This window comes from Hyaena hyaena, unplaced genomic scaffold, assembly GCF_003009895.1.
Source record: "Hyaena hyaena isolate Hyena2069 unplaced genomic scaffold, ASM300989v1 scaffold_91, whole genome shotgun sequence".
In the NCBI taxonomy this organism is placed as follows: domain Eukaryota; kingdom Metazoa; phylum Chordata; class Mammalia; order Carnivora; family Hyaenidae; genus Hyaena; species Hyaena hyaena.
The window spans coordinates 800,226-906,264 of NW_024080725.1; the positions used below are offsets into that span (position 1 = coordinate 800,226).

The 106,039-nt window shown below is 45.2% G+C and overlaps 2 protein-coding genes across 6 annotated transcripts; one reads left to right on the plus strand and one right to left on the minus strand.

The window, feature by feature from the left end:
- Positions 1 to 20,860: 20,860 nt before the first annotated feature.
- Positions 20,861 to 77,541, minus strand: CUNH2orf76 (chromosome unknown C2orf76 homolog). Of its 5 annotated transcripts, none has more exons than XM_039234882.1 (6): positions 77,475 to 77,541; positions 48,826 to 48,970; positions 39,942 to 39,992; positions 35,500 to 35,537; positions 28,911 to 28,992; positions 20,861 to 21,028 (listed from the first exon to the last, which is right to left on the minus strand). In XM_039234882.1, exons 2-6 carry the CDS (start codon positions 48,956 to 48,958, stop codon positions 20,952 to 20,954), a joined length of 381 nt encoding a protein of 126 aa, XP_039090813.1. In that variant the 5' UTR covers positions 48,959 to 48,970; positions 77,475 to 77,541; the 3' UTR covers positions 20,861 to 20,951. The 5 variants fall into 5 exon arrangements, with proteins under 5 accessions (XP_039090813.1, XP_039090812.1, XP_039090814.1 ...); XM_039234881.1 differs by lacking the exon at positions 77,475 to 77,541 and adding an exon at positions 69,214 to 69,260; XM_039234883.1 differs by lacking the exon at positions 77,475 to 77,541 and adding an exon at positions 69,168 to 69,208.
- On the plus strand, positions 69,389 to 74,614 carry DBI (diazepam binding inhibitor, acyl-CoA binding protein). The gene is made up of 4 exons (XM_039234887.1): positions 69,389 to 69,496; positions 70,516 to 70,633; positions 72,855 to 72,917; positions 74,332 to 74,614. The coding sequence occupies exons 1-4, from the start codon at positions 69,488 to 69,490 to the stop codon at positions 74,403 to 74,405; spliced, it is 264 nt and encodes an 87-aa protein (XP_039090818.1). The 5' UTR covers positions 69,389 to 69,487; the 3' UTR covers positions 74,406 to 74,614.
- Positions 77,542 to 106,039: the final 28,498 nt, after the last annotated feature.

The following is a 106,039-nucleotide window of genomic DNA, read 5'->3' on the forward strand; positions in this document are numbered from 1 at the left end:
GGGGAAGGGGAGAGGAGAAGTTGAGCCCCCCTCTCCATCGCCACCACCAAACCCTGGGGGTCTCTCTCCACAGGCCCCGTGGCGGGAGGCCCAGGAAGATGCTGGCAACCGTCTCCCTCCGGGCTTCAGCGGGCGGGGCGCCGGCGGTGGTCCCCAGGGGCAGCGTGGGCAAGTAGGGGGTGGGGGGTGCACAGGGGTTTCACTCTCAGCGTCCTGCCAGCCACCCCCCCCCCGCCCCCCAGGCCCTGCTTCGTGTAATGTGTTCGGCCAGCCCCTCCCCCCACCCGCAACTCGCCTGGGTGCCAGCCCAGGGGTTTACACTAGTGCTTCCTCCTCCTCTGTCCTTCCTCCGCACCTCCTTCTCGCTCTTTCTCCCCTTTCTCTTCTCCACGCCCCAGGTCTGTTTCAGTGCTTGAAGACCGAGACTGGGGGGGTTTCCCCACTTTGGGGTGCTATGATTGCCAAATGCAAAAATGAGAAATTGGGCTTTGACAGTGGGACTGAATCTCAGAAACTGAGCCTTCCCAGAAAGTCCAGAATACAGGCTCCGTGTGAAATGCCCACCGACATTCAAGAGCACAGCGGAGACAGAGGTGGCAGCTGGTAGGACCCAGCTTTTCCACCCTGTCATGGGGATATGTCACCACAATAGGGCAGCAGCTGCGGACATCGTGCGGACGCCTCCTTTGAACCACACCCTTTTCTCCCTCCAGACACTGGGGTTCCTGGAAGCCCCCCACGATGCAGTGGAACCCAACTCCAGTTTCCCCATGCCTTCTCAGTCTTCATGACCAGAAGCACGCATCTCGCTAACATCTTATGGCCTTTCCAGAACTTTCCAGAGTATGTACAGCCCACCCCAAGTGCGTGCACCAGGGGGTGATATCAGGTGGTAGCTAAGGAGTGTGTGTGTCCAGCTACCTACCCACCCCTGAGCCTTCCTGTGGACAGGCCCCTGCTAAGCACCTGACAGACACCCTGTTATTTAATCCGGATGACACCCCATAATTTTACAGATGAGGAAAATGAGGCTCAAAGTAAACTGAGCAGAGTCATAAAGACCCCAGAGGCTCTGTTCTTAACTACTGTGTCGCTGTGCACATAGAATTCCCAAAGAGGGGCGGTGGGTTAAGCCTCTGACTGTAGACTTTGCTCAGGTCGTGATCTCACTGTTCGTGAGTTCGAGCCCCGCAGTGCAAGGCCTGCTTGGGATTCTCTCTCTGCGCCTCCCACCTCAAAATAAATGAGTAAACTTGAAAAAAGAAAAAAAGAAAAAGAATTCCCAAAGAGATTTCAGTGAATCACTGGGTTTGTGTGATACTCATTTAGGATCACTGTCAAATTACCTCCACCCTGAAAATACTGTCCCAGGTTTCTCCATGCTGTTACTACATGGAAACGCTGGGGTACATCAGCCTGTGTTCATTTGATATACTATGCCTTTTTTTTTTTTTTTTTTTGGCAATTTAACAGCTAAAATATTTTTCATGTTTCAAACTCAAATACGTGAACACAGATAAATAAATATACTGGAGGGATTTGCCAAGCGCATCTTAACAGTTAACAATTTTTTAAAGGATCTATCCCTGAATTTCACATGAATGAATCTAGATTTGAGTACCTATAGGTAGTGTAATGTGAAAGCCTCTAAAATTCTGAGTCTACGCTCTGTGATACTGGCTGTAGGGACCTTGGGCAGATTGGTGTGTGTGAGCCTCAGTCTTCCCATCTGTAAGGAGGGGATGCAATGTCTATGACCCAGGGTTGTCCCCAACATCAGATAAAGACACTCGTATACAAATAGCCCAATGCAGCCCCCACGCCACATCATTGCCCTATCTTTTCCTCCCCGGGTTTCCTTAAATAAGGGATACACATTTGTCTGCATAGCCTTCCTAAACTCTTAAAAATCAATAATTTCGTCACACCTAATTCATGTATATATACATACACATATATATATATATATATATATATATATATAAAACACAATTATCCACTGCACATAAAGTCATGTGAAAAGGATGACACGGTACCTATCAACTGACATTTTAGTTAACATGATAGAGTGCCACCGTCTTAGCACAAAGTGACCTTAACCGCTTTGGAAGTCCTTATTTTTCCTGTGACAAATCATACGATGAAGGGAGACCTTCATCAGGGTCATGTAATTCGTAAGGGCTTCTTTGGGAATATGTGCAGGCATCTTTGGGGACTTTGAAGGAAGAGTCTCAGTAATTGGTTTTAATGAGGCTTTTCCTCCCCCACAGGACCTACCCTGCTTCCCTTTTTATGTGTCAAGTCCTCAAGGGCGGGGACCACATTTTCTCTTTTGTACCCCCTAACCCAGCCGACTCAAATCAACAAATACATTTTAAACAGAGAGCGCAGATCCAACACTATGTCAGGACATGGAGAGAATATAAAAGATGCAGAAAACTGTGGTCCTGGCTGTGAGGCACACATAATCTCTTCAGGCAATTCTGGCACTGCCTGAGTTATCTGGATATTATTGCTGGTACGTGTGAGGTCCTTAATATAAGTTCCAGAAAGCCCAATAGCTTTTAGAAGATTAGATGACGCAACAGGGAAAGTGAATCCATTCATTCACATGCAAACCAATAGACCTCTACGTTTAAGAGGCCCTGATATGTGCCAAGCAGTGGGGCTCCCACAGTGAATGAGACTGGATCCCCAAACTTGCGGACAGCCCCGTCTTGTGGCGAGGATCGACACATAGAAAAGCGAGGCGACAGTGTGTTGTTAAGTGCTGTGAAGGACTGGCCGGGACATGGTGGGGGCACAGAGGACAGCAGAATTGAGGCCAGTGGCTGTGAAGCGCTGGGACAGGAGGCTCAGAGAGGATCTTAGAGACAGGTGATGTTTGACTGTCCCCCGAGATGAATGGCAGGCTGGGGGAGAGGGGCGGGGCATTCCAGGAAGCAGTGTGAGAAGCCTGAGGTGTGTCCAGAGAGAGTAGGTGGTGGGGACAGAGGGGCGCGCTGGGAGAGACACAGGGGTCGCCAAATCACTAGCAAGAGAAAAGGCTGGAGAGGTGTTTTGCGACTAAACCACGAAGTCCCCAGTGTCGTGCTAGAGCAGACTTTATCCTGAAGGAAATGGGGACCCATCGGGTGGTTTTACACGGTGGGGGACAGAGGGCACCTGGGTGGCTTGGTCGGCTGAGCGTCCGACTTCAGCTCAGATCATGATCTAACGGTTGGTGGGTTTGAGCCCCTCATTGGGGTGCTCGCTGCCATCAGCTCAGAGCCCCCTTTGGATCCTCTGTCCCCCTCTCTCTCTGCCCCTCACCTGTTCTCTCTCAAAAATGAAAACACATTTTAAAAAAATAAACAGCAGGGACACAGACTAGCTTTTTTCTAAAAAAGAGATCTGTCTCGCAGCAAGTGTGAAGGACGGACCCGATGGATGAGAGTCTGTGGATAAGGACACCAGACAGGAGAGTGTCTCAGTGGCCACGATGAGAAATGACGAGGGCCCAAATCAGGACAAGAGCCACAGAAAGAGAAGCAGAGGGCCTTCTCCGGCAGTGTTAATTCCAGGAATTCTGAGCTGACTCATCCTGAGGAGGCATCAGAAAGCAGTGAGAAGCAAAGAAGATATCACTCATGGCAGCCACCATTGGGAATTTTTTTTAGCACACCCAGTGAGTAGAAGAAGGTTCCCTTTTACCCTTAGGGTCCTTCCTGCCTTCCTTACAAAGATAGTGTGGTAGTTGGCTGTGAGCAGGGCTCTCCATGCCCCCTCCATGCCCACGAGTGCACACCCTTTCAGAAGGCGCTGGAAGGATGGCTAATCACATATTTTTTCATAGGAGCTGAGATACACGGTCGAAAACAAGGGAAATTTCATCTTTTGTTCAGAAGAACAAACAAGACTATGACCTTGAAGATCTGTAAAGGGGACATGATGTTGTTCAAAGACATTAAGGATCTTTTTGATTACTTGAAGTTTTTTTTTTAATTTATGTATTTATTCTGAGAGAGAGTGTGTGTGTGCATGTACAAACGTGAGTGGGCAAAGGGGAGAAAGAGAGAAAGAGACAGAGAATTCAAAGTAGGCTCCATGCTGACAGCACAGAGCCCAACGTGGGGCTCAAACCCATGAATTGTGAGATCGTGACCTGAGCCAAAACCAAGAGCAGGATGCTCAACTGACCGAGCCACTCAGGCACCCCTGATTATTTGAGTTTTTAATTAAATATGTGCTATGACATTCTGTTGGTTATGGAGGAAATTAATTTCCCCAAAAGCCATTCTAGGAAATAATAATCCTCTTTGCACTCGTAAAAAGGGAGGTGAGGGTTATCCAGATTTTGTGCTTTTTTCAAAAATAAAATGGCACTGTTCTCTCTTCAATTCCAATTTCTTGTACTAGTAGAGCTGTACTTCAGTGAGTTAAGTTGGTAGAGTAATTTAGACTGTGTACATATTTCCCTCAAACAACCAGAAATGAGGCCTCGAAATGAATCTACGGTGACAGACCAGGACAGTGGTTGCTGGCAGTGGAGAGGCAGGGAGGGGACCGGAAGGGGACATGAAGGAATGTTCTGAGGTGATGGGCATGGTCTGTAAAGACACAGATTGGCATGCAGGTTAGACATTTGTCACACTCATGGACCTCTACACTTAAGACCTTCACAAATTAATGTATATAAATTTTACTTCAATTCTCTTGAAGGAAGGAGGGAGGGAAACTTCCAATTAAACACAACTGAATGACCATATTTCCAGTATCTCCTCCACTGGAAACCTATGAAAAGGAGAATAAAAGGATCATACAGATAACAAGCCCCTGAAGACAGAGAGACTTTCCATTTTGGAGATGGAGAGTGGACAGAGAAGTAAGGATTGCCAAAGAAGGGTTGAGTGGGAAGAAGCTCCAAGTGCTCACGGAAAGTGACGTCCCTAAGAAACTGGTTCATTCATCCTTCTAAAACCTGGGGCCCCGAGGCCACCCCCAGGCAGGAAACTGGAGGTTTACTCTATTGGCTCTGGGACCTGGAGCCTCATGGAGAAATTGGTCTCATCCAAGCACAGAGCACCTGTCTGGGGCTTTAAACATATGAAGCTTGAATATAAGTGGACGGACAGTTAGGGAATGCTCTACAGTCGACCAAAGAACCCAAAGCCAACAACTGGGAAAAGGAATGCAGAGAAAACAGAAACAATATGAGGAGCAGAATAAAACATTTAAATAAAATGTTTTAATATTTTATTTAAAATTATTTTAAAAATTAATATTTTTAGAGATGAAAGAGAAGATATCATACCCATAAAATAAGGAAAGGATGCTATAGAAAATAGAGAATAAGAAAAGAAATTGAAAATATGATAGCAGAAATATTTAAAAATAGAAAAATAAGGGGGCGGCAGAGTAGGTTAAGTTGGTTAAGCGTCCAACTCTTGACTTCACTTCAGGGCATGATCTCAAGGTTCATTAGTTCGAGTCCCATGTCAGGCTCTGCACTGACAGTGTGGAGCCTGCTTGGGATTCTTTCTCTCTCTCTGCCCCTCCTCTGCTCTCTCTAAAAATAAGTAAACATTTTTTTTAAAAAAATAGAAAAACAGTAAGATAGAACTGAGTAAACTTCCCAGGAAGGAAAACCAAAAGATAAAAGTTAAAGACTCAGAACAATCTTGGGAGTCTAATATCTGATTAACAGAAATGCCAAAGAGAACAGATGAAACAGAGAAGACAGAAATCACCAAAGAGCCTATACAAGAAAACTTCCCCAAACTGAGTTTGCAAATTAAAAGTATCTCCCAAATACCCTGCCCCCCAAATCTAAAACACACCCTTCACCAAAGAGAGAAGAGTTAGATTAGGAAACAGTGGTAGAAGTCTTAGTATGAATGCTTTTTTTTTAACGTGGTAAGAAATTACACATATTTTTTTAATAAAAAAAAAGAGGGGTGGGTTCTTTTGACAATTTGGAAGTAGAATTTCATTCTGTTCTCCATTTTTATTAAATTATCCTTTTGGTTGGTAACAGAAACTGAACGGCTACATTGTCCTTCCTTAAATATTCAATTGGGACAACCCTAGTATGTTTTATATGAATTTGTGATTATGAACACATGTATGAAAGAAATTTCCTTCCTTCCTTCCTTCCTTCCTTCCTTCCTTCCTTCCTTCCTTCCTTCCTTCCTTCCTTCCTTCCTGTTTTTATTTAAATTCCGGTTAGTTAACATACAGTGTAATATTAGTTTCAGGTATACATCCTATCCTATTTCTTTCTTTTTTTTAACTCTGATTCCAGGTCTCCATCTGGCTTGAAATTCAATCTCAGTCATTAATTGACCAGTCTTATCTCTACCGGAAGGTTAGGTAAAGGTCCTGGGGCACAGTATTCCAGGATTCTCTTTCAGTCATCAGTCCCCGGTGGCTTTCCCCAAGGTGCCTACAGTCACTATCCATGTGGTCCCGAGAAGCGAGCAATATGGCGGTTCTCTGCAGAATGGAGGCCCGGGGTCTTGAGTAGCGTGGGAGGGCTTGCCTGGTTAGGGGTAGCTATTTTCTTCCCAGAACACCCCAAACTGCTGGTGGTAGAACCTGCCCCGTGGAATCAGTCCAGCCCCTCAGCCTGCCCCTCCTTCCCCACCTTCTCCTCCATCGCAAGGATTATGGCAAAATCTGCCTGACCGGCTAAGGCTCCAGGAAAGACTGAAGGAACCTGCCGTCGAACCACTTCTGCTTCCAGTCTTAAAGCAGCCCCTGGGATAAAACACCAAAGAGACTGACTGCCTTGGGATGACAGGAGAAAAGAATACAGAGGCTCACATACAAATTCCTGTCTCAGTAAACCCCTCTGTCCCCTTGGTCCAGAAACCTGAGGAAGGCCCGTTAACAGAACCTCTGCACGCAGGTCGCAACATGTTTCTGCCACGTATGGGAGACCTGAGACCACAGACTGCTCATGAGGCCACGTGAGCCCCATTCTGTCCCGGGGGGGTGGGGGTGGGGGCAGTGGCTGTAACCGTTTGGAAAAGGAAGAACTGGGAAGGAGTTGGGGAGCTCCCACCCAATGCAGGCTTTCCCAGGACTGTCACACAACCAAGTCTCTCCCTGGCATCTTGGCAAGTGTCCCCAGCTATGGTGTGTGCATCAAAGAGCCAAGTGGCACTGACAGGACAGGGGACCTCAATTAGACCCCAGGAGAGTCCCCAAAGCTATACAGAGACCCGGCCACGTCAGGCCCTGCCCTCCGCCCTAATGTTCTTCCATCGGCCAGACTCGAGCTGAATCATGATGAGACATGCGAGGAAGTTCTGCACTGTGGCAGGCTGCTTCTTTACGCTGTTCACCGCCTCAAAGCTGTATTTCTTTATTTAATAATCTAGAAGTAAACACAGGGCTTTTTGTAAACTACTCAAACACAGGGCTTTTTTGTAAACAGTGCCTTGTCACTTGTGATACTTCCAGCCTCCAGAAGGGACGAGGCACTACCTCGTGCAAAGCCACGGCCACGGCCCTGAGGTGGGAGTCACTCTGCTTCCAAAGCTCCGGGCCCTGCCGCAAACCCACCTTGTCACACGGCCCAAGGATCGCTCCCAAGCCTCTCCGCTGAGCACAACGTCTTCTCTAACATCACGGGTTTGGAAAGGGATTTGTTTAAGCACCTAAGCTCAGCTAAACAAAGGAAGTGGCACATAATGCAGTAGACTTGGAAGCCTGAACAAAGGACCTATTAAAACTTGCTTGCCAACCTTCAATCTTTAGCTTTCAAAAGTAACGCCCGACAGATAAGCAGGGGCACTTGCCAAAGCGTTAATGCACTGTCGGTATTCACTTTAGAAACAAATGCGATTATTGACGTCTCACTGATTATGGTGAGGTGTCGGTTTGGAAGTAATTAGGCATGGACTTTTGAAAGAAATCTGAGTTTTAGGCACTAGCAATCCCACGATTGCTTTTAAACAGGAGTACAACATTCCGTACCGTTTACAGGCTGGAGGCTTTGACTTTCAGCTAAAGGGCTCCAGGGCTCCAGGCTGATCTGACAAGTGGACAAATCTCCCCACTAAAGCACAGTCACTGACGCATGCTCAGCCCTCTCGCCCTTGAGACTCTGAGGCCTGGGCAGACTCTGCTGACACCTGGTGGCAGACGGCGAGTCCAAGGCTGATTTCCCACCACCTGACCTGCTGCCTGGATGTCTGGTCTGTAATGAATACCTGCTAAAACAGCAGGTGAGGTGTGTTTTGGAGGAAGAGCTGCTCTACAGGATCTAGAGATTAACAGCCAGGCATTAGGACCACTGAAGAAGTCTGCACGGGTACTGAGAATAGTCTTCCCAAAGATATTTGCCTGAACAACCTCTGAATCTGCTTTTGCATCTGTTCATTGTACCACTCTCAGCCTGTTCCTGTTTTAAGCAAGTTATGCCCAGAGAACACCGAAAGGAATGGCCTTATTCTTACAAAAAGGAAGTTTAAATGGTTCTGCCGTTGTTAATGAACCCTAATTGGGAAAAGTTCCAACCAGAAGAAAGAGGACATGTACCAGAAACATTTGGCTGGTAACACACCAAGTGTAGGCTGCATCCAAGGGCAAGGCACCGAAGGAAAGGGAACAGGAGGGAAGATTTTTGTGGAAAATGAAAGCTCCCTGGGTCCCAGGAGCTGGCAGGCACAGGTGGACCGGAGAGAACTGACAAGCGGTATGAAATATTTGAGTTGTAGGAAAAGGTCTGGGTTTACTTCCCAATGTGTGTTTGTGTGTGTGTGTGTGTGTGTGTGTGTGTGTGTGTGTGTGAGGGAGAGAGAGAGAGAGCGAGAAAGCACTTGTACACACGAGCAAGTGGGAGAGGGGCAGAGGGAGCAGGAAGGAGAGGAAAAATCTTACGCAGGCTCCATGCCGAGCGCTAAGTCCTACATGGGGCTCGATCTCACCAGCCTGAGATCATGACTTGAGGTGAAATCAAGAATCTGATGCTTAATCGATGGAGCCACCCAAGCGCCCCACTTCCCAATGTTTGACGTGGGGTAAACTTTCATTCTGTGCCTAAACCTTCCCTCTGTGCAAGACCAATGTGACCATTGTCCCCAAAATAGAGTATGTCTGTGCCAGGCACTGACCAAAACCTCGGAGCCCTCCTGTGAAGTTGGAGCTATTATGCCCATTTAACGGGGAAAGAAACTGAGACGCACGGAGACTGGGTGGCTGGCCCACGGTCACACCCCCAACTAGGGACACTGTGTGCATTCTTCCAACCAAGGGCTCTCTGCCTCCAAAACCCATCCTCTTCCCCACTCCCCCACGCCCGCCGAAACCAAACACCGGGAGAGAAATAGTTCCAATACATGCCCAAGCGCACCAGTGGCCGTTTTGAATTTGTGTCATTTCAAATGTCACCGCAAGTTCGCTTTTGAGACAAGCAACTTTGCTTTAAGGCAAGTGGGGGCGGGGGCCGGGGGGAGATCCTGCTATAATTTGTACGGTTGCTGGATCCACTGTTCAGTTTCCGCAGAAACAGAGTACAGCTTCCCACGGACAGTTCACGCAGACACAAGTGACAGTCTAGGACACCTACCTTGCCTACTGTGAATAACCACCACGGCGCTTTTTCCAGATGGTAAAGGGCCCTCACGCAGGGCGCAGGCTTGCCTCCGGGCACGCACAGAAGGACCTGGCGGAGGTACAACAGCAGGTACCACAGCACCCAGCATCAGACCGATAAAAACTAATCTCGGATGAGATTTTTAGACTCATTTCCTCAGTTCCATTTGAAACACGGACGCGCTGCTGGCTGCTGACCGATTACGGTCTATATCCGCGTATAAGCACGGATGACCATTCTTCAAGTGCAGAAGCTTCTAGGGTTTATCCAACCCACACGGGTCTCCTCTACTATGAAATGAGCTGCAAGAATCCGTAATGGTTCACTTTAAGGTTCAAATACAATCTCAAAGTCATTCATCCGTTCAAGAAATATTTATGCTGCCCCAACTAAGGGCCACAGACTGTTCGATACACTGGAGGCATTCTAATAGCAGGAGACAGACCAGAAAAAGATTTTTTTTTTACAGTCAGACAGGCAGGGAGCACTGCAGGGGGCGAGGCACTTGCTATTTTATGTAGGGTGAATGGGGAAGTCTTCTTTAACAGCATGTATGCAGCCACCTGACAAAAACAGGGGCAACTCACAAAAATAACTAGGAGAAAAGGCATTGCAGGCAAAAGGAAGAGCAAGTGCAAAGGCCCTGGGGTATAAGTGTGTTTGGCATGCACCAGGAAGAGAAGCAAGCCCAAAATGGCTAGAGAGAGAGAGGTGAGATGCTGATTGAAGTCACATAAACGGTAGAGGCTGATCACAGAGGACCTTGCAAATCTCAGCAAGAGATTGGCTTTTTTCCTGAGCAAAGCATGACAGGATTTATGTTCTAGAACCTCAGAGCAAACCTTTACAGATTCTTGCAGCCCATTTCATAGCAGAGGAGACCCGTGTGGACTGGATAAACTCTAGAAGCTTCTGCACTTGAAGAATGGTGATCTATGCTTACACGCAGATGTAGACTGTAATCGGTCAGCAGTCTAGAACGCTGACTGCTGGTGGGGAGTGTAGCCGGGCAGGAGTAAGAGGGGGGAGCCCAGTTAGAAGGCTCTTGCAATAATTTAGGTGAGAGACGGTGGTGCCTCGGACCAGGAAGCAGCAGGGGAAAAAGCGAGTCAAGGTTGAAACAAACACTGCTGGCTGATGGACGGATACGGGGTGTAAGAGGAAGAAGAAAAACATCTCCAAAGCTTCTGGCCTACACAAGCGGATGAGAGTTCTTTCCTTCGGTGGGGAAGACTGAGGGGTGACCGATGAGGGGAGAAAGCTCAGAAGCTTGTTTTCTGACTGTGAGAGTCTGAGATGTCTATTAGATGACTCACCACCTTACTGGAGATGTAGGGTGGCCAGTTAGAGGTACGAGCGTGGGGCTCAGGGGGAAGCTCGGGGCTGTGGGGGAAAATCAAGAGTCCACAGCACACAGTTGGTGTTGAAAGCTGTGAGATGCATGAGCTCATCAAGGGGGTAGATGCAGCTAGAGAAGCCAGAGGGACCCGGCATTCCAGTGTTGGAGGAGGTGAGGAAGGACGGGCAAAGGAAATGAGGTTGAGTGGCCAGTAGAGCACGGGGAAGCCACATGCAAGAGGCAAGGGTTTGCAAGGAGGAAGGTGTCCTTGGTTCTGTGTCAAATGTGTCCGACAGGCTAACTTGAACACGGAGAATCATATTCCTCTGTCACTGGTGGTTCCCCTGACCGGCGCTGTCTCAGGAGACCGATGGGGACAGAGACCCACAGGAGAGAGTTCAAGAGAAGATGAGATGTGGGAAAAGGAGGGTGTGGATAATTCCATTAAGGGACTGTGTTAGCGGGAAGATAGGCGACAGCCCAGCACGTTCACACGCCGGTGGGAATGACTCGGAGGAGGGGGAGGACAGCACACAGGTGGTACTCAAGGGTGGGGGCTGGGTGGGATGCCTGGATGGAGGACAGACTCAGAAAGGAGCATTGCCGGCTCACCACCGTCACAAGCAGGGGGACACGGTAGTGCAGCAGGAGCGAGCCACCTGCCGGTGGCCTCTGTCTTCTCAGTGAAATAGGAAGCAGGGGCGGGGGCAGCCCTCACCGAGAAGAAGAGGGGTCAGGGCCAGGGTCGAGGGCCTCCCCTGGAGGACAAAGGAACCGGGGGTGTGTGGACCTGCAGGGCAGCATTAGGAACTTACTGGAGCCTGACACTCACGAGCCAAAGGTTGGTCAGTCCACATGTTTGCATGCAGCCATTCGGGCACAGGGTGGGATTAATCCCGGGGGGCAGTGGGGACCGAGGAGGACCAGAGAATCTCAGGTGAGGGGGAGGGACAGTGAAACGGTGGTAGGGGTTGTGAACTCGAGGCCCGGTGAGGCTGAAGAACTGCTGAGGAGGTGGGCACTGGAGGGAGAGGCAGGGAAGGGCATGAGGCTGTGGTTGGCGAACGGGAGGCATGGCTATGAAGACCGTGTTGTATACGGGGGTGTGGTTACTGACGATGACCATGGCTGAGGAGTGACCATGGGAGCAGGTGGCTGAGATGGAGTATGTGATCAGCACATGGCAGTCAGGCTGGGCAGTGGCCTGAGAGCCCCAGAGCAGTACTGGGGAGGCAAGGGTGAGCGAGGAGCTCAGATGGTGAAGGAAGTAGGGGAGAGGGGCACAGCCATGGGCCTGCAGGCGTCTGCATCGGGGGTGGGGAGGTAGGCAGTGCAGAGTCTGACAGCATTAGGAGCAGAGTTGGGAGTTATGGGGAGCAGGAAGGGCAAGGATTAGGAAATTAATTGGCTTTTGCTAAACAGAATTCAGCACTGAAGGACAGGAGAGAGCCTTTGATCTCTCTGGGTCTTACTTCCCACCACATGAGAAACAGAGGGGAAAGATGCCCTCATCGCTCCTCTTCCTTACCACTCGCCTTAGCCCTGGTAAAGAACCAGAATCTTCCATGTGCTCTGAGCACAGGGACATCACCCTTGGCAGTGGCGTCTTCCCCTGGGTATCAGATTTAATAGGAACGAGGCGAAAACCAAAAGCCCTGTGACATTATCTGGGACCTGAGCTGGGTTTTCTCCACCTCGAGTCTCCTACCTGCTCAACGACATCACGCACTGACTACTTCTGCGAGGTGCCGGGAGCACCCGACAGAGCAGGGTCACTGCTCTCCAGAACCACACGCCGGAGCAGCAGCACACGAATCCTGTGTGCACACGACATAATCCTCTCGCTGGCTCAGCGATCAAAAAGTGAGTCTGCAAAGGCCATTATATGGAGGCAATGTAAGTAGGCCAACTCCAAGTGCACACTGGCGGCTTGGTGGGGAAGCCTGGTGTCAGGTCGGATTCATCAAATAAACAGACCTCCTTTGATGGAGGGAACGACACAACTGTGTTCTCCCCTATCCCCGAACTCCCCTCCCATAAACAGTGAAAGGTGGAGGGTGGCAATGAGTTCGACGGTGTGGGTCCAATGTGCAAGATGGGTGCTGCGCAGGCCTCCGGAACCCAGGACCCACCACCTTGACGGTGGAGCTCAAAGTGTTAGCCTCCAGCCGATTACGCAACTATGCTGCTAACATGGGTGACTTCTGCTAACTTGAGGAATGAGAAGCGTTCTGAGGAAAATGAGGGATGCAGCGAGCGACCGGGAACCAGAGCCCCGGCCCCAGCACGCAGGCCCACACAACGAAGGATGGATGACAGGGGTTGGTACCTCAAGCACCGTCATCCTCACGCTTCTCTTTCCGCTGCAGGTGCAAGCCCACAATCTCAGACACCCCCTCCTCGTCTGCACGGGCAGAGGCAGTTTTCCAAAGAGGCCCAGGCACAGCCACCTCTCTGGGTGTCCCAGTGAGGTGAGAACAGCACCCCATCTCCTGCCTGCGTCTGGAAGAGGCAGGAAGAAAAGGCAAGTGGAACAGCTTTACTAAGGAAAAAGCTCCTCAAATGCACACACAGCGAGACCTGGCTGTTTAGTGGGACCAGAGCCTATACGTTCCTGTGGCACAAGAACACTGAAAAGGGCACAGAACCATGGAGAAGGGGTGCCAACCAATGACAAAGAGGCAACGTCACCTGGCCTGTGGTCGACACCCTTGCTACCGTGTTTCTCCGAGGGCCAGACGCCCCTTGTTTCCTAAGACTGGCTTAGTATGGTGTCTGGAGCCAAAAGAAACCTGCTCTTCGACTTCTCGGATATTAGGTCTTGGGCAAGTGTCTTCATGTCTGACAGCATCAAGGTTCTTGGTACCAAAATAAAGTTGATGCTACTGCAGCGCTCATAATAAGCATCGTAAGACACTGGGCGCTTACCTTTGTGTTGGGTCCTAGGGGCCCGGGGGGCAATGTCTCACCCAATCCCCAAACTCCGTGAGGGGGGCACTGTCTTCTCATTCCACACAGGGGGCTGCTCCGAGTCCTTTCCAACTTGAAGACTTAATGAGATGATACTTAAAACACATCCAGTGTCCGGCACATAGTGATGATTCAAAAGGAAAGGGAAACTCCTCAACCGTACTTAAGAGAATGAGAACATTTTAAACATCAAATAACAATGCTTCGGAATGCGTGTGTAAGTAATGAGGTATACGCAGAAAAAAGTATGAGGTATCAGGCTACGTGGAGGAAGGAGCTTAGAAGAAGGGGGTTTTTACTTTACCTTAAAAGTTAGTTGCTTTTAACAGGCAGATGTTACCTGTATAACGTAAAACATACCAAAATGGTCAGAAACACTAAAAAACCCTACAGAGAAGAAATATGCCAAAATGGAGATTAATGGCAACTGCCTAATGGGTTTTTTTCTTCCCCCTTGCTTCTTTTAATTTTTTAAAATGATTTTTTTTAAGCAGGCTTCACGCCCAGCGTGGGGCCAGAACTCACAACCCTGAGATCAAGGCCTGAGCTGAGATCAAGAGTCAGCCGCCTAACCAACTGAGCCACCCAGGCACCCCTGCTTCCTTTGATTTCTATACAGGTATTAGATATTACTAATTCTTAACACAAATACAATCTCCGTATAAATATTACAGGCTTTTACAACCTTCACCTCTCCATTGTAGTCCCCTCCCCAGAGGTAATCAGAGTTACCAGTTTGATGTATATGCTTTTGTGCATATGTATATATAAATATACAATGTGTATATTCATGTATCTGTACATATATATGCACACATTGTCGGTAGTATTTTGTCCCTTTAAACAAATGGCATCACAGTTTGAGTCCCTCTGCAATTCCATCCACAAGCTGTCCCGAAGATGGTCCCGTGTCAGCAAATAATACATATGTCCCTCATTGGTTCAGATTAAGTAGTTGAGACTATGGATACACTGCCCTTTGTTTACTCTGCCATTGACTTTAATTAGGTTGTTTACAGTGTTTTTCTACTGCAAATAACACTGCAGCAGAATCCCTTATAAATGCTTCCTCTGCAAGCATGAGAGTGTTTCCCTGAGACAGACTGTAGGAAGTAGAACTTCTGGCTCAGTGGAAACTGCACTTTTGTTATTTTAATAGATCCCACACCTAAGGGACTATACACGGATTTCTACTCCCACGTCACTGCCAATATTTATTGCCAAACCCTTTTTACTGTTTGCCAACTTGACAGATGAAAATGTATCTTTTTGTTTCGAATTTCCTTGAGTAATAGGATGTGCACCTTTTTACATGTTTATAAGTCGTACAGGTTTCCTTTTTCATGAGCTCCTTCTCCATAAAATGTGTGCTTCTGCTGCATGTCTGTCCATTTCTCATGGAGTTACTATAATAACAGTCATTCACAGATTCTGGAAACGAATCCTTGGTCTATGTAAAAATTTTTTGTCATGTTTATTTTTGAGAGAGGGGGCAGGGCAGAGAGAGAAGGAGAGACAGAATCCCAAGCAGGCTCCATGCTATCAGTGCAGAGCTGGACTCGAGGCTTGATCTCACTAACTCAGTGTAATATCATGACCTGAGCCTAAATCAAGTTAGACACTTAACCGACTGAGCCACCCAGGAGTCCCATACTTTGTCTACTATAAGTGCAAATATAGGTCATGATCTCACAACTGGTGGTTTTGAGCCTCACATTGGGCTCTGTGCTGACAGCTCAGAGCCTGGAGCCTGCTTCAGATTCTGTGTCTCCCTGTCTCTCTCTGCCCCTTCCCTGCTCACATTCTTTCTCTCTCTCAAAAATAAAAACATTAAAAAAAAATTTAATAAGTGCAAGTAGTTCCTCCTGTTCATCTTTCAACCTTTTGTTGGGTGGGGGGAAGGAGTTAGTTTTTCATAGAGATATATAAAATTTAGAAAATTATTTAGCAAAGTATTTGTATTTTGTGTGTTAAGGACTTTTCCATGGTTATAAATATAATCCATACTTTTTTCTAATAAGCTCATCATCTTGTTTTTCATGCCTAGTGATTTAATCCATTTGAAATGTTTGTGAATGGTGGAAGCAGGACCCTAAATCATTTTTTAATGCCAAGCCAGGTGCTAAATATCCTTCTTCTCTTACAAATACCTTTATTATATACTATGTTTCCCTATACATTAGTTTTATTTGCTATTCTTTTCTTTTTAAAATTTTCACTGTTTCATTTTTGAGAGAGAGAGAGAGAGAAAGAGAGAGGCAAAGCAGGGAGAGAATCTGAAGCAGGCTCCAGGCTCCAAACTGTCAGCACAGAGCCTAATGTGGGGATCAAACTTATGAATCGCGAGATCATGACCTGAGCTGAAGTCAGATGATTAACCAACTGAACCACCCAGGCACCCCTATTTGCTATTCTAGTGCTTTTTTTTTTTTTTTTCTATTTCCGTATCACTCCCCAGCTGTTTTAATGACTACACCTTTAAAACATATTTTGACACCTGGTACGTAATCCCCCTTTCTTTTTGCTTTCTCAGTTCATCTTGGCTCTTCTTGCACATTTCCTTTTCCAAATAAATCTTTAAATCGATCCTTTGGGGTTTGATGGAGGTTGCACTAAATTACAGATTCAGTATAAATCTGTCTTTACGACACCAGCGCTTCTAACTATGAACAGGTGATCCCTCTTCACTTAGGTCTTTTATATTTTCTAGTAACGTTGTGTGCACAGGTCCCCGTAGGCTCGTTATCGGGTGCTCTGGAAGTCTCTTATTCCGTCTCCTAATGTGTCACGTGCTCTGCTTGGGATCCTGTTGTCTGCAAAGGGATGGTTTACCTCCTGCTCTCCACTATCTGCGCTCCTTATCACTTTTATTGTACTGTCTACAAAGAGACCCGCAGGACAATTCTGAATAGTCCCGGCCACAGCCGCCATCTTGGTCCTGTATCCTCTCTACTAGGTCTGTCTAGAACACTTCTCCAGTAGGCAGGTTCTCTGTGGGTAACTTCTTTAAGTGAGGGGCACATCTGGGGCGCCTGGGTGGCTCCGTCGGTTAAGCATCCGACTTTGACTCAGGTCATGATCACATGGTTCGCGGGTTCGAGCCCTGCATCGGGCTTTATGCTGACAGCCAGCTCAGAGCCTGGAGCCTGCTTCAGATTCTGTGTCTCCCTCTCTCTCTGACCCTCGCCTGCTCACGCTGTCTCTCTCTCTTTCTCTCAGAAATAAATAAAACATTAAAAAAAATTTTTTTTAAAGTAAAGGGCACATCCTCTTCCCGCTCAGGGTTGAAGGTCATCAAATGCTTTTTGGGTATCTATTGAGAGAAGCATAATTTCTTTCTCCTTTAATCTACAGATTTTGTGAATTACTTTGATAGGTTTTCTGTAGTTTTGAACCAATCGCCCATTCCTGGCAGAAGCCCTCTTCAGTCATAATATATTTCTAAATCATTTTTTAAAATTTATTTATTTTTGAAAAAGAGAGAGAGTAAAGCGGGGGAGGGGCAGAGAGAGAGAGGGAGACACAGAATCTGAAGCAGGCTCCAGGCTCCCAGCTGTCAGCACAGAGCCCGATGCGGAGCTCAAACCCACGAACCGTGAGATCATGACCTGAGCAGAAGTCAGACGCTCAACTGACTGAGCCACCCGGGCACCGCAGTCATAATATATTTCTAGTTTTGATTTTCTCACCTGTGTTTAGGACTATATGTAACTGTCTAAGAAGGAAAATACACACTGAAATAAAGGGTTTTGCATGCATCTTTCTGTATTATTTGTTAAAAAAGAAAATACACAGGTAAAAGATAGGCTTCATTTTTCTTAGAAAAGAAAAACTTGCGTGTCAACAGAGTGTTTGCCAAATGAGCAAATGGAATGTGCTATAACCTGTTCTTCTCACTAAACTCCCTATTTGGGTCAACTGTCCTGGCCATGAAGCCAGCCACTCACTCCGGCGAGACTCACCAAAGCCCCTACTCCTCCTTCTGCTACCCCCTCCACACGCAGCCCTCCCCAAGTCCTGGGACTCTACTTGTCACTCCACCCCACACCTCTAGCCGGAGGCCACAGGGCTGACAGGGCGAGGTCAGGACTTCAAGATACGTGCAGCTACAATCCCACTGCACACGACTGCATCGTTACGTCTCTGGGCCCCAACTTCTTTATCCTAAATAGATCAGATACTGTCAAGACTGAAGAGCTGTGGTAAAAAGTAAATGAGGTAGTAACATAGGAAAAACACCTGACGTGCCGCTTGCCATGTAACGCGTGACCAAATGTCAACGCTCTCTGGCAGGCAAGTCTCCTCCCCTCTCCCTCCCCTGTGCCATGCCGGGGAGGTCAGGCCTTCTCGTCTTCGCCCGGCCCACGACAACCATCTTTCTGCCCTCTAGACGCTGCTGTCAAAACATAAATCTTTCAGGGCGCCTGGGTGGCTTAGTCGGTTAAGCTTCCGACTTTCGCTTAGGTCATGATCTCGCGGTTCGTGGGTTCAAGCCCCGCGTCGGGCTCTGTGCTGACTGCCCGCTCAGAGCCTGGAGCCTGCTTCAGAATCTGTGTCTCCCTCTCTCTGACCCTCCCCTGCTCACGCTGTCTCTCTCTCTCTCTCTCCCCTAGAAATAAATAAAACATTAAAAAAAATTTAAAAAAATCAAAAAAACATAAATCTTTCTAAAACACAAATCTAGTCCTGTAGTCTATCTGTCTCAATCTTTCCCTTGGCTCCCTACTGCCTTCTAGATAAAGCTCCAGCTCCTTAGCGTGATAGATAAAGCCTCGCTCAACCTCCCTTCTGGCCTTATGTTCCTCCACTCTGGTGCAAGGGCTTTCCACGCCGGCACACGAAATCTGCAACTCCACAGCACTTTGCCTTTACATATGCTGCTCCCTCTTCCTAAAAGCTTTTTCCCTTATTTTCTACTAAGCAAAAATTCCTATTCAATCTTTTAAGAAAAAGCTTGACTGATACTTCTTTTAAAATAAAAATTAACCCCAGGGCGCCTGGGTGGCTCAGTCGGTTAAGTGTTCAACTCTTGTTTTCGGCTCGCCGTTTGTGGGATGGAGCCCCTGTGTCGGGCTTGCTTGGGATTCTCTCTCTCCCGCTCTCTCTGCCCCTCCCTGGCTTCCTCTCCTCTCTCTCTCTCTGTCTCTCTCTCAAAATAAATAAATAAAAATAAAAATAAAAATCAATCCCACACAGAATGTAGAATTAACTACCCCGTCATCAATACTTCCATAGCAGCTTCCACTGCTATTGTATTAAAATCCCTTGCTTAGACATCTTTCCCTCCTTGCTGAGGCAAAAACTCTGTCTTATTTGTTAACTCCCCAGAAGCCGGGGTCATGGGTCCATTCAGCCCTTTTTTAATGAATGAAACCATGAATCAACTTTCTCTTTTAAACAAGGCTCTACTAAATCTTTCAACAAAGCCCCCCAAAACCCCATTTTGATTATGTTAACCAGACTTTCAAAGCTGATTTTTTTAACCTCTACCACAAGGAACCATTTTGTCCTACTAGCAAAACTTAAGGGCTCTCGGGATAATTCTAGGGCCACCAACCTCGTAGGAGTTCTGATTGGATACACATGCTGTCCGAGGGGCCCCCCCGAAATCAGGACTCTTCAGGAAGTGGTAGTGGCCATTATCGGGAATCCGGAGTATGCTATTATTCTGAAAAAAATGTACCTTCCATGACTTAGACTTGTTCTCAATGAATGATTTTCTTCCCTAAGTGCAAACATCCTGTACCTTTTCTCTCCAAAGAAATGGGTTTGGTTCTATTATATTCTGCTCCTGAAGTGAGGAAACACAGCTCAGGGGGGAAAAAAATCAGCCATGTTATTTGTGTGGGCTGAAATATGAAAAGAAAAGAAACCCTCTTACATCAGAAAACCTCTCATAAGAAACACATCATCTCTGCTAAACCCAAACCAGTAACAATCCACAGAGGCTCTAGTAGAAACCATGGAGAAAAATACAAAAGGAACAGAATGACCTCAGTCATTTGTTCTTTTTTTATTTAAAAAATTGTTTTTAGGGGCGCCTGGGTGGCTTAGTCGGTTAAGCGTCAGACTTTCGCTTAGGTCATGATCTCGCGGTTCGTGGGTTCGGGCCCCGCGTCGGGCTCTGTGCTGACTGCCAGCTCAGAGCCTGGAGCCTGTTTCAGTCTGTGACTCCCTCTCTCTCTGACCCTCCCCTGGTCACGCTATCTCTCTCTCTCTCCTAGAAATAAATAAAAAAAAAATTAAAAAAAAAAAAATTAAAAAAAAATTGTTTTTAAATTTATTATTTAAGAGAGAGAGCGAGCGAGTGGGCACATACGAGAGAACATCTGCATGAGGGAGGGGCGGGGGGGGTGAGGAGAGAGAGAATCCCAAGCAGGCTCCTTGCTGTCAGCACAGAGCCTGACATGGGGCTTGATTTCACAAACCATGAGATCATGACCTGAGCTGAAATCAAGAGTTGGACGCTTAACTGACCGAGCCACCCAGGTGCCTCATCTTATAATCTTTTTAAAGAACCCAACATTCGGGGCGCCTGGGTGGCTTAGTCGGTTGAGCGTCTGACTTTCGCTTAGGTCATGATCTCACGGTTCGTGGGTTCGGGCCCCGCGTTGGGCTCTGTGCTGACTGCCAGCTCAGAGCCTGGAGCCTGTTTCAGTCTGTGACTCCCTCTCTCTCTGACCCTCCCCTGCTCATGCTGTCTCTCTCTCTCCTAGAAATAAATTAAAAAAAAAAAACAAAAAAAAAACATTAAAGAACCCAACATTCAAGCCACCCAAATAATCCCTAATTTCAGACTAGAGAACCAATATTCCATGATGAGTTTTGGATACCCATTTCTTTCACTTAAAAAAAATTTTTTTTCTCATAAATAAATATATTATTTTACAACTAGAAAGAAAGAAAAAGTGCAGACCTGCAGAGAGAGAAAACACGATAGACTTCAGCTCAAAGAGCACAGCCTGAGATTAATTTTTTTAAGTTTATTTGTCAATTTCAAAAACCTCACTAGTAAAGAGTTTACGACAGGTATGCAAAAAGGAAGCCCCCAAAGGGTTTTCACCAGGAGGAAATGGGATTAGCTTTGTAGTTCTTATAATCTTCTTCACAGAAGAATGCAATTTCAGTTTCATGAGCTGGAAAAAAAAAAAAAGACAATGGAAAAAAATGTTAATGTAAAATTAGATTTTAAGCAAGTATTAAAATCCGTATTACTCTGATGCAGTGTTTCAGATGCCTAAAGTGAGAAAAATGAGCTACTTGTTTGGTTTCACATTTCATCAAATCAACAAGAAGTATTGTTTGCTGTTGTAAGAATTTCAAACTCAAATAATTTAAAAGTAAAAAGAAAAATAACCAAAAAAAAAAAAAACTAAAAACAAGAATTAGTACAAGACTCTGGTTTCCAGGAAACCATAAAAGTGTTCATGTTATAGTCCTTTTATCAGTCCTAGAAAAATTAACGTTTTTTCCCCCCAAATTTGTTGCCTAGTTACTGAAGGGGGAGGAAGAAGGCCTTTTTTTTCTGTCTCTGAAATTAGCCTGTAGGTATAATAATTTAATACTTAGAGGATCAGTAGAATACTTTACAGATCACTTTACATTCTCCCTCATGACCCATCAAAATATGTGTCTGAAGAAGTTAATTTTTTGCCTGCTTATGACTAATTCATGAGGCTTCAACAATATGCAAAGTGAAAGACACAAATTGGCTTCTACCGCAATACCTTCAAACACCTCTAATTATTCACAGGGGATAAGGCACAGCTAAAGGACCCACAGAGGGGCAGAGCAGTCACATTCTTTCAACCCAGCAGGTCAAGGACTCCGTCTTCTAAAACAATAAGTCAGCAACATTATTAATTCAGACTGGAGACAAATCTGATGGAAAGCCTTCCAATTATTAAACATGCAATTCTTTAAGGTGTGTGCCAACAAGTTCCACATTCGTTTTTTAAATTAAACCAGAAGTTAATACAGTCTGCTCAGCTTTTACAGAAAGAGCAAAAGGGCCTTCAGAATCTCAACAAGAAAACAGACAAGATTATTTGTAATGAATACTGATCACTCAATTAACATACCCTCTCAAAACAGACAAGTAAAACTCTTCAAGCCAAATAAATAGGATAATAGGGAAAGATGCCAGGGATTAACACCCCCGGGTCTCTTAGTTTACCAAACTCATCTCATCGCTAGAATTTATCACAAAAGAATGAAATTAAGGAGCTTAGCATGGCACTTCAGAAAAAAAATTTTTTTTTCATTTTGCTGGTCTTAAGAATATCGAATTTATTGTTTCTCAATCATAAGTTACCCATGCTCATTACAGAAAATACAGAAATGTTGAAAGGAGAAAATAAAGATACCTATAGGCTCAGGTCCTCACTCCAGTCCTACTGCATCTTCGAGATTAAATGAAAATTAACCTTGATGAAAACTGGATTGCAATCCAGGCACAATGAGCCTGGGGGTGGGGGTTGGGAGGTGGGCCGAGAGAAACCTAGAATCTGTGAGGAGGGGCTATAAACAACTGAACCAAGGGCAAACTGGAGGCTCACGTACAACTACATTTTATAGGAAAACAGCATTTTAAAAAATGGCGAAAAGTCTGCGTTGGTGGTATAGTGGTGAGCATAGCTGCCTTCCAAAAAATGGCGAAAAGACTGCACTTGGAATCAGTAAAATGTTGAAAAGGGGGCTTCGGAAAATTCGGTATTCAAAGGGAAGATGTTTTGAGGTCTGTCCTTTATATAAAAAGCTCCTGGAGGTTCCTTTTTTGAAGTGAAACAAGCCCAAAGGTAGACCTGTATCACCTGCAAGGGATTCTAATCATCCTTCAAATGGAGAATGAGCCAAAAAGCACGCTCTTCTTACTAATCACAATGCAGAGTTTTATCTAGGATGTGCTATTTACATACAGAACTTTACATAGTGCTTTGCCCACACAGCACTTTGCTCAATACACACTAACTGTAATTATGATTTTCACTTACTGCAGTTGACATTTATCTGTACCCCTTTAGAGAAACGAATGCGTCGTATAGTTAGCTTTTCAGTACAGTAATAACAGGTTCAGAATAAGCTGATGTAAAGAAGGGATTGACAAAGCCTTTTTGTTTTGACACACAGGTTTTCTCGGGTTTAATAAACTTCTAGATCAATTCACTAGTTATCTAAAGTATGCCATCTCTTATAACACAGGCTCAAAATGAGATCCTCCTAAGATCAAGATTCTATTCTCAGATGAATACTTTTTCTTAAAACAAAACAAACAAATAAACAAACAAAAACAAGACTGACAAACGGATTAAACTCAAAAACTTCAGACTGGTGAAACTGATAACCTTAGGAAACTGGAAAACAACACACAAATTCAAAACGGGTTACTGGGAACATTCGAAAGAAGACATAAAATGTTTTTCAAGCTGTAGTAACCTGGTCCTCAAACAAAATGGAATGTTTAAAAAAAAAAATCTGTAAAATTCTGTTGGAAATGTTTGAGACAATGAGCTCCTCTACGGATGCTGCAAATTTACCCGTCAATTAAAATGAAAACAAATTACAAAAGGTTTTCAAGACCTCTACATAATCACCCTTTCGCATCATTGTCCCTTAAACTCTTGCTTCCCCAATTCTATTTCAAATGGCTTCAGAAGAACCCTCGGGAAGGCTACTGTGTGCCAGTCCCCCAGGGCACCTGATTTTAAATTAAATGTGCTGCAGGCAACAAGGCACTGGGGTGAAGAGAGCCTTGGCAAACGGATCTGAAATGAATGTAGAATCTAAAATCCAATAAATACATTGCCAGTTCATCCTTTGTCTTCCCATCAAATGAAATCAAGTAAGAACCTTCAAATACTGCGCGCCATTTTAAGACGGACGTTCAAGTTTGCTGAAATAAACACGAGCCAGGACACTCAAACTTTGAAAATGAAATGAATGACTAGGTCATGCATCCAAACAGGTCAGACACCGTGTACGTACGTGCTTAAAAGGGAAATAATGATGACTTGAAAGAAAAGAATGTGAGAAAGGCCAATTTTGAATGTGAAATCTCAAGAGAAAGTCAAGGCAATCTACTTAAGCTCCTTAACTAGCTTATTTCAAAAAAACTCACCTATGGATGAGGATTTACGGCACAGTTTGAAACTCCCTAGCCTGTGCTGGTCAGTGCCGAGCAGGCATAAGGCACAGAAACCGGCAACATGGAGACCTGTGCACTGACTCTGTGGCACAGATAATTAATGATCGGGGCAGTCAGTAATGTGACAGTCATTGCAGATTATTGACAATAAAAAAAAAAAAATACAGGAAGAACCAGGTTTGGTTTCTGCAGCAACTGGAGACCAAAAGGACCAAGGTTTTACCCTCTCTCCTAGTCCAGGAATATATCTTATGCTCCCAAGGCTCACAAAATCCCAACCTACAAATCATTCAAAACTGTGCTCACAGCTGTTATATTTCTAACTTTGCACCAAAGGGACCCGACAGAAAGTTCCCAAGCACAGTGGTTTTTATTTCATGTCTGCTTCAAGAGTCTGGTTTTTTAGGGGCGCCTGGGTGGCTTAGTCGGTTGAGCGTCCGACTTTCGCTTGGGTCATGATCTCGCGGTTCGTGGGTTCGAGCCCCGCGTCGGGCTCTGTGCTGACTGCCAGCTCAGAGCCTGGAGCCTGTTTCAGTCTGTGACTCCCTCTCTCTCTGACCCTCCCCTGCTCACGCTGTCTCTCTCTCTCTCCTAGAAATAAAAAAAAAAAAAAAAAAAAAAGAGTCTGGTTTTTTGTTTCCTTTGGAGTTTTTTTTGTTTGTTTTGAAATCAGCTGGCAGAGAGGATTTCAAACTACGGTTTGAAGAAAGCGAACAGAAAAATAAATCTGACCTTTGACAGCCGGCGCACAGGCCTGGGATTCCCACAACGGCGAGGGGAGGGTCAAGAGTGCAGAACAGTCCAGATCTACCACCCACTTCCCTGAGCACCGGCCTATCACCGTGTTGATGTTTAAAGGGAAGAACAGCCCCCTTCCCACGCTGTCAAGGGAGGAAAGCACGTCTGCCCTAAGGTGCCACTACTCGAAAGGGACGCAGACCTTCAGGAAACACAAATCAAACACGAGCCCCATGAAGAAGGGGAGCCAAAGAATCCCACAGTATCAGCTGCACATCTGAGATCATCAGAAGGTGCCGGGCACAAAGTCAGGGGTCTGGTGGTGGGCAGAAGGCAAGAGCTGACCCGCAAAAGGAAATCAGACTGCCAGGGAGCTTTGGAACGATGACGGGATCTGATTTTACACAGTCTTCCCTCAGATCGGCACTGACGGCGTGGCCCACCGTATCTTGTTTTAAAGTATTTCCAGCAAAACACAACTGGTTGAAAAGCGTTACCCGGCCCCCATTTTTCTTTCCTAAGAGGATTCAAAGGATGATAGTGGTAGAAGGTCGCCAAAGGAAAGGGATAAGATAACACTCCCAGAATACTCACGTGCAAATTTACCACATAGGGGAACCAATGCATAAAAACCACAACCATTAATAACAAGGTAGCAATCGTTAAGTTACAAATAACCGTTCTAAGGAAAGCTTTCTTCTTCCTTCCAAAAAGCAAATCTTTTGGCTCCTGTCTTTTTAGCTCTGAGTCCGCAAGCGAAACTTGGCCCTGACGTCAGGCGCGGAATATACAATCGGGGTCTGCAATGCAGATGAAAAGCCAGAGCAGAAGCTGGAGAATTTCTCTGTGAGAAAAGGGATCTTCAAATAAGTTTGTTCCCCTAATTTCCTCCCTTCACAGTCCTTCGTTCCCTTTCATGAATTCTGCAGAAAAGTCATAATGATAGATTTGTTACATTGGCACTATTCCCATGGCAACCGGCTGTGATGGCAAAGTGACAGTTCTAGAGAGAGATCAAGTGGTAAAAAGCGAGGGTGATGACTTCGAAGTTTTCTCTGAAACGTTTTGAAAACCTAACCAGACATGGCACCGAGGGAGGGGAAATTCCCTAGAGGAGTCACATACTTCAGGTGTCGTTTTTACAACTTCACTTCCACTTGGAATTTTTGGTTGCTCTCCAGGGTCGTCACCTCCTTCCCCAAGGGGTACAGCTACACGGCCCCAGGCAACACAGAGGGCCCCTGGGGACAGGAAAGCCACGGCAGGCTGGGCCTGGCTTCACCCCCGAGCAGGGCTGTGGGTTTGCGAGGTTCTTGTACCACCCTGGAGCCTGTGAAGAGGATCCGGTTCTCCTCAAAGGCCTATGGCCTTAAAACAAGAATGACAAAAAGATGGACTGGATGCTGACCTTCACAGGTGTTCATTACATGAGTCTGAATTTTTAAAAATTTTTATTATTTGCTTATTTATTTTTGAGAGAGTGAGAGAGAGAGAGAGAGAGAGAGAGAGAGCATACTTGAGCAAGGGAGGGGCAGAGCGAGAGGGAGACACAAAATCAGAAGCAGGCTCCAGGCTCTGAGCTGTCCGCACAGGGCTCGATGTGGGGCTCGAACCCATGAACTGCGAGATCATGACCTGAGCCAAAGTTGGACACTTAACCAACCGAGCTATATATATATATATATATATATATATATATATATATATATGTATATGTATATACATTTATATAAATTTTTATTTATATAAATATATATATTTTATATAAAATATTTATATAAAAAATATATATATATATTTTTTAACCCCACCACCCCTTTAAAGGCACATCTCAACTTCCAGGGAGTCACAGAGTTTGAGGAAGCATACTCCCGCTGGCCTGGTAACAGATACAGGACAAAGTGTAGGAGTGAGAAAGTCTTACTGGCCAAATTGACCTACAGGAAGTTAGAGGTAATAGACATTGCCAACAGTAGTACAAAAGAGTATCCACTTCCCAACCTTCTCTGAGATACTACCACTTTTCTTCAGGCCTGCTAGTCTTGAAACTACTACTTGTCAGGGGGCCTGGGTGGCTCAGTCGGTTGAGCTTACGACCTCGGCTCAGGTCATGATCTCACGGTTCATGGGTTCGAGCGCCGCGTCGGACTCTGTGCTGACAGCTCAGAGCCTGGAGCCTGTTTTGGATTCTGTGTCTCCCTCTCTCTCTAGCCCTCCCCTGCTCATGCTCTGTCTCTCTCTCTCTCAAAAATAAACAACATGTTTTTTAATGTTTAAAAAAAGTAAAAAATAATAAATTAGTACTTGTCCAAGGTCACCCAGTCAGTAAGCGGCAGATCAGGTCATAAATCCAAGCACTCTGGCTTCAGGGTCTAATTCTTAACCACTAGACTGGTATTTACTACATAAAAGAGCATCTATCCTCATGTGTATTTCTCTCAGGACTAATAAGGCAGAACTATTTTTATGTTAGCCATTCCTTCCATCAGTAGGACTTATCTTTTTCAAGCTAATTATAAGAGCTTTTGATCCATTCAGACTAATAACTTTTTTGTTATATACAAAGTAGTTTTTCACAGTTCGGTGTTTCTGCTTTAACTCTGTTTACAATTTTTAGTTTTTACCTGGTCAAATCTATCATTTCTCCCAGCTTTATCCCTCTTCCTTCAAAGTCATGCTTGGAGAGAGCTCTTCTCCCCGAGATTATACAGTTACTAAGCTACATTTTTAAAAAAATTTTGTTTTCACATTGAGACATTTAATCAATCTACAATTTAGTTTGGAATAAAGGCTGATATAAGGATTTAAATTTTATCTTCCCAAATGCTTTGGCAATGGGCTTGACATCATTTTCCAACGAATCCACTCTTTCTCCACTTTTTTGAGATGTCAAAACTCTATCATGTGGCAAACTCTTACTTTTTTTTTTAGTTTATTTCTGATCTTTTCCACGAAGCTTTCAATCCGTACATCAATATCACACCGGTCTGTTATAATAATTGCAGCTTGATGCTTTACCAACAAGCAGGGCTAACTTCTAGGTGCTGCGTGAGTCAATAACACCAGTGCCACTTGCTGTGGTAATTTAATAGCATTTGAAGAAATAAATGCCAAAATAAAAACGGTGTCTTCAAACAATAGCAATCGTCCCTATTTAGAATATGAAAAAACACTTAATCTAGTAATAGTGTCAACAAACAAGGAAAGTCAGTCTAAGATTTTGTAACATGTTATTCAAAATCTTATTTAAATTAGAAGCGATGTCAGGAACTTGCCTCAACCACACAGCTCATTCAAACTGAATTCCTGACATATGTCACTAAAATGATTCAAGAGAACACCTGTCCAAAAAAACATAAAGCTTCCTAACAGGGACCTCACTTAGAGTACCCCTTACCCAATACGTGCAAATAATTATCAAGGAAGTGTGATCGGTGCTATTTCCACTGACCACAGAGGTATGTCAGAGGCAGAGTCCTTTAACTGCTTACACTCTGAAAATCTTCACTCCTACGGCCAGATAATCCTTAGGTGTATATACACAGAATTACAGTGACATCTAATGGTCACAAAACATGTCACACGGTATTTCTTTAAAACAACTGCATGCCTATTGTAGGTTGAAGAGCCAAGTGGGGCCCCTTTCCAACCGCACACACCAGGCTCCTGCTTGAAATTCCACGGCTCGGCAGGCCCAGAGTGATCCGGAAGCCTATAAGAAACTGCGCTGCACCTTATACAAACAACATCTTACTTCATTATTCCACATTAGTTCTACCAGGTCCGTTTCTCTCGAGCCATCAGTTCAAATGATGCTGATAAGAATAAGTAGGTTATTAAGTGAGTAATAACCTGTCAATCACTTAAAATAACTCTCGGCAGAATTCTGAGCATACCTGCCGAGAAGAACTATTTGCATTCTGCACATTTGGAGAGCAGCTATCTCCTGCCCTCAGTCAAATGATCTGAATGTACATCACCCTCGTCCTCCTCTGAATAATTATCAGGGAGTGTAAAGAGCAGCGAGGGTAGCATTTGCTTTGCGCTGAGTTATCCAAACATCATCAGCCCGGGCGTCAGCAGAGAGGCTGGGTAAGTGAGCGCCCCTCCAGCACCGCAGGGCCCCCCTCGCTCACCAATCCCAGCGGCTCGCAGCGTGCTGTCTTCCTTCAGCAGGAGTCTGTCGTCATCTTCCAGACTCAACACGAGCTCATTCGTCTGGAAAGAAAGAAAACCTGCATCATATCAGTACTTCTAGGTGCTTCTTTGTATTTGGTCAGACTTGTCGAAGACACAGGATTGTTACTCTGGGTCACGGCAATAAGCGAAGTCACATGCCGCTCCCATCACTGTCAGGGCAGAAGCACACAGATGGGAGCACCCATTACGTTCGCTCGCTCCACAGGGGCTAGGGGAGCACAGGGCTTTGGTGCCGAGTCCGGATTAAAAAGTGGTCTCCACCAATGCCCTGCTGTGTGCTCTCAACAGACTCCACAGCCTCTCTGAGACTTAGTTCCCCCCTTTATAGAAAAGGGAAGAGGAATGAATCTTCTCTTTTGCCCTGAGGTGAGGATGACATGAGATAAAACCATCAATACGGTGTCCGTCACAGAGCAAAGACTCTCCATGTTCGCTGCTGCTATTCTGTTGTTGCTGTCGTCATTATCGTCATCGTCACCTCATCCTCACAGTATTCCAGGAATCACAGTATTCCACCATCACCACCACCACCATCCTCATCATCTCCACCACCACCACCACCACCATCACCACAACCACCATCATCCTCATCACCATCATCCTCATCATCATCACCACCATCCTCATCATCACTACCAGTACCATCCTCATCACCAACAGCACCATCACCACCACCATCATCATCCTCATCACCACCATAATCACCATCCCCATCATCGCCATCATCATCATCATCTCATCACCACCACCACCATCATCCTCATCTTCATCACCACCACCATCACCACCACCACCACCACCATCACCACCACCACCACCATAATCCTCATCATCACCACCACCATATTCACCATCACCATCATCATCACCACCACCACCACCACCACCACCACCACCACCATCATCCTCATCACCACCACCACCACCACCACCACCACTACCACCATCCTCATCACCACCACCACCACCACTACCACTACCATCATCCTCATCCTCATCATCATTACCACCACCACCATCACCATCCTCATCACCACCACCATCATCATCATCATCATCTCATCCTCACAGTATTCCAGGAGACAGAGAGGTTAAGAAACAGACCCAGAGGACCTGGAACTGAAGCCTGAGCTCTGACCATCTTGACTTCAGAAAGAAACAAGCTCACCTCCACGTATCTAAAAACCTTGTCCTACCTAGTAAACATGTGCTCCCAAGTCATGGTAACTTGATCCCATGTCATATTAACTGTAACCTTTCACGATGAGGTTTCAGGTGGCAGTGGATGAGTCTGTCCTCCAATGATTTTTTTTACAAATCCAGTTAAATATTATAACTATAGGAGAAGACTTTGAATTGATATCTGCCCCCAAAAAGCACACAGAGTTGAAGGCACAGTCCACTTGTCAACCAGAATGAAGCTGCTTAGCAACACAATCTATTTCTAGAATATGGTTAAGAAGGAGAGTCAACAGAGAGGTCACTCCAGCAGCCAGAAGAGAAGGCCCAGAAGCCATGCTCCACAGTTCACAACTTTACCTACTAGAGAGCAAGGGGCTTGACCTCCAGAGCACAGAGATTAAATGGAGGGAGGGAGAGGTGTTATTTTAAAAAATCATTTTAGAATAGGTAATGCATACTCACAATACAAAATTCTCCAAGTACATATGGATGGAGTGTCAAGTGCGTCTCCTTCCAATCCCGATCTACCAGGTGCCTAGTTCTCCTCCAAATAACTTCTGCTAATTCTGGTATATCCTTCCAGAGACTGCCTCTGTGTATGTTCATGCAGGCAGAAAAGCGCGTGCAAACTTTGTCAAACAAATAACAGCATACTGTATGCTATATGCTAACACTTTGCTTTGTTCTCTTAAAATATAGCTTAAAACCATTCAACCTTGGAACACGACCAATCGCAGAAAGTACCTGTTTCCCACACCCCCTCTGTTATCAACACCGTCTGATCTTTGGCAACCTAACTGATGAAGCTTACGTGCAGTCTTAATTTGTATTTACTTTGAGTAAAGTCATAAATATTTGTTTCTTTCATGAACTCGAAGGATAATTTTTTTAAAAAACACTTTATTTTTAAGTAATCTCTCTACCCAATGTGGGACTTGAACTCACAACCCCAAGATCAAGAGTTACATGCTCTTCTGGGTAAGCCAGCCAGATACCTCTCAAATGATAATTTTTAATGGAATTGTAATGTTTTATATATATATTATATATATGATATATATCATATATATATATAATATATATATGATATATATATTAAGAAAATTAGGCCTTGTCTGTAGTATGTTAGAAAATTTGCTCTAATTTTCCTTCCTTCCTTGATTTTTCTTTTCTTTTAATTTTTTTTTTAACGTGTATTCATTTTTGAAAGACGGAGAGAGAAAGAGCATTAGTGGGGGAGGGGCAGAGAGAGGGGGAGACACAGAATCTGAAGCAGGCTCTAGGCTCTGAGCTGGCACCACAGAGCCCGACGCAGGGCTTGAACTCACAAGCCGTGAGATCATGACCTGAGCTGAAGTCGGACGTCCAACTGACTGAGACACCCAGGTGTCCCTCCTTGATTTTTCTTATAATGTTTTTTTTCCTAGTAAAAGGTGTTGAATGCCTGTTGAATAAATACATGAAGTAAAATTAGCCATTTTCCTTACAGTTTCTGGGTTTCCTGTACCTTACTCAGAAAGACCTTCATTCTAAGATTTCTTCTAAAATTTCATGTTTTCTTTAAATGTGTTCATCAATTTCATTGTTTTAGACTTTTCTTTATGGAGAACCTTAAACATACAGTGTATACAGAACAGCATCCCAAACCTTCCATGTACCCATCCCCCGGCCAAACAACTGATTTACACACGTTCAATCTGCTCCATCTCCGTTCTCACCGGTGGGCTCTACTGTCACACTTATGCCAGGAAGCCAATGGATATTTACTTCGGCATAAGGAAAAGAATATGAATTCAATTTAACCATTTTCTGGATGTCTCCCCAGTTGTCCCAGTAATATTTCCTGAACCTTCCATATTTTCCCAATAGCTTTGAAAGATCATATTGACTATACCTAAATTTTTTTTAATTTTTTTAATGTTTTATTTATTTCTAGGAGAGAGAGAGAGAGAGAGCGTGAACAGGGGAGGGTCAGAGAGAGAGGGAGTCACAGACGGAAACAGGCTCCAGGCTCTGAGCTGGCAGTCAGCACAGAGCCCGACGCGGGGCTCGAACCCACGAACCGCGAGATCATGACCTGAGCGAAAGTCGGACGCTCAACCGACTAAGCCACCCAGGCGCCCCTGACTATACCTAAATTCTTATACATATTTGGGTCTATTTCTGGACTTTTAACTCTGTGCCGTTGAACTAACATTTCATGTGACAGTTACCACACTGTTTTAATTACTTTAATCATACGGCTAATATATATCAGGGTCGGCCACTCTTCTTTCTCTTCTTTTTCCTAACTATTCTTATTTACTTTTTGCATATTAGTATGATAATCAGCTTTAATTCATATACATATACACAACTGCCACTGTATTTTATTGGGGTGGCATTAAATTTACACATTTAACGAAGAGAAAAGAGAGATCTTCAAGCTGGTGCGTCTTCCCACCCAAATACCCTAAGCATTTCCATTTAAGTCTTATGTTGGATCCCTTTTGGCTTGTCTATTTTTTTGTTAAATTGAGGTAGAATTTCACATAAATAAAATGCAAAGATCTTCAGGGGAGTTCAGTTCAGTGGATCTGGACAACTGAATAACCCTCACTAGCATTTTGAAGTTTTCTTCTCAAATATCTTGCACATTTCTTATAAAATTTCTTTCAGGGTATGACTTCTTCCTCTCCTAAACTTTTAAAAACAGTAGCTATCTGATTTCCAAACTCTTAAAGCAGAAGAAATTAGAGTTTTTATTTAAAAAAATTTTAATGTTTATTTATTTTTGAATTTATTTGAGCACAAGCAGGGGAGGGGCAGAGGAGAGAGACACAGAATCCAAAGCAGGCTCCAGGCTCTGAGCTGTCAGCACAGAGCCCAACGCAGGGCTTTGAACCCACAAACTGCAAGATCATGACCTGAGCTGAAGTTGGATACTTAATTGACTGAGCTCCCAGGTGCCCCTAAAGTTTTTATTTTAAAACTTTTCAATAGGAATTATTCTGAATTTACAAACAGCCCCATAATACACACAAAAGTACATTTTCTTAATAACCATAAATCATATTATGGTAATTATTTACACTGCACATTCATTCATTCATTCATTCAGCAAAAACTGAGCTTATACTCCAAACAGGAAGCTCTCACAGGAAGGTATCCAGACAGTTTTATTGTAATAAAGGGAAGAAATTTCTGCAGATACCTGGTAATCAAGAAGTCTCTAAAAGTAGAAAATTGGGGAAAACGCCTTTTGTGATCAAGTTCATTAAGAGAGTTGGAAGACTCTTCCTTTGGCTGAGGAAGGAGACTAAAATTGCAGCTGGGTTGCTGGGTTGTTGGAAAACTGATGGGTGGGTCCCTGGTCCAGGGATGCTTATAAGCCCCACAGATGAGGAATAGAAAACAGAAAACAGAATGCAGATGGGGAAATGAGAAAAATGACTGGAAGCTGGATAAAGCACAAATGAGGGCTTTGGGGTAAAGTGTTTCTGCAGTTTTAAAACCATGTCTGTAAAAATGTATTAGCCGCCCTGGTTATTAAAGCTGAAGAGGAAACCTGGAAGAATCATCCCCGAGGAATATAGTATGTCCTTAACTAGAATGGTTATGGCTTGGATGAAAATATATAAAGCCAGATTCCAGAAACATTCAAAAGTAACTTTATTTCTTTAAATAAATACATTGTTCAACTGGACAGATAAGCCCCAACTATGTAACTCTAACATGCCAAGTTGGATCGCATGTTTTAAATATAAGAAACAGGGGCACCTGGATGGCCCAGTTGGTTAAGCATCTGACTCTTGGTTTTGGCTCAGGTCATGATCTCACGGTTCATGAGTTCGAGCCCCATGTCCGTTTCTGCACTAGGAAGCCTGCGTAGGTTTCTCTCTCTCCCGCTCTCTCTGCCCCTGCTCTGCTCCCTTGGTCTCTCCAAATAAACTTAAAAAAAAATTTAATACAAGAAACAATTCTAATAGATTTCCAACTACAAGAGGAAAATTCCTGATTTGTTTAAATGTCCTAATATTGAATATTTGAATATTACGAATCAGGTCTTCATTTAGAAAATATGAGCATTTTGAGCAAGTCCAACAATGTAAAAATGCAACACTGGAGAATGACAGCACTCTAGTTTACAGCCTTTTCAAAGAGCATGTTGTTCCTTATAACTTTATATACACACACACACACACTTTTCTCCTCTACAACAAGCCCAAGCTTCCTATTCTCCACGTTTTAGAGACAAGCTTGTAAACCCTCCTGTCCCAGTAAAAGAATGAAGCCTGTGGCCACAGTGGAGGGACATTCTAGCACCCACACAAAGTGCAGATTCCACACCACAGTCCCAGACATGCGTGACATTGAATTTTAAAGCATCTGACAAGGGACACTGTCAAATTTGTACGTACAATCCTTGGGATAAAAAAATAAAGTTATTGGAAAGAACCAGGGCTGCCAGCACCTTGATTTTAGCCCAGTGAAACTAATTTTGGACTTCTGGTCTCCAAGGCTATACGAGAATAAATGTGTTTTGTTTTAAGCTACGAGAACAAAAATGTTTCTTGAACTTACTAATTCACCATTGATAGCCATACCCTGATGTTATTTTCTTTGTAATCTCTGGGAGACGTTTATTTGAAAGCTGACTGAGTTTATAGTAGGCATCTATGACTAGAGAAGACAATGAAATTAGGCGATTCAAAAACAGATACTTAATTCAAAAATTGATGGGGCACCTTGGTGGCTTAGTCGGTTAAGCATCTGACTTTGGCTCAGGTCGTAATCTTGCAGTCTGTGAGTTCGAGCCCCTCATTGGGCTCTGTGCTGACAGCTCAGAGCCTGGAGCCTGCTTTGGACTCTGCGTCTCCCTCTCTTTCTGCCTCTCTTCAACTCATGCTCTTTCTTGCTCTCAAAAATAAATAAACATAACAATTTTTTAAAATTGTTGTAAAAACACTCCTACAAATGAGGCATTGTGCTATGTATTAGAGATACAAAGAACAAATTACAGTCCCTCATTCTTAAGTAGTTTGTATAACAAAGATCGGGGCGCCTGGGTGGCTTAGTCGGTTGGGTGGCGAACTGCGGCTCAGGTCATGATCTCACAGCTCGTGAGTTCGAACCCCACATCGGGCTCTGTGCTGATAGCCTGGAGCCTGCTTCGGATTTTGTGTCTCTCTCTGTCCCTCCCCCAGTCACACACTGTCTCTCTCTCTCTTGAAAATTAAAAAAAAAAAAAAAATTAAAAAATAAAATAAAATAAAAGAAGTACATGTGTTCATTTGCTCATTCATGGTGATGGCTGACAGTGACTACTTTCTGTGTGTCAGACGCTGTACATATGAAACGTACCTTTGATTTATGTGCTTGGTGAACAATCTTTAGTTTATCTGAAAGAAAAAAGGAAGTCTTTTCACAAAGATCATTCTACAACTTCATTTTAACCGTGTGGAATGGGAAGATACGGCTATGAAACTGAGAAACTTAAGTCCTTGCCTGATGACCAGTTCACTTAAAACTCCAGCACAGTAAAAGAAAAAGAACTCCTATATATCATGAAAAGTCATTGCTACATACAGATCTGTGAAAGCCCTGGTCTTCAGCACACACACATGTATATGCCGTAACCTGCAGTCAGCTTGGCACATCTCCCCATACAATAGAAGACTGATGAATCATGTCACTCAGTCCTGTTTGTTTGGTTTTTTTTTTGGGGGGGGGGGGACTTGTAAAATGCTACAATGAGCAAATAATGTAAAAAGTGTCAGACGTTAACATAAGCAGTTCAAAAAAATCTACCAGGCTCTCAGAACACAGACAAGTGACAAGAGGTCAAATGGTCACCCTGACATGTTGTCACTGCTCTCAGAATACAGGTTCACTGGTAAACTGGCCAAGGCTGCTAATGCCCAAACAATATCAGTATCCTGGTTTTCAAATGATGTGCAGGCTCACACCATCTAATCTGCTTTATTCAATCCTCCTTCACTCTTCAATTTGTTTATCTTGAAGTCAGGCTGCCCTGTGCTTTTCCAGTAAGTAATTTCTCCACATCAGGTAAATTCTGACTGAGTAACCATGGCCTCTTAATTATAAACAGGCTCAGCATTCAACAGGTTTCAAGTCACAAAGTTTCCAGCTCTTCACTTGGTTTTATTTAACCATTTAATAAATGTACTTTGATTACATGTATTATTATATCTGAATAAACTCTTAAACTAAAATTCGTTTCTATCAATCATGCGGTTTGATTCCATAAGGAATTCCAATAGTGAAACCAAAGGATCTACTTTAAAAAAAGAAAAAAAAGGCCTTGATTTAACTCTATTCTAATAACACAAAAGAAAAGGGCAGCTGTCCAGTTAAGAACTAGCACTCTGAGTTACCCATTATTTTAAATAGTCAGCTTTCAATGATCAATTGTGATTTTTAATACAAGGTCAGCTTAATCCTAGGACTCTATGTATTGTTAAGAACTAAAAATAAATCTAAGTGAAAAATGCGTATTAGGAATGTAAATATACCACAATTGCTAAAATTAAGCTTATAAGGTACACAAGAAAATAAACAAATTGGTTTTTGGATTACCTATTATTCTGAGTATCCCTTTCTCTTTTTCTCACTATAGACAGATACTGGTTTATAATTAGAGACAAGATAGAAAAGCCAGTAACAGATTTTAAATAAAAGGATCCTGCTTAGGATTCGGTCGTTTAAGTATCTGACTTGACTTCGTCTCAGGTCATGATCTCATGGTTCATGAGTTTGAGCTCCAAGTCAGGCTCTGTGGTGACAGCTCGGAGCCCGGAGCCTGTTTCGGATTCTGTGCCTCCCTTCCTCTCTCTGTCCCTCCCTCGCTTATGTGCACACACGCGTGTTCTGTATCTCAAAAGTAAATAAATAAACACTAAAAAAAATTTTTTTTAAAGGATCTTGCTTTAAGTCTGTTACAATCAATATGCAAAACTGTAGTTTGGCCTTACCAAATATTAATTATGTTCTATATATTTTCCTAATGAACCTTTAAATTAGAAATATTTTTGCTCTAATGGGTTCTGCAAACCCACAATAAGAGGGCTACATTTTTTTTTAGCAGAAGAATAATTTGAACAGAAATTTTCAGATTTTCCCCTTCAACAGAAACGGGTAAGACATGGTAAGAAACAACAAGCTAGCAAAAAATACTGTACTAATAATAATGCCCCTTTCTTGTTAAACATTTTTTACTTGTTCTCACTTTTTTAAAAAATCTGCATAATTTTTAAAATATTTTTTTTTTTTTGAGAGAGACAGAGACAGAGCCTAAGCAGGGGAGAGACAGAAAGAAAGAGTGGCATACGCAGAATCTGAAGCAGGCTCCAGGCTCTAAGCTGTCAGCACAGAGCCCAACACGGGGCTTGAACTCATGAACCATGAGATCATGACCTGAGCTGAAGCTGAACACTTAACCGACTGAGCCACCCAGGCACCTACCCGTCCCCGTCCCCACCCCTGCTCCCGGCCAAAATAAATCTGCATTATTAACAGTAGCAACACCTATGGGTATTGTGCCCTTAATGCAAATTCCTTGAGGAATGTAACCTCATGAAAATAAAAATTTTGTGGGGTATTCAATGTGTTCACACAAGCTTTGTTTAATCTCACACAGCCTTACGAAACGAACATTCTTAGAAGCTGCACACTGCCCAGCCACCAATATTTACTACACACATGCAGAGTGTCTAGATGATAAGGATTTAAAAATAAGACAGCATCGGATATGCTTTAGAACACACAGTCTGGTCAGGATAAATCAATAATAGATGTAGATGCCAATTAAATGGGAGGAGGGGCCCTGAGAAAGCGCAGACTCTTGGTGGCCTGGCCGAGGGAGCCAGCCCTTTGCCCAAGGGCACAAAGACTGAAATCTGACTCTGCACCCTTTCCACTCCCCAACACCCAATGGGTTTTATCTCCCCCAGCGCATGTAGTAATACTGAAGGGCAGTGACAGGTGAGAAAGTAACATTTGGCTTTTCTTAGTGGACACAAAGCAGAAGACGGTTACAAAGCCAAACCCAGGCTGAGTTACTAAGTCACTGGAAGGCTATCAAAACCCTAGTTCTCTCATTTCTAATTTCACAGATAAATGTATTCACTTCTTCGGCCAATTCACCTAAAGAGCACACAAAACCTAGAGCAAAGCGGTGTTAAAAAGGTGGAAAAATAGGGGCGCCTGGGTGGCTCAGTCGGTTGAGCATCTGACTTCAGCTCAGGTCATGATCTCATGGTTCATGGGTTCCAGCCCCACGTCAGGCTCTGTGCTGACAGCCTGCTTCAGATTCTGTGTCTCCCTCTCTCTCTGTCCCTCCCCTGCTCACTCTCTGTCTCTCTCTCAAAAATAAATAAACATTAAAAAATTTTTGAAAACAAGGTGGAAAAATAGAAAAGGTACATTATCTACCACCATGATGATTAACAGTCAGATATTCTAATGCCAGTATCTGAAACTTATCTTTCAAAATAACTTACAAGGAACACAAGTTTGAGTATATGCATGCACTATATGCATGCACATGCGTGTACATCGTGCATGCGCGCTCACACACACACACCATGCAAAAAAGGAAATGGCATTTGTAGGTTGATTCAAGTTTAAGGTTATACTGCAAGTCATTATACTCGGAAAGCCATGAAAGCCAGAATTGAGAAGTTTCATATTTACTTAACCATGCTTTTTATTCCTTTCTCTTATTCAATATTTAGTATGTAAATTCTTTAAGCCCAATAAATCAAAGTACTTCCACTCAGTGCCTTCAACTTCTGCTTGACTACCCCTTATGACCTCACAATTAGTATATGGATATTAAAATGCAGATACACGGTGAAGATTGTGATTTCAAAGTATTTTAGGTCATAAGTTGCTCTACCAAATGGGAACAGAATTAAAAGCCACTGCAAAAATAATGATCTAAGGTAATAAAAAATTTATACTTGAAAAAATGTCTGTACCAATTAACAGAAATATTTATTAGGTGCGTCATAATTTTCAAGTGAAGTCTCAAACTCAAAGTTTGGTGAGTGTCACTATACTGAAGGTTAATAACTGTACCACTTTTTTACCAAATAATGAAACTCAACTTCCTGCCTCATTACTACATTTTAAAATCAACACTGTAACATACAAAATTGCTATATAATATGCTCAAGTTACTGGCATTTAAAATGTTTAATCTCTTCTTTTAATTCCCAGTCTTTAATCATTTTTCTTTTCTGATTACTTTACAAAGAAATTCATTTTAGACATAGTTCGCCAAATATGCTATTTATTCCTCATAAAGAGGCCATTTTCATCCACGATTACAATTTACTTTAACGATACACCAGGATTTCTAGCTTTCTAAATAAACTTCCATATTGGTTTTTATTTATAGATAAACTAATTTTTAAAAGCCAAATTCGAATTGCTATCAACATAAAATTAACATGAAATTATATTAATACACGCTTTTATTTTTTATTTTTTTTTTTTTTAAAAGGAAATTTTAACTACGTTTTTTTTTTTTTTTAATGTTTTATTCACTTCTAGGAGAGACAGAGAGAGAGAGACAGCGTGAGCAGGGGAGGGTCAGAGAGAGAGGGAGTCACAGACTGAAACAGGCTCCAGGCTCCGAGCCGGCAGTCAGCACAGAGCCCGACGCGGGGCTCGAACCCACGAACCGTGAGATCATGACCCAAGCGAAAGTCGGACGCTTAACCGACTAAGCCACCCAGGCGCCCCAATACACGCTTTTAAAGAATAAGAAAATTAGTTACCATATTTATAATTTCTGAATGGTGGTGGCAGGCTGGTCCTCAAAGGAATATCTATAAGAGAAATATTACTTTTATTATATTCAAATAGATACTCGTTGCATATTATAATCTTTTGCTCTGTTCTTCTAGACCTCCAGACTAAGCTACTTTGAAAAATTCGATAGAACACAAAATGATGCTAACATGATATCAAAGTCCAAAGATCATCTTAAACAATGGAACCACTAAGAACATGTAGAGCTGTTATTAGCTAAACTAAGAATTCAGCAACATTATTAAATGAACTGGCATTTTATGAAATTCAGCAGCATCTATGCACATTTGAAATATACAGCATTCATGTGCCAGGTAGTATTTTCTATATATTTGATGTTAGTTTAGCATATGAATCTGAGAATTCCTTGAGGGTCTTTGACCAGTAGGGGAAACCAATGATCTAGAAGAGTCTTACTACTCTTACCAAAATTCAGATAACCTACAATATAACTACTCTACCTCAGCAAAGAAAGCAAAATGAAAGCAAACTAAATATTCTTTTTAAAAGAGCATTTCAAATACCGGCATTAGTTTTCATTAATAACAACTGACGCCACAACCAACACCTACAGAGGGCAATTAAATTATATCAAAATTACATATGCACATGCCCTATGATCTAGCAATTCCACTTGGAAAACTGATCACCGAGATACACTTTGCACTCTTGCACATGTGTTTAATACAACGTACATACACTGTTGCTACCTGTAGCACTGTTTGCAATACCAATGCTTAAAAAAATCCAAGCATCCTCCAGTGGGGGGACTTATCAAATAAATTATAATATGCCCAAACAACGAAACATAGTTTTTCAATTGTAAAAATAAAAAGAGGCAAAAGAAGTGCTCTACTAATATGATAAGATCTTCAAGATATGTTAAAAGCAAAGAAAGCATAAGGCCAACCATTATTTTTAAAGAAAGCCACCCTTTAAGTAAAATGGGGGGGAAATAAGAATACATGTGTGTAACAATCTTAAAATTTGTATGGAACCACAAAAGACCCCAAATAGCCAAAGTAAAGCTGAAAAAGAAAACCAAATCAGGAGGCATCACAATCCCAGACTTTAGCCTCTACTACAAAGCTGTAATCATCAAGACAGTACGGTATTGGCACAAAAGCAGACACAAAGACCAATGGAATAGAGAACCCAGAATGGGACCCACAAATGTACAGCCAACCAATCTCTGAGAAAGCATGAAAGAGTATCCAATGGAAAAAAGACAGTCTCTTCAGCAAATGGTGTTGGGAGAACTGGACAGCAACACGCAGAAGAATGAAACTGGACCACTTTCTTACACCATCCACAATAAACTCAAAATAGATGAAAGACCTAAATGTGAGACATGAAACCATCAAAATGCTAGAGGAGAAAACAGGCAACAACCTCTTTGACCTCAGCCGTAGCAATTTCTTGCTTGACACGTCTCCAAACGCAAGGGCATTAAAAGCAAAATTGAACTATTGAAACCTCATCAAGATAAAAAGCTTCTGCACAGCAGAGGAAACAATCAACAAAACCAAAAGGCAACCGACAGAATGGGAAAGATATTTGCAAATGACATATCGGATAAAGGGTTAGTATCCAAAATCTATAAAGGACTTACCAAAATCAACACCTGAAAAACAAATAATCTAGTGAAGAAATGGGCAGAAGACATGAATAGACACTTTTCCAAAGAAGACATCCAGATGGCCAACAGACACATGAAAAGATACTCAGTGTCACTCATCATCAGGGAAATACAAATCAAAGCCACACTGAGATACCACCTCATGCTGGTCAGAGTGGCTAAAATTAACTACTCAGGAAATAACAGATGCTAGTGAGGATGTGGACAAATGAGAACCCTCTTGCACTGTTGGTGGGAATGTAAACTGGTACAGCCCCTCTGGAAAACAGTGTGGAGGTTCCTCAGGAAACTAACAATAGAACTCCCCTATGACCCAGCAATAGCACTGCTAGGAATTTACCCAAGGGATACAGGAGTGCTGATGCATAGGGGCACATGTACCCCAATGTTCATAGCAGCACTTTCAACAATAACCAAATTATGGAAAGAGCCTAAATGTCCATCACCTGACGAATGGATAAAGAAGATGTGGTTTATATATACAACGGAATACTACTTGGCAGTGAGAAAGAATGAAATCCTGCCATTTGCAGCAACGTGGATAGTACTGGAGGGTGTTATGCTGAGTGAAATATGTCAGTCAGAGAAAGACAGATATCATATGCTTTCACTCATATGTGGAATTTGAGAAATTTAACATAAGGGAAGGAGGAAAGATAGTTACGAACAGAGAGGGAGGGAGGCTAACCATAAGAGACTTTTAAATACAGAGAACAAACTAGGGGTGGATGGGCAGTGGGGGAGTGTGGAAAATGGGTGATGGGCATGGAGGAAGGCACTTGTTGAGACAAGCACTGGGTGCTGTATGGAAGCGATGAATCATGGGAATCTATGTCCAAAACCAAGAGCTCACTGCACACGCTGTACGTTAGCCAATCCGACAATATATTACATTTTAAAAACAGAATATATGCTTGTATTTGCTTATGCTTTCATGGAGTGGGGAAGCGCATGGTGCACCGATCAGAGAAAAGCAGTAGGAAGAAGACTTGTCACTGTGTTTCCTTTTACATTTTGACCTTAAAACTACATGAATGTGCTATCTAGTAAAAAAAAAAAAAAAAAGTTTTCAAAACCCCACACATCTGAATTAAGAAATATGTTTTTCCCAGCTATGTTTACCTTTTAGAGGTCGCACAGGTACAAAAATTAAAATATAATTTATTCATTCATGTCACAAGCATTTAGAGTGCCTACTTTAACTGTGTTCCAGGGACGAGGTAAATAAGGTAAATAAGAAGTCACCAAGACAAGTCCCCACTCTGAAGAGCATGTGGTCCGTGGCGCTCCAGTAACAAAGGTACCTTCAAAGCCGGCTTATGTGGGGGAGGCTCACCCGCGACACATTAGCACCACCCAGCCCAGCACCAGTGGGGTCCAGACTCCGTGGGCTGGTCCCAGGCACAGGTGTTTAAACACAAAACAAAAACCTAACATGATTCTTAGCCAAACACATTCTCCGGGGCCAGCCAGATGACATGAGTGAGGAGGCAGGTGAAACGGAGGGTCTGTGAGATCTGGGAGCACGTACCCCGTTAAAGGGCCGGCTGCCACTCATTCTAATCATTGGTCTAAAGATGTAAATGAAAACGTTAAAACAAACAAACAAACAAAAAGTCTGGGGGGAGGGGGTTTAGGTGAAACTTTCTGACTTTTAAAACACCGCAGGCCCAAGCAAGCCTCTTCGGAGCCAGGATGCACCTCCAGACCCTGGAAGTCTGTGGCTCTGGCTTACCAGGGAGCAGAGGCTTCCTTTTCTCCTTTCTGTGTCTCACTTAATGAATTCTGGGCCAAAGAAGTGTGAATTAAGCATCAGAACGGGGAATTAGATCTATTTAATTTATTGCCATTTATAGTTCCTGAATTAGACAATGAAACGCCCCGAAGGGGTGAGGGAGAGAACGGAGGGCTCCGTGAAACGGCGGCGAGCATTTAGAGACGCCTACATTTGAAGAAATCCAATCACTGTCTTACATTCAGTGTGGACTTCTGGGAGAAGAGGTGGTGACAGACAAATGGCAGCAATTCCTCTCTCTTCCCCTAGGTGTCAGCTCCAGTGCCAACACCCCACCCCCACCCCCACAGAGACGCCTTCCCTGTAGGCCTAGCTCCTGGCGAGGGTCTCCTCTCTGACTGTGCCCATCATGACATTCCTTACAATTATGGTTCTATCTGTTATTTTGGTCTCCCTTTGCTACGAATTCATAAATTCCATCAGATTAAGACACTCTGCCCTGTCTCTTAAAACCTAAGATAGTGTCTGGCACATAACAGGTTAATAAACACTGGTTCCATCCATGTGGGCAGGGGCCGCAGCCTGTTTTCCTACTTGTGTTACCGGGACCTAGAAGAGTGCCTGGGCCATGCCAGATGCTCAAAAATATTCATGCATGAATAAATATGACCGAAGCCTTTCGCTTGGCAGTTGACAAATCCAAAGTCCTTAACCCAGGGTGTCAGAGCTAAGACTAGAATACCACCCCCTCTACAGCAATGAGAAAGAGTTAGCTTCTGCACTGGTGGGAAGAGGCCAGATGGCCAACCCATTACAGTGACATAAGAGCTTTAGTGGAAATACATGTAAAACTGCCTGAGGAGGAAGAGAAAAAACCTTCCTCATGAAAGAGGCCATTTCTCATTTTGCACTATGACAGATAAGGCTGTGAGAATTCACATGGGACGTACGCTTGCACTTCACTCAGAAGTGCAGTGGACGGTCCGTATGGTAGAGGTAGGTTTACCCTTCTAAGAAATTGCCAAATCTGAGGCGCCTGGGTAGCTCTGTTGGTTGAGAATTCAACTTCGGCTCAGGTCATGATCTCATGACTCGTGAGTTCAAGACCTGCATCGGGCTCTGTGCTGACAGCTCAGAGCCTGGAGGCTGCTTCAGATTCTGGGTCTCCCTCTCTCTCCGCCCCTCCCCTGCTTGTGCTCTATCTTTTCCCTCTCTCTCTCTCTCTCAAAAAAAAAAAAAAAAGAATAAATGCTTAAAAAAAATTAAACTAGGAGCACCTGGGTAGCTCAGTCAGTTAGGCAGCCGACTTCAGCTCAGGTCATGATTTCACAGTTCATGAGTTCAAGCTCTGCATCGGGCTCTGTGCTGACAGCTCAGAGCCTGGAGCCTGCTTCAGATTCTGTGTCTCCTTCTCTCTCTGCCCCTCCCCTACTCATGCTCTGTCTGTCTCTCAAAAATAAATAAATGTTTAAAAAAAGTTTTTTTTTCTTTAAAAACTAAAGGATCTACAGTATATTTTGTAATACAGACTAGAAAGCCTCACCTCAACACAGTGTTGAAGGACAAGTCCCTTTGTGACAAGGTGATCATGTGCTGTGACTTTGCTACTACAAAACTACCTTGTTCTTTTCTTTAAAAAAAAAAAAAGAGGGGCACCAGGGACTCCTTCTTTATAGCAAAATGTGAAATAATAAATTGTAGAAAGAATCACAGAGCAAGAAAAGTCCTGAGTTTCGGGAACATCGGCGATTCGGATAAGAATCACTGACAGATACTAAAATTACTGGAAACAAGGTAGGTGTATGGTCTCAATGTTTACCACTCCGTATATGCTACTTAGTAACCAGAAAGACACTTTTACAGCAGAGAAATCTGGTAGCCGGTGCCTTAACCAACTGACCGAAATTTGTACGATCAATAACAGGACCAAGCAGCATCAAGTGCTTCCTGATGTGATGCAAACGAGAACGAATCCCCTCCAGCCGAGGTCAGCAAACTGCTTCTGTAAAAGCCTGCTAGTCAACACTTGAGGTCTCCTGAGCCGTACAGCCTCTGTCACAGCCATGGCCGGGCTCCGGGAAACATCGTTTACAGAATCAGGTGGCAGGTCAGACATGGCTTGTGGTAGTTTGTCCACCCGCAGCCTCTGCAGTAATCCTGCCAAAAATGGTTAACCTGAATCTGATCACGAGAAGACAATCATATAAATCTAGACTGCAGGACATTCTATATAAAAACATGGACCTGGACTTTAAAAAAAAAAAAAATCAATACAATGACAGACAAAAGGTGGAGGTGCCGCTCCAGATTAAAAGAAATTAAGAAGACATGATGTGCCAAGAAAAGACACGACGGAACCTTAAATACATGCTTCTAAGAGAAAGAAGCCAGTCTGCAAAGGGTACATTTTGTGTAAGTCCAAGTACATGATACCCTGGAAAAAGCAAAAGTAGAAACATTAAAGGGATCAGCAGCTGCCTGGGGCTTGGGGGCGGCGGGGGGCGGGGGGGGAGGGGGTGCGTGCGGGATGAACAGGCAAACCATGGGGGAGTTTTAGGGCAGTAAAACTATTCTGCACAACATGTGATGGTGGCTTAACACAACATTACTCATTTGTTGAAGCCCACAGAACTTTAAAGCACAAAGAGTGAACTTGAATGTGTGCAAAGTGCAAAACAACCATTTAGGAGAACAGAGGATTCCTGGAAAGACCACAGACAGTGACCAGAGAATCCAGCTGAATTGCAAATGCATGAAGCAACCTTCCTGAAGGCAGTGGAAGAAAGGCTGCTGATCTAATTAACTGTGGCAACGAAGAGATTTTGTAAGACTAAGGCGAAAGGAGCCGCACGAAAGCGCTGTGCTCTAGTTAATATCAAGTTGCTTCCCGGAGGGCAACAGAGGAACAACTCTGATATCGCTAGACATGTAAACTGAAATTAAAGAATTAAGTAAGTGGATGGCACGGGATGGGAGCTGGAGCTCTCTTTCTTGGAGTGGAAAGACAAATATGCAGGGGGAGGGAGTTCGGAGGATACAGGTTGGAATGGATTGGAAAACATCGGGAAGGACTCATGTTTAACATATAGATACAGATGGTGACATGAAAATACTTAGAGATATGTGCATGCGCACAGGTTGACACCGTTCTTCGGGCTTTCAGCTGAGAGACCTTCAAAGAACAATACCCCAGGAGTGAGGACCACACCTCACACCCAGACCTGGGTTCAGGAACCAGGCTCCTTTGAGAAATGGCTGGCTCTGGGACAGCGACAGGAAATGTACACAGTGAGCCCGAAGCATCTTAAAGGACCAGAAAGAAAGAAAGTACTCAAAGCACACCTACATACAGAGATGGCATGCGAGGGATAAAGGAGTTCTGAATCCAAAGGCTTGGATAAACCGTCCACGGCTTTCTTCGGTTTTGTGGGTGAGATGATTTTACGTTCAGAAGCAAGACCTGAAGTGTTACAAAATATTTAAATGCTTCCAAATCAAAGATTAATTAAGAGGTCTTCTATATCTAGATAACTGGTTTGCACACTATTCTGAGTCTAGAAGGTCATCCATATAAGGTAGTATATATGGTACCTCTGTGATCAGAATATCTGAACAACATCCATTCCCCATAGGTTATTAAAGGTTTATTTTAGTTTATTTATATACTCATACATAAATATAATCTTCTATACTTATATACTTATTTATAAATAAGTGAGTTTATACTGATTATACAACTTTAGGTTTTAATAGCATGACGTTGTGGAACAGTGATTATCAACAGAGAATGAATCCCATTTAACCAAAGTTCCTTGGCTGAGGGAGAAATACAGAGAGGTAAGGCAGGAGACTAGATGAAGGATGGCAAAAAAGTGAAGAATAGTTAGAAAGGCAAGAAGGCATCTGAAATAACCCCAAAAGATCGTGGGGCATGGGTGTGGCTTAGTCGGTTAAGCGTCCAACTTTGGTTCAGGTCATGATCTCAAGGTTCGTGGGTTCAGGCCCTGCATCGGGCTCTGTGCTGACAGCTCTGAGCCTGGAGCCTGCTTCAGATTCTGTCTGTGTGTCTCTCTCTTTGCCCCTCCCGTGTTCGTGCTCTGTCTCTGTCTCTCAAAAATAACCATAAAAAATAAGATATCAATGTCAAATTAAAAGAATTGAATGTAGCATGTGACCTTGGATTTTCTTTTGTTATGGTTCAATGTTAAGTTCTTGATTTTGATCATTGTACTGTAATTATGTAAGAGAATTCCTTGCTTTTAGGAAATATACACTTAAATATTGAGAGATAAAGGAGAATCATGTCAGCAATATGGCTGGCTAAATGACTAAGAAAGAAAAAAAATGAAGGGGTAAGTTCAGTAAGAGAGGAAAAGGAGAAAAAGAGAGAAAGGTGGGGGGAGAGGAGGCTAAGGTAAAAAAAAAATGTAACAAAATGCTACCACTTCGAGAACCTGTGTGAGAGCATCTAGGAATTCTTTGTCCTATTTTTGAAGCTTCTCTGTGTCTGAAATTATGTCAGAGTGGGGGAAAAAAAGATTTAAGTTGGATATAAAGTGATATATTTGTCAAAACTCATGGAACTATAATCTGTCCATTACATCATATGTTAATTCTATTTCAATTAAAATAATAAAAGCTTATTCTAGATGTTTTATCAACTGTTGATGATTGGAACACTTCAAAAATTAAAAACGAGGGTTAGAAACCCATCGAGGTCCTACAAAAAAGCCTTCACGCCTACTGAACGTCAAGCTCAAATGACAAACTAGTGCCAGCTGGTCTGGCTGTCATTTCTGTGATTGCAGTGACGACAGCACTCATGAGTCTCTGGCTGTACAGACAGAGGCCTGACACTTTCCTACCAGGCTCCCCGAGGGGCCTTCTATGTGCTCGGCCAGGTGACACCACGGGCTACGCTGCATTCCCTTGTTAATCAACCTCCAAATACCGAATAAGCCCACTACAAGCAAACCGAGATCTTAAATTTTTTTTAATTAAAAAAAATGGTGGGAGAGGGGGAATGGCACCTGGGTAGCTCGGCTGATCAAGCATCCAATTCCTGGTTTCAGCTCAGTTCATGATCTCACAGTTCGTGGGTTCAAGCCCTGCATCGGGCTCTGTGCTGACAGTACACAGCCTGCTTGGGATTCTCTCTCTGTCTCCACTCCTTCCCCGCAGATGCTCTCTCTCCCTCTCTTAAATTAATTAATACGCTTAAAAAAAAAAAAAAGCGGGAGGGGGAGGGAGGAGCCAAACATGAGGGTAATAATCCCTGAGGAAGGCACTCACAGTGCCCAATGAGCCTTGGGAAGATACTGTGGCTGATGCCAAGGCCCGGGAAGAGCCGCCCGGCACCTGGCTGAGAACCTAAATTAATCTCTTTCAAAGTACTTTTAAAAGATTACCATCAATATAATAGTCAACTATTTTTTTCAAAAGACTGATAAAATGAAATGATTAAGGCATCTCATACCTTGCTTTAGAAATCCTATAAATTCCTTCGTAGTTTGGTCCAAATTGACTCCATGATACACTATAGGTTTGAAATTGCGATGCTCAAAAGAACGAATGAGGCGAACAGTAATGGTCACTTCTCGGGAAGCCATGCGGAGAGATTCCTGTGGCAAGGGACAGGGGAACAGTCTGAACAACGTCCATTCACAATTGCCCAGCAAGCGTGCATGCCCACCGTCAGCTCCAGGGTGCCCAGCCGTCTCTCCCACACCGTGTGCTTACTGATGGAGTCCCCAACCTCCATCATGATCTAAGGAGGCTGGGCAGGCTGGTACATGCATGCCTTGTGAAACTGATTTATAATTACAGGTTTGTTTCTTTCACTTAATAAAAAGCTTCCCAAGTGTCATACTTAAATAGGTGAAACTGCAAATCTGAGTTAATATCTAATTTGGTCAGCAATGCATTGTCATCTCCATCAGAAATGTGTTGTAATTTGTATCAGTAACTAAATAATAATAGCTACTGTCAGAAGCCAGCCATTACTGGATTTATTTTAAGCACTGAGGGAATTATAGCTTGGTGGTTTAGGAATGCAGGCATACTAAAGAGATGGTTTAGAAAGCTAATATTACAGGGGCGTCTGGGTGGCTCAGTCAGTTAAGCGTCCGACTTCGGCTCAGGTCATGATCTCACGGTTTGTGGGTTTGAGCCCAGCGTCGGGCTCTGTGCTCACAACTCGGAGCCTGCAGCCTGTTTCAGGTTCTGTGTCTGCCTCTCCCTTGCTCACACCCTGTCTCTGTCTCACTCTCAAAAATAAATGAAGATTAAAGAAAAAAAAGAAAGCTAATATTACAGATTATAAAACGTGACATTTCCCTAGAGGTTCAACCTACTTAAGAAAAAAAAATGAATCTGGTCAAATTTAAAAGACATTCCACTGAAGGGACAGAGAAACCAAAACAATAAACTCTGGAATAAATTAATAAAAAAGTATCCAAGGACAGACAAAAGATCTGAATAAATGAAATGACCGTGTTCTTAACTATGAAGGCTCAAAGTTGTAAAGAAATCAAGTTCTCCCCTAAATTGTTCTATAAATTGAATAACATCTCAATCAAAGTATAAAAGGGTGCTTTGAGGACCATGTCACAAATATTTCTAAAATCTATCTGGAAGAATACATTTGTGAGCTTGGTCATCAAAGTTATACAAGGTAAAAAAAGCATCAATTACTGAAACACATAATGAAGCAACAGACATATAATAGCAATACATGAATAAGCTGGTCTGATTCATATGCTTACAAAAGTCAACAGTAAAAATCTTAAAGGATAATTCAACTATTTTAACTAATTTAAGTCATTTAAGCTGTAGTAATTTAAGCTGTGATAATAGAGCAGGAAAAACTGGCAAATCAGTGGCATACAACAGAAAACTCAGAAACAGACTCCAGATTAGAGACTTTAGTGGAAGATAAAAGTGGTATTGTACATGAATGGGGAAAAGATAGTTTAACAAATGGCATTAGGAGAATGGTGAGACATTCGGAGAGAAGTAAGGCTAGTGTCTTACCTCATTCCTTATACAAAAATAAATCACATAAGGAACAAATATCTACATTTAAAGACCTATTTTTATAATCTTAAGAAAGCCCTTCCTAACTGAAGAAAAACCAACAACCATCCAGAAAAAGGCTGATAGATAGACCAACAGAAATATATCAGAAAAGACCAATATCTTAAGAGAAACACAGGTAAAGGTATTCGGCTATCTTTACAAAGTCAATAATGAGAAAAGTTGATCAACTTTACTAGTAACTGACAAATGGCAAACAGAAATAGTAAGACAGGGATTTTGCCATCGTATTGGTAAAATGTTTTAAAATTTTAAAGTGGATGGGGCACCTGGGTGGCTCAGTCAGTTAAGCATCTGACTTTGGCTCAGGTCATAATCTCGCGGTTCGTGGATTCAAGCCCTGTGTTGGGCTCTGGGCTGACAGCTCGGAGCCTGAAGCCTCCTTCGAATTCTGTGTCTCCCTCTCTCTCTCTGCCCTCCCTTGCTCATGTTCTGTCTCTCAAAAATAAATAAAAAATGTTAAAAAAAAATAAATTAAAAAAAGAAGTGGCCAAACCAGTGTTGGCAAGAATGTGGAGAAATATTTTTTATACACTACTACTAAGAACATAAATTGGGTACAGCCTTTCTGGAGAGGAGTGAGGTCATCAAAATTTTTAGTTTACCGCCCCTTTGACTTACCCCAAGCAGATAACCACGTCAAATATTTTTAAAATACATGAGTTCATAATGATACCTTTAAAAAGGCCAATCAGTCCCTCTGGGAGCTAACACGGCCCTTGTTTTTCTGAAAACTGGCTTACCAAGGTGGGATGGGGCATAGAAATGAGAAAAATAACCAAATTTTATGCTTCTCTTACAGACTACATTCCATGGTTACCAAACAGCTGGTGAAGAAAAGTTATTTCTTCTAGAAGAATTACAGCTAAAAGTGACGGAATTTTAAAAACTTTCTTTACATTTATTTACTTTTGAGATAGAGACAGCGTGAGAGTGTGGGAGGAGCAGAGAGAGGGAGACACAGAGTCCGAAGCAGGCTCCAGGCTCTTAGCCATTAGCACTGAGCCCAGTGTGGGGCTCGAACCAATGAACCAAGAGATCATGACCTGAGCCTAAGTTGGATGGTCAACTGATTGAGTCACCCAGGTGCCCCAAGAATGACAGAATTTTAAAATCATGATTTACACAGCTATCAGAATGGCTAAAATAGAACACAGTGATATCACCAGACGTTGGTAAGGGTGCAGAGAAACTAGATCTCTCATGCACTGCTGGTGGGAATGCAACTCTGGAAAAGAATAGGTCAGTTTCTTACAAAACTACGCATGCGCTTATCATACGTCCTGTCCACTGTACTCTTGGGCATTTATGTCAGAAAAATGAACACTTAATGCTCACGCAGAAACCTGAATATAATGCTCGTAGCATATTCCTTCGTAATACCCCAAAACTGGAAACAACTCATACGTCCTTCAATACGTAAACTGCTACGCAACCCGTGGTGTATCCATATCATGCAATACTACTCAGTAATAAAAGGAATAAACTATGAACTCGTGCAACAGTCCTAATGGATCTCAAGGAAACAAAGCTGAATAAAAATTGCCAACCACAAAAGGTATCAGACTGTCGAATTCCATTTATATGTCATTCTTATAACGACAACATTACAGAAATGAAGAACAGACTGGTGTTGTCAGGGTTAGGAAAGGAGGAGAGAAGGGAGTGGCTATGGCTATAAGGGGGTAGCATCAGAGAGCCTTGTGATAAAAATGCTCTGATTCTTGACTGTGGTGTTATCCACATTTATCAACACATGTGACAGAACTGCACAGAACTGAATACACATGCATGTAAAACTAGTGAAATCTGTATACCGTCCCTGGATTGTATCAAGGTCAATCCCTGCCAGTGATGCTAGACTATATACTCAAGCAAGGTATGACCACTGGGAGAAACTGGGTGAAGGGCATAAAGGAGCTCTTTGTATGATTTCCAACAACTGCAAGTGAATCTACAATTATCCCAAAATTAAAAGTTGCTACAAATCATCATTCTGAAAATCCTATGAAATAATAAATGCAAGGAAAGATCGTAAAGGGATGCCAAAATGAGTAGGGACAGGAATGATGGGGAACTTTAGAACAGATATATTGGGGGCTGATGGCACCTGAACTTACTCATCAACCTTAATGAATGATGCTAGTTTCCAGATCTAACTTTCTGTTTATGTAGAAGACCACGTCAAATGACACCAGAAGGAGGCCATCAGTCAAGTTCAGACTGGAAAACTGTACTCAATAGATAACTTGGTTTCTTCAATAAATAACACAAGAAATAAAGAAGGAGGAGAAGATAATATATTAAAAGAAACTTAAAGAGATCTATCAACCAAAGCAACATTTAGACGGGTTGTGATCTGCATAATATTAGGTGATATTAGGAATTGATGTTAGTTCCATTTATTTGATATGATGTTTCTGAGTCCTTATCTTAAAAAATTTTTTAACATTGATTTATTTTTGAGAGACAGAGCATGAGCAGGGGAGCTGGAGAGAGAGACACACACACACAGAATCCGAAGCAGGCTCCAGGCTCTGAGCTGTCAGCACAGAGCCCGATGTGGGGCTCGAACTCACAAACCATGAGATCATGACCTGAGCCGAAGTCGGACGCTTAACTGACTGAGCCCCCCAGGCGCCCCATCTGAGTCCTTGTCTTATAAGAGTAAGGTATATATAGGGGCACCTGGGTGGCGCAGTTGGTTAAGCATCCGACGCATGATCTTGGCTCAGGTCATGATATTACAGTCTGTGAGTTTGAGCCCCGCATCAGTCTCTGTGCTAATGGCAAGAAGCCATTAGGATTCTGTCTCTCTCCTTCTCTCTGCCCCTCCCCATCCTTTGCTCGCTCGCTCTCTCTCTCTCTCTCAAAATAAATAAACCTAAAAATTTTTTTGAAAAAAAAAAAAAAAAAGGACGGTAGAACCAGAACACTGTCAACGGCTCGAGCTGGGTATGGATGGGGCCTTGTCACACTCTTCTATTTTTTCATGTTTAAAATTTCTCACGAGAAAAATATCTTAAGAAAAGATAAGTACACGGAGATGTACGTTCAGTGAAGCTGCTTTCCACAGAAGTGATTCCAAGAGTTAACAAAAGTTAGAATCCATCTAGACGCCCGGCAACGAAGAACTAGTCAAGTAAATTATGTCAGACAGTGAATGGTGTGATTGCTGTGTCACACGATTGCCATAAGACCCCCTGCGGCCACCAAGGGCGATATGGTCCCAGGGACACTAACTCTGAAAGCTGGCTATGGCATATCAGTGAATAAAAACAAACACAAGCTAGGAAGCGGCCAGTACGTAGCATCTCCATAAATACAGCGACCGTCCAGGGCAACATTTGCCAAAATGCTGACAGTGGCCACCTCCAAACGGCAGACACATAAGCGACTGCTGCCTGTTTTATATATCCTTAATACTGCTCAATGTTTTAGTAACGATCATGCGTTCTTAAGTTTAGCTCTTTCCCTATAGGCTTCCTTTCGCGTGTTAGGCATCAACAAATAGTTATTTTTTTAAAGTTATTTTTAAAACAAAGCCATTTCCATCTCTTGTAAGAAGAGATAACTGAACAAAAATAAACAGTCCAGAAATATATCAATACTGTAAAGGAGAGAGAGGGTTAGACACCTGGCTAGGCAACCGACACGCGTTAAGGATACCAAATAAATCTGAAGCTTACGCAGCCGAGGCACCAGAAGTAGGTCACGCACCCAGGATGGGTCTAACCTTGTCGAAGATGGCGCCAAGGCCCTGGGTACCCAGCCCTTCCCTCCTCGCTGATGCTGTCCGTCACCACCACCACCACAGTCTGCCTTCCAGCATCAAGGACAGCCCAAGGCTTCCCGCACGTACCACGCTGCTTCCAAGCCTCTGCCATACCTTTCCACCCGCTCTTCTATCCCCCAAACTCCCTCTGCCCCTCGCGTCTCGGCCTCACCCTGCAAACACGCATCCTTCAAAACCCAATCTGGACCACCTGCTGGGGGACACCTTTGCCACCAGCTCCTCCTCTGCCCCAGGCTGAGCTGACAGACCCTCAGCCAGCCCACAGCATGGGTCATGCGGCAGTGAAGGCAACTGTTAAAGGCGCCTGGGGTACAAGCCTCTGAGGGAAGGACGGGCTTATTTTTGTCGACTCAGTAATACATGTGGCCTGAGGCACATCTGAGCCCCCCGTGATGTCAGGAGAACTGTCGCACAGCTCATGGGCTGAGGGAAATCTGAAGCCTTCCCCAAGGACCCTCGCCACGTCCGTCCTGCACTGCCGTCACAGTACCTAGGGTCTGTGAGCTCTTCCACAGCCCACGAATGTGTCTGAGACCGTAAAAGAAACAACTTATTACTCCAGAATATGAAAATGTTTAAAAATGAAAGTTGACATTTAATCAAATACCTACAACAGATAACCTTCCACAGCAACTCAACTCTGTTCATAATTCGATGTCAGGTTTTATGTAGCATATGGGTACATTTTATATGATGTGGGGTGGGGATTTGAATCGTTACAGTGCTGAGGGGTGAGGGGTATGGAAAGGGGAGGGGAGGGGAAGGGAGGAGAGGAAAGGAGACAGAGAAGGGAAGGGAGAAGGGAAGGGAAGGGAGAAGAGAGAAGGGAAGGAAAGAAAAAAGAAGCATAACCCTGCCTAAGGCTTAGGAAGGTCTTTAAACCTCCCTGCCTAACAAAACCTGTTCTGGCTGCTACTTTCCCACTGGTTTGGGATCCTGAAGAAAAAGTATCCAAAGCAAACTACACTCTTGCAAACAAAGAAGCAAAAGCACAAAGAAGCAAATGCAAAATGCACCTGTCACCTGGGGCTCCCAGGTCCCTGACAGGTAACCAGGCCATCATCAGAGCCGAGAATGGAGCAGCCCAGAGGCCTCCCTCCGGCCCAGAGCTCCCTGGTGCTTACAGGACAGGTTGGAGCTGTTTTTTACCGCCCGGCTCCAGAGGCACAAGCAGCCAAGGTGGAGCTTCAGCAGGGAATGGTCGGGGAGAGCCCGGGCCAGGCTTCCCTACCAGCTTCCCTGAAGGCCCAGCCCTTCTCCTTCCAAGCCGGCTCCTCTCCTCGTGGCAAAATCCCGGGCTGAACACCGTAGGCCAGTTGGCACAGGCCCCTGTTCTTTGCAGCGGACAAAGTCTATAAAGTGAATTGGTAAGTACTGAGCCACTGCCCCTCAGGAAACACGGGGTTAGGTTCTCACGAGTCTCTGCTGCATCTGGTCACAACATTTTCACCAAGCGATCGATACATAACCTTGCTTTATGTGCGCTGGTGTTTAAAGATGCCTTTTTTACATTGTGGACTTAGGATTAACATTCAGCTCACAGCCCCGTAACTTGTGTCTGCGCAAAAGTTATCGTCTACGCGTATTTTTCTTCTGCGGGCGTATTGCAGCCTTTGTGCGCTCAGGAACATCAGACTGCACTTTGGCACAGCACGTGGTCACTTTGAATAGCGGGCTCACCAACAAAAGGCACAAAGATGTGAAAAGTATGTCACTAAACAGAAAGTAAACCGGCCCCTTGTTTACAACATGAGGGCTAAAACAAGAAGGTCCCCTTGTTTGCCGTTGGCCGAGAGCGTGAACGCTGGGGACCAAATTTTTCACTGTTCTGCGCATGTTATTTCCACCAAAAAAGTACTCTGAGTACTGCTTTCAGGGTTAAAATAAATTTTAGGGAGTAGGCGAATTCACAAATAAAGAATACACAAATAATGAAGACTTTCTTGCAAAAAAAAAAAAAAGTACATATGCCTTTAAAAGCATTTGAAGAAGGCATGCTCTAGACCTTTCTGTAAGAGAACGGAATCCAGAATGAGTTGAGTATTAGAAGCTTTCAGAGTATGAAAGCACTCGACATTCAAGCAGTCAACATGGAGAAGATTCTATAACCACTAGACAGTGGAGGGCACCGGGTGACCTTCCTTCCTTCAACCGGCAGATTTCCAAGAAGTGGTATATATGTCTTGAATTTTAACAGATTCCTAGGGTGCATCATTTTGAAAAACCAAACATCTTTGTAAAATTACATCTACTTCCTAAATGTAAGTATTATAGAACCAAAGCTGTCATGTATCAAGTTAGCTTGTAAATACTCCTATGTATTGTTAAATGTTATCCAAATGTGTCATTTCACCAAAATGGGGGTGAGGGGGGGAATTTAAGACTAGGGTGGGGGAACCTTCAGTATTTTTTATTACTCTTAAAAATACTAAGCACCTAGCATCCTAAGAAAGCAAATGATAAATGTTCACCTTTGAAAGAGAACTTAACCTTGGCAAATTAATACCTTTATATAGTATTTCAATATAACTAAAGTTCATAAGAATTATTTATGAAGTTCATAAATGAAATTACATGACATTGAAGACTATGACTAAAAGTGAAAGGTTAATTCCATTCTAATCTCTTCTGGCCCTACTTCAAAAGCATGCTTTGGTTTTCTAACTCCTAGAGGGAGAACAAACTTTTATTGTAAAAATAGATCTCAGTAACAATGAAATAGTAAAAGCTGGTCATTGTAATAAAAAGGGAAAAACTGAACAGGAATTTGCTTTACAGTTTCTCCAAAGCATAATTCTTTAAATATGAAATTAAGTATACATTTATAGACTAAGACCACGTGAGGATTCAATAAACATTTGAAAACCCCTTGGCCTTTTTCTTCTAAGTATTTACTTGTACAACTGAAATCAAAGCGCTATTAGAAAACGCAGTTTATTCATCTTTCACGGACATAAAACATCTGAGAAAGACATTTTCAATGTATTAACTTATGAATGATTTTAAAGTTTTTAACCTCAACCATTCATTTAATGTATGTTTATTTTTGAGAGAGAGAGAGAGAGACAGAGTGTGAGCAGGGGATGGGCAGAGAGAGGGTGAGACACAGAATCCAAAGTGGGCTCCAGGCTCTGAGTAGTCAGCATAGAGCCCAGTGTGGGGCTCGAACTCACGAACAGTGAGATCATGACCTGAAGTGAAGTCAGACCCTTAACCAACTGGGCCACCCAGGTGCCCTACCTCAACCATTTTTTTAAGTAGGTTAAAAAAACAGTCTTCTTTCTTACGGGTTTAGATAACACACTAAGTACACTAAGTACAAAATAAATATTAGCTAAATCTGATGACTACAAAAATGTTTCTCAGTGTTGTAACTACTCTATTGCATAATGCCATTAGCATCTGCCCTTTCCTGAGGCAGAGTCATAAGCAATTCTAATAAATAAAATGTTGAATGCCATTCACCTGGAGTATATCATCCCCTGAAAAACCAACACCTGTGATTCCACAGACCTGCCTCTGTGGCCCTCACGTCGGGGTAAAGACACAAACATCACAGCTGTGTTCTCTATTCAAGGCAAGTAAGACTCTCCAAGAATTAGCTATCCTGGACAGTCGAGTTTCCCCAAGGATTAGACACTTCACTGTTTAGAAAGAATATTCAACACACTTTCCATCTTAAACAAAGTATACTGAATATAAATTCTACTTTTTTTGAGTCCCAATCCTCAGTGAGAACGTCAACCTTTGACCACGCACTGGGAGACAATTCTCCATGGACCTCTTGCACTGTGCACATCTTATGACGAAATAGCTGCTTTCGTTGTGAATGATCTATGCACAGGTGTGTGTCTGGGCAGAGTTGTTTACTGTCCAGCATAACAAAAGTAGGGCCCCCCTCCAGGCTAGGGTTGGGCAGGTTTGTGCCACTTAAAAATCTGGATTACCTCAACTCAGGGCTCTACAGCTGCAGACTCGAGGGGCAGGAGGAAATACACAAACACGAGGCTCCTGCCATTGGCTGTGCTGGGCCACAGTCCTTTGCCTGCGATCCAGGAGTCTGTTCTCTGCCAGCATGTAGACTGCGATCACCTCAACGCAGGGCTCTACAGCCGCGACTCAAACCTGCTAAGTGGGCCGCGTCTCTCTGGGCCACGCTGCATCGCCCCCGTGGGATTTGTGAGGCAGGAGGCACTGACACAAACATGCAACTCACATTGCTGACGGTGCTATGTACAGACAGTCCATTGTCTCTGACCCCAGGCTGCCGTGTCTTCTGCCGGCATCGGGCAGACCCGGACGGGCTGGCTGTCAGCTTTCAACTAGGATAAAATTTCAGGTTCTTCGCAGTTCCGGGCAGTTGCTGCCGACAGTGGGATGCTTGTAGAGACACGGCTTTCGGGAACAGAAAAGATGAAGGTCTCGGGTGCTTTGGGGATATAAGAAGATCCCCTGGGATCTGTCCAGCGGTGCTCCGGCTGTGGCTCACTCTCCTCGCCAGTGCTGCACGCCAGCTCTCCGATGAGGCAATGTGGCTCTGGCTGCTGGAACAGTAAAGGAGTCCCCAGAGCCTAAACAAATGATGTCTGCAATGAGGATCTCGAGCTTCGGGTGGCTGAAAAGTTCATTAAATTGAGTGATGACCAGCCACCAGGCAACTGAGAATTAAGAGGGTGCCTTGCTTCCTGGCAGAGAGCCACTCTCCGGCTCTGCACCCCAAGTCCTTCCCCTCACCCTCCACCCTGACATCTACTGTCAGAAGATGGACAATTGTGGGGAGACTGAGGTCTCCCTTGTCCTCAAGAGGGACTGAAAGCCTCGTGCACCCAGGTGTGCTGGGGGACTTCAGGGAAGGGAGGAGCTCCAACTTTTATGGCTCTATGTCACCATCATAAGTGACTCTGTGCAAGGAGGTACTCAGATCCAGCCAATGGGGTGTGGATTCGATTCAGTGGGGGAGGGAGCCTAATGTGACCTAGAGGATGGGGCCCTTCAGGCCAACCCAAAGTACTGCTGTTTTTTCATTTGAATGCATAAACAATAGGTTATGTTTACTTCCACTTCCTTGTCCATTACAGGCAGAGAAATCCCACCACAAGTTCCCCTGCATCCCCTCCCCACAAAGAACCGAAAATGGACGTGGTCACTCTGCTCAGTGGGCAGAACTCAAGGCCGTTCCCACGGATGAATCTGATATTTGTATTGACCCATGAGCCGCTGCCAAGGGCCTGGCGGCTTGATCTGCCTCTTGGAAAACTGTCCACCGGGTGTGAGCTGTGGCGACAATTCTCAGCTGCCGAACGATCCCTCTGGGCGACTCACCCGGACTCCAGCTGCCGATGGCGTCCACACCACCTGGACTGCCACCGCTGCTGCCTCGGTCCACCCATGTGTGCGGGCACAGCAAAGAGAACTCTGCTTCTGATGCGCAGCCACCGCCGCATGCCAGACTTGTGACTCCAGCCCGAAGGTGACGCGCTGGTCTTGAGGTGAGGGAGGCCATTCCACACGGGCTGTGGCCTCCACCAGCCCCTGGCAGACTGCCTGCGTCTGACCTTTGACCTCCCGAAGACATTTCCTTTTCAGGCTATAGACTTAATGTTCCAGATCACGTGACACTGAAAAGACTGTGACAGCTGAAAAGAATCTGTGCCACGTGTTTGGTTTTCCACACAGTCTGTAGTCTGACAATGGCTCATCCTTCATCGCAAGCACTAAGGAACGAAGGGCTGAAAGTCAAGGTCTACTCCGCCCTACCATCCACAGCAACCTGGAATTGTTTGAAAAAAGACTCCTGAGAAATCAACTCACAAAAGATTTCTCGCCCTACCTGCCTCGTCTCCTCCTGGAGCACACAATGTACAAAGTATAGCGGTCCATTCCCTGAATGTGGCCGTCCCCAGGAAAGGACCAGCCTTTCTCCGTAGTTTCCTGGGTCGTGATCAGAACAAACAGCACCGCAGTGGGGGTCAGGGGGTGGCTCCAGACCAACGTGGCATCCCGGGATTCTACACTGGCCATTCCTTTGGAAAATGCCTCTTTCTTTCCTCTGCCAGCCGTATTGGTACATCTTCCATGTGACCAGTAGCCCAAAGGGGCGCCGGGGCTGTGAATTCTGGTTCAGGTGCCTGGATTCTCTTGTTGAACCGACCAGGTCCCAGATCACAAGACTAATGACCCCCCGCACATGCACTGCAGTCCAGAGCAGGGGACATACTGCATCTCTGTGAGTTTTATAAAAATTCACTTGGCTGGTTCGGTTGGTGGAGGGTGCAACCCTCGATCTCGGGGTTTGAGCTTGAGCCCCACCTTGGGCGTAGGGATTACTTAAAAATAGAGTATTTAAAAAGGAAAAAAATCCCTTCAGGGAATAGGAATTGATTAGAAGAAAGGTGAAGTGGCAGCCGCTGGAAGGAGGCACACAGATTTGTGTACAGGTGGAGGGAGGGGAAGACCCTCGATCTAAGGAGACAACAACTTACACCCCAGGAAACATGGGCGGGGAGGGTGGCGCGTTGGAGAACGTTCATCTTTCACAACTGCCAGTCCCTGCAACAGTCTCCTGAGGCAAAACATCCGGCTGAGTTTCCCCCAAAGCACTGTAAGCACCTCCAATTCCCCGATACCCGAATCTGCCAACCGCTAAAAGACGGCTCTGACCACTACATGATCACCGTGACCAATGAGTCCATTGGAAGCGTGTACCCCGGGCCCTCTGCCTCCCATGCAAAACACCTGTCAACATTGCCAGGCGTCTTCTCCACCCGTTCCCACAGACAAACGCCACTCAGCCGGTGGCACTGACAGGACAGACCGGACTGACTGCCCTCAGGCAGCCCCTCCGAAGGCAAGTTCCACCCGCAGTGATGTGTACTCAAGTGAAAGCCTCCTGCCCACCAGCTGATCGAGGGTTACACTGCAGCCCTTGACAACCTGTGCCTTTGAGTCACACGGCTCCCAGGTGTCAACTGCAAAGACATTTCTTCCCAAGGACACCATGGTCCCACCAGGCCTGTGTTGTTTTTTTGGGTTTATTTTTGTTTTGTGGAAGTCAGTATTAACGTGCCTCCTTCCCCAAAGCGCCATTATCTGCATCCTAGACGTGTGGGTATTTCAAGAAAACACCACGAGCGGGCTCTCAGGTAACCAACAAGTAGACCAACAGAGGCGATGACTCCAAAACTAATCTTCTAGAAGCTTCCAGAGAGATTAATTGGCTCATTACTTGAGGTGTATCCCATGGGTGGCTTTCCCTACAATGAGTCTTCCAGTTAGAAAAGGCAGTATGAGGGGCGCCTGGGTGGCTCAGTCGGTTAAGCGTCCAACCTTGGCTCAGGTCATGAACTCGTGGTTAGTGAGTTCGAGCCCCGCGTCGGGCTCTGTGCTGACAGCTCAGAGCCTGGAGCCTGCTTCGGATTCTGTTCTCCCTCTCTCTCTCTCTCTCTGCCCCTCCCCTGCTTGCACTCTGCCTCTGTCTCAAAAATTAATAAAAGAGAGAGAAAAGGTGGTATACAATCTATCCCCAGGTTTTGTTTGTTTGGTTTTGCATGTATTAGCTCTTTTATTTATTGTGGTATAAATGACATACCACGAACTACTCATATTGATAAACTTTGAATTTCTGTAGATACCTGTGAAAGCATTACAACATTCAAGATCATGAAAATATCCACTCCCCTGCCTCCTGACCAAAGTTTACTTCTCCCCCCATATGACCTCAGCTCCTCTCCTGAGATATGCACAATCTATTGTTGTCCCGATAGATAAATTCGCATTTTCTAATTATTCCATTCCAAATAAATGGAATCAAATGGATTATACTTTTTTTTACTAGCTTCTTTCACTTGGCTAATTTTGAGAAATCTGTCCCGTTTTAGCTAAAGTGATTAGTAATACTACCTTGACCTGCAGGGCATGAAGGTCAGGATCAACCTGCCAGCCAGGCTTGTTACGAATGGCAGAATCATTCTAGACTACAAACCAAAATGTCTTATAAATACAAACAAAAACATCCTTAAATTATTGCCAAACAGAATTCAGCGACTATACAAAGAATTATAAGCCATGACCGAGTGGGGTTTCTTCCGAGGAAAGAAGGCTAGCTGGATATTTCAAAAGTAATCAGCGTAATCTACCACATCAGAAGGCTGGAGAAGAAAAATCACATCATCATATCAGGGCTAAGGAGGGGTTGGGGCTGAAGGGAAATAGTTGTGGCTATGACAGAATAATATGAGGGCTCCTTGATGACAGAAATATTCTGTACCTTAAATATTTCAAAATGTACTGATTGTGGTTTTATGGTTTTGCAAGATGTTACCATTTGGGCAAAAATAGGTAAAGGGTACGAGGGATCTCTGCATCATTTAACAACTGCATGTGGACCTACAATGACCTCAGAATAAAAATCAGGGGGTTCCTTCTTTACTGCATTGTCTCAAAATAAAAACAAAGTGTTTGTTCTTTAAATGGCATCGTTTAGGGACGCCTATGTGGCTCAGTCAGTTACACTTCCGGGTCTGGATTTCAGCTCAGGTCATGATCCCTCAGTCCGTGAACCAGCCCCACATCAGGCTGTGCCCTGACAGAGCAAAGCCTGCTTACGATGCTCTCTCTCCCTCTCTCTCTGAGAGTGCACGCATGGATGCTCACTCTCTTTCTCAAAATAAACTTTTTTTTAACTTATAAAAAACTGGCACTGTCTCCAAAGGAATGATCAGTCAAAACACCTGTCATCATTTTTTAATATTTCTAATTTTCTTGTTGATGGACAATAACTCCCTAGAAAATTTGTGTAACAATCTAGTCTCAAAGCATTTGCCAAGGGTTTGCCATGTGCAATGAGGAGCTGGAGAAACAGACAAAATGAAAACAACATAGATTTAGAAGAGTTTATACTTCTTTTTTTTTTTTTAACTTTTTTAATGTTTATTTATTTTTGAGACAGAGAGAGACAGAGCACGAGCTGGGGAGGGGCAGAGGGAGAGGGAGACACAGAATCTGAAACAGATTCCAGGCTCTGAGCTGTCAGCACAGACCCCAATGTGGGGCTCAAGCTCACGGACTGCGAGATCATGACCCGAGCCGAAGTCGGATGCTTAACTGACTGAGCCACCCAGGCGCCCCAAGAGTTTATACTTCTAATGAGGTTGAGCAAGAACTACAGTACTGAACTCAAGATACCTTCCTAAGGTGCTTCATTATTCCTGTCCATAGTCATAAATATTTTTTTTAATGTTTGGGGCACCTGGGTGGCTCAGTCAGTTAAGCATCCAACTTCAGCTCAGGTCATGATCTCGCAGTCTGTTGGTTCGAGCCCCGCACTGGGCTCTGTGCTGACAGCTCAGAGCCTGGAGCCTGCTTCAGATTCTGTGTCTCCCTCTCTCTCTGCCCTTCCCTGCTAATGCTTGTTCTCTCTGTCTCTCAAAAATAAATAAACATTAAAAAAATTTTAATGTTTATTTATATTTGAGAGAGACAGTGCATGAGCAGGGAAGGGGAAGAGAGAGACGGAGGCAGAATCTGATGCAGGCTCCAGGCCCTGATCTGTCAGCTCAGAGCCCGACGCGGGTCTTGAACTCACAGACCGCGAGATCATGATCTGAGCCGAAGTCGGACGCTTAGCCGGCTGAGCCACCCAGGCACCCCAGTCATAAGTATTTCTAGACAGGATACAGGCAGTCTCTCAGCAGTGTTTATGTTTATTTATGTGTTTCAATAAGTCTAAAGAAAGTCTTCTCCCTTACTCCCAGGTGCCGTAGGAGACTTCCTACCACAACCCCCTGATTGCAAGCCCTAGTGTCCGAGTCTCAGCACACACCACCACAGCACGTTAGCTGCACAGAAACAGGACAAGAAGAGAATACGAACACTCAAAGGCACAAGAGAAGGGCAAAGTGAAGGGGCTGGTTAACACCTGCAGCTGCCTGGCCACCAAAACGAGTTACACCATCAGAAAAGTAAAGACCGAGGGAGAGAGAAGAGTGGGAAAGAAACAGAGGGAATGGAGAGGAGAGCCACGCTGCATTCTTATCCCCCATCTCAGCGCCTACTTTCCCCCCGCCCCCGTCACAGAACAAATGCCCCCAGACTCTGCCCATGTCTTACCCCAGAAGCATTTCCCAAGTGCTTCCTTCGCTTGAAAACATACTACTCTCCTCCCAGCTTTGCTTGAGCCAAGCCTCAGGAATCACATTCCAAGAAGTGAAAATAAATACTGAATGGAGATAATTCATCATTTGTGAGCACTCTAGCCCTTGCCTTCTCGTAAAGCTTCCTGTAACTGTAGTCCATTTTTTAATAACTAGGTTGCTTTTAGAAATTAGAGGTTTAGTTTACATCCAGAAACCTAATATAAAACTACAATTCACAGCCACCGGGCAAGAAACTGCTCTCACCTCTGCCAATGCATCTTGCCTGGCTGGCTTGACGCTGAGACCCAGCAAGGGTAGCCGGTGAGTCCCCAAGGCTGGCAGCCCAAGGACGTGAGAGGAGGCTGCAGCAGTGACAGGAACCCCTCTACTAACTGGGAAGGCCGATCAGGCTGACTGGTTGGCTTATCAGGCTCCCCGTCTTCCCTTAATATCTCAGGTGTTCCGTTTCCAGCTGGCCGTGATACAAAGAGGTTACATGGTTCTTGCACCAGAATTCATCTCCTTCACCATAGCCTAGAGTTGCACATTCAGTTCTAATAGTTTCCAAGTTCACGGCTAATCAGAATGACTACAGTTCCCAAAGAGCAAATGGCTCTGTTCCTTCACCTGCCACTTGTTCAGGGGCCTAAGAAGTGCCAGGCACTTGGAGATAAAGTACTGACCAATACAGGGTGGTCCCTATTTCCCCCGGCTGATGTAGGAGGAGATGGGACAGAAGAATATGGAAATAAAAATGACTGCCAATAAAATCATTACACAGTGTGCTGGCTGCTAGCAGGGACATAAACAAAGCCAAGGAACTTGCACTTTCTGGGGATATGAAGGGCAATTTCCTTTCCAGTGCAATCAAAATATAGAATTAAAAATTCATGTAATTTAGGGGTGCCTGGGTGGCTCAGTTAGTTGAGCGTCTGACCTCAGCTCACATGATTTCAAGGGTTCATGAGTTCAAGCCCCACATCAGGCTCACTGCTGTCAGCGCAGAGCCCACTTCAGATCCTCTGTCCCCTCTCCCTTTTGCCCCTCCCCCACTCATGCTCTCGCTCGCTCTGTCTCTCAAAACTAAATAAAACATTTAAAAAATTCATGTAATTTACTGATCCCCCCAAATATACTCTAAAATTGACTTTAAAAAATTAAGTCGCAGATGCTAGCTTGCCATTATCTCTAGGTTAAAAGCGAAAAGCCATTCCAATTGCAAAGACTAGAAGCAGTAAGTGGATTCACCTGGGCACAAAACCATCGCCTGAAAAAGTGCTTTCTTTTAAGGAAAGTGGAGCATATCCCAAACAAGCAACCAAGCAATCAACCCCACCTAAATTGGAGATGGCCCCCACAATCATATGGCTAACTGGGCTTCGACAAAGCAGGAAAGAACACCCAATGGAAAAAAGACAGTCTCTTCAACAAACGGCGTTGGAAAAACAGGACAGCGGTATGCAGAAGAATGAACCTGGACCACTTTCTTACACTGTGCACAAAAATAAATTCAAAATGGATGAAAGACCTAAATGTAAGACGGGAAACCATCAAAATCCTAGAGGAGAAAGAAGGCAGCAACCTCTCTGACCTTGGCCATAGCAACTTCTTACTAGACACATCACCTGAGGCAAGGGAAACAAAAGAAAAATGAACTACTGGCACTTCCTCAAAATAAAAAGTTTCTCTTCTGCACGGCAAAGGAAATAATCAACAAAACTCAAAGGCAGCCTACACAATGGGAGAAGATATTTGCAAATGACATATCTGATAAAGGGTTAGTATCCAAAATCGATAAAGAACTTATCAAACTCAACACCCGAAAAGCAAATAATCCAAATCAGAAATGGGCAGAAGAAATGAGAGACATTTTTCCACCAAAGATATCCAGATGGCTAATAGACACATGAAAAGATGCTCAACATCACTCATCATCAGAGAAATACAAATCACAAGCACAATGAGGTACCACCTCACCCCTGTCAGAACGGCTAAAATGAACAAGAAACAACAGGTGGTGACAAGGATGTGGAGAAACGGGGGGCCCTCTTGCACTGCTTAGGGGAAAGCAAACTGGTGCAGCCACTTGGGAAAACAGTATGGAGGTTCCTCAAAAAGTTAAAAATAGAACTACCCTATGACCCAGCAACTGCACTAGGTATTTGCCCAAAGGATACAAAAATACAGATTCAAAGGGGTATGTGCATCCTGATGTTTATAGCAGCATTACCAATAATAGCCAAACTATGGAAAGAGCCCAAATGCCCATCAACTGATGAATGGATAAAGAAGATGTGGTTTATATACACAATGGAATATTAGCCATCAAAAAGGAAATCTTGCCATTTGCAAGAATGTGGATGGAGCTAGAGTGTATTATGCTAAGTGAAATAATAAGTCAGAGAAAGACAAACACCATGATTCACTCATATGTATAATTTAAGAAACAAAACAGATGAACATACAGAAGTTGGGAAGGAAGAGGGAAACAAATCACAAGAGATCTCTAAATGATAAAGAACAAAGTTGATGGAGGCAGGTGGGTGGGGGCGGGCTAGATGGGTATTAAGAAAAACACCTCTTATGACGAGCACCAGGTATTGTATATTAACTGATGAACCACCTGAATTCTCCTAAAACCAATGATGCACTATATGTTAACTAACTAGAATTTAAATATTTGAAGAAAAGAGAAATGTTTAAAAATTAAAAAATAAATGAATAAATAAACTGGAGGGGCGCCTGGATGGCTCAGTCGGTTGAGCGTCCGACTTCGGCTCAGGTCATGATCTGGAAGTTGGTGAGTTCAAGCCCTACATGGGGCTCGCTGCTGTCAACGCAAAGCCCACTTCAGATCCTCTGCCCCCCTCTCTCTGCCCCTTCCCTTCTTGTGCTCTATCAAAAATAAAAGTAATAAAATAATAAGAAAAATAAACCGGAGACCGCCAAGTTAAAACACTAGTCTTGCTTTCTACAATGTCCAGTTAAAACACAATCACATCAACCAGTCTTTGAGGAATATGAACCTACATTGTCCGAATTACCTAATCTTTTCAAATGTGCTAACCACAATGACCTCATATTGAAGCCTAGTGACCTTAAGATACATTTGACTAGAAATCTGACCCATATGGGCAATAACCTGAATTTCCATCAAGGAATCTGCAAGCACTAAATGATGGAACAAAAAGGAGCCCAGGCTTCATCTGTGCTTCAGGGGGGGTACAAAAACAGCTCTGAATTGTCACTGTGGGGGAAACCTACATTTCTTAAGATTGAAATGTAATCTCCTCCCGTTTAACTCCAAACTTTTTGTCAATCTGATTGGCTTTGCTTTCTCTACCAAAATTAGAGACCAAAGCCTCTAGATTTGCTCCCTGCTACCGTGTCTCCACTTCTTCCCAAACATTTATAAATGCCGGCCTACCACTAGTTAGGAAGTTACATCTGGAAGCTTCTACCCCACCTTTCTTTCTCCACCCCTATGGCCATACACTGGGGATGGGTGTGCAGATTTGTAATCTAGTCCTCTTGACACAAATTAGGAATTGAACAGGAATGCTCTCTTTCTTTACCTTTTTTAAAGTTTATTTTTATTTAAGAGAGAGAGAGAGAGAGAGAGAGAGAGAGAATCCCAAGCAGGCTCCCCACTGTCAGCACAGAGCCGGACACAGGCCTCAATTTCTCGACGGTGAGATCACGACCTGTGCCAAATTCTAGAGTCGGACACTTTACCCATGAGCCACCCAGGCACCATCTCTCTTTTTAAATGATCTCCAGAGAATTTCCCATCAGTTCCCTCCCTTCACCCAGCTTTGTAACGACTACCCAAAAATTCTTATCATCCTCAACCTCTGCCATCCACCTGTGCTCCTTTCTGTCCCCATGGAGAAGATCAGTGTAAGGCCTTTGCCAAGACCTGCCCCCTCCCTCTCCTCATCCTCTGCTTTAAAGCCACTGACTTCCCATCTCAAAATAAAAGTCAAAACCCATAGAGTTCCTCCATCCTCCAGCCAGCCTGCCACCTCTTCTAACTCCCCAGTCTCATCTCTTTCTTCTCTTTCCCTCCGCTCCCTGCTCACACCTTTACTCTTCTTTCCTGCCTGGAACTTCTCTCGAGGGGCTTTCTCAAATGCTACCTTCCCTTACCCTCCACCTTCCATTAAAACCAAACCTCCAACTCCCTACCCCCACACAAACTTTCTACTTATTTTGTTAACTATCACCCCCGAGGTTCCAGGAATGCAGGGATTTCTCTGCTTCCTTCCCTGGTGTATCCTTAAGGTCGAAAAGAGTGCAAGTTCAGCGGCAGAGAGTTCAGTAACCATTTGTGAATGAAGAGTCATTCACTTGACAGGCACTTGCTGGGTGCCTCGTCGTGGCCGGGTTTGTTAAGAAGAATAAGCCAGTGGCAAAGCCTTTAAAGCACCCGATGGAGAAATGCAACACAAAATATGCATTGCAGGACCGCGAGCTAAGACCTCGGGCAGGTCACAGACGTGCCCAAGCCCAGCGGAAGAGGCCTCGGCCTCGCCTTTCTGGGAACCGGTCCGGCTTCTCTAGAGGGTCTCCTCTAGACCCCGAGAGGAGGGAAGCGCACTCGCCCCCACCTCCACCCCGACCACCCCAGGCCCAAGAGGTTATGAGTCCAGAGCCACAACTTCCGGGCTCTTCACTCCAGAGGCAGGATTTAACGAAACACATTTAAAAGCCTCTGCGCTTCAGCCACCGCCCCCTCCTCTCTGCCCTGCGGCCCATCGCCTAGGGCTGCCCGGGACCGGACCCGGCTCGGACCTGACTGCCGGGTCCCACAAGCGCGCCCCACTTCCGCGGCCCACACCTGTTCCCGGCGTCCCGTTCGGCTCCTCTCTGCGCGTGTGCGAGCAAGCCCACGTGGGTTCGGGAGAGGGTGGCCGCGCGGATGGGAGGGGTGGGGCTGGACACGCCCCCTCGCGTGAAGCTGCCTTCTGATTGGCTGCCTGTCGCTGGCCTGGCCCGGTCGGAGCCGCCCGCGGCTGCGCCTCTAAAGGCGCTGCGGGTCTAGGCTTGCGCTACTGTTTCCTGTTCTTGGCCGCCTCCGCGCACTCCCCGGGATCCTTGCAGTCTCCGCCAGCATGTCTCAGGTAGAGCGCGTGCCTAGCCTGGCCGCTAAGGTGCGGCGGGGCTGGAGGCCGGGGGTGGGAGAGGAGGTACTATCCCGCAAGCAGGACCCCGCAGAGTCTTTCCCTTGCCGGCCCCCGCTGTGCCTCCTGGACCCGTGCCCCGCTATGACTCTTCGCACAGAGCCTTGTGAGCGGAACTTTCCAGGTTTGGACTTCACTCCCCACCCGCAACTGCTGGAAAGTTGCCCGTGGGGTGGACTTCGCGGTGAAGCAGAAACAGGAGTTGGAAGCGAGGGTCCTAGGTAGCAAGATGGCAGGTAGAGAGAGGGTGGCAGGGATTGAAGCAGCAAAGGGACCGAGTTCCCCATCCGGAAGGTCAGCGCCAGAGTCGGGACGCCATGCAGAATGGGGAAGCAAGGAAGTGGTTGTTAACAGTTTAGAGGTCAGGGGACTGAGGGGCCGAGTGCCCAACGTACGAGAAGGGGAGAGGTGACCCAGAGGCCTTTCCCTCCTCGGAACGTAGCCTCTTCTGAGACCGAGCTGTGTGGGATGACCTCTGACTCATCACCTCGCTCCAATCAGAACACGGGAAGAGAGGTCAGCGCTGGACGCCTGGCCCCTGGGGGGAAGGCTCCAATGGCTTCTGGCCAGCCTAATTCAAAACTGTCCCGTCTCAGCGGTTTCAAACCCGCTGTGCTAGCCCTATCCAAGTCAGGGCTTTCCTGGGACCCCCGCTTGGCCCGGCACACGCTGCTTTTTCAATGAAGGGAATACCTACTGCAGGCACAACTAGCCTTCCTCCTTCACCCCTGGGTTCTAGCACCTGGTAAATAGAGAATCCAGTACGTAGTTGTCCGTCGAGAGGGGAGTGAACCAATGGGCTTCCCCTCCTTGTTTTGCTGAATCTGTCTGGCTGCCCTGTAGGGGAGATGAAGCGACACACTGCTTTTCCTCTGGGGCATCTCAGGACTGCTGCCTTTCTCGCTGTCTTTCCCCATTACCGAGCTCTATGTAGGCCTTTCCTGTTCCCCCACATTTAGGCTGAGTTTGACAAAGCTGCTGAGGATGTTAAGCACCTCAAGACCAAGCCAACAGATGATGAGATGCTGTTCATCTACGGCCACTACAAACAGGCCACCGTGGGCGACATAAACACAGGTACGCTGAGAGGAGCTGGGAAGGCCCCTCCCCATCAAAGCAGGTGCCACAACCTTGGTGGGTGCCCAAACTCCCAATCTGCGGGAGTGGCACTCTCAAAACCACCGAAGCCCTGCTCTTCTGGTGGGACATGGTAATGGTTCTTGGGGTCCCCCCCAACAAAATCACATTCCAGAATGGGACTCCCAGGTGGCCTCAGGTAGCAGACTTCAGAACCTAGTTTGAGGAGAACTTGATGGCCTATCACTAACATTTGGGGATAGAAGCAGAGACCCCAGCTTGGCAGAGACTTGGGCCATGCTCTGAACTCAGTAGTAGCTTCGTTGAACCACGCTCCTTCAGCAGGGTGCCTCCCCGGACAGGCAGGGTAGAAGTCCAAGCACTAGGCAGCCTGCTCTCGGGAGCAGAGAAGCCACTGCCTCCCTGGGGCAGGGTCACAAGCTGTATTGCTGAAAACAGTTCCTGATGACCGTTTCTTGCCTATCAAAAAATCTGGGTGCAGATTTCGAGGCCATAGTTTAGACTTCCATAGTCTGAATACAGTCTTTTCCTGCCTTGGACTGTTTTTATTCTGCCCCCGAGTCCCTGAAATCCAGCCGTATACGAGGCAGCAGCAAGGGCTCAAAGGCGGTGGCCATGGCAGCACAGAAGGGGGTCACCCCCTTCTCTGTTCAGGAGGGGGGCCTGGCCCCCAATTCCAGTGCGGTTGGGGTGGAAGGTGGAGCGTGTTGGTGGCCGCCAGCCATCTGGAAGCAGGAGATGGTGCCCAGAGCTAAGGATCACGAGCAGTGCCAAATCAAAGTTCACAGGAAGGGCTTAGCTGAGAGAGGTCTTGAGGCAAATAAATGTGAGTGTTATGCTAGGTTTATAAACTCCGTGTCCTCCCCGGGAGGAGAGGGAGAGATGAAGTGGGGGTGACCAGAAGGGCTGAGATGCTTTTCTGCCAGACAGGATTTTCACAGATACTGGCCTCTGCGCTTTTACATGAGTACACATAAACTAGCTTGAGTCTCTCTCTCTCTCTCTTCCGGACTGGGGAGGCTTCCGTTCATCCACAGGCTGCACTCACTGTCCAGTACAGTCACCACTAGCCACGTGTGGCTAAGTTTAAATCAGGAAGAGCTAAAAAATCCAAAGCTCAGTCCTCAGTTGCACAGGAGCCGCAAGAGGCGAGTGGCTCTGAGTTAGTGCAAATGTACATTTCCACGTTCACTACGAGGGCCGTTGCAGTGCGCTTGCTCTTCCTAGATGACAGCTTTGCGGGTGCACCTTCTGGTAGCCCTGGGAATACTTTCCAGAAAGCACCCGGGGGGATTTGATGTTTCTCGGACACTGGGCACCGCCATCGCTCCTTGTGCCTTTGTTCTCGGCATGGTGGTAAACTAGGTCAGCGGGGAGGTGGTGAGTGTGTTTCCTGGGAGCAGCTGAAGACAGGCCTGAAAACATTAAATCATGGTACAACTTTAAGGATGCCTTTAGGGGAAAAAAACCGCCCACAAATCAACAAGAAATAGACTAACAATTTGGTAGAAACATGGGGCAAGATTATGAACATGGGGCAAGGTATGTTCACAGTAAGGGACTCCCAGAAAACTGATAGCAGTAATAACATGGAGGAGAAAAATTGGGGGGCTGAGAGCAGGGGTGGGAGGGAAACTTTATAGTCGCCCTCTTTATAGCATTTGAATCTTAAGCCATAGGAATGGATGAAGTATTTGTTTTAAAACAAAATTTTCTTACGTATGTTTTTTAAAAGAAATTGTGGAGTTCTTTAACTTTTAGGACCAAGACTGTCTACTAATGAAAACAGTTTTCTTCCTATTTTCTTTACATCGTAATTTTGGGTTTCTGTACACCTGGGTTTCTAAAGGCAGAACTCACTATGCTAGACCCATTTAACTCCATAACGGAGCATGGAAGGGACAGATGAAGTGAAAAGACTTGTCTTTTCTTTTGGGACAAGAATGTTGATAATGTTCTCCATTAGAACTTGAAGCAGATCTGGGGCACCTGGGTGGTGCACTTGGTTGAGTGCCCGACTCCAGTTCAGGCCGTGATCTCACGGTTCATGAGTTCAAGCCCCACAATGGATTCTGTGCTATGAACAGAGCCTGCTTTAGATCCTCTGTTCCCCCTCCCCTCCCCCCACCTCTCAAAAATAAAACATTAAAAAAAAAAAGATCTTGAAGCGGATCTAATGTCTTTCCTTCCCTTGTTTCAGAACGGCCTGGGCTGCTGGATCTCAAAGGCAAGGCCAAGTGGGATGCGTGGAATCAGCTGAAAGGTAATTGTTCTCATCGGTTTCTCTAGTTTGTGAAGCCCAGAAATGAAACAGGCTTCATTACAGAGTGTAAGGGGTAAAGAGAGAAAACAAAGTGGGTGAGGCCCATGCTAGAGACCAGCCTCACCTGGCCAGAAGGGAAAAAAACTGGGCCACCTACTTTTCCCCCTGATCCCATGTACACCTTCTCCCAGAGTACCATCTCTGAGCAATGGCATCACCTGGAGAGGAGGAGCCGGGGACCGGGTACTAAAAAATGGACCAGAGGGTAAAGAGTTGGCCTGGGTTTCCTGTGTGTTCACGAGGAGTGGGGTTTCCTGCGCGCACCTTCCTCTCTGCAACAAGGCCGGGGAGTGACCCCCGCCCCTCCCCAGCTCCCTTCCAGCCAGAAAAGCACATAAAAGAAAGGAATGAGCTAATGCAGGGCAAGCTGCTGGCACATTGCAGGCCCCTGAATGGGGCCATTATATGCTAAGCAACAGCAGCCAAGAAGTATCCTGGCTGCGACTTAATCACGTGCCACCTGAGGCAGCAAGACCCACAGTTGGCACTGACGGGCCTGCCAGCTTCTGGGTCGCTAGCTAGCTTCTGAATGAGCCCTCTGTCTTCCTGCAAATGAGGGACCCTTGAATTCAAAAAGGGCCAGGATACAATCAACGCACTCCTAGGATTTGCAAGGAACTGGGACAGGAATGCCCGTCTGGCTGCCCATTGTCAGTGTCCAGGGGCCGCGTACCCTCCAGTGCTTCAGAAAGTGCTCCGATTCCCAGGATGTCTGCCCTTCGCCGCAGCCCCCAGGAAACCGGGCGTTGCTACTGAGGGGTCCATCCGGTCAATACCCTTTGGACCCCAGCCCGAAGGCAAAAATATGCCTCCTTCCTCTCCGTGAGCCACCTGCTTTTGCTCAGAGTTCTCGAAACTTTACTCACAGCCTCCCTCTGGGGAGAAGAGGGCATCTGGCTTTGTTCTTTCACTGCCACAGCTGGCAGATAAGAGCCACCGGAAGAGGGCTACGAGATAGGCCAAGGCCAACCAGGAGAGGAGGTGGGACTAGAGCCACTACACTCCCCCTGGTGGGCTCTCCTGCCTGTCTGCAGTGTCCGGCCTTTCTCCTGAGGCTCAGGACGACCGCTCATTCCTGCAGTGGGGGGCTCACAGGGCCCGCAGGCCAGCAACCAGCCTCAGGCCCACTGCGTACACACTATGGGTTCAGGGCTCCAGGGAGCATTCACCAGGGGCCCAGCTCCTTAAGTATTACAGGCCACGCCTGTGAGGTGCAGGTAGTGGAATTTCCACCTTAGAGGTGAGAAACTGAGCCTCCGCACATTAAACGGGGGGAGGGGCTGTCTAGGGCCCCAGTCTGCTGCTTTTCGACCATGCGGCCTCTCTGACAAATAACCCTGTTGATCCCTTGCAGGGACTTCCAAGGAAGATGCCATGAAAGATTATGTCAACAAAGTAGAAGAACTAAAGAAAAAATACGGAATATAAGGGACTGGATTTGGCTGCCGGCAAAGCAGTTCGTCTAAACTGATACGATGCCTTGTTTTTTCTAATACCAGGGATGACGTGAAATAATGAAAACAGCCCGTGAACCTAGATCCTGAAGACGATCTAACAGTAGGGGCCAAAATGGCTACTGACGGGCTACTGAGTAGTTTTTATCTGTAGATCAATTAAAAGTGCATTTGTTATTTTAAGTCTTCAGTGATCCGCATTCTTGAAATCCTTTCCTCTGTTCCTATCACTCTTCCTCACTTCCTTTCTCTAAAGACTTGGTCTGGGAGAGTTGGAGCTTAGCCTCCACCCTGCAAGGGTACAGGCAGGCAACCACCTCTCCAAAGCCTGAAGCACGCCCTCCTCCAGCGGGGAGGAAAAGAACTACAGAAACAGCCTTTCCTAAGTCCTCGTTCCTCCCCGCCCCAGCCACACCAGTCGCGTGGGCTGGCTGAGACTTCAGGCCGCAGGGACTGCCGATTCTGTGCTGGGGACACTGCCGGCCTCCAGCTCTGAGGAACACAGGGCTGACAAATATTTATGGTTCGTCTGCGGTCCATCCAGTCCCTGGTTCCAGAGCAAATGAACGAGGCTAGAAGCCGCACTCAGGAACGAACCATACACCTGCGCAGAGGCCCAGGGTCATGGGCAGCTGGGCAGGCGTAACCAAGCAGTGGGGTGGGCACTTAGCAGGGAGAAAGGAAGTGAGGACCCACGAGGCCGGGGAGTAAGCTTACAAAGAAAGGCTGGGGCTTGACCCTTGGGCGTGTAGTTAGTTTGCTGAAAAGAAAGAAAAGGAGATGGCGGGGCAGGCCCTCCTTGCCAGGAGCTCTGCTCCACTCAGTTCCACTCAGGCTTGCAAGGAAGGTCAGGGTTTCCCCATTCTGCGGATGAGGATACGGAGGCCGAAAGGAATCGAGGAGAAGCTCCTTGAGGCCGGGCAGCTCTCCGTTCCCTCCAAAGCCTGTGTGCTGCTCTTAGACGTTGTTCAGCCAAAAGATCAATGAGGCATGTCCGTTACAGTGACTTGCCCAAGGTGGCTCAGCTGGGGGACCATCTAAGAGCCAGCATTCCCGGGCACATCTCCCTGGCTCAGATGCCTGTACCCGGCAAGGTGGCCCCACGGGCGTGACCTGTGCCGGAACAGCAGGGAGAGCAACTGTCTGGTACGGCTGGCTGGCGTACGGCATGCCGTCCATGTAAAATGGGACTGGATGGAAGTCTTGATGATGAAGTTGAAAAGTACAAAATTTGTCCTCAGAGGTGAGAGGCACCTGCTGGGCAGGAGATGGGGTCACAGGCGTTCGGTGACTACATCAGGGGGTTTTGAGTGTGGTGACTGCCCAGTTACAGCCCTGCCTGCTCAAGGAAAACTAGGCCCAGAAGCTCAGGGGTAGATGGGGACATGCTCCCAATGGGGTCAAAGTCTAAAACCTAGCCGTGCAATGTAAATGAAGTGACTTCCTAAGTAGCAATACCATTTACACCAGAGTTAGTCTCCCCGCCCGCCCCCCCGGGGCACTAATGTGACTGAGGGCGGGAGGCAGGAGGCCGTCAGGTCTGCTCTCCCACCCAGCCGCGCTCCACCCGCCCAGTCATGCCAGCCACCAAGGCTGCAGAATGGCCGGCTCCTCTGAGCCCTGAGGGAGGCAGTAGGGAGCCATAGCCACTCACCTATTACTACCTGGATCATCTGCTTTTGTCAATTGTTGGCTGCTTCCGGTGGAAACCAAAGGAAAAACCACCTCGAATGGAGCGCAGCACGTGGTTCTTGCCCACACAGACCTGGCTCTGGGGTCAGGCCCAGCTCACCTACCGGGAAGGCGGTGGTCCGCGTGAGATGGAACTGTGTGAGAAACGTGCGTGCCTGGTGTGTGGTACTTCCTCTGGAAGTTTCCTCTAAAAACCAACTCTCATCCCTGAGAATATCTCTTGCAGTGTCTCTCAGAGTCAGGGACGTGGCCCAGAAGCAACTTAACGGCTGCGGTGGTGGCCCTGGAGTGGGTGTGGGTGACACAAAAGCTGCCCAGTCCTGCAGCTCATGCGTGGAAGCCGGGGACCGGCAGGGGTGTGCCCGGGCCCCGTGTCGCTGTCCCCCGTCGCTGCCCTGCTGCCAGCCAGGCCTCGGCCTGGGGAAGCCTGGGCAAAGGTAGTGCGGCCCGGCCGCCTGCAGTTCCGCAGCTGGGAATGTGCTAGGCGTAGTCGTGTCCCTTCTCCCGCGGATGCAGGTGTGGATGCAGGTAGCAAGGAACCGCCATGGGAGAGGAAAGGCCCAACCGCCCACGGCTGGTGTGGCCTCCAGGGCCAGGCTGTCCGTTGTAAGAACCCTCAGGGCCGGCCTCCCACACAGGCTGGTGACTTTAATCCTGCTGTGAAGTGGGCACTACCCTGCAGTGCTCTGTGATGGGAAGTACCCAACCCATTATTCAGACGAGGGAATCAAGGCTCAGGGGATGCAAATGCATCCAAACCCAGCAGTCTCTGTCCAGGAAGGTCCCCGTCTGTCCCATCCTCTCTCATGACCACGGCTACTGCTCAGATTTGCATCTCCACTGTCGCTCAGAGGACGAGGGTGATACTTGGGCTAACAGAAGGTGCTAGAAGCCTTCCACATACTGTGCACATCTTCCTGAGGAGTGGCTCAAGGACACAGGTCGGTCGCATCTCCCAGGCCGGGGCAGGGCTCTAAGGAGACATACCTTTTTAAGCAGCTCAGGTGATTCTGACTCTGCGAGGTTTGGGAGCCATGCAGCACCCCCATCTGCCCCCCACCCCCCACCCCGACACACACACACACTATAAAGTAGCGGTACTGGCTTCTCCTGAAGTAACAAGTTGTGTTCTGAGAACATGTCACCAGTGGGCTCAGGCCCCATGCCTTCTCCGATGGCTTCTGCAAAAGCCTGCATACAGCCCCAGGAGAATTTCCAGGGAGCCATTTGGGAGCAAATGAGTTGGTCAGAGGAGCAGGCAGGGCGCCCAGTCTTCCCCATCTCCTCCGTGAAGCATCACAGCTCCCCATGGCACTTCTCACCTCCAATCCGCCTCTGGTGACAGACTTACCTGTGAATCCCACTGCCGTCTCTCAGGCGCCGGATCACGAATCTTCTTGGAGCCGCATTTTCTTCATCTAGAAAATGGGCTGATAAAATGGGTAAAGGCCGTCACACAATGCCTGGCAGACACGACTTCCTGGCGGCCGGAGGCCTTCCCTGGTGCACACACTTCCCTCTCCATGACCTGGACAGGCCCCGGCCTGGAGCCACAGATGCCGTTCCCCACCGGGGCCGGGCTCCAATGCGTGGGAAGTTATTAGCGCGGGTTATCTCTCGGGACAAGAGGAAGTCCAAAAGCCAAAAGCCTGGGCACCAGTGTTGAAGATCAATAAGGGACTTGCCCTGCCACTGCCCGAGTTACACAGGCATGAGCCAGGCTAGGTCACCACTATAAGCCACAGTTTCTTCACCAATTAGATGAGCCTGAGCAGAAGGCCATTGTCCAGTGTAAAAAGGAAGGAAAGCCAGAGGAGGAGAAAGAAGGCCCGGGAAATGCTGGCCTTGATGGGAGTCAGACTGGGAAGTTGTGAGGGGGTGGGTTAAGCAGCCCGATGATTAAAGGTGTTTGAAATTAAATTACAGGTGTTTGGAGTTGAAGACAGGCCAGGAAAAATAACCAGCAGAGGCGGGCGTTAGCAGAGCTCTGCCTTTGGGGTCTGGGTCAAGGCTCGACTACGTCTCTGCCCTTGGCAGCTCGCAAGGAAGAGACCAGAATCTTTCCTCTGTTAGTTATTTATTTGTGTGATTGCGCATGACTTCTCTTTTGAAAGAACATGGGGTAGCTAAGAACAGGCCAAAAAATAAGCAAAGCTCCCTCAGGAGTCCAGAGTTTAAAGATAACTCACATGTCATCTTTTGTCATCCTTGAAAGATCTGGAAACCACAAACTGCAGGCCAACAGAGGCGCCCTGGGGTGCCCTCTCTGTAATCATCCCCAGAGACTCCGCCCCTGTTTTGCAACATGCCCCCACCTGCTGCTGTGGTTACACCTCAACCCTGGGAAGACCAGGAATTGGTCAACTGACAGCTTTTCCTCTTTTTTTTTTTAATGTTTTTTACCATTTATTTATTTTGAGAGAGCAAGCATGAGTAGGAGAGGGGCAGAGAGAGAGGGAGAGAGAGAATCCCAAGCAGGTTCTGCTCTGTCAGCGTGGACCCTGACATGGGGTTCAAACTCATGAACCATGAGATAGTGACCTGAGCCAAAATCAACAGCCAGACACCTAACCTGCTAAGCCACCCGGGTGCCGTAAGCGGTAGCTTTTTCTTATGTTTTATGATTTGGGGTAAGTCTCCTTGCTAAGTGATGAATGAACATAGCTCTAGACTGCAGATATTTTCCTTCTGTAGGTGGCTGTGAAGTCTGAAAAGCCTTGCCAGGGCAACTGCACTTGTGGCAAAAGCAAGCACAGTGCACTGCACTTGTGGGGAGGGGTAATCTCTTGGGCCCTTGACACTGGCTGCTGGCCCTGGGCTGTCTCCGCCACTTGGATCTGCTAGCCACGTGGGTGGAACAGGCAGCTGAGTCCTGGGAGAGGCCCAGGCCTTTGTCCCCTTCCCCCGGGGGCCAGCATCCCACTTCAACAAAGATATTCTTGCCCTTGGGGAAAAATTAAAAAAAAAAAAAAAAAGAATCTAGAGATGAGATCATTCTGGATATAGGATGTTTAGGATGGGCCCTAAACCAAGGACTGGTGTCCTTTTAAGAAGGAAGAGAAGGAACTTTGAGACACAGAGACGCACAGAGCAAAGGCCATGTGAAGACGGGAGCAGAGACTAGAATAATGCAGCCATAAGTCAAGAGATGCCAAGGGCTGCCAGGAACGCGGGAAGGTAGGAGACCGGCACGGAACGGATTCCCCTGCGGAGTCCCCGGAGGAGCCCGACTTGCCAGTACTTTAAATCCGAACTTAGGAGCCCCCTAAGTGAGTGTCCGAAGAGACGCTGGCAGAATCCCTATCCCCTCGCCCCCCAAGTCACATGACATCCCCCCTGCCATCATCATAAGCTCACCCAAATTCAAGCAGAGGACACAGGTCCCGTTTCTTAAGGGAAGAAGTGTCGGCCGCATCGCTGGAGGGCACTGTGGCAGCCATCAGCAGGAGTATAACCTGCCGGAGATGCATGACCTTAGCACATGAGGCCTCCACCAAGCTGTCCTTCCTACATAGCTGAACCATTACAGCCCCTTTTTGCTCGAGCTAGTTGGGTGTGAGTTTGTGTCACTTCCTGCCCACAACGTGATAATGCACAGCTCACAAGGCTACTGTGAGGATTGGGTGACTGATAATGCTTGCAAACAGCACATCACGATGCCAGTTCTAGGGACTCTCTAAGTGAATGTTCTCTCCCCCTCCCCAACCTCTCCAACTGCCCCCCCCCCCCCCCCCCCCCGCCGTTCCTTCCCTTCCACTTCCTCTGTGATGGTGGGAATCAGCAGCTAATGCCATCCATGTGGCAGGACAGCAAGAGCAGCAACCTTTGCCACTGGGGACAGTTCCTTGCTGCAATTATGCTCTTGGGAATTTTGTAATGCCTTTGCTCCAGCCTGATGCAGACAAAGTTCTCTTCAGCAGCAGTCTGTGTTCCTTCTGTACACTGACTTAACATTTCCATAAAAATGATCCTAAATGGGGACCTGCAGTGTCTTCATATTATAAGCAAAAGATTCTGCAAATGATTTAAGAATTTTTAAACAAACCTTTAAAGGGGCACCTGGGTGGCTCAGTCGGTTAAGCGTCCGACTTCAACTCAGGTCATGATCTCACAGTTTGTGGGTTCAAGCCCCACATCAGGCTCTGTGCTGGCAGCTAGCTCAGAGCCTGGAGACTGCTTTGGATTCTGTGTCTCCCTCTCTCTCTGACCCTCCCCTGCTCATGCTGTATCTCTCTCTCTCTCTCTCTCTCTCTCTCTCTCAGAAATAAATAAAACACTAAAAAAAATTATAAAAAAAAACCTTTTAAGGTACAGTCTCCTTAAATGCATCATATAAGGAATCCCCAGTAGACATCTCCTTCATAACCCCATTTCAGACTGCTGCCTTTAAAATTCCTTTCTGGGGGCGCCTGGGTGGCTCAGTTAGTTAAACCTTCGACTTCGGCTCAGGTCATGATCTCACGGTTCGTGGGTTTGAGCCCCGTGTTGGGCTCTGTGCTGATAGCTTGTAGCCTGGGGCCTGCTTTGGATTCTGTGTCTCCCTCTCTCTGCCTCTTCCCCACTTACATTATGTCTGTCTCTCAAAAAATAAATATTGTAAAACATAATAAAATAAAATTCCTTTTCTAATTTGAAAAACAATGTGCATGTAGTGCAGATAACTTGGAAACTACCAGAAACTATAAAAAGAAGAACAAATGATCTGTCATAATCTCTTAGCATATCATGAGGATCACATCGTGTATAAAGTTCTATAACCTCATTTCTCTCCTGTAAGAATATATCATGAAAGTAGCTGAAAATAACAACTCAGGAAACTACAGATGCTGGCGAGGATGTGGAGAAATGAGAGCCCTCTTGCACTGCTGCTGAGACTGCAAACTGGTGCAGCCACTCTGGAAAACAGTGTGGAGGTTCCTCATAAAATTAAAAATAGGGGCACCTGGGTGGCTCAGTTGGTTAAGCCCCCAACTTTGGCTCAGGTCATGGATCTTGTGGCTCCTGGGTTTAAGCCCTGTGTCGGGCTCTGTGCTGACAGCTCTGAGCCTGGAGCCTGCTTCAGATTCTGTGTCTCCCTCTCTGTGCCCCTCCCCTGCTTGCACTCTGTCTCTCTCTGTTCCTCTCTCTCTCAAAAATACATAAACATTTTAAAAAAATGAAAAATAGAACTCCCCTACGACCCAGCAATAGCACTACTAGGAATTTATCCAAAGGATACAGAGTGCTGATGCATAGGGGCACATGTACCCCCATGTTTATAGCAGCACTCTCAACAATAGCTAAAGTATGGAAAGAGCCTAAATGTACATCAACTGATGAATGGATAAAGATGTGATTTATATACACAATGGAATACTACTTGGCAGTGAGAAAGAATGATATCATGCTATTTGCAGCAATGTGGATGGAACTGGAAGGTATTATGCTGAGTGAAATAAGTCAGAGAAGGACAGATATCATATGTTTTCACTCGTATGTGGATTTTGAGGAACTGAACAGAAGACCATGGGGAAGGGAAGGGTAAAAAATAGTTACAAATAGAGAGGGAGGGAGGCAAACCATAAGAGATTCTTAAATGCAGAGAACAAACTGAGGGTTGATGGTGGGCGGGGGCAAGAAGAAAATGGGTGCTGGGCATTGAGGAGGGCACTTGTTGGGATGAGCACTGGGTGTTGTTTGGAAGCGATGAATCACAGGAATCTACCCCAAAAACCAAGAGCACACTTTACACACTGTATGTTAGCCAATTTGACAATACATTATATTTTTTTAAAAAAAGAGCATATCATGAAAAATGTCTGCATGATATTTCTAACACGTTGTTGAACTGTCATTTAATGAGTACCCTGATAGGTAATATCCCATTTTTACTACTATTACAATCACTTTTAAAATATCTTCATATTTAGATCTTTGAAAACATTTTGATTTTTCACTTCCAAGTAGGTACATCCTTGGATATACCTTATTGATTCAAAACATTGAATCTTTTTATACATATGTAAATTATGTTCATTAAAATCTCTTACTAGTGTGGTACCTGGGTAGCTCAGTCAGTTAAGCCTCTAACTCTTAAGTTCAGGTCAGGTCATGATCTCATGGCCTGTGGGATCAAGACCAGTTGAGCTCTTCAGTAACAGCACGGAGCCTGCTTAGGATTCTCTCTCCCCCTCTCTCTCTGCCCCTCCCTGGCTTGCATGCATGCTGTCTCTCTCACTCTCTCACAAAAGAAATAAGTAAATAAACATTAAAAAAAAAACAACCTGTTGCTTGTAATGTAATATATAAAAGAGCCTTTCGTCATTACATCCTTGCCAGCATTGAGTACTAACAATTTATTTTTTTCCAAAGTTTTTATTTATTTAAGTAATCTCTACACCCAACATGGGGTTCGAACTCATGACGCCCTGAGATCAAGAGCTGCATGCTCTTCTGACTGAGCCAGCCAGGTGCCCAGACTATTATCATTTTAAAAATTATAATTTGGAGGGTGAAAAAATGGCTTCTTGCATTTTGAGGCTTTGTCTCAGTCCCAGCTCTGCTCTCCAAAGTCTAATTCTGCCAGAGAGAGCTGAAGGCCAAGGGTTTTCCCTGGACCAAGGAAAGGTTAAGCCATTAAAGGCTTAACCAGGAAGGCCCCGAGGCTGAGGCGTTAGCAGCCTGCCTCGCACAGGGGTACCAAACGTAGAGGGGGGACAAAACACAGAGTGTTTTTTTGGCATCACTGCACTGATGGAATTACCCTTCTGAATGGAGGGCGGGATCAAGACTCAAAGGCTCACGCAGGAATCTGTGCGGAGGTGTCAGGGACGCTGAGGGAGGAAACCCGTTTCCAGCATGGACGGAACACAGACGGAGGCAAGGTCCACAGTAGCTGGTGACAGGGAGCGAGAAAAGCCAGCCTCCTTTCAACTGTAAGGAATTTTGAGGGCTTTCAATTTACTATTGATTTCTCTCCATTTTGTTAGGAAACTTTTCCAACACAGAGAAAAGTTGAAAGACTTTCACAGTGAACAGCCACATGCCTCTATTACCTAGACTTTCAGTACAACATTTTACTTGAGCTGCTTTAATGTCTAGCAATCCATCCACCCCTTTATCCAGCAACCTTTATTCTTCTTCTTTTTTTAAAGTAGACTTCACAGCTAGCATGAGCCTAACGCCAGACTTGAACTCACCACCCTGAGATCGAGGTCTGAGCTGAGCTAAGATCCACCCAGGTGCCCCTTACCTGAATTCTTTTCCATGCATTTCAGAGTAAGTTGCCAGTGTTATATATGCTTCCCCCCTAAATACTTAAACCAGTATATACTTGAGTTCAACATTTGTTTACAATTTTATTATGTTTTGGGGGTAAAATTTATCTGCAATAAAATGCAAGCATCTTAAATATACCACTTGATAACTTTTAAAAAATGCGTTTACTTGTAAAACCCAGATCCCTATCAAATATAGAGCAACTACTATAATCCAGAAAGTTCCATCATGCCCCTTCCCAGCTGATATCTTTCACCATGCTCCCAGAGCCAAATGCTGCTCTTATTTTTTTTCTACCCTAGATTAGTTTTGCCTGTTCTACAATTTCATTTAGGTGAATTCATACATTTGTATTATTTGTGGGTGGTTTCTTTCACCTCATCTAAGGACACTTTGTAATGTAGGAAAAAACTAGCAAACTATAGGGCTTCCTGGGAATCCAGTTTTCAGGTGTAACAAGGGGAAAAAAAGTTTTTCCTTTAAATAGAATTTAAAACAACAGTGAAAAACACCATGAAGAGAGTCCAAAGGCAAGTCACAGAATGTGAAAAAATGCTTGGAAAACGTCTATCTTACCAAATAGTCATATCGAGAATATATAAAGAACTCCCACAAATCAATAATAAAAAAATAATACAAAGGAAAAAAAGAGCAAAGCACTTGAAATTCTCAACAGAGGCTATGCAAATGGCCAATAAACACATGAAAAGGTGCTCGACCTTGCTAGTCATCAGGGAAATTTAAAACCACAATATGACACATGACATGAGTATGTAGCCCCAGAATAGCAGAAATGAAAAAGAAAAATAAATGTGAAGAGTTGGCAAGGATGTAGAGCAATCAGAACTCTCATACACTGTCGATGTTCTAGCAGCACAAATATTTCAGCTCCAATATCTACTTATAAATATACACTTATATTTAGTGTGATACTAAAGCGAAACATATCTATACTGTAGGGCCCAGCAAGTCATTTCCTGGGTATTCCAAATGAAACGCATCACCAAAAGACTTGCACAAAAATGTTCCTAACAGCACTATACACAACAGCCCCAGATTGAAAATAACCCACATGTCCATCATAAGAACACATAAGTCATATGGAATATGCTTTCAATGGAATAACATAGAGTAATGAATGGACAAACTACTCACGCAACAATTCAGATAAATCTCATAAGTGTTCCAGTAAGCAGGGTAAAAGACAAAACATAACATAGATGTAAAAATCCTTAATAGAAAATTAGCAAATCAAATCCAGCAGTATATAAAAAGGATAAAATGAGATTTATTACAAGAATATAAGGTTGGCCCAACATTCAGAAGCGAATACTGCAATTCACCATTTTGAAAGACGAAAGAAACAAAATGTGATCACCTCAATACATGCAGAAAAAGCATTTAACGGATGCCATCCCCCATCCATAATACAAACTCTGAACAAACTGAGACCAAAAGGAATCTCTCCAACTTGATGAAGGACATGGATAATAAAACTCAAGCTAACTTCATACATAAAGGAAAAAGACTGAATGCTTTCCCTTTGAGAACAGGGACAAGGTACAGATGTTCTCTCTTACCACTTCTATTCAACAGTCACTGGGGCTCCTAGCAAGGCCACGTGGTAAGGAAAAAGAAATAAAAGGCATTTAGATTGGAAAGAAAGAAGTAAAACAATCTTTATTTATGGATGATATGATTATATCCAAAGAAAAACCTAAGGAGTCTATCAAAAATCTACAAGAAGTAGCAATTGAGTTTAGCAATATCACAAGATACAAGATTGATACTAAAAAATCAGTTCTGGGGCACCTGGGTGGCTCAGTCAGTTAAGTGTCTGACTTTAGCTCAGGTTATGATCTCGTGGTGGGTTCAAGCCTGGTATTGGGCTCTGTGTTGACAGCGCAGAGCCTGGAGCCTGCTTAGGATTCTGTATCTCCCTCTCTCTCTGCCCGCCCCCCTCCACTCATGCTCTGTCTTTCTGTCTCTCTCTCTCTCTCAAAAATAAATAAACATTAAAAATGTTTAAAAATAAAAAAATTAGTTCTTTTCTATGTATTAGCAATGAGCAAGTGGAAATCAAAATTTAAAAACAATTTACAGTAACATCCAAAAACACGAAATACTTATAGATGAATTTAACAAAATATTTGCAAGACTTGTGCAATGAAAGCATCAAAGCGTTGCTGGGTAAATTCAAGAACACTTAAATAAAGAGGTATACCATACTAATGGATCAGAAAACCCAATGTTAAATTAATATATAGACTCAAACAATCCCAATCAAAGTCTCATCAGGCTTTGCCAACTGATTCTAAAATTTACATGGAAATTCCTACCTTGGAGAAAAACAAGTTAGAGGACTTTCACTACTTACTTCAAGACTTATTGTAAGGCTGCAGTAGTGAGTGATATTAGCATCAGGGTAGATATATATAGCAATGGAAGAGAATAGAGTCCAGAAATTGACCCACAATTATATGATCAATTAATTTTTTTATCTTTTTCATTGAGATATAACTGACATATAACACTGTATCAGTTTCAGGTGTATGACATAATTCGGTATTTGTATAGATTGCAAACTGATAAGCACAACAAGTCTAGTTAACATCCATCACTATGCAGTTACAAATTTTTTTATTGTAATGAGAACTTTTAAGATTTACTCTTGCCACTTTTCAATTATGCAATACTATATTATTAATTGTAGTCACCATGATGTATATTACATCCCCATATCTTATATATTTTATAACTAGAAGTTTGCACTTTTTGACCCCCTTGACCCATTTCACTCACTCTACTGAGATGGTCATATTGTTATCCTTCATTTTGTTTATGGGGTCTATCTCATTGATTGATTTAGTTATGTTGAACCAACCTTGCATCCCTGGAATAAAGCCCACTTGATCATGGTGTATGATCCTTTTAATGTATCATTTAATTTTTTCAGAACATTTTTAGGCTTACAGAAAAATTCCACAGAAAATACAGAGAGCTCCCACATATCCCTGTCCCTCCTAGTTCCCACTAGTACTAACATCTTGCATTAGTGTGGTACAGTTGTTACAACTGATGAACCAATATCGATACATTGTTATTCACTAAAGTCTGTAGTTTACATTAGGGTGCACTCTTGGTATTGTGTGGTTCTATGCATTTCATCAAATGCCTAATGCTATGTTTCCCCCATTACAGGATCATACACTATGGTTTCTTTTTTTAATGTTTATTTATTTTTGAGAGAGAGAGAGAGAGAATGAGCATGAGAAGGGCAGAGAGAGAAGGGGACAGAGGATCTGAAGTGGGCTCTGCACTGACAGCCCAATGTGGGGCTCGAACTCATGACCCGTGAGGTCATGACCTGAGCCAAAGTTGGACACTTAACCAATTGAGCCACCCAGGCGCCCCATACAATATGGTTTCAGAGACCTAAAAAACCCCTGCTCCCCAACTATTCATCTCTCCCTCCAGCCCCAGCTCCCTGACAATCCATAATCCTTTCACTATCTCTATAGTTTCGCCCTTCCAGAATGTCATACAGTTGAAAGCATTTGGAACATGGCCTTTTCACATTGTCTACTTTCACTTAGTAATATGCATCGAAGATTCCTCCATATCCTCCATTCCTTCCAGCATGATAGCTGATTTCCTTTTACCACAAAATAATATTCCATTATATAACTGTACCACAGTTCATTTACCACCTATTGAAGGACATCTTGGTTGTATCCACATTTTAGTAATTATGAATAAAGCTGCTATCAATAACCATGTGCAGGGTTTTGTTTGGACCTAAGTTTTCACCTCATTTGGGTACACTAACGGGAGCATTTTCTGGATCGTGGGATAAGAGTATCTCTAGCTTTGTAAGAAACTGCCAAACTGACTGCTAAAGTAGCTGTACCATTTTTGCATTCCCGACAGCAATGGATGAGAGTTCCTTTGCTCCACATCCATGTCAGCATCTGGTATTATCAGTGTTTGGATTTTAGCAGTTTTAATAGGTGTATAGTAGTATCTTATTCTTTTAATTTGCAATATCCTAATGACCTATGATGTTAAGCATCCTTTCATATATTTCTCTAATCTTCTTTGATGAAGTGTCTTTTGAGCTCTTTTGCCTACTTTTTAATTGAACAAAATAGTGTGGGCAGTTTTGGCATCAATGTGTTTATTTTCTTATTGTCGAGTTATAAGAGTTCTTCGTCTAGTTTGGATGCAACTCCTTTATCAGATATGGGTTTTTGCAAATATTTTCTGCTGTGGCTTGTCTTTTCATTCTCTTTACAATGTCTTTCACAAAGCAAACATTTTAAATTTTCTTTTATGGCTTGTGCTTGTGGTATTGCATCTAAAATGTCCTCACCAAAGCCATAGGTTTATATCCTATGTTATCTTTTAAAAGTTTTATCATTTGCCTTTTACATTTAGGTTTATGACCCATTTTATGTTAATTTTTGTGAAAGGTGTAAGGTCAGTGTCTAGAATTTTTTTTGGGGGGGGGCATGTGAATGTACAGTAGTTCCAGCACCATCTGTTGAAAAAACTACCCTTTCTCCATCTAATTGCCTTTGTTCTTTGGCAAAAATCAATGGACTATATTCATGTGGGTGTATTTCTGGGCTCTATTCTATTCCACTGTTCTGCTTGCCTATTTTGCCTCTCATACCACACTCTCTTGATTACTGTAGTTTTATTAGACAATTGATTTTTGACAATGGCTCCAAAATAGTTCAGTGGAGAAAAGGATAGAGTTTTAGCAAATTAAGCTGAAATAACTTATGTCTGTATGGGGGAAAAAAGGAATAAATCTGTCCCTTATTTCATACCGTATACAAAAAGTTAATTCAAAATGGATCTTAGACCCAAATATAAAAGATAAAGCTATAGAGGAGGGGTGCCTGAGTGGCTCAGTTGGTTAAGCATCTGATGTTGGCTCACATCATGATCTCACAGTTTGTGAGTTCAAGCTCTTTGTTGGGTTATGTGCTGACAGCTGAGAGCCTGGAGTCTGCTTCAGATTCTGTGTTTCCCTCTCTCTCTGTCCCTCCCCTGCTCACGCTCTGTCTCTCGCTCAAAAATAAATAAACATTAAAAAAAATTAAAAATATAACTACTAGAGGAAAACATAGGTGACAACATTTGAAAATTGGGGGTAAGCAGAGATTTAGAGAAGACACAAAAAGTACAAACCACAAAAGAGAAAAATCGTAAATGGCATTTCATTAGTATTAAAACCTTTACCCTTTTAAAAACATAGTTAAGAAAATAAAAGGGCAAGCCTAAGCTTGGGAAAAGATATTAAAAATACATTTATCTGACAAAGAAATTGTATCTTAAATATGTAAAAAGTTCTTACAACTCGATAAAAAAAAAAAAAAGGACGAGCAACCAAATTATAAAAACAGGCAAAAGATTTCAACAGTCACTTCATAAAAGAAGATATGCATCAGGCCAATAAACACAAGAAAAGATGCTTAACATCATTGGTCATCAGAGAGATGCAAGTTAGAGCCTCAATGAGATAACATTACATATCCACTAAAATGGCTGAGGTTATAAAAGATTCACACCACTAAGTATTGAAGAAGATGTGGAGCAACTGGAATTCTCATACAGTGCTAATGGGAATATAAAATGGTGTGACCAGTCAATAATTTAGTAGTTTCTGGGGCACCTGGATGGCTTAGTCAGTTAAGCATCCGACTCTTGATTTCGGCTGAGGTCATGATCTCACAGTTCATGGGATTCAGCCCCGCCTCGGGCTCTGTGATGACAGCACGGAGCCTGGTTGAAATTCTCTCTCCATCTCTCTGTCTGCCCCTTCCCCACCCATGCTCTCTCTCTCTCAAAATAAATACATAAACTTTAAAAAATAATTTAGTAGTTTCTTATAAAGTTAAACAACACCTTACCTGATGACTGAGCAAGTCTTCTCTTTGATATTGACTAAAGATAAATGGAAACATATTCCTACACAAAACCTAAGACACAAGTGTCCATAGCAATTTTATCATCAATGACCAAGAAAGCTCCAATGTCCATAATGGGAGAATGGAAAAGCAAATCGTGGTGCACTGATTCAATGAAACCACTGTTCTACTGAATTCCTGTATATAGGAATACAGGTCCAGGGGTGAATATCTAATACATTATGTTGAATGAAAGAGGTCAGACACAAGAGAACATATTTTTTATTTCACTTATATGAAACTCCAGAAAAGACAAATCTAATCTAAAAGGTCAGAACCCAGATCAGTGATTCCCTTGGGCCAAGATGAAAGTGGGGAATTGACTGAGAAGGGACACATGATATTCTTTCTGGGTGATACGAATGTCCTCTATTTTGATTATGGAAGTCTAACATGGTATGTAAATTTGTCAAGGGGCACCTGGGTGGCTCAATTGGCTGAGTTCAGGCCCCACATTGGGCTCTCTGCTCTCAGCACAGAGCCAGCTTCAGATCCTCTGTCTCCTTCTCTCTCTCTGCCTCTCTACCACTCTCTCTCTCTCAAAAATATAAATGAATAAATAAGTCAAGATTCATCAAAGCATACACTTTTTTTTTATGTTTTATTTATTTCTAGGAGAGAGAGAGAGACAGCGTGAGCAGGGGAGGGTCAGAGAGAGAGGGAGTCACAGACTGAAACAGGCTCCAGGCTCTGAGCTGGCAGTCAGCACAGAGCCCGACGCAGGGCCTGAACCCACAAACCGCGAGATCATGACCTAAGTGAAAGTCGGACACTTAACCGACTAAACCACCCAGGCGCCCCAAAGCATACACTTTAAATGGGTGCATTTTGTTTTTATTAAAGTGTACCTCAATAAACCTAATGTTTCTAAAGTAGCAAAAATATGCTAACAGGAAAATATAAAGCTGTACTTTAAATGCACCTTATACTGTAAGCTTATTGAAATGTGCCTATTAAAAGCGTATTAAAGTATTATAGAAGAGCCATGTCTTGGGATAACATATGATAAACCAATTTAATTAGTGTTCCAGAAATGAAGATAACAGGCAAAGTGAAGGCAGGGGACGTTTTGGATTGGTGAGTTATCACCCTGGAGAAGGCAGAATTTGAGGACGACATCACACTGGGGAGCATTTGTGTGCGAAGTCGGAGGCAGCACTGGAGGCAGGAGAAATCCCAAGCCTAAAGCTGTACAGGCAACAGTGGCCATAAAATACCCACAGTAGGAGAAGACCGGGCTGTCAGAAGGAGACCCAACTGCCCAGCACCCCAAGCAAAGGCCATAGAGATCTACCCAGTGTCACATAGGAAGGTAGGGTAGGGATGGAGACAGTCCAGAGATAGTCTGCTATGGCTCTCAAAAGGACATGCAGAGAGATAGTGTCCTTGATCTCTGGGGTGGAATGGGTCCCGATTCGGAGGAGAGAAGGCCTGGGGGAGCCTGAATAGCAAAGTGTTCAGTTCCTGGGGTGCCCTAGAACAGAATGCCTAAAGCATAGGATTTATTTTAACGCTGGCAGGTCTGTATTCAAATCCTGGCACTTTCACTTACTAGTTAACCTTTCCATTTACTCATCTGGAAAGGGATTGCTATAAGGATTCAACAAAATCCAGTGTGTTCAGATGTATAAAGTGCCGGCCATCCAGCATCTGTTCAATAAAGAGCTACTTTTTATTGTGTAGAGGAAACAAGAACTTGGTGTGTAAACCCCAGAAGGCAAGGAAAGGAGGCTTTACCTATTATGGACACATAGCCAAACCCTTCTCTGAGTTCCGATCATATCCTTCATACATGTCTCTCGGTGAACTAATCACAGGTATGGTGTGTAATGTTCTATTTATGTGTCTGTTGTCCCCACTGCCTACTAGACAGTGGGATTGGAGCTGTACCTGACACGCAGTAGACACCATGTGTATACAGAAGTCCCTCCTTATCCATGGAGGATACATCTTAAGGTCCCTAGTGGATGCCTAAAACCATATATCATACTGAACCCTATGTATACCGTGTGTTTTCCTATACATACATACCCATGATAACGTGTAATTTATCAATTTGGGACAGTAAGAGATTAATAGCAATAACAATGATATAGAACAATTAAAACAATAAACTGTCGTAAAAGTTAGGTAAATGTGGTCTCTCTTTCTCTCAAAGTATCTTATTGTCCTATACTTACCTTTCCTGTGATGATGCGAGATGATAAAATGCCTACGTGATGAGGAGGAAGTAGGTGAATGACGCAGCCATGGTGACATACCATTGGGCTACTACTGGCTTTCTGGTTATGCATCAGAAAGAGGGTGGTCCGCTTCCAGTGGGCGGTTGACTTGGGATAACCGAAACCACAGAAAAAAAACGTCTCTTGGGGTGGAGACGACTATATTGCAAGAGTGAGCCTTTGTAGGAAGCATTGGTGCGCCCTCTGGAGGCCAAGGGAAGAACTATGCGGCATCAACCATCTTTCCTTGCAGGAGTCGCCACAAGTTTACCCAAGCCCGTTGCCCAGCTCATCCGGCAGCCTTTTCTTAATGGTAGTGCGGTGAGAGTAGATTTCCCCTGAATCCTGTGTTTTTTATGCAGAGCTCAATCCGGGACCCCACCACCTGCCTCTTGCCACCTGCCTGGGGGGACCTAGTACTCTTACTCTCCCCAACCTCCCCCTGATAAGTTACAGTCCCAGCTGGCCCCAGGCTGTGGCAGCCTTGTGGGCCCTCGAAAGAAGCTGGTCTCTCCTTGCCCTGAAATGGGAATTCCCTCCTCTATCCTACCCACTCACATGGATATATTTCTATCCCAGGACATGCTAAGTGCTGTATTACAATTATTTGTTAGGGGCACCTGACTGGTTCAGTTGGTTAAGCATCTGACTTTGGCTCAGGTCATGATCTCGTGGTTCATGAGTTCAAGCCCCACATTCAAGACGGCGGTGAGGAGCCTGCTTGGCATTCTCTTTCTCCTCTTCTCTGCCCCTCCCCTGCTTGCTCACTCACTCACTCTCTCCCCTTCTGATAAATAAACTTAAAAAAAGTATTTGTTAGCATAAGTGCCTGCTCCCTCTGGCCGAGGTCTTTGAAGATGGGGGCTGGGTCTTTGTCTTCGTCTCTTCAGAACCTAACCATATAAATCCTCAATAAATACTTGTTAGATATACGGACAGATAGATGTCAAAATTCCATCTTCTTGCCTTCCTCCACCCTACCCCCTTCAAAGATATTCCGGAATAAGATAATAAATCTCCATTGCTATCTGCCATTACTATAATTAAGATAACATTATTGGCTGTGACAGCTAAGCCCAAAATGTCCGTGGCTCAATACGAGAGAATTTTGTTGCTCACTCATGGGAAGCTCAAAGCAGGTTTCCCACTCAGTGGATGACACCTTCCAGGTCCTGGCTCTGGCCTCCCCCAGAGCCTCAGAGTTGTGCGTGCTCAGTGTGTGGACTGGGAGGCAAGGCAGAGGCTTCTTTTTTTTTTTAAAGTTTATTTGAGAGTTTGAGCATAAGTGAGGGAGGGGCAGAGATAGAGGGAGAAGGAGAATCTCAAGCAGGTTACGTGGGGCTTCATATCACGAACAGTGAGATCATGACCTGAGCTGAAATCAAGAGTCAGACGCTTAACAGACAGGGCCACCCAGGTGCCCCACAGGTGGATTTATGGATCAGGTCTGGAATTGATGTATGTCACTCGTGCTCATAGTCTATTGACTGCAGTTCAGTCCCACAAGTACCCTAACTGTAGGTGAGGTGGGGAAATGTACTCTGGTTGTATGTGCTCAGAGAGAAGAGAAAGTGGGTTTGCTCATCACTTGTGTGGGAATTCACAATTTATTAAACACAGCACAATTTTAACAAGCCACACTTGGAGAATAATTTTTCATAAATATTTGAACACTGATTATAAACTCAATTCCATAAATATCCTAGGGGTGCCTGAGTGGCTCAGTCGGTTAAGGGTCCATGTCTTGATTTTGACTCAGGTCATAATCTCACGGTCTTACTCCCTCTCCCTCTGCCCCTTTCCTGCTAGTGCGTGCATGCATGTACTCGCACGTGCTCTCTCACTGTCTCTCTCTAAAAAGCAAACAAATTAATAAATATCCTAAACAATTTAAAACAAAATTATAGTCTTACCACAACTGATTATTTGAAGCTTTAAGTACACAAAGTACAGCCCACTGTCTGCTTTTATAAATAATGTTTTATTTGCACACAACATGGCTCTCACAGCCAACAGCCATGCCACAAAGCTGAAAGTATTTACTATAGGGCCCTTTAAGAAAAAGATCTAGGGGCATCTGGCTGGTCAGTGGTAGAGCATGCAACTCTTAATCTTCGGGTTGTAAGTTTGACCCCCATATTGGGTGTAAAGATTACTTAAAAATAAAATCTTTTAAAAAAAGAAAAGGAAAAGATCTAGACTGATATAAAATGTCCACAAATCCAATCACTACAAAATTATTTATTACATTTACACTGATATGTGCTTTAAAACATCAGAATCAGGGGGCACATGGGTGGCTCAGTCAGTTAAGCATCCAACTTCGGCTCAGATCTCACAGTTCATGGGTTCGAGCCCCGTGTCAGGCTCTGTGCTGATAGTGCAGAGCCTGCTTGGGATTCTCTCTCTCCCTCTCTCTCTGCCCCTCCCCAACTTGCGCTCTCCCTCTCTCTCAAAATAAATAAATAGAAACTTTAAAACAAATAAATAAATAGGGTCACCTGGGTAACTCAATTGGTTAAGCAACTGACTTAGGCTCGGGTCATGATCTCATGGCTCTGGGGTTCAAGATCTCATGGTTCGTGGGTTCAAGCTCCACATCAGGCTCCATGCTGACAGCTCGGAGCCTGGAGCCTGCTTCGGATTCTGTGTCTCTCTCTCTGCCCCTCCCCCATTCACGCTCTGTCTCTCTCTAAAAATATAAATAAATAAATAATACCAGTACCGTGGGATTTGTCTCCTAATCATTGCCCTTATGCTTGTTCTTTTCCCTTTGTAGAATTATGGTGGTGCTTACTTCGATAGCTTCTAGGACTATAGCAAGAGGCCTTGAAAATTAGGGGAGGAGGGAGGAGAAAAGTAAGAAAAAGAGAAGGGGGGAAGGAAGGCGGGGAGGACACACCCTTGCTGTCTGAGGACTCACTGAGCAGGATAACTAGAGGTTTCGTCTCCCAGAAGTCGAGGAAGAACATGCAGGCAGCTAAGCCTCTCCTTCTGGAGACTTATCTCATCCTTCATCCTGCAACACAGTCCCAGGCTTCTTTCTACTTTGGGACTTTGTGTGACCATCAACGCCACGCCTCCTGGTCACTTCTCACCTGCTCAAGCGTCCTGTACTCACCCCCTGCCCCCACTTACAAACATGAAGAACACGTCAGACACAGATTTATAAATAGGCAGAGCCTTGAGAAATAAGAGATCCATACATCACACTCTCCCTACCAATGACATGCATTTAAAATACTATCTTTTTGTATACCTTATATAAACGCTCCCAAATATCACTATAGCCTCAGGTCTTTTTAGACTAAACTTGCTCTTAACAACTACAATTATTATTCAGCTCGCCCCTCAAATTGTGATAAGTGGACAACAGTTGCAGTTTGGCCAAGCCGATCCTTTGTTCTGTTAGTACAGCCGGCCGCTCCGACCCACCCCATGTCTCTGTAACCTTTCGTTGTTGGAGGGCAACAGCCAGGTAGTTCGGGGCCATCCTGATCTTTTTATCCTCCCTGGACATGGAATCCATTATCTTCTTCTTCTTCTTCTTCTTTTAATGTTTACTTATTTTTGAGAGAGACAGAGAGACAGAGCACGAGCCAGGGAGAGGCAGAGAGAGAAGGAGACACAGAATCCAAAGCAGGCTCCAGGCTCCGAGCTGTCAGCACAGAGCCCAAAGTGGAGCTCAAACTCATGGGCCATGAGATCATGACCTGAGTTGCACTCGAATGCTCAACCAACTGAGCCACCCAGGCACCCCTGGAATCTATTACCTTCTCAGGGAGCCCTGATTCCCTTTAGTGCAGACTTATATTAAAGTACCAAAGCTGGGTACATAGAAATTAAGCAAAATAATAATCTTCTGTCATTTTTGAAGTTATAGACCTAGAAAAGAAGTGTCTTTTGGATGTTTCATTGCTCACCTTTCATATTAATGGGGTTTTTTAATCCTAAAAAGACAGCAATCTTGAAAACTTGACTTTACAGAGAGGAAAAAGGTTTTCTGATTTCCAAAAGTTTCCCATTACTTATCAACTGCAAAGCTTGGAGGGCGGAGAGTATAAGCCACATATAAGCTACACATATAAGTGTAAAGAGGATGTGGAGTCTGGCCTCAGGAAGGGGTGATCTCACTCCCTGGGACAAAAAAGAGCTCTAAGTAGGTCTGGGAGGGAAGGGGAAGGCAGCTGGAAAGTGAGAGAGAGAGAGAGAGAAAGAGAGAGAGACAGAGACAGAGATTGAGAGAGAAGCCGGAGGTGAGTCCTAAGAATCGTCTCTTCCTCTCTCCCTCCTGTGGCTAAGTATGGAGGAGGGAGATCAAGTACCCTAAGAGCAAACCACTGCAGTGTTTGGGAGGGCGGGTGCTTCAAACAGGTGGCCCCCTGTTTCCAGGCACTTGGGTGGATCTTGGGAAGGCTTGAAGGCCTCTGCCAGAGAAAACAGGGTGCCCATGTTGAGGGCCAGGATGGAACATCTCCAGGACCCAGAGGCGCTGTGGGTCCCAGCAGGATAACCCAGGCGCTGACTCCCGCAGCAAGGTGCTAAGGGAATCTGAGGAACCAGAGGTGCCAGCAACCAGGAAGTGAGCGCACGCCAGCCCAGGGTCACGGGAGTGCTGGGCCTGGGGCGGAGGGCCTCCACAGGTCCCGAGTTCCTGAAGCCATCCACACATCCCTAAGGGACCCAGGGGTGCCCCAGGGGCAGACCCAGGCCAGGGCCCACCCCTCAGCCTCTGATCTCCTAGGAAGAAGGAAGGATGGGAGGGCAGGCTGCTTCAGAGAGGAGGCCTGGTGGCGAGTCTCAAATATGAAAACTAAATACTTGCAAAAGTCTCTTAAATGAGGAGAGACCCAGTACCTTTCATCGGCAAGTTACCACCTCCCTTGCTCAGGTCCAAGGTCGGTGGATGGGGGGCATAACAAGGCAGGCCAGGATGGACGTCTGCCTGGCCCAATGCCTCGTCCTCCAGCGCCTTGTCCTCTGTGTACGTCTTGCCTCCCTGCTGGACGGGCGTCGCGTAGGCTGCCCCTCCCCACGAGGAACTGGGCCCAGCAGGCCGCGGGGCCACGGGCGCCAGGACAGCTCGCGCTGTACTTGGAGCACCTGACCTCTAGAGGGCGCGCCGACACCTCCTTTTTTTCCAGCCTCATTGAAACCTGTGTTCCGCGCTCATTCTTACCAGCTGTCACAGCTTCCTTGATACTTTGTGTCAGGCTTCACTCCTGCAGGCGGTGTTGCAGTTCCGAAGGGCTTTTCTCCTCTTTCAAACCTGAGTTATAAGTTCATGTGGCCTCTACATACTCGTGTTCCATCCCATGCTGGAGGTTTTCATAACCCTACACACACACACACACACACACACACACACACACACACACACACACACACCCTTTGAGAATGATTTTGAAAGGCCTGTTCTCCAGGACACCCTGGGACCATCTGGGACATTTCTGAGCTCAGTCTGCACAGAGCCTCTCACCTATCTCACCCCCAGGATGTGACGGGAACTGCCTTTATAGACACTCCCTGCCAAGTCTCTAGATTTTTTCCCCTCCCCCTCAGCCCCTCTCCAGAAATTACTTGGGATTTAATGCCATCTAGGAATATTTGCTTTTCAAAAAGAGAAATGGGGAAACAAAGCAATGTTTAACTCCAAAAGATGATTCCGTCCTCGAGCCAGTGCCAGAGAGCCAGGGTAGCGGTGCCTGGGTGATGCCACTGTCCCGGGGCCCCCCCAACCCAGGCTGCCGCCCTTCCCACCTGCACTGTGTGAGAGGTTCCCCCTGGCTGTTCAGGAAGGGAAGAGCTGATCACGAGAAGGTCCACTAAACTTGGGAGCATTTATCAGCTGTGTACCCGGAGGGCTGTTCTAAGCCCTTACATGGAGTAGATACAATTATCCCCACTCGACAGATTAAGAAATCGGGATCCAGAAAGTTCAGCGAGTTAAGGAGCAGAGTGGCTGTGACCCAGGTGTCTGGCCCCAGAGCCCGCCCCCTAATACTCCACCTTGTCTCCTCCAGGGCAAGAGAGAGAAATGGTGACCCTCCAGTGCCTCCCGTCCCCGCCTCAGTCTGTCCTGGCGGCAGGGAGACTTTGGGGAGGGCCGCCTGGAGTGGACTGGACCGGACCGCCACTTTGACTGGCAGGAGGGATTTGAGTGCCCGGACCAGGGATGGGCACAGGAGCCTTTGGAGGCCACGCTCGTACCTTGTGAGGGACAGCTCCTGACACGAAGGTTTCCAGAGGTCCTGCCGCACATGGATAAAGTAGACTTATGCCCGTTTGCAAGAGTTCTCTGTCCCCAGAGAGCAGTGCACATGGCCCGCTGCTCCACCTCTGCCTCTTCTTACAAATAATCTCACCTCGATCTGATCAAGGCTCCAGTTCTAACTCTGCAATTACAAGAAGTGCGAGAGATCGAGGAAGAGCATGTTAAAGGATCCCCAGAGAGTTGAAAGCAGCAAAATCCAGATGTGCACGTGCTATAGGGCAAAACCCCAGCTTTGTCCAAAACATGCCTGGTAAGGGTACATAGAGGCGGGGAGAGTCCCCACGAGACAAATCGACCAAGCACAATGCGCAGACGGATCCTGACCTGAACAAAATCACTCTTTTTTTTTTTTTTAATGTTTGTTTATTTTTGAGAGAGAGAGACAAAACATGAGTGGGGGAGGGGGAGAGAGAAAGGGAGACACAGAATCTGAAGCAGGCTCCAGGTTCTGAGCTGTCAGCTCAGAGTGAGACATGGGCTTGAACTCACGAACCGTGAGATCATGACCTGAACCGAAGGAGGAAGCTTAACCAACTGAGCCACCCAGGTGCCCCATAACGCAGCCATTCTTAACCACACCGAACAGTGATGATGCCTGAGCGCTGTGGAGGCCAAACCCCCACTGCCCACCGGTTCCTACTGGTGAGCACTTGCTGAGCGTCCCCTCTACCTGCCTCTGAGTTCACTTAACACAGTGATTCAGCAGGTGAGCACATGGGGCTTGCAGGACCTGAATAGCTTGCATAAGGCACCCATCCATCCAGTTTGCTCAGGACTGCTCTGGTGTTAGCACTGAAAGTCCTGTGTCCTGAAAAAGAAAAAACAAAAAACCTCCTCAGCCCCAGGCAAACCTAGATGCGCAGGTCACCCCGCGCTCATTCCTAAGGACCCCATGATCTTTCCACCATGAAACAAGGCTTTCCCAAGTTAATGAGTAGAATGTTCTCTATGTTAAGTGCTTTCCCATACACATTTTTTTTTAGTGGCAACCAATTAAAAACTAAATGTAAAAGGGGCACCTGGCTGGATCAGTCGGAAGAGTGTGCGACCCTTGATGCCGGAGTTGTGGGTTCAAATCCCACGCTGGGTGTAGAGATTACTTAAAAATAAAATCTTCAAAACTAAATAAAATAAAATAAAATGTTAATATTAATGGAAAACTGAGCAAATAATGATGAATATTAGTTTAGCAGCCTATCTGTGTGAGCTTCAGAATTTGTAGCTTCTCCATATATATATAGGGTGTCAGATTTTCTACAGTTTGAGAACTGCTGCTCTCCACCCTACTGCCTCTTTCTGGTCTGTCCTGAGCCGCCACCCAGGAGGAAGGAAGGAACCAAGCCAGCTCGGAGCTGGAACTCCCGGGTGGCAAGGGGCAAAGAGAGCAGAGCTGATAAGGTAGTGCTTTCCTAAGCACTAAACGTTGCCGACTCGCAGAGTCTGGAGAACACCAGAGGTGCAGGGCGAGGTTCCTGGCTCCTGACCCCTCCGCTCCACGCCCCTCCATACAGGGCCTCCAGGGAATTTCTGCTTGGCATTTGCAATACAGACCCAAACCGAAGCATAGCCTGCAGGCATTTGGAAGGAGTGTTGTCTCTCCATCCGGGCATATTATCCAGTTCTCTGTTCATTCATTCAACTCCTGGAGCATATGCTGCCTGCCACTGTGTGCCACCCCCCCCTGGCCCCCCCCCAGCCCAGATAGATCAGCTGCTTTCTTACAACGTAGTAAGAGGAAGCTTTCTCCATTCCCTTAGGGGGCCCGGGGCCCCCACACCCTCCCTCCTGAAGGGTCCTCAACATCCAATGACAAAGGGTAAAGACTGACCCAGTAAGGAACCTCCAGGGCCCTGCTCCATGAGGCCTGTTCCATGCAGTTGTTCCGGTTTTTGGACGCAAGGTGCCAGGGGAGACGCAGGCAAAAAGACCTTATAGTGCAGGGCCAGGACCAGCCCACGACGGAGGCCACCCAGCACAGACCCTGAGAGTCCCAGAGACCCCTGAATGCTCTGAGTCCCACAGCCATCTGGGCTCTATATGCACACAGGCAAGGTGAACTAACACTTATAAAAAAAGGCTTACAGGGCGGGCACCTGGGTGGCTCAGTGGGTTAAGCATCCGACTCTTGATTTTAGCTCAGGTCATGATCTCACTCACAGTTTGTGATTTCGAGCTCTAAGGGAGCCTGCTTGGGATTCTCTCTCTGTCCCTCCCCTGCTTGTGAGTTCTCCCTCTCAAAATAAAATTTTTTAAAAATTTTATTTTTCTAGGGGCGCCTGGGTGGCTCAGTCAGCTAAGTGTCCAACTTCAGCTCAGGTCATGATCTCATGGTTCGTGGGTTTGAGCCCCAAGTTGGGCTCTGTGCTGATAGCTAGCTCAAAGCCTAGAGCCTATCTTCAGATTCTGTTCTCCCTCTCTCTGACCCTCCCCTGCTCATGCTGTCTCTATCTCTCTCTCAAAAAATAAATGAAACATTTTTTAAAAAGTTTAAAGGCTTCTAGGGTAGGATCATTCATCCCCTTCCATGCCTCACAGAGTCCTGGCATCAGCTATAAGTGTTATTTCCATTTTTTCCCATGAGGACATAGGCAGACAGAGTCTTATATGAGTCTTAAATGAGATAATTCATTTTCAGAAATACCAAATAAAAGCTGTGCTGTCTAGGTTAACAATAGGTTTACAACCTATTTGAAGTATGTACAAACCCCTCCCCCCACAATGGAGTCCCAAACCCTTAGACACTTCTCTTCCTGGTTCTTCTTCCCGTCTCCATTTCGTGGCCGTATTTGTTGCAGGCTTGGCAATGAGCACTCGCCAAAGAACTGAAGTCTGCATCATCTTAAGGAATGGACCTTTGTTCCAACCAGACCACTTTTTCATTTACATGGGCATAGATGACTTCTAGCTGTAACCTCTGTAGTATCAGCCAATGAGGAATCAGGGGAGGGCTTTCAGGCTAGGAGATAAATTGTCTGCTGTCACTGCCCCAAGTGTGCCTGTCCATCACCCGCCCTTGCAAGAACATTGGTGAAAGCCTCGCTTCACTGTGCTCCGAGTCTCCACGTCCTTTGATTAGGTCCGTAGCCTTATTTCTCACAATTCCAATCCATCTGACACCAGTACAGGGATGCCCCGTTGCTCTGGGCTGCAGCTACAAGAAGTGTACACTGAGCTTTGCCTCCATGATATTCCCAGGAGCTGCTTCAGCATAAGGAGTCTGGTGTGGAGACCGAGAGCCTTCCTTTTGCACCTAACCAAACTCCCTCAGGTCTCTTTCCCCAGGAGCTTCTGTTTCCTCATCTGCAAAATGAACAGGTAGGAAAGATTTGGATTCCCCATATCTTCAGTTCTGGCTCTGGCCCTGTTCTGCCCTTATATCTGCACCTTCTCCACGAACGGGTCCAGCTGCAGAAGCTGTGGGCCCAGAGCAAATGGAAATGCAGAGCCCCTTGTGCAAACACGATTAAGAATTTCAAGATGGTTGGGGAGCCTGGGTGGGCTCAGTCGGTTTAGCATCTGACTTCAGCTCAGGTCATGATCTCGCGGTCCATGGGTTTGAGCCATGCATCGGGCTCTGTGCTGACAGCTCAGAGCCTGGAGCCTGTTTCGGATTCTGTGTCTCCTTCTCTCTCTGCCCCTCCCCAGCTCATCCTCTGTCTCTCTCTGTCTCAAAAATAAATAAATGTTAAAAAAAAAAAAAAAAGAATTTCAAGATGGTGACAGCAAAACATTGAACCAAGCAAGGGCCCTCCTGAGCATGGGGCCCTTTGGGGCTGCATGGGCCAGGTCTGGTCCGATGGAATCTGACAGAACCTGGCTGCCTTGGTGAAGAGTGAGGTGTCACTTATTGAGTGCTCTGTGTGCAAAGGCTCCTGTACCTCACGCTGTAAAGGTGCCCAGAAGACAGGAAACTCTGCCTGTGGAGACGGAAGACAAGGAGAATAGCCAAGTCAAGAGCCATTCCTTACTCCATGCTTGCTGGCCAGGAATCACAGGTGGCCTACACAAAACATGGGACTCTTCATGACCCTGTGTCCTCCTGGGAGAGCTTTGAACATGCAGGTTTCTCTGGTGCCTTCCACTTTGTTCCACTAGTCAGCCCAAGGTGCCCCCCCCCCCCTTCTCCAGACTGAGCCTGGATTTGAATGGGCAACAAACCTTATGATCCAAAAGCCTTTATAATGTAGAATAGGGCAGGCTTAAAATTGGTTTTAGCTAAAATGCCATGCATTCTGCAGCGTCTTAAGGGAATTTACTACGTGGATTACCTCATCTTCCTTCAGGGGATGGAGAGGGCCCCAAGGGACCGATAGTGCTTATCAGAAAACTCCTAAGTGACAGGTTAAGGTTTCCATTTTAGGGAGAGATTAAAACTGCATTTAGGTTAGGTATTGGCCAGGTGTGGTGATGGCCTAAGTTGATACCATTTGGACCTGCGGTTTTCTTTTTGCCACAGGCCATCTTTCCACTGCAGTTGAAAGATTCCAGTGCCTCAAAGGCAGAATGTAAGCTGGGGGTGGGGGTAGGATCAGGAGTGACCCTTGACTGAGAGAGCTAGGTCTCCACCACCGCAGTGGCAGCAGGGAAGGGGGGTGCCTCCGTCTGGAAGGTGAAACATGGCCATAGGAACATGGCAGATCTGGTTCCTGAACCTCAAGGGTAAGACAAGGCTGGTTTGAGGAAGAGAAAAAAGTGGCCCTAGCTTTGAAGATTAGAGGCCTTTGAGGGCCATCAGACCAGCCAGCCACTGCAGAAGCCCCTTCCCCACTTTCCCTAATCGATCACCCCTTCCTGATGACCACCCTCTGATTCCCTTCTTTAACTGCACTTCCCTGATACAGAAAAGAAATGAACACACTTTCTGTCTGTGCAACACTTGTTTAGAAGTTGGAGCCCAAGCCCTTAACCTGGGCTTAACTAGACCTAGGACAGCCCTACCCAAAAGAACATGTTAAAAATGGATGACGTGTGCACTTGGCTCTTCATCTGACTACAGGTGTTCAGTGTGTGGAAGGTCAGGGAGCTTCACATCCAGAGTAATTTTCTGACACCAGCTGGGTGTCCTACAATTCAACTCAATTCTGATGCTATCTACTCAGAGACAGCATCGGATTCCACAGCTTAAGGGCTCAGTCCCACAAGACTGCCCTCCCCCCCTTCAGATGTCATTCACCGCGGGGTTGTCACCTGGGCTTCTGACCTCTGGCTATAAATCGGAGATACCTACCACCTCTCTCTTGGGTTCAATTCATTTGCTAGAGCCACACACGGAACTTGGAGATTTCATACACCAGATCATGGGTTTATCATAAAAGGATGTAAGTCAGGAACAGCCAGATGGAAGAGATATGTAGGGTGAAGTGTGTGGAAAGGCAGGGAGCTCCATGCTCTCTCCAGCGGTACCACTGTCCCAGCACCAACCCAGAAGCTCTCTGATCGTGTCCTTTTGGTTTTTTATGGAAGCTTTATTACACAAGCATGACTGATTAAATTATTGGGCATCGGCAACTGGTTCAACCTGCAGCCCCTCCCCCTGCCTGGGATGCTGGGGGGGTGGGGGGCGGTGCGTGGCAGGTACTGAAAGTTCCAACCTTCCAATTGCAAGGCTGGTTCTCATGATAACCAGCCCCCATCCTTAGGTGCATTCACCCATTTGTATAACAAGACACCTTTATCACTTTCCACATTTAGGAAATTCCAAAGGTTTTAGGAGCCCTTTGTCAGAATGGGGCAAAGATCAAATATATATTTCTTATTATAAATCATAATATCACAACAGGTGTTTTGGGATTTTCAGAGGCTCTGATTTGCAAACCAGGCGAAGAATGGATGTTCCTGAGTTACTCAGATCTTCCCAGCTCCATAAAACCTCCCGAACTCTTGAGGGGCGCCTGGGTGGCTCGGCTGGTTAAGCGTCTGACTTCAGCTCAGGTCATGATCTTGCAGTTCGTGAGTTCAAGTCCCACGTTGGGCTCTGTGCTGACAGCTCAGGACCTGGAGCCTGCTTCCAATTCTGCGTCTCCCTCTTTCTCTGCCCCTCGACCACTTGTATTCTCTCCCCCCCCCCTCAAAAATAAATAAACACTAAAAATTAAAAAACAAAAGAAAACAACAACAACAAAATCTCCTGAGCCCTTGCAGACTTTTCTCCTAGGCTGGAGGTTCTTTTAACGTATTTCTGGAGTTCTAAGGAATGTTCGGGAATGTGCAGGTGCTAAAACCACCACAGCCCTGCAGAAGACTTCTTGAAGGTGATTGTAGAGAGCAAGATGGAGTCACTCGCGTCAAGCAGTGACTTACGCCAAGCAGCCATGCAAGCAGCCAAGAGCATTGCAGTTAAGACCAGATATCAGCAAAATCAGCACAAGCTGTCAGCACCCACAACCGATAACCAAGGAAGTCAGGAGAGCATGGAAGAAAGGAATGAATGTTAGCAATCACTAGTACCAGAGGAGGTTTGCAAAAGACCAAGACTGACTGAACTCCTTTACAAAGGAAGAACTCTGGGGCACCTGGGTGGCTCAGTCGTTAAGGGTCTGACTTTGGCTCAGGTCGTGATCTCCGAGAGTTCGAGCCCTGCGTTGGATTCTGTGCTGACAGCTCAGAGCCTGGAGCCTGCTTGGGATTCTGCGTCTTCCTCTTTCTCTCTCTGCCCTTCCCCTGCTCACGCTCTGTCTCTCTCTCTTCCTCAAAAATAAATAAACATAAAAAAAAAAGTTTTAAAAAAATTAAATAGACTAAAAAGGAAGAACTTTGCTGCAAATGGTCAGAGCCTCCAGACACTGATGCTTCCCCATCTGCCTGCATTTGAAAGGCCACTGCCACGGAAAGTTGTGTTCGGTTGATCTCTGAACATAACAGCACCCTGCCACTGCCTGAACAAAATAGGGAGGGTGTGCAGAGAGCAGAGCTGGACCGCACCAGACCAGGTCCAGTGCTCCCTCCACTGCAGACTCAGACCCACTGTGCGCTTGGATCCTTAACTTCTCACTCCTTATTGTTGTGTGACTTTGCCTCGAGCTGTGTTTTCTGTGACCTATAGGAAGCCAAGTTAAATGTGTAGTGAAATGTCATTGAGTTTGGGATCCTGAAACTGCTTTGCAATCACGTTAACCTTGCTTTATGATTAAACGAAGCTGACATTGTGGAAACACCCGACTCGTGTGTGCCGCTGCCTGGCTTGCTTGTGACGGTGGAATAGATCTGGCATTGTGGGCGACTAAAGATGGAGTGTGCCTAGAAAGACAGACAGACTCTTCCGAAAATCCTAAAGGAAATTAATTCATTCACCCAAAAGAGCTCACATAGCCCACTGCCAAGAAGCTGGTCCCAGAATGTTCTGATGACATAACAGAACTCTGTATTTTTGACAAACGTTTGGTACAATGTTTTGAGTGGGAAGTTCTTACCAAAGAATGGTGACTAGCTCCTGTTCCGAGTCAGAGCACTGACATGGTGGGTGAGAGGAACAAGCTCTCTGGGAAACAGATCTGTTTCTCAGGAAGTTTCACCCCATCTGGGCAATTCCACGGGGGGCTGGAGTGCAGGGATGAAAGCTCAGGGGTAAACAATCGCCGGGGCTGGCCTGAGCACTGCTAAGATTTCCTCAGATCAGATCCATCGTGGTGAAATATACAGGAGGTGAAATTTACCATCTTAATCATTTTTAAGTATACAGTTCAGTAGTGTTTAGTGTATTCCCAGTGTTCCATGGTCATCACCACCATCCATCTCTGGAACTTTCTCTCTCTTTCTTTTTTTTTTTTTTTTCCCTTAGCAACTTTTATTTATTTATTTATTTATTTATTTTATTTTTTTTTACAAATAGTTTATTGTCAAATTAGTTTCCACATAACACTCAGTGCTCATCCCCACAAGTGCCCTCCTCCATGCCCATCCCTCCCCACCCCCCACATCCATCAGTCCTCAGTTTTTGTCAATATTCAAGAGTCTCTCATGGTTTGCCTCTCTCCCTTTCCCCCACCATTTCCCCCCTTCTTCTCCCCCTTGTTCCTCAGTTAAGTTCCTCCTAATCCTCCTATACGTACAAACATATGATATTTGTCCTTCTCTGCCTGACTTATTTCGCTCAGCATAACACCCTCCAGGTCCATCCATGTTGCTACACATGGCCAGATTTCATTCTTTCTCATTGCCATGTAGTATTCCATGGTATAGATAAACC

Coding starts and splice junctions, on each gene's coding strand:
- CUNH2orf76 (XM_039234882.1), bottom strand. CDS start 48,958: ATGGCTTCCCGAGAAGTGACCATTACTGTTCGCCTCATTCGTTCTTTT. Junction 35,538..39,941: donor ATTCAGAAATTATAAATATG/GTAACTAATTTT, acceptor TTTTTCTTTCAG/ATAAACTAAAGATTGTTCAC. Junction 28,993..35,499: donor ACCAAGCACATAAATCAAAG/GTACGTTTCATA, acceptor CTTTCTTTCCAG/ACGAATGAGCTCGTGTTGAG.
- DBI (XM_039234887.1), top strand. Junction 70,634..72,854: donor CGTGGGCGACATAAACACAG/GTACGCTGAGAG, acceptor CCCTTGTTTCAG/AACGGCCTGGGCTGCTGGAT. Junction 72,918..74,331: donor TGCGTGGAATCAGCTGAAAG/GTAATTGTTCTC, acceptor GATCCCTTGCAG/GGACTTCCAAGGAAGATGCC.